Here is a 124380-nt window from a genome sequence, read left to right on the forward strand (position 1 = left end):
CCCTGTGTGAATTCCAAGGATTGTTCCTTCTAATCCTTTCAAGTTGTTCTTTCCCTGGCACTGTGTAGTTTCCTCCCACACGGACGCTGATCAGTATTCAGCTACAGCTTCAAGGGAGATCCTCACCACAGCTCCAGAAGGCTTTTGGCTCACTCTCTCTCTCTTCATGCCGCTTCCTCTTTCCTGGTACTCTGCTGGCAAACTGTTCTTGCTCTGACCAACCTGGACTTGGTTCCTTTTTCTCAAGCCAAGGAGACTCTAGGGCCCTGAGTGTTAGCCTTTCTTAACACTGCAGCAATTGGTGTAGCCTGAGAGCTTGTTCTTTCTGCTCTTTCAGGGATAACCTTGGCTCCCTGATGGTCAGTGTCTGAAGTCATTATTCCATACACCAGGTTTTTAGTGCCTTCGGACTGTTGCCTTCTATGTCCTCTGTTACTCCACCTTGATCCAAATGACTTTCTCTTAACGTTATAGTCAACTACTAAATTTTTAGATCGGTGGTCAGGACAGATTATCCTGACGAGTAGGTGACTTTTAAATGAGAAAAATTAGAAAGGAACAGAGAGAAATGAATTCCAGACAAAGGGAACGGGATACACAAAGACTCAGATGATACCAATCTGGCCATTTCCTCGGTACAGACGAAAGCCTCCTTGCCAGGGGTATTGCGATTCTATTCAGGTAGAGAATGGTGTTTGTTGAGGTTGTAATAAACGAATGGGGACTTGGGTGTGTTCATTATGAGGAATTCAAACTGTAACCTCAATAAAATGGTCATTTAGGAGTTTTATTTTATATTATTTTAATTGATAGAATGCAAACATTTATTGTATACACACATGCTGTTTTGATATATGTACACACCATGGAATGGCTAAAATTGAGCTAATTAACGTATACCTGTGTACTTTTTTTTTTTTTTTTTGTGGTGAGAACACCTTAAGTCTCCCTTTAAAACTGCATTCATTTGTTTGGTGTGGGGATGCGCATGCGCCAGTGTGTGTAAGGGAAACCAGACGACAACTTGTGGAAATCTATTCTCTCCTTTTACTATGTGGGTCCTGAGGATCAAATGCAGACCTCCAGGCTTGGCAGCAAAACCTTTACCTGCTGAACCACCTCTAGACCAGAAATCTATTATTACTTAAATGCTTTCAACAAATGTTATGATATGATTAATAATTTAAGACCAGTGTTACTGCTAGTTGGAGAATAACCCAAAACAGTAAGGATGAAGGCACGTGAGGTGGCTCTTCGGTTAAAGATGCTAAGAAACCCAACAACATGATTTCAACTCTCAGAACTCAACATGGTGGTAGAAAAAGAATTGACTCTCACAAATTGTCTTCTCGTCTCCATATGTGCACCATGCCCCCATTCCCCCCCAAAATATTTATAAAAAGCAGTAAGAACGGACAGGGTCAGATCTGTTAAGAGGATCCTTCAAGAGTTAAGGGATAAGAGCTGGGGGTGCGTCTGTGGTAGAGTGCTTGCCAGCATTTCTGGAGTCCCTAGTATAACACGGCAAGGAAAGGGAGTCTACATGAGTACTACAGGAGGCACGAGGGTCACAAGCTCAAAGTTGACAACCTACAGAGACCTAGACTCAAAACACAAAACCTGAAAAGGCCTAGGGAATGCAGCTTAATGGTAAGTTCTTGCCTAGCATGCTCAAGACCTTAGGATGCTCAGGGTTCAATCCCTAATACCTGGAGGACTAAGAAAGTCTAGGTGTAAGTGAACCTAAATGGTGGCCTAGGATAGAAATGCACTGGCAGATATGGAAAGCAAGGAATGGCTAGCGCTGTAGTGCAGGGAAAAACAGAACTTCTAGGTCACATGTAAAAACAAGAAAAATGGAATCACCTGAAGGTGTATGTCAGCTACCAAGTGGCAAGTGGTGCTTTCACTATGTTCCAGAGGACCTGGGGGTTGAGGGAGAAAACACTGGTGCCAAGGAGGGTCCATATTCTCGTATCTCTCCCCTCATTCTCTGATACATTTGCCCCGGCTCCCCCCCCCCCCCCGTCCCCCATTCTTAAATCAAGTCCTAAATAAACCACAACAACTTTATCTACTTTTCAACCAGGTCAAATTATGCTATTCAGAAATTTTAGAGGGCGGCAAACTTTGACTGAGGTAGTCTGGAGATTAAGGGTACCATTTTGGATACATTAATTTCTAATGCCTATTCTATATCTGAGTGAAGATGTTAAGTGGCCAAGAGTTCATATAGGTTTGGAGTTCTGGCCTTGAGATCGATTTTGGAAGGAAGTCACGTAAGGATGGTGTTTAAGTTCATGGAAGTGGGTGAAATAACCCAAGGAAAGGACCCAAGATGAAGTACTGAGGAACATAGCATTTAGACGCCATAGAAAGAAGACCAAGTAAAGGTGACTAAGGAGTATAGCGGAAGTGGAAAGAAAATGAGGTGAACTGAGGGATGGGTGACACCAGCAGGCAGCAGTCCTGGTACAGGTGTAAGAGCCTCCTGAGTGCCCAGTTCTGTTATAGGCAGAAGAATAGGTTGAATAAAACCAAGGTTATAATGAGGAAAATGGGCAATAAAGAAACAATTATGTTTCTGATTAGTTGTCAGAACATTGTATTGGAAAAGTCTGATGAAGAAAAACAGAATAAGGGATGAGTAATGGGCAGATCCTGAAATCTAGGGAGGTCAGAAAAGCCCCTGAATAAGACAACAAAATGTGAACAGACTAGAAACAACTGGGAAGCCAAGCCATGAAACTTCCAGAGATCATTGCAGGCAGGAGGAACAGCAAGCACTCAGGTGAGGTGGGAGTGTTAGATGTGTTTGAACAACAGTAAAGCCACTCCTATAACCAGAATAAGATGGCAGGTACAGATATTGGATTATAGATGGTGAGTGCCAAGCTGTGTAGGACTTATCAAGACTTAGATTTTAGTCAAAATCAGGGAAAGCCACTAAAGATGTGCATGGGGTATATAATATTTGAGATATGAACATGGAAGGTATAATTTTCAGCTAACTGTGCTAAAAAGCAGCCAAGAGTGCTTTAGTGGGTTCTTGGAAAACGTGGCTGAGTTTTCCCCACTGCTTGTTTGTATATAGCCTCCATCCTATTCTGATAAAATAATGGCAGTTACTGTTCTTTGAAAGGTATTATATTGGCCTCTCCTAACAACTCCATGAGAGTTATTTCCCATCTCCTTCAAAACTGTAAGAGACAGATTCCTTGACTGTTTGTAGACTGGGCTATTGGATCAGAGCACGGAAAACTGACCTCCCTAAGCTGACTCTGCCCATGACTCTGAGATCCGTGAGATCCCACGACCCCTAAACACTTTTAGAAAAACAGGTTTATCACAGATCCTCTAAGATTTTTGCAATCTGAGAATTTCCAGGAATTTCTGGGTTCCTTCTAGACATTATTGAATGTGTTTCTACATTTTAAGTAAATGAGCCCCAACTCCCCAGTTCCTTCTACCCACCAAGTCTACATACCTTCAATCTTTTTCCTGGTCACATGGATTTTGCCTCTTGCATTGTCTTGAAATGTTTCTCTCAATTCCTTCCTACTCATGGTGTCCCATGGCCTACTTTGGATGGTTTGTTCCTTCCTGGCCTCTTAAAATTAACTCGCCCATAAAGAAGGCCGCTATCTATTTTTTCTCTCCTTAACTCATCCTGTATTCTGTGGCCAGAAACACAATTTGCTGAAACACAAGGCTGATGTTCCTTTGCTTGGACGTTCTCCTGTGTTCCTTTGCCTTGAAGTCCAGACCTGGAAACCCATTTTCCGTTGTCTGATCTCAGCGTTATTGCCACGCTGCCCATTGGAACACATGCTCTGGGAAGCAAGCCCCACTTTCACTTCTGTTTGCTGCTTATGTCTCTGTACCTCTGGCTTCCTTTCTGCCCTAAGAGATTCTATTCCAATGATGCTTAAGATTTAGATCAGAGGTTATCTTTCAATGAAAACATTTCTGAGTCACACGAATGACCCATTCCCCCCGCTTTTATTCCCAAATCACACCTGATATATTCTTGAACATGGCCCCTGTTGCTCGTATTTGCCTCCCTCCCCATGCACATGGCTGGATGCATCTGTAAGTTCTTTGATGGACTGTGACTCATTCATTCATCTTTGAATTCCTGTTCATCTTTACTCAATAAGAATGATTTCATGGCAGAGAGAAGAAGGTAAAAGGCAGGTGAGCATCCTGGAGCAGATGGTAATGAATATTGATTTTCTCCATGTGTAAGGCAACTAGAATTGGCGAAGAGGGGCACAGTGCATACACTTGTGTGAGACGTCTACACTCCACAATTCCCACATGGAGGCCAAGGTGGATGCTCTCTAATACTGTCACTGGGAGTTCACCTGCCCTTTCTTCATTTGATCCACTTCCTTTCATGATGTTCAGTGCCTGTCTTTGTGTTCCATCTCACCATTCCTGTGTGTAGAGAACAGAGGAAGGTCAGAGTGAATGTATGCTGTTGACATTGGCTTAAAGGATGGCAAAGCCATGTGAGAATGTTAATGGTGTGTACAGACAATGTCCCTCATAGCTTTCTCTCCATGGATATTTATAGCCTAAAGATCTCTCCTCCACAGAGGCTGTTCCTACCAAGTCCAGACCTGTAGCCCAATCTCCCTCGTCTGATCTCAGCTTACCTTCAGCATTATTGACCCTCTGCTCATGTGAACACACTCTATGGGAAGCAAACTCCACTCTCACTTGTTTGGGCTAAACAAGACTTCTTGATACAGCAGTAAGCTCTAAGCCCTGTCTTCTTGTTTGTGCTTAAGAACCCAGCCTCTGTGTTCAACTGTATATAAGCACACCCAGCTTCCAGTGTGCTGAGGTTTTTATCAGACAGCCCAAACCAGCCCATCCAAGATTTCTGCCCATGTGTGTCTGTGTGCTATCTTTTTTTCCATTCCCTCACTGCCCTGGTGAGGTCTGACCTTGGAGCTATGCTGGATGAGGCATCTACCCATATTCTTGGAGTGAGGTCATCAGATGATGTATTTTTGTAGCTCATGTCTATCCCTTGGGTTCTTTCTGTCTATGACTGGGACCAGGTAAGGTCTCTGAAAAAAAAATGCTTAGGCCTCTGAGCCAGAACCTTTTCCCCTGTCAAGATCTAGTGGTCAAGGCACTTTGGGCTTGTGACATCCAACCGGTCATACCCCCTTTCTTCTTTCTCTTTTGGGATGTCAGACATTGCTCCATCACAGGGATCAGGATTGCTCTGTTCCCCATTTTGGGAGTTGCCAGTGTTATTCAGGTTTCCAAAAGATGCTAACAATTGGAACAGAAACAGAAACACAAGCCAAAATTGGAATGAGGGCTTATAACATAGAAATCGCCTTACTTCATCTCTGGCTGGCCCGGTAAATTACAAACAATTTATGGGTTGAAGTATTAGTCAGAAAGTGTTCCCAGGGCTTCAAATCCTCATAATTAACTTGATTAGTGGATCACAATTGAGACATAATGAGAGCAGGTGTACATTTGGGATCTTTGTATCTGGCTAAAAATACAGGCCTGACAAAGCACCTGCCACTCCTCTCTGCCTTTCTCCTTTCTCCAGGGAAGTCCTAGACACTGAATAAATTTGGGGAGGGGCATATGTTCAGTCAAAAACTTTTCCACATTGTAGAAATAACAGTGTTTAGAAAATTATAAAATTACAAATGAATTAAAATATTACCAAGAGATTATCTTTTGTTGTTTCATCTTTTTAAAGCGTTATCTTCCCCCAGATTTGAGGTCATGCTGTTTTGTTCTTTCGTTTCTCCTGCACATTATCCTTGCACACACCCTTTAGGGGAAGGCATTCAGAGAGCTAATTCAGGAGGAGGGGGTTCTAACCCCAGGTAGAGGACAAAGGCACCATTTAATTCAGCATCCAGTATCACCCAAAGTGGGAGTCTGAGCTAGCAGGCTCTAAGGTTAAACATAACACAAATGTGTGAACTATAGCATATTCACCTAGTCTTATGCTTATGATGTCATGACCACTGTTCTTGACAGTTAACATGGAGGACTTCGTGAACTTTATATTTATAATACTAGTCTTTACGATTTTATTTTATTTTTTTAAAAGAAACTATCCCTCATTTACAGAAGAGCTTCTATATTGCATCCATTTTCAGGAGAGTCCTTGGGTTAGAATTTTTTTTTTTTAACTCAGAATTCATTTGAGGTTGGTTTTTATTAGCACGAGGATGGGGAGGGTAACAACCCAATAGGTTTGAAGGAGGAACAGAACTTAGATTTTTTTTTTTAAATGGCATCTGCTTTAAAGTCCTACTTCATCTATTCCTCCTGGAACAAAGATCAGAAAGAGGCAGAAATATGATTTTTATCTGCGTGCTTTAAAAAGACCCAGGTTAAGCAGGATTCATGTGCATGCATGCCTGTGTGTCTGCAATGGAATCATGTTTTAAAGAGGACTCAGCTGCATTATATTTATAACTGTGTGTTGCTCCCAGCTCCCAGTTCCCAGCATGGCTCCTTGTGGTGGCTCACGTCTCTATTCTCTGTGTCCTGATTTCTGTTCTAAAGCATGCAACTTTGAAGAAAGTAGACTTTCCTTTCTCCCCACCAAACCCAGTGCTATTTGTGACTTTCTGAGACTCCTACTCTGGTCCAGCGTGGCTTCTTGCTCTGACATGTTGGGCTCATTGCAGGAGAAAGTGTGGTGTTGTGTGTGTGTGTGTGTGTGTGTGGAGGGGGAGGGACATACCTCTCCCTTTGTTGTAATCAACCAATCTCTACCCAGAGACCTGCTCTGCTTCGATAAATGGACAGTGAGAATTTAGCCACACCACACACTTATTTGCAAATATTAACAGCTTTCTAGGATAAGAAAAAATATTACTTCTCAAAAACTAAACTTTAGTGAAAGTACTCGAGGAAGGGATTAAAATGCAGATTTCTGGGTTGCATGGTGATTTTGTTTTCATTATTTTTAATTGAACTTGGAATTTCCCTTTTAAGCAGATCCTGTACAGAAATTCTGCTGCTCTAGGTCAGAAGAAGAGGAAGAAGAAGAAGAGGAAGAGGAAGGAGAAGGAGAAGGAGAAGGAGAAGGAGAAGGAGAAGGAGAAGGAGAAGGAGAAGGAGAAGGAGAAGGAGAAGGAGAAGGAGAAGGAGAAGGAGAAGAAGAAGAAGAAGAAGAAGAAGAAGAAGAAGAAGAAGAAGAAGAAGAAGAAGAAGAAGAAGAAGAAAGAAGAAGAAGAAGAAGAAATGGCAAGGAGATATTGGGTGTCCTGTATTTTACTGTCTATTGCCAATATGACAAAATCAATTCTGTTGTCAGTGTCCCTCTGGCTCTATCCTTTGGGCTGCACATTTTGGATCACCTGGGGGTAGACTTAGTATTTTCATATTGACCTTAGTGATGTGGATAGGAGCAGAGTGGTGTGCATAGGAGCTTAGTTAAGAGTGCATAGGAGCATAGTGGTATGAATTAGGAGCATAGTGATGTGCATTTAGGAGGGGCACATAGTTCAATTTAGAACATAGCACAGGATCCCACCCACTCAGTAACATATGGGATAGACCTCTACATCTCTCTAGTTGTAAAGTAGACGTGCAGTATGATAAGATGCAGAACTGAAAAAGTTTCTGGGATGAAAGGCAGGGCACCTGCATTCTATGATTCCTTATGATGTAGTTCTTCTGCAAGACTCCTGACATGCACATAACACTAATTCAAAGGTCACTTCTGTGAATGTTGACCTTTTAAATCAGCCCATTTCCCCTCTTTATAAACTTTCTCATTTGTCGAAGTTTTGCACAAAGCTCTCAACCAGACATTGTATGTACAAACATAGGCATGCAGTAAATAGCAGAGCATAATACAAATACATTGATATTTTAACCCTTTTATGTAGACAAACTTTTTGTAGCGGAAAGCATACGTTTTGAAGCCAGGTGACCTGAGGTTAAAGTCTAGCTCTGGCATTCATTGGCTTCTTGATCTTAAAGGTCCTAGTGACAATCTTTATGCTCAAGTTTCCTCATTAGGATTAAACCAGGAATCCTGTAAAACACCCACAAACTTGCTTAGGCTCTGATAAGAAACCTCCGGATGTTAAGTCCCATCTTAATTTTCTGATTTTTCTGGGTGCTAAAGGATATAGTTCTCAAATTTCTCTCACAGAGCTTATTACTCAGGACTCTTAATAGCATACAAATCACTCAAGTTAAGTAAAAGATGAAATGTAATGAGTGACTCTAAGACTTACTAAAAACGTTGAAGATCCAGATGTAGGAGACAAGTGGGAACCTAGAGAGGCCACACCAGGACTGCAGCTCAGATCACACCCCTGAGCAGGGTGGCCACCCAGCCTCCAACCACCACACCTGGCCCCGGCCCCTGATGCTGCTGCTACCTCCGGGCAAAACTGATTGTCCGGTGTGCCTGCCTCTTGCACTACTTTATCCAGATTCAGAAACCTACCTGTTAAGAGGTCACCCTGGCCATACTGGGGCCAGGGGCCTCTCCTCCAGCTTTGGTGGTTAGGAGGTGACTAGACTTTCTGGCTTCTGTATTTGGAACTGTCCAGATATGCAAAAAGAAGGCAAGTGGTGGCAAAAGGCCACCATTGAGCTTCCTCCTGATTCTGCATGTCCCCATATATACATCACCCCTGCTTTCACATGCATACATTCTTAGGGTGAAGGATTTCTGTTTCCGAGTTCACGGGCATTTTTCGGTCCTTCGGAGTTCTTTCTCCCTTCCTCTAGACAGAATATGGGTGTCTGCTTCCTTACTGCCACCAACCCTCAACAAGCCCAAATCTTGTCCCATCTTTCAAGTGTTAACACAGATGTCTCCTTTATTGTGGTCATCAGCCCCACCCCTGGGACTAACTTGTTCTTTCCTGAGTCCACCTGCCCCTTCCCTATCTCTTCTACAATGACATCAACCGGCATATTTTTTACAATGACTATGCATTATGCCTCTAAAGGTCTGGCCTTTCTTCCTCTCCTGGACCCAGGATATGGCTCCTCAAGGGACACCATTCTCATCCTGTAGCCTTAATGCTTAGAGCCTAGGAGAGCCTTAGTATATATTTGCTAACCCAAACATTCGTTTCTCAGTGCTTTCTCAACGTATTGTGAGTCCTTTCCAATAGACAGGAGACAACTCCATTTTAAAAGTGGGCATAGCCCATGGAAATGTACGCTGCAAATGGAGAATGTATAGGTGTAGTCTCCCTCTCCCTCCCCCTCCCCCTCCCCCTCCCCCTCCCCCTCCCCCTCCCATTCTCTCTCTCCCTCTCTCTCTCTCTCTGCTCATTTTCTGTTAAAAAGGCCACATACGTTTTAACAGAAAAAAGATTTTTGCCTAAAGGGTTTCTCCCCTATGGATCCTAATTTGGTTGGGGCCTCTTGGTTCGTTGAACCAGATGCACCAGCCAGGGCACAACAAAAACAAACAAACAAACAAACAAACAAACACCACACAGGTCTAAGCCCCAGGAGAAGTTATGCCAAGTCCTTGTAGCCTTTCTGTCCCTGACACCCAGTACAGGTGCAAGGAAACATCGAGTCCCAGCCTGCTTGGTGGCTCAAGTAGAGCTTGAGTCGCAGCCCCCGCCACATGGTCCGCCCTCTGGGGTGGACTTCGCTGCTAGGCTCTGACCTCCCAGCCCCGGGAGACGGCACGTGACCGAGAAACTTTGGCGGGCGGTGTTGGCGCGGGCGGCGGCGCGGCGATCGAGCTCCCCCGCGCGGCGAGCTCTGCTGCGGGGAGGCGCTCGCCGGTGCCGCGCAGCCTGTGCGTGCGGGAACGGCCCCCGCAGCCCAATCGGACTCTAGAGCCAGCGGCAGCGCGCCTCTCGCAGGCGGCGGCGTCCAGCGCCCGGGGCCGGGCTGCGCGGCCAGCCCCGAGGGCTGCGGCGCCAGGGACGCGCGGGGCCCGCGCTCCGCCGCCGCCGCCGCCTGCTGCTGCGAGGTCATCCGGATCTTATCGTGCCAGCTGATGCCCGCTTTTCCCACTCTGGATCTGGATGGGAAGTTGGGGAAGATGGATAGGGTCGTGTTGGGGTGGACCGCTGTCTTCTGGTTAACAGGTAAGAGTCGTTTGCCACAGCTACGGATAACTTTAAATGTATTCCTACAGTGGTGGTGTTCCACTCCACCTTCGTTTTCCTCCTTTTTGACAGTGTTAAAGCTGCTTAGCCTGTGGTGTGTGTGTGTGTGTGTGTGTGTGTGTATGATGGGGGAGGCAAGGGAGAATGCCGGATTGCGAAGGAGCTGGATGGAGATGCAGGTGTTTGACTCACTAGCGCTATGAGGCTGTTCTTAGGAGGTATATTTCCCCTCCAGACAATGATTCTTCCTCCTTCTTTCTCTGAGTTTGTTAGGCTCCGAGTCCTGGGCAAAGCCTGGGGAAAGGGGTTGATTCATTAACAGCTCTGGTTTTCTGGAGGCAGGGTTTGGGAGGTGGGTAGGGGAGTGTCTCCCTAGCTACTTCCACAGAAGAGGAGGGAGACCCAGGAACATTCGCTGGGGCTCTCTGGCTGTAGGGGGAAAGGTTTAGGAAGATGAAGAACAGCTTGATTGGCCTGGAATTTAAGGCCCTATCAGTCTTACTGGAGCCATTTGGAGAAGATAAAAGACAACCCTGTAATAGATCGACGCCCCCCCCCCCAACAACGTTAATTTGTATGGAGGTTCAGAGGTAACTTTGGCGGTGCTTGTAGCGCACCTCTTCTCCTTTTGTGAACTTTCTTCCCATCGTCTGGTGCTAGGAGAAGCCCTGTGTGTAACACTGTACAATTCAGCAATTCTGGGTTAAGGAACAAGTGGCGCTGGGGTGGCCACCTCAGATTCAGAGTAGCCCGCTGAAGGCAAAATGGGGCAGGGGGAGGAGGCTTTGGATGGCTGGGGGTGGGCCAGAGGCAACCAAAGAGACAGTGGAGAAGACAGAATAAGGTGTCGAAGGGTCATGATGATAGGATCGGGTCAGTCGCAGGCAGAAGAGAGCAAATGGCTGCAAGAAGAAAAAAGTTTGTTTCCTCTGGGGCATCCACCAGCTCCAGGAGGGTGCGGTAGGGTGGGGTGAGATCAAGAGACTAGGAAAATGGGATCCAGCTTAAAATAGCCAAAGCAAATCTGAAACGAGAGAAAAGACATGCAAGAAGGAAGAAAGACAAATACCCCCTCTTCTTTTACTCTCAGAATGAAATTATCAATTGCCTGAGTTCTTTCCCCATGGCAAATGATAGGCCCTAACACTGCTCTTGCCCCCAGCTGGGATGAGGTGGGGGTGGGGGTGGGGTGGCATCCTCAGTAGAGTTAGCCTCTTATCTTGGCTGCTCTGAGTTCATCCCTCCCACATTATTCAAATATGAATCATCTAATTCCAGGGTTTGGCTGATCCTTGCTTCTCCCTCCTCTGGCCTCCCAATGCTTTCCACTGCCACCCTCACAGATCCTGACTCCCGAGTGGCCTCTACTGCTCACTTGCCATCTTCAAGGGGCCTGGGACTTGAGGCCTGTGTCATGGCTTCTCTGAAGTCAGGCAGGCATCTTAGGAGGTCCATGAGTCAGAGATGCTTTTCTTGACGTCCCTCTCCCAATACTGGGTTTGCCCAAGAGGAGTACTCTGGGGACTCACAGAGAGTGGGAGAGGAGCAGCATATGGGCTCTAGATGGCTAACAGTTTCTTATGAAATGTAAACCTATTAGTGGAGGGACCACAGGAAATCTAGTTCGGCCCCCACTCCTCTTGGTTTATAGAAACAGAGGTGAAGAGAAGCAGTATGCATATTTGAATCTGGGGTATCACCTTAGACCCCAGCCAGAGTTCTGTGCCCCAGCTCCGCCTGCTTCTCTGGCTTTCGGGGGTGGGGGGGGGAGGCTCTGTTGCTTTATTTTTGTGTGGAGGGAGGCGCTGCATTGTCTGTGCCTTCTGCCTTCTGCACCTGGAGAGCTGGCTCTGCCTGGAAACAGGCAACAGGTTACTTATCAGGGTGTCTCAGCTGTCAGATGGCAGGGGTGATGTGTGAGGGAGGCTGCGTCCTGGGGTGCCATTGACTACCCGCTGCCGCCCCCTGACCTGCCTCCCTGCTGTCAGAGATGCTGATGGACAAGGCTCCTCTCAGCCCCTGCAAAGTATGAGGGCGCTAACAATGGCTGCCGGGAAAAGGGGTGGGGGCTGAGGAGAGGGGATCAGTCAAGGATGAGAGGGCTTTAGACTCATTCCTCACACAGTAGCCCTACGAGGAAAGGTAAGGCATTCCCATCCAGCTCAATCAATGAATTCTCTCCTGAGACAAGGTAAAAGGGGGAGGGAGAGAGGGAAAAAAAGCAGATTAAAAATGAGACAGAGCCAAGAACAAACCACGTTCATCCTCTTCCTCCCTCCCTCTCTCCCCTCTTCCCCCATGCTCCCCCCTCTCCACCGTTCTACTCCCCTGCTTTGCTTTGAGGCAGGCTGAGCAATTTCTAATCAACACTTGGGTTCTTCTCCTCAGGCTGTAACGGCTCCTTCCTTGTCTTTCCTTGCTGAAATCCAGTTTTTCCTGCTACATATTTAGCCTCCTGATTTCTCATTGTCAGTGCAGGGCTACTTCCTGCAAGAGATTGGTGGTGTTGTTGTGTTGCTGTTGTTGTTGTTTTGAACAAAACAAAATGCTTGCCAGCTGCTAGTTTAGCAACAGGTGCCCTCTAGCAGGGAGACTTGGAGGAGGGCTCATTCTGTCTTTGTTCCGTTATGGAGGAGGACCTTCAGGTTCAGTCTCCCCTGGCAGCAGAGGCTGTGAGGAACAAGGTAGCTCTACTCCGAGAGCGTCAGCTCCATGGGCTAGCTGTAGGTTTTCCTAGAGACCCTTGAGTGTCTCTGTGATGGAGACTATTGGCTCCATCAGCTTTCCTGTGGGGACCCTTTCATTCGCTTATCAACCCATTCTGAAGGCTCATCCCCAACTCCTGTGGCTTCTAAAGGCAAGAATAAGTGCAGAGACTAAAGTGCCAATGGGGCACAATCCTTACCCTCGGAGAAGGGTCACTCTAGTTGGTGAATTTGCCGTAATGGTTGATGATTCTGTAAGAGCAGTGTAGGCGCTATGGTGCCTGGACTAAGCATACTCTATCCAAAACATGGGGCTCTAACCCAAACTTCTGAAATGAAGTTGTTCCTGAAGAAGGGATGGCTGAATTGAGAATGTTTTTATGCAGCCAGGGAGTCACCACCTTGTCCTACGCACTGTGCTGGGGTTAATAAGAATAAGATACAGCCTCTGCCTTCAGGTAGCTCGGTCCGGAGGCAGAGAAGCTGGCTGTGGGACTGCGGACAATCGTTTTAGCATTGTGCAAAAGCAGTAAGAGAAGTCTTCCCTCAGTATTGGGAGGTGCCTCAGACAATCTCCTTATGGTATTGGGGCATGGCTGTTATCTGATGACCATGTAAGGATGGTGGCTTAGGTATGATTAGCATGTAAGGTATGAAGACTTAGACTATATAAGTACTGCATGCTAACCGGTTGTCCACAGTCAATATTTCTGACCCAGAATTGTTCCTGTCTAAAAGAACTGCAGGGACAACAATGGAGAAGAGACTTAGGGGAAGGAGGTCCAGTGACTGGCCCAAATTGGGATTCATCTCAAGGGGAGGCTTCAGGGTCTGATACTATTACTAATGCTATGGTGTGCTTACAGATAGGAGCCTAGGGTGTTATTAATCCTGGGAAAGGAAGGCTCTCTTTTAGAGATTGCTAATACCTAGCCTCCACCATCCCCTTCATGCCCTGTGTGCTGCCTACACTCCCTCCCTTCCACAGAAGGAACATTGTTTATACCAAAACTTCTTTCAGTATTTTATCCTAGCCGTCCCCACACTCGCCATCCCCAGCCTGGGTGCTTCTTGCTGGATTAGAAGAAGGTGGCTGTTTTAGTACCCTTATCGCTGCCTACAGTTTGGACACATGAGTCTGCTGAGTGGCTGATTTACAAAGGTTTGAGTAGTGGAAGCTCTGTGCTCCTATGTGTTCATAGTTTTAGTCCAGGTACTCAGTGCTTGGTCTAGTGTTGGCAGTCTTAGTATAAAAACTGGTGGATGGAAGGATCACTAACCTGGGAGTTGAAGGTTGGGTTCAAAAACTGGCCCTTCCATAAACAGCTGTGTAGCCCTGGGCAGGTTTATACCTTGGTCTTCTAGTCTGTTTGATGGGTGGTTTCTAGGGTTGCTTTTGGCTCTGTGATTCTAAGTCTTCATTTAATTTTGATGACCTGATAATTCACTGTGAGGGAAACAATAAATCTCAGTTGTATTCAGTGTTCTCCATTCTAACCAATGTTTAGAATGAAAAAAAAAAAACAAAAACAAAAAAACAAAACACCACCATCTAGGAAGGGAGACCCGTTGTTGAGCTTTTCAGAACAATGATTAGCATTAAACTTTTGGAAGACAGAATTGGGTGGTCAGGTTAGGTAGAGCGAGGTAAATACTTTGGATTAGGTGGCCTGAATCCAGGCCAGCATGGCCTTGTCATATTCCTCCAATTTCTAGAACCTACTTATCTTTTCCCTCTTTGGGTATCTGTTCTTCCTATTCTTTAGTCAGAAGCATACAGAAAGGTAACGGCTTTCGGTGGTGGTTCTTGGTATTTTTGCACTATGACGTTTTCCTCTGTGTTGGGTAGCTTTCATATACATTATCCCATTTGATCCTTTTAAAGTAAGGTCATTACTACCTACTTACGCTCAAGAAGCCCAAAGCTCAGAAGAAATAAGGGACTTATTTGTCCATGGGGTTTTATTGATTAAAAAATTTCATGAGATAACGGCATGTCACCACTTTAGCATAACTTGGCTGTTTCAAGTGTCAGGATCCAAGGCAAGCATTCTAGTTTGGTTAAGGCAGCTCAAACTGTAACTCTTGATGTTAGTGAATATATATGATGTGGTGTCTTGGGTATCGAGGGTTAGAGTTTATGGAATTTATGGAAACAGTGCAGTGAAAAATGAGAGAGATCAGCTGTTGGTTTTCCCTAAATTAAGTCCTGAGGTGTGTGCACAGGGGAGAGTGTATAGGAAATACTCCAGAGAGGCAGGGGCTGTGTCCTCTCGGCAGAAGAGACACTGCCGAGCATTTGAGACTAGGTGTTAGTGCTCTGCACCCAGGAGCCGTGCAAGATGTGGCTGTGCTGTCTGCATGCTTAAAGCCGCAACTATGGAGATAGGTTTTTGGCTCTCTGAAAACGAAAAGAAAGCATTTTGGATGACTGGAGCTCTCTGTGGGCCAAGAAACAAGAAAGAACCCAGACGAACAAGCTACTTCCTCTCTTCTCCTTCTTGTCTGGAGCTTACAGGATGCAGAGCTCTCAGAGTGCTCACACTGTTACTCCTTCTGCACACAGCCTTTCCAAGAGGCTGATGCAGAAGAGAAGCAGGTCAGAGGCTGCAGTGTGTGTGTGTGTGTGTGTGTGTGTGTGTGTGTGTGTGTGTGTACATGCGCACATGTGTGTGCTTGTACGTGTGTTTAGGGGTAGGGTTAGCACAAACTGACTTTTCTTTAAATGCTAGCTTAGTGTTTTATTTTATTTCCTTTGACTTAGACATGCAAAGCTCACTCATATCACAGTGCTAGTTAAATAATTAAAATTAAACCATGTTAAAACTCTCAGAACAACGTTCGGCACCCAGTAATAGCCCAGTACTTCTTACAAACCCTGCAAGGCATATTCATTAGCATTTTGATGCAGCATTAAGAAATAAAACTCAATAGCTCACTGTAGCTGATATTTATTTTTTAATTATGACACATGGAAGATGCAGCTAGTTGTGGGTAGCTGAGTGTTGACTTGGTGGACTTGACTCGGTACCGATTGTCCTTTACCAGTATGAAGGAACAGACTCTTAACTCATTATGCTGTTCTCACAGTGGAGGGCAAATGTTTGGGAGGATTGGGTGGGAGTATAGAGGTAGTGTGTAGAGCCAAATCACACAAGGGCCTTTAAAGAGCTACTTGGACATGTCTTGTGACTTATCTGCTCATATTACACTGGGCAAAGGAAATCCTGCAGCCCAGCGTATAGCCTGTGGAGTTGGAACCAATGCAAGATTCGAAAGGGAACAAACAGTGAAATCCATCCTCTAACAACTGTAATCTTGTCCTCACTATGTAGCAGAATCTTTAGAACCCTGCAGAATGGAACTGTTGCTAACAAAGGCCGCAGATGACTGAATAGGAAATTCTCGGGCAAGGAGATGTGATTCTGCTGTGTACCGTGGTGAGAGCTGGAAGCAGCTTTTAGAGACAGTGACACTTGAGGAAGTCCTGGAGAATAAGTAGGAGTTAGAAGGGAAGGGAGCTATGGGGAGAAAGAATAAAGAAATGTTCAGGGGAAACAAGCTGTGTAAAGGCTGAGAACCAAGGCAGGACAGGACAATTTTTTTTGTAAACTACAAATGTTTATCTGTGTTTGAAGCATTTGGTGCTGTGGGAGCAAAGAAAAGAGAAGCCCCTTTATCTTCCAGAAGGCTAAAGGGAATCTTGAGAAAAGGAGTCAGAGCCAGAGGCATGCCATGATCAAATATTCATTTCAGAAAGAATATTTGTGTTCAAGGTGGTGAATAGATTAGATGTGGGTTAGGAACCTTGTAAGAGAAGGTATGATGTGACCTGAACCTGTATGGTACAGTGGCATAACAGACAGACATGGGGCTGGAGAGATGGCTTAGAGGTTGAGAGCACTGGCTGCTCTTCCAGAGGTCCTGAGTTCAATTCCCAGCAACCACATAGCTGCTCACAACCATCTATAATGAGATCTGATGCCCTCTTCTGGTATACAGGCATACATGCAGACTGTATACATAATCAATCAATCAATCAATCAATCAATCAATCAATCAATCAGAGAGACTGATAGACATGGACAGACTTACATGGTGGTGGAAGTATGACTGGCTGGATGCAGAGGTTGAAAGGGAAGGAAGGATGCATCTAGATTTCTAGCTTGGGATTTCTAGGAATCCGTGGACATGAATTAATATGAAAGGGGAAAAACATAAAGGAGGGGCATGGAAATCCCTCCATCTCTTTGTCCTAATTATGTTATAGGCTAGGCTGCTATAACTAAACCATACTGCATCAGTAATTTATGCAGTGTTTGATAAAAGCAACTTAAGGAAGAGCTTGTTCTGGCTCAAGGTTCATGGCTACAGTTCACCATGGTAGGGTGGTCTTGGTGGTGGGAGCCTGAGACACCGATCACATTCTGCAGCCTGAAGCAGAGGGAGGTGAATGTTTGGCACAGCACTTTCTCCTTTTCATGGAGGTCAGTTCTTCCCACCTCATTTAATGTCATCTCAGTAATTTATCCCAGACATGCCCAGAGTCTTACCTCCTCAGTAATTTCAGGTCTTATAAAGCTGATGCTCTTACCTGTCATACATAGTGACTAAATAAAGTACTTTATTTTCTTTTTCATTACAGTTTGGATCTGTGGGGCTATAGCTACTATTTCTAACACGTGGCTCGTAGCTATAGGCTCTTCTCAGCATCAGGAACAAGGAAAATAGAGTTGAAGGTAAACAGCTTTCTGGCAGAGAGATGATGACCTAGAAGCTGTATACTTGGTTTCTTAAATGTAGTCATATGGCCACAGCTAGCTGCAAGAGAGTCCAGAAAAATGTATAGCCTGGTGGTTTGTCTAGACAAATGAAACCAGGGATGTCCTATTACTAAAAAGGAGGAAATGGTTATTTCTCCTTCTCTAGAAGGATGAGCTTGAATATGGTCCTATCTGAAATGAGAGCATGGAGATTATTAGAAGGAAAACATACTAGAATGCTAGCATTAGAAATTTTCCTTCAAATGGACTACCTGGTTACCCCAGGTCTAATGTAGATGAAGGATTCAGGTACTGGGGCAGCAAAGAAGTGACCCTGGTGTTAGGGTTGGTTTTGTGGGCAGTGTTATTCAGATGGTGAGTTCTATACTCCAAGATCAGGTTGCAGTCTGGACATGAGTGGGAACAGGTCCAAGAATGGGGAGGTAGTGGTGGTGAGAGTTGATGGAGTCACATGATGAATCCTGGGAATCAGACTCCAGAGACCAGTATCAGGGTACAGATGCTTATATACAGTGTTTGAGACAATCCAATCCCCTAAATCCTTGGCCAATCATATTTCGACACACCTTCACTATGCCCCAATGAAAGCCCTATTGATGAGGTTACTCACAAGTAGGGGGCGGGGCTGTTGAGGGGAAGGGATCCATCTTAGATTTGATGCCATGTGCAGCAGATCAGGACTCTTTGAGGAGCCGCAGGAACCTGTGGTCCTCACTCTCCATGGCACATTTTTTCTTCACAAGGTTGACCTCCACATCTCCACAGACACCTGCACTGTACTGACCAATGTGCTGTAAGGAATGTTCCCCAATATCCCTGATTGGTAAATAAAAAGCTAGAACCTGTGACTTGGGCAGGTGGGAGGGGAAGATAGGACTTTGGATGAATAGGGGGTCTCAAGTAGGGACCACAAGGTAGAAGGGATAAAGGAGGAGGAGACGAAGGGTGCCCTGAGGACACCAGTGAAACAAAGCAAGTCTCAGTTGGCGAGTAGCACAGGATCTATGGCTGGGGTATAGAATAGAATAGCTCAGAATCTGCTCAGTTTAGACTTAAAGCTTATCAATAAAGATACCAGGTTTCTGTGTTTTCTATTTGCAAATTATACAGGCTAAAGTGGGTATAGAAATGCCCTGGAGATACCTGGGAACAAAAAGGAGCAAAATAGGAACCCTCCATACATTACTACAATATCATGGTTCTAGCCAGTTTAAGCATGGAAGAAATCTTTTTTTCAAAGAATTTGATAAACTTGGGATTCAATGGGAAATGTAGAGAACAAAGCTCAGAAAATAGGCAAGTACTAAAATGATGTCTACTATTCTCAGTAAAGACTTTTTGTTTTATTTTATTTTTTAACCTTAATTGATCAAGAAGATGGTTTCTGCTTCCAGAAGAAAACTGTCAAGCTGCATTTTCTTTGTCTTTAAACCTTTTCTGTAGGCGGACACTGGAAATGCTTTGCTCCCATCCTGAATGCACAGGGATGCACGGTCTTTCGTTACTTGGTTGGACTATAGGCTAACCCCACTGTAGATGTGGGCATTCCTTCTATTCATTTGTCTACATTTAGAAAGCCTTCCCACTAGTTGTCTCTAAAAATGTCTTGGAAGGTTGAGACAACATGTTTAAAATGTGAAAACAAGTGATAAATGTTCTTACATTTTAACTTGAAGGCAGGAGAAGGAACGTTTGAACTGACTAAAGACATACCTTAGTAGTGTCTAGAGAATAAGAAATTTGTCAAATCTCCTTTGGAGACTTGAAGTCTTAAGGGATGGGTAAGTTTTATACAAAGCTTCTAGGTGCTTGTCTCCAAGGATACTTGTCTGTGACCTTAGCAGCAACTTGGCTTCTCTAAAACCGGCATGTGCTTACAGAACTCCCTGTCAACGATGTAGGAGGAATGGCTGTCAACAAGTGGGGAAAGGAACTTGCTTTAAAATAAATGAAGGTGCTTAAATAAGAACAGCCTTGCTCTAGAGACTGCTTGTGTCACGAGAGCACAGTTTGTCATATGTAGATCCCTTCCCTCATATGAGAATTGGGGTAGGCAAATTGGGACCCTAATTCGCAGGCACTGCCTGTGCTTGAAGAGGACTTTGCCAAAGTCTGAAAGTAAGGCAAGAGAGGATAGCCGCTATGCTGAGCTGCCTCAGCTCACTTCTTTCAGGGAGCTCCCTAGATTTGGGCCAGAATGCATGCTCTGCACTGAGGCCCTCATGCTGAGAAGGCTACTCAGACAGTGTTGGTTCGCCCCACGTTCTTTTAGACCTCAGCTACATTCTACAGCTTTGCTGGATGTTGAGTATTCAGGCTCAAGGAAACCCCGGCAACTAAGCTCAGGCACCTGAAGATAAAACAAATAAGCAAGTTTAGATTAAGTAATGTACCAAGATGTGGAAGTTGCCTTTTCTTTGTGTTGCTAGTGCTTAATGAACTGTTTTTTTCTTTCTTTCTTTTTTATAGGTTTTGACAGAATTAAAATACCCAAAGTCAATGTTTTCTAGGATCCAGGGAGACAGAGTAGGTGTGAGAATAGTCAGTCTAGGATGTGACTCCTCCCTCTGCGCACGTAGAAAACTCCTTGTGGTCTTTGATAGCTATATAGTGCTTCCTGTAATGAGTGCTTAACTTTTAAAAGGAGATCTGATCTTTACAGGTGTGCTCTGTACCACACACACTGCCCTACCCCGTTTCATTTATTTACTTGCCTTTTTCTCTGCCTCTGCCTCTCCTCATTTACCTTAGTTTGGAGGGTGGGCAGGATTCTTTCTGCACCTCTTAAATGATTAAGAAAATTTCAAAACTCATGTTCTGTAAGTTGTCCTCAGTGCCTGAGCACAGAACACCAGCTTTCCTACTGTGTGCTAGCCAGTGCCTACAGTCAGAACATCAGACTCCCTACTGTGGACCAGTGCCCAAGCTCAGCATGCCTGTCTGTCTACTGTGTGCTAGTACTCGTTCCTGTATTTGCCTCAGTGCTCCTCTCTGGCTCCTTATAGCTATGTGTCCCTATAGACAAAGGATGAAAATGGATAGCTGGAATGTGTATGGGGCCAATCATACATAAGATCTGCTTTTGAATCTTATTTTGTTTATGTGTGTGTCTGCCATGTGTATGTGGGTGCACCTAGAGGAAAAGGTGCAGTGGGTCTCCTGGAGCTGGAGTTACAGGTGGTTGTGAGCTGCCCAATGTGGGTATTGGGAACTGAACTCAAGTCCTTTGGAAGAGCAGCAAGTGCTCTTAACTGTTGAGCCATCTCTCGAGAACCATGAATAAGATCTTAAATCATACCAAGGCATTGGGATGTAAGAATTTTATCCAGGAGAGACTGAGGAATAAGTAACCTTTAAAGCAAGAAACTGAGATGACTGGATGATAACAGGTTTAAAAAAGAATACTTTAGAAAAATGTTGAGTATAGATTGGGCTAGAAGTGTGTGTATGTGTGTGGAGGGACGGAGGACACAGTTCTCACACCCAGCTGGTAGCACTTGCCCTATAAAGTGATGGTTAAGGACTTTAGAGCCAGTCAGCCTGGGGCTCAGCATGACTGTCACTTGCTATGCTGATATATTAGGCAGGGTGTGCATATTCTTAGAGCATCAGCTTTTATATGTAAAACTAGTGTGATAATAACGCCTATTTTATAGGTTTTTTAAAAGAATTTGTTAAAATGCCGTAGGAGAGGGGCTTATCACACAACATCATACAACTATTATATGAACTAGAAACCCGGCGAGACACCATCCCTGTGGAACTCCTGACACATTCCAGCATGCTTGTGCATTTTCTCTCTGTTCTTCCATTTTCACAGCCAGCATCTCATGCCTGACTGTCTGCCCTTGCCTGGCTTAGGGACCACAGCTCCACAGAAGCCAAGGCACTTCTCGATAGTCACAGCAACAACAACAGCGGTTGCGTATCTTCAGTGCTTAATATATATCAGCTGTTGCCATAAGTATTTAGGATAAAATGTCATCTAACCTTTGGACAACCCCATAAGACTGTTACTATTATTATGGTTTTACTCCTGAGAAATCTGAAGTTCATGAGTTGAGTACCTTGCCTAAGGCCATGTAGCTGGATTCTAATTTAGGACTGCTCTCCAAATTCAGGCCTTTGACTAACCGTCATGCTGTAAAAAGGCAAATGTCTCCGAGAACCTGTTTCTTATGCTTTGGAGCATGAGTTTGTGTGCCTTCTTGGAAGAAGCTGAGAACTGACTAACCTCTATTAATAATTGATTAAGAGAGTTCAATGACTCGCCTTCTTCAAATGGCTAATCTCATTAACAGAGAACAGACATGGTGACAAGGTTATTCTCAGCAATTATCTGATGAACAAAAACCCAAAGTTGCCTCTCTCTTTAAAACAAAAGTGTAAATAACGCTTGAAACCCCAAGAACACTTTCATGTAGCGCTCTTTCCCCTTGATGATTTTATTTACCCCAGAGAGACTAGGAACTGAGATATTCCCAAGTAGAGCCTCAGCGGGGCACAGGACAGAGAACTGGCATAGTCAGGTGAGTGCTATGTCCTGGGAATAATGCCCATGCTTCATTATCCAAACACAGTCATTATTAATTGAAAGCATTTCACCTTTCTGTCCCACTTATGTCACCTGGGAGACTGGGAGGAGAGTAAAGAGTTGAAGAATTACAGGACCGAAAATTGGTGCTGTACCATTTAAGGAGTAACTGTAAAGTCATGTACATTTTCTTTCTTTTTTTTTTTTTTTTAAACAATCTTTTTTTTTTTTTTTGATTTATTTATTTATTTATTTATTATATGTAAGTACACTGCAGCTGTCCTCAGATACTCCAGAAGAGGGAGTCAGATCTCGTTACGGATGGTTGTGAGCCACCATGTGGTTGCTGGGATTTGAACTCCTGACCTTCGGAAGAGCAGTCGGGTGCTCTTACCCACTGAGCCATCTCACCAGCCCCCTCATGTACATTTTCTATCTCGGGTGTGTGATTCAGAGAGAACGGAATTAGCGACATCAACATTTGGGGTGGGAAGTTGCAACTGAGTTTCCTGACAGAATTATTTGCCCCTTGATGGAGCCGGTCTACAGAGTGTGGTTATTATCAAGCCGGATGGTAGGAGATGGTGGTTGAGATATGGTAGCTTCAACAGGATGTGAGGACACAGCTGAAAATGGTGGTGGGGACTGTCACGTGAGATCTACGTCTCAGTGAACCTCTATTGAGTCTGCTCCCTGAAGGAGCCTGGTGAGATAGTGTGTTCATGTTGTGTTCCTGGCGGGGAAGAACGTTCATACTTACTGGGTAGGTGAGGAAAATGGATCTCAGATTGCTACACAGACTTTAAGGCCTTGCCACTAAGTGTGTTGCCAGATGATATTCCAAGCCCTTCCTGTTTGGTGCCAACACTATTTTAATATACTATGCAATCTATGAGTCACCTACTATTTCCTCTGCACAGCCCTTGAAGCTCCCATACTAATACTCCTATATTGGCTCAGCCATTCCTTTACTCATTCATGGGCAGCCTCCAAGCACTTGGCTGGGCCAAAACACCCTGTTGTGTTCACTACCACGTTCCGTGGAATGCGGGAATCATTTTCTCACAACAAGAATGAGGACCCACATTTTTGACTGTGCCTTTCATGGAGGAGGGATGCTGCTCTGGAAATCAGGAGACGTGTGTACGTCTTGTCCTTGTCAAGGTTGCTTCAGTAAAAAGGCACATTCTTATGAGGTGTATGTTTGAGCTGAGAGTGAGCACTTGGCACCCTTTCTCACCTGTCTCAGGTCCATGCTGCACTTGGAAAGCAAAATCGTCTGCCCCCTGTTGGCTGGGGTGGAGCATGCTTTTAATCCCAGCACCCAGGAGCCAAAGGCAGGCGGATCTCTCAGTTTGAGGCTAGCCTGGTCTACAGAGTGAGTCCCAAGATAGCCACGGTTATACAGAGAAACCCTGACTCAAAACAAAACACAAACACAAATACAAACACAAACCAAACCAAGCCAAAATAAACCAAACCAAACCAAAAGCCTTCTGCTCCAAGCTACCTGAAACCAACCTGGCGATTCTTTCATTCAGCTTGGAAGCTGCCCCATCTACCTTCATGTTCCTTTCTTTGCTTCATATTACAATTCTTCTTTTGCTTCTAGCAGAAGTCTCTAGGTTAGAAACTCTATAGACTCTCCCATTCACATAGGAAATTGTATTCTCATTGCTTAGAACTTCTAGACTCTAACTGATGAGATCTCACGGGCCTTTGTCTCTCAGACTCCCCTTGGTATCTCGATCGTTGAAATCCCCCTGTTCTCCCTGATCACCAGACCTCAGCTGGTGTCTCTTCTCATCTGGTTTTTAGTTTTTCTTCTTTCGATTACTCTTAAAAGCTGTTCAAGCTAGTCTATTGCTTTGGGGCTGAGGTCTCTCATAAAGAGACTTCTTTGCTCTGTTACTTCTTCCCCTTTGCTTGGTCACCATCTGGAAGGGAAGTCGATTTGTCTTGAAGTGTTACTTCCTGGTTTCATTGTTTTTCTATCAAGTATTTGTTCAGTAACCATGGGCTTCATAATCCAGACAATACATTATCATTTCCTGAAATGGCATGAAAAGAAATTCTCACAAAATTGTCACAATAACTGTTTATATAGGAGATATGTTGCTAACACAAAGAAGGAAGGGACACTCTGGTCAAAGAAGACATTAGGATTGGGTTTTGAAACATGGGAAACCGTTTTCCCAGGGAAGGAAAGCCAAGCATTCCAGAGACAAGGGTCATCGTGTGCAATTACCTAGAGATGTGGAATAACAAGGGTCCCTCAGAGAAACTCTAGGTTGCTTGGAATCTGTCAAGCTTGGTGTTCAAATGGAGTTACTTCAAAGGGGTGGAGCTGAGGGCAAGAGGCTAGATGATGCACTTTTAGGATATCTTGCCAAATGTGGTGGTTAGTTTCAATTATGAACTTAGCGAGATCTAGAATGACCAGAGTTATAGCTTCTGGACATGCCTGTAGGGATTATATGGATTAGGTTGAGGTGGGGAGACTTGCTCATCATGGGTAGAATCCTTCCCTGGGCTAGGAACCTAGGCTGTATAAAGGGAAGATCGTGAGCTATGCACACAGATTCCTAACTCTGTTTCTGCACTGTGGGTTCAGTGTGACTGCCTGCCTCAAACTCCCACTGTTCTATCTCCCTTATCATGATAGACTGTAACCTGGAACCGTGGGCCTGAATACATGCAGAACAAGGATGTCAGGACGGAAGATGATATCATGTGGCAAGAGGTAGGGTCTGTGGTATGGATACTGTTCTGACATGTTCCTTCTGTTTTACAGCCATGGTTGAAGGCCTTCAGGTCACAGTGCCTGACAAGAAGAAGGTGGCCATGCTCTTCCAGCCCACTGTGCTTCGATGCCACTTTTCCACGTCCTCCCATCAGCCTGCGGTGGTTCAGTGGAAGTTCAAATCCTACTGCCAGGATCGCATGGGAGAATCCTTGGGCATGTCTTCTCCCCGAGCCCAAGCGCTCAGCAAGAGGAACCTGGAATGGGACCCCTACTTGGATTGTTTAGACAGCAGAAGGACCGTCCGAGTGGTAGCTTCCAAACAGGGCTCGACGGTTACCCTGGGAGATTTCTACAGGGGCAGAGAGATCACAATAGTTCACGGTAATGATGCCCCCGTTCTGAATCTAGGGGGTGGGAGGGAGGTTCAGGGTTTTCCCCAGACACAGGGGAAAGTAAGTCAACTCTTAGTCTTTCAGCCACTCAAGGATCTGATTTTTGTGGGAGATGGGAGCAGCAAGAGCCCTGGCATTTTGCTCTGAGTACAGGGAGGGGGTATGGACAACATGGCATGTAGGAAAGATCGAGAAGCTCTGGGGTAGCCTTTCAGAGCCTGGCCTCCCATCTCAGAGATTGGTGGCAGAACTGTTTGAAATGAGTTTTAGGGGAAGAACTCGAGGCAGACACTCTATACCTCGATATTGCCTTCCCTGCCGCTTTCCTGACCCTGAGAAGTAGACTTCCCTAACATCTCCTTTGCCTGGAGAAGGGATGCGTGCAAGCTAGAGAGCCAGGAGGGTGAATCAACTCCACACTCTCTCCAGCTCCCCAAAGCTTTAGATACAAAAAGTCACATGTCTTTTGTGACTTGAGTCACAAGTCTCATGAATGATTCCATTATTAAATTATTTGAAGAGATCGGTTTGTTTCTAGGAACCCAGGATGATTCGGAAAATTACCGTGTTCTTAGGTGCCGCTGTAGACCTCGTTCAAAGACATCAACCAACTACGCCTGAAAGTTGACTAGAACTATTTCTACTTGGCGGCTGTACCCTAATTATTCTCTTGCCTTAAGGATGCTAATTTGTATTATTTTGTTTGAAACGAAGTGAGCATTTTCCAATCAGTATCTGGGCAAAGGAATAGATGTTCCAGAAGGGCGCCCCTGTCCCAGGCCCCATCGTTCAATGCCTTCCTTCCAGAGAACAGAGGTTTAGGAGCGGGTCCTCCTTTCTGTGATAATAGATGCAGATCTTCAAATTGGAAAGCTCATGTGGGGAGACAGCGGACTCTACTACTGTATCATCACCACCCCGGATGACCTGGAAGGCAAAAACGAAGACTCAGTGGAACTGCTGGTGTTGGGTGAGTGAAAACCAGGGGCAGCATTTTCATCTTAGGCTGCTTGCATCCCGTTCATCTTCTCCCTGCATGCATTAGCAGACTGCATACATGATTTTTATCTTGTGTGAGCAGACCAGCCTATTGTAGAATATTCTCCTTCTGGGTTGTAGCTCTGCTCATCATGCCTTGCTTCAGGAAGGCTGAGGCTCTCTTTGGAGCATCGTGAGAAGTGCTTCTGATCTCCTGAGTGTCCCCACCTTTCCTACTTTCACCTTTAGCCCTGATTTCCCTTACCCCTTTCTTGTCTTTTTATGTGATGGTTAATTACATGAGAAAGGACCCTGGGACCGTCTGAGATGCGTACACATGATGCGATCTATCTCTCGTTGGTCTCTATCATATTTTACAGGCCTCTGACATTTGTCTCTGCTTAAGATAATCACAAATGAGCAAGGTGTCTGTAAGCCGGAGAGTCTAGTAATAAAATGCATCCAATGAGAAGAGATATTTAGAGGTGTGCTAAGTTTAACCAGAAGTGTCCAAGTTGTTCTCAAGCAAATACTTGTAATCTTTATTAATACTAACTGTTTCATAAAAGAAAACTCCTTGCTTTGGCTACTTTTCCTCTTGTGGGTTGGAGGAATGTTAGCGGGAAATGATCTCTTTGAAGACTGAGTGCATAGTTTGCATTTCATAAATGTTGGTTAGATAAAAAAAAAAAATACTTGGGTTAAACCAACACAGAAAACAAAGAAAAGCCCTCTATTAATTGTAAGGAAAAAAATAATTGAGGATATACCCTTTAAATTGTATTCAGAAGACATTGTGGTTTTGCTTGTTGTTCTTGTAGCCTCCAAAAGTTAGCTGAAAGTGATTTGTGGGAACATCCAAGAGGGCCTTGTTTAAAATGTAAATGAAGGTTAAGACTGATTTTTTTATTTTTCCCTCCATGAGAATCCCAATATGTAGGGATAAAGTGGCATTTTCTATTTAGAATTTTTAGGTTCTGTCATGACTTTGGCAAAGCAATAGTTCTCATGCCTTAGTCTTAGAGTCTACAAACTGAACTAAGGTAATGTTGGTTTTCCTTGTTAGACGGGTGATTTAAACATAATCCTTAGGGCCAACATAGAAACTAAACTGCTGTGGTTTGTACAAAAAGGGAGAGATATGAATTATTCAAAGGAAATTAAAGGAGTAAAAGACTTACTGAGAATGTCAAGAACACAGAGAGGGTAAGACTTGACTCTGTGGTGGCTTTTTAAATCAGACAGGATCTAAGAGATACTTTTTTCTTTTCCTTTTCTTTTTTGCCTAATCTTAGAACTCTAATAGCCAAGTTTGCAGTAACAAGAAGTTTGTTTGAGCTTGCAGTTAGGTAATTGTGAGCACAGCTATTAGACCGAGGCAGCCATCTGCAGAGAAGTAATTGTGTGTAGAGGAAAAGAGGCCAGGTAAGGAACCACTTTAGATAATTTGGTCCCACTTCAGCAGATGTGGGGTGGGGTGGGAATGAATGGATGGAAAGTTTTATCATCTGAGGATAGGCTAAGATACACATTCCTCTGGACTGAATCCAAGCTAACTGCGGAGCCTTTCTTGGGGCCCAAAGGGGTCAGCAGCTGGTGAATGACTGGAAGGCTCGATGACAGTGGTCACCAGTGATGGGAGGAGAGATGAGGAGCAGAGCTCAGTACTGAGAAGAAGTGACCACAAACGAAGGACACCGTAGTCAGAGTTCTACATAAAAGTGGCACCACTGAACCGATGCACCCGATGCACCCGATGCACCCAAGGGACAGGTACAGCCCTGCTCTGCTCTACGCTAATTAGAAACATCCAGAATGGGATCATTTGCTATGGACAGTTTTGGGCAAGACTGTCCATTATTTAAAGGAATTGATTGCAATCTGTGAAAAAATTTGAGCGCATTAAAACACAAAGTGCCAAACTCTGAGTCTTTATCTTGGCATCCCTTTATAATTTTTTTCAAAACTACTGTCACATTAAAAAGAAATTAGAGTTGTTTGGTTGTTATAGTCTGCAGGCTATTTTGTTTAATGGTCCTTTTTTTCCTGGGAAACCAGGAAAGTAACCTGATTTCTGGGTTCTCTGTCAAAGAATGGGGTGGCCTGAAAAGATTCCTGGGGTTCATAGTTTGCTAATTACAGCACCATGAACTAGTGGTTATCAAATTTTCTATGAGGAATGGCTAGAGGATTCATTTTAGTAAAAAGAAGGACTTAATGACCAAGGGATATGTTTTCAATATTTGGAGTGAAGGTTTGCACAAGAGGCATTGGAAACACACTCCCTGCCTGGCAGGCGGCTCATTAGCGGGAGGAGTGCAAGCCTGGGTTGGATATGTCGACTGCTGCTGAGGCACAGATGACAGGTATGAGACTCTGAACCAAAATAGGGAATGGAGACACATTAACCACAGTGCTGAGACTAAATCAATCGATCTTGAAGCTGTATAGAAGAATTTGAGGGAGATATGTCAAACAGGATGCGAAGATTTCTAACTAGGTGGGTAACCAGCCATCCCATTAACGAAGAAAGGGGATGTGGGTGGGAAAGCAGGTTAGAGAAGCAGAGGGATGAGTTGGGTTTTGAACATGTAGAATTTAAGATGTCTGTGGGACACCACCAGGGCTCCAGGGACTGTGTTTCATTGGGATATTTTTTATAGATTGAAACTCGTCATGTTAAGTAATGTAAGTGGTGTTACCCAAAATTGTCCATGGCAAATTGCTCACTGGCAATTGCAAATGTAAGTCTGGAAATCAGAAGAAAGTGAAGACAGAAGATGGTGGGTTTAAGAATCATGACCACAAACCGAATCCAAGAACACATCAAAACGATCATCCATCATGACCAAGTAGGCTTCATCCCAGGGATGCAGGGATGGTTTAATATTTGGAAATCCATCAACATAATCCAGTATATAAACAAACTCAAAGACAAAACCCACATGATCATCTCGTTAGATGCTGAGAAAGCATTTGACAAAATCCAATACCCCTTCATGATAAAAGTTTTGGAAAGATCAGGAATTCATGGCCCATACCTAAACATAATAAAAGCAATCTACAAAAACCAGTAGCCAACATCAAACTAAATGGAGAGAAACTCGAAGCAATCCCACTAAAATCAGGGACTAGACAAGGATGCCCACTTTCTCCCTACCTATTCAATATAGTACTTGAAGTTCTAGCCAGAGCAATTCGACAACAAAAGGACATCAAGAGGATACAAATTAGAAAAGAAGAAGCCAAAATATCACTATTTGCAGATGATATTATAGTATATATAAGTGACCACAAAAATTCCACCAGAGAACACCTAAACCTGATAAACAGCTTCAGTGCAGTAGGTGAATATAAAATTAACTTTAATAAATCAATGGCCTTTCTCTACACAAAGGAAAAATGGACTGAGAAAGAAATTAGGGAAACAACACCCTTCACAATAGTCACAAATAATATAAAATACCTAGGTGTGGCTCTAACTAAGGAAGTGAAAGATCTGTATGATAAGAACTTCAAGTCTCTGAAGAAAGAAATTGAAGAAGAAATTGGAAAGATCTCCCATGCTCATGGATCTGCAGGATAAATGTAGTAAAAATGGCTATCCTGCCGAAAGCGATCTACAGATTCAATGCAATCCCCATCGAAATTCCAACTCAATTCTTCACTGATATAGAAAGGGCAATTTGCAAATTCATCTGGAAAAATAAAAAACCTAGGATAGCAAAAACTATTCTCAACAATAAAAGAACCTCTGGTGGAATCACCATGCCTGACATTAAGCTGTACTACAGAGCAATTGTGATAAAAACTGCATGGTACTGGTACAATGACAGACAGGTAGATCAGTGGAATAGAATTGAAGATCCAGAAATGAATCCACACAGCTATGGTCACTTGATCTTTGACAAAAGAGCTAAAACCATCCAATGGAAAAAAGACAGCATTTTCAACAAATGGTGCTGGCATAGCTGGCGGTTATCATGTACAAGAATGAGAATTGATCCATTCTTATCTCCTTGTACAAAGCTCAAGTCTAAGTGGATCAAAGACCTTCACATAAGACCAGAGACCCTGAAATTAATAGAGGAGAAAGTAGGGAAAAACCTTGAAGATATGGGCACAGGGGAAAAATTCCTAAATAGAACAGCAGTGGCTTGTGCTGTAAGATCAAGAATTGACAAATGGGACCTCATAAAATTGCAAAGCTTCTGTAGGGCAAAAGACACTGTCAATAAGACAAAAAGGCCACCAACAGATTGGGAATGGATTTTTACCAATCCTAAATCTGATAGGGAACTAATATCCAATATATACAAAGAGCTCAAGAAGCTAGACTCCAGAAATTCAAATAACCCCATTAAAAATGGGGTTCAGAGCTAAACAAAGAATTCTTAATTGAGGAATACCGAATGGCTGAGAAGCACCTGAAAAAATGTTCAACGTCCCTAATCATCAGGGAAACGCAAATCAAAATAACCCTGAGATTCCACCTCACACCAGTCAGAATGGCTAAGATAAAAAATTCATGTGACAGCAGATGCTGGCGAGGATATGGAGAAGGATGAACACTCCTCCACTGCTAGTGGGATTGCAAGCTTGTACAACCGCTCTGGAAGTCGGTCTGGAGGTTCCTCAGAAAATTGGACATAATACCTTTCCTGGGCAAATACCCAGAAGAAGTTCCAACTGGTAATAAGAACACATGCTCCACTATGTTCATAGCAGCCTTATTTATTTATAATAGCCAAAAGCTGGAAAGAACCCAGAAAATGTGGTACATTTACACAATGGAGTACTACTCAGCTATTAAAAACAATGGATTTATGAAATTCTTGGACAAATGGATGTATCTGGAGGATATCATCCTTAGTGAGGTAACCCAATCACAAAAGAAGTCACATTATATGCACTCACTGATAAGTGGATATTAGCTCAGAAACATAGAACACCCAAGATACAATTTCCAAAACACAAGAAAATCAAGAAGAGAGAAGACCAATGAGTGGATACTTCATTCCTCCTTAGAATAGGGAACAAAATACCCATGAAAGGAGTTACAGAGACAAAGTTTGGAGCTAAGACGAAAGGATGGACTATCCAGAGACTACCCCACCTGGGGATCCATCCCATAATCATCCACCAAACCCAGACACTATTGCATATGCCAGAAAGATTTTGCTGAAGGGACCCTGTTATAGTTATCTTGTATGAGGCTATGCCAGTGCCTGGCAAATAGATGCTCACAGTCATCTATAGGATGGAACACAGGGCCCCCAATGGAGAAGCTAGAGAAAGCACCCAAGGAGCTGAAAGGGTCTGCAACCTTATAAGGTGGAACAACAATATGAACTAACCAGTACCCCCAGAGCTCGTATCTCTAGCTGCATATGTAGTAGAAGATGGCCTAGTCGGCCATCACTGGGAAGAGAGGCCTCTTGGTATTGCAAACTTTATATGCCCCAGTACAGGGGAATGCCAGGGCCAAGAAGTGGGAGTGTGTGGGTAGGGGAGCAGCGCGGAGGGAGGCTATAGGGAACTTTTGGGATAGCATTTGAAATGTATATAAAGAAAATATCTAATAAAAAATAGAAAAAAAAAGAATGATGACCAATAGACAGGCAGAACCACATGAGAGTAGATGAATCACTCTGGATACTGCTATAAAACAAACGGGCCAAGAATAGAGCCAACCCCTTGGTGGTATGTTCTGGTGTTACCTCACAATAGTGGTAACACTGATACTATATGTGTTCTTTTCTTCCATTCCTTACAAAACTTGGAGTTTTGTAATAACATTGAATGATGGATTCTACGTAGCCAAGGGCCGATACCTTTTCATGTTTATATCTGCCACATCAGGAGGGTTCGAAGCTAAAGATGTCTTAAAATGACAAAGGGGCAGAATGTCTAGGTCATTCTTATTTTGTGCCTTTTAAATGTTACCTAATACTGCATGTCTCGGTTGGCAGAACAAACATCTGCAGTCTCAAGTGAAACAATATGGTTCCGTTTCATTTCGTCTCAGAATGAGATTCTGAGCCAGAATAGGAGATTGAGAACCTTAACAAAAGTTTTGAGACCAAAGCAATCAATCTTGAGGAAGTGAGGAAGATGAGTTAAACAGGATGCAAGGATTTCTAACTAGGTGGGTAACCAGCCATCCCATTAACTAAGAAATGGGATGTGGGTGGAAATGCAGGTGAGAGAAGCAGAGGGATGAGTTGGGTTTTGAACATGTAGAATTTAAGATGTCTGTGGGACCCCACCAGGGCTCCAGGGGCTGTGTTTCGTTAGGACAGAAACCGATGCCATTAAATAAGTAATGTAAGGACTTACTCGGTCACAATCATTAGTCACAATCTTCTCCAATGTATATAAGCGATTAGTAGTGATAGATTCATCAGAAACTGTGGTTGAAAACACTGGTTCTAGTTAACTTAAGGACCAAGAAAAAAAAAGAATGCATTGAAGGGTATCAAAACCAAAAGGAGACCTAAAGAATATACCTTATTTTAGGAAAGAATTTATTAGCCTCTACACAAACGTCTTCTAACCTCAGTGACTTTTCTGCCCAGAAGTTTATTTCTACATTTGCCGCAGACAGACAGATAGTTCCATGGGGGTCTAGGCTTCTCTTTTGTTTGGCTTTGCTGTGCTGGACTTCTGCTCCTAGATAAAGGGGGATGAGGATGGGGTGGGAATCAATAAATATATAGATGCTCAACTCGAGCTTCCTAGTCATCTATATCTGGAAGTGAATGGAACACTTCTTTAGTCAGGGTTTTTTTTTTTTTTCCATTAATTTATTTATTCACTTTTCATCCCAATGGCAGCTTTCCAGTCCCACCATCACAAGCCCCTCCTCCCATTACCCCTTCCCCTTCTCTCAGGAGAAAAGGGGAAGCCCCTCTTGGGTACCACCAAAGGTACATCAAGTCTCAGCAGGACTAAGGGCATCCTCTCCCACTGAGGCCCCACCAGGCAGTCCAGCTAGGGAAAGAGAATCCAATGGCAGGCAAGAGTCAGAAACAACCCCCACCCACGCTTTGGTTGTTAGGGGACCCACATGAAGACCAAGCTGTGCATCTGCTACAAATGTGGAGGGAGAGGGCTAGGTGCAGCCCCTGAATGCTCTTTGGTTGGTGGTTCAGTCTCTATGAGTCCTCATGGGCCCAGGTTAGTTGACTCTGTAGGTCTTTTCTTTAGTCATTTTGGGAGAAATAGAAGAAAATAACAGTGGTTAACATAGTAGTTGTTCTCAGCATTGTTCAAGATGCTTCAGGGCCCTTGGCTTTATGTTGTGGAAACTGTTGAAAAATATCTTTGGGGCTCCCTTGGTAGAAAAAAAAATAAATGTTATTTTCTGTTCTTGTATTTTCCCAACAACAAGAACAAAAATTTAGCCTTAAGAGAGAAATCCCAATTGGCCCAATTAGGTCAGTTGTCCACTGCTTAGCACTGGGAAGTCAGAGGCTCTTGGGGGATAGTCCACCAATATAAAGAGAATGCTCAAGTGAATACACACACACACACACACACACACACACACACACACACACACACACTCACTCCAAGTAAATGTCATCTGAAGGGATACCAGCGGATGCCAGCGCTGTGCCCACTCACACTGAAAATAAGCTGCACTTCATGATGCCTTCCTGTAATACTTTTATGGGGTAGGAGAGTAGCAATTATTCCCCCCATCTTCCAATTTAAAGGAATCCAGTGCCCTACTGTTGTGGCTGCACCCAGGTTTTCAAAGGTGTCGGTGATTAAACCCTATTGCTTTCCATCCCTAACGTTATCTGTTTACATAATACCACAAGTCCTGAGTGTGCTAACATGCTACATTTTTAGCTATGGACTAAAAATTGTGGTTGCTGCTAGGGGCTGTAGGTTAGGATTTCTACTCACCCCAGGCTCGCTTCCTTGGTTCTCTGCATTTCTTCCTTAAACTCTCTAAACCATTGACCTAGGCCTTCACTTCAAAGGCACCATTGCTCCTGTCTAGATTGAATACCTCCCCACTGAGCAGCAGTCGCCCCTCCCTCCGCCCCATACATCTGAACCTCAGTGGCCATGGAAGCTTGTTCAGAGCTTTCAGAAATATCCATGACTGACTCACAGAAACGGGAGGACAACCACTGTTACAACATTAAACAGGAAAACTCTCCCAAACACCCTTGGCTGTCCTTTTGATGATTCAGAAGGTAAAGTCATTCTAAAGTTGGAAAAAGCACACGGTGTTTTGGTGCTTTGAGATGGCCATGACAGATACCCTAGAGAGATTTAGGCAGGGTGGATGCTGGCAGGGCTGCACCAGCAGACAGTCACAGGAGGTGGGGTGTCCAGAGATCATCCATTTGGGGTTAGACATTGGTCTCTGGGATCAGTGGCAAAGACTGGCTGTCACCATGCCACTGTTTGGATAGGAATAAAGTTCCCTGGTGCAGCTCCAGCTGGCAGGAAGAAGTCTTCACCATTCCAGGAAGGTCCCTGCCGGGAAGTTATTATTTTAAAATCTAAAAGCAGCCTGTTCTTTTTCTTACTTCTTTCTATGTACCATATGAGGGCCTGACCTCTCCTTTCTGATGTCCCTTGTAATAGCTTGTTGTTTAAAGATCTTTAATTTTAAAAGGGGGACAGGGACCCCTGTGGAGACGAGGCTGAATACTCCTGCCTCTAGCCTGAGATTAGAATAAGAGGATGCAAGCAAGGGTGCTTAGCTCAAGCTAATGGTAAATAAGAGGATTTTTCAAATTTGAAATTATAGGTGGATGGGAGAAATCACAGAAGCTCCCTCTTTGATGAGCTTTAACACATAGAACAAGTTCAATCCAGCTTGCTTAGATACAAGGAAAACAATATGGCTTTCCACAGGCTTTCGGTGATTTTTTTTTTAATTTCATTTCAAAGGCCCCTGGATTTAAAAATTAATTCTCCACAGAAGGTAATTCCTCAAATCGCCATTCACTGCTTTGTTTTGGTTTAATATTGTTTCCATCGCAGAAAGAAAAGATTTTGCTTATTGATCGCACTTTAAACCAAACAGCAAAGTGGGGAAGAAATTATCCCTGCTGTCACCTTGAACTGTCACATTTCCACAGTTATTTTGATCGCCAGGGATAGAGGTTCCAACTGACTTGGGTGTATCTTTTGGCATAGGTAGCAGGCAAACCCCAGGGGCATCCCCAGATTCAATAAATGAGCTCTGGTGGCTGATCGATCAGTGTGTCACAGAGCAGGGCTGTTCTTGCCTCTCCCTCCTGCTCCCTCTTCAGCTCCACTCTCGGGCAAGGTCTCTTCACATGAAACAATGAGGAGCTGGGCAGGCCCCTGCCTCTGCCTGCCTCAGGATAGACAGCTGCTCTCTCTCTCTCTCTCTCTGCAAAACTTCTAGCCCTGCTGTTGGAGGGAGGCAGTCCACCCCCACTGGGGCTACAGAGGGAAGAAGAAGCCCTTTCCCGAAGGAAACCAGGCAGTTGTTTCCAAATGAAGAGGAAAGGAATGCCAGGCAGGCAAAAACACACACTGTTAACATTTTGTGGAATTCGTCATCAGTTTCTGCTTCGTTATGGGCCAAATGTAGTGCTAACTGAGGAGGCCAGAAATAGGTGTGCTCTCAGCAGGTCCCCACGAGTAGGCACCAATTTGGGATTGATTCTTTCCCATAAATACAATGCTGTAGAATTACCTTTGTCTTCCTGTCATTTTTCTATTTTTTTCCTCCATCTCCTCCTGCGACTTACCCAAGAGTACTGCGTAGATTACCTAGGCAAGTAAAAGAATGGGCGGGCATGGACCTCTCTCTCTCTCTCTCTCTCTCTCTCCTTAATTCAAGCTATTCACAGTCCTGTGTCTGGTAGAAAATAAATGTCTCTGCTCACTAGTGTTTTTAAAAGCCATTAAGAACCGATTAACTAATCAATGGATTTGAGGGAGGGGATATCTCCCAGGAGGTGACTCCAGGGCTACTTAATGGAAGTATTTCCTAAGATTGTGTGGAAATGCCCTGGCACCCATCCCTGCTTCCCTGCAGTTCCAGTTTGAATCCTGTCCCACATCCCAGTGATTTCAGTTCAGGCTGTTCAGAGAGGCTACTTGTTGCCAAGACTCCCCCTCCCCCTCATCTCCCTCTTTGCCAGCCATAGCCTGGTGCTGCTAACCAGGGAGATTTGCCCATTAGAAGGGCCTCAGCTCCCAGAGTTCCCATGGCAACAGCCTCCTTGGAGGTCTTTTGTTGCCTGCTAAAACTTTGATCTCAGAGAGTGGCTGCTGCTGTTTCTCTCTGGAAGATTTACAAACAGAGGGAGAACGGTAAAAGAATTGGGGAAGAAAAAAGAAGTTTACTCCTGGCAGAAGGGAGAGGTGGGGGAAAGGAATTATCAGAGCCACACTCTGGCCCCAAGTCCAGAGAGAGAACCTTCCTTCCGAACTTCCTAATTCTGCATTCCTCTCCCCACATTTCATTTGCAGACTTGACCATGCTTCAGGCTTGGGCTCATCCCTGGTAGGGTGGAAGCATCCTACTTTAGCACACACCAGCACCTTCAGAATTCTAGATGGCTTGAGATAATTCCAAAGACTCCCATGAACAGAGGGGCAAAATGAGGGGTGGGCTGTTCTGGGCAATGCTCTCATGTCTCTTCTCCAGCCTCTTTGTCCTATCCCTGGCCTGGTCTGCCCTAAAATTTACTCAGACGCCCTTGCTGTTTTTATGAAGAATGAGAAAATGTATTGAAAGGAGAGAGGAGAGCCAGAGGAGTTACCCAGGCATCTAACTCCTCTTAGAAACTGTAGCTAGGAGAAGAGGCAGAGAGTCCCTCCAAGATATGGAGCCAAACCTTTGATGTTCTGGGCAAGCTTCTCTTAGTTTCAGGAACTCATTGCATAATCCTAATCTTGCTCACTGATAGACACCACAGAGCAGGTCAGTATTGCTTCAATTCAGATTTATATTTAAATTGTGATAAAAAAAATTTCATGAGTATTTTTAGCTGTACTGGGATCCCACACAATGAAGACACAAAATACATAAATGACTTCATTGTGTCCCTGTTAAAACTTTGTGTCCTTTATGAAGATAAAAGTTGTGGTTTGGTGGCGATGAAAGAACAGTTAAAAAAAAAAAAAGGATTAAAGCTGTGCTTGGATAATAAGTATCTGTGTCACAGGTTCTCAGTAGAGGGGTGCTTGCTCTGCAGGAGACATTTGGCAGTGTTTGGATGCCTGTTTTGCTTGTCACGCTGGCCAAGAGTTATGAACCCAGTGAAGAGAGGCTGGGAAGGCTTTGGAGCCTCCTACAATACAGACTAGTTCACGATACTCATGCTCTGACTTTACACATCCCAGATGCCAAGTGTAAGGAAGTCCACTTGGATACTGCACATGGTCCAGTGTGAGCATGGCATAGAGGCTTGGGGCCAGACAGCCCTTGGTATACTAATACGAGCTTAGTTTCCCCAATCTGTAGGAGAGAGGGGTCTTAAAAGTCATCCCAAAGGCTGGTTGTTAAGAAAAAAATCCAGTAGCTATTAGTTCCTTCTCTTACCTCTTGCCACTCTCCACATGCCCCCACCAGTGTGTCATCTCTAATCTGAGGGAACCCTCTTTAAGGAAATCTATGTTGAAGTATTCCTGCTAAACGGTTGGTTTTTTCTTAAGCAGATTTAATGAGTCTCTTGTGAATTGACCGCTAAGAATAGACTCACATTTTCTCATTGACGTCCCAGCCCCCTTTGAAATCATCCTGATGGTGATAAACTTGGGGTTTATCTGACCCAACACACTTTGTTATCTTTGGGTTGTCTCATTTTGGCACCCCGTTTTCTGAGGCATTAGGATGTACAGCTCCCTTCAACTACATCAATCAAGCACTGCAGCCCAGGGAAAGAAGGTGCCTTCATGGAATGGTAGCTGGTTGGAAAATATACCCAAAGACTTCTGACCTGACACAGCTTTGCATTGCCCTGCGTCGCTTAAAAACCAAATGAGGCCTGGCAGACGCTCTTCATGAGTGCCCAGTCCCTCAGCCACCCCAGCCAAGGCTGGCCCCAAGCCTGCTCTACCCTCCCTCCTCACAAGCAGCCCAGCTCACTGTTTTTGCCTCACTTGTTGCCCATCCCTGTGGGAGGAACACGGCCTTCAATTAGCGTGCATTCCTGACCACCTCGGTTGCCGTGGTTACCCCGGGAGGTGCTGGAGCAGCTGGGTCAACCCGCGCGCTCTTTGTAGTCTTCTGAGCCCTTGCGTGGGGGAGGGGACACAGGGCCAGCGCTGGAGTGGGTGGTACCGGGAAATCGGCTCAGTCCCCCAAGGAAAGAATGGCAGTCCGTCAAAGCGGGTCAGGAGACAGTTCCATTTTCTCCAAAGCCAGCTGCCTCTATTCAATGCATGCAGGTTTGGTTCACACGGGGACAGCGCCTCGGATTTTGTTGAATTGGCTTCCCAGAGAGGGCTCTGGGAAAGGGTCCATCATGGAAGCCCTTTATACCCCAAGAGCGCTTCGCCACCAAGGAAAGGGCAGGAACTCTGGCCTGAATGACCTTATAGCAGTGTACCCTCAGTGCCTGTCTGAGACCTCAGGGCTTTTTTGGTTAAGGAAAGTAGTGGTCCCTGAATATTGGATCAAGTCTAGTGGATATCATTGTGCAAATCTGTTTCACCCAGCACAATAAAGTGCAAGAAACCACACTGATCCCCACAAACTCAATTTCCTCCTTCAGTGGTGTCCCGCCATCCTCATCGAATTTTGAGTCAGTCTAGCTCTCTTCTATATTCCATCATCTCAGACCAAGTCAAGCATGTTATATTACTAATGATATTTTCCATCCATTCACTGTTTTGGGGGCCGGAGGTTGGATCACTAGAGCACTTTGCACAGGCCAAGTACCTTTGCAACCATTATTATTGTTTGTTAGTTTCTGTCCGTATGTCTTTTAATTAGATCACACGGTGTCACGATGTATCCCAGTAATCATTTTTCTAGTTGCAATTGCAAGACGTGTTGCGATTTTTTTCAACAATCTCATCCAACATTTTGTACATCCAGAAATTATAGTTTCATTATGTAAGCAGAGGAGTTCCACAAGCACAGGCTGATTTCAGCCATTCAGTGCAAATACCAGGAGATTAAGAGGCACCATGACATCATGGGGATGGGGGTGGATGTTTGGGTGGGGGGCAGGGAGGACAGCTGGAGTCAGTAGACCCCAGTTCTATTCCTCGATTGCTTTTTAGGCAGTTATACAACTTTCCTTAAGATTCTTAATCTCTCTGGTTTTCTGAAGACATCGGATGGAGGCTGTGGTAACCTTTGTGGTCCTTTGGAGCCATAAAATATGATTTAAAAATGTGTAAATAAAAGAAGTCAAGGCCTTTGACCAAACATACAACCCACTGCCAAAGACCTGGAAGCCTTTATTAACAGTTAATTGCAGAGGGTCCAATAGTAGTCACTATATAGAGAGAATTCACTGTCAGGGTGATTCTCCTCTAAGTCTATAATTTAAAGTGAACTAAAATATAAAAGACACAAAAGGAAAAAAATAAACACAAGAAATGCTTAAATACATAGTTTATAAATATATGTGAAGGAAAAGGAAGCTCTATCCACATTTGTGACAGATAGTCATAAACTATATTTATTGGAAGCATGGTTGCCATGGGAATATAGAATAAAATCAGGCATGTGTGTGCCCCTGGGAAATTTCCAAATATATTTGGTATTTTAAATAGCCATAGAAACAACCCTTAGGAGCATCTTTACACATACGGACAAGGGCCAGAGGAAGGCACCTGCTCTCCTCTGAGAGGTAGAAAAGCAGTATTTTTGAGGATTGGGAGTGGAGTGTGCAGAGGGTGGATACAGTACAGCCCTGCAGATGGATCCCGAGCATCCCAGGAAAGCTTGGAAGCATTCAGCAGAAAGGAGAAGCTGGAACCGCAAAGACTGGGGAGGCGTTTGCCACCCTCCTGAAGAGGAAGTTCGCTCTCACGGTGCCCTGGCATGCCTGAGAGTGGCTCTTGTTATCTTATTCAAAGAAATGGACAGAGATCACCGTGCTCTGGGCAACACAGGGATGGAAGAACTGCTCTCACCTCACCGTTACATGAGTTTCTCAGCACTCTGTCTGCCTGCTGCATGCAAAGGAGCCAGATTTAGTCCCCAAAAACAAGTTTGTATGGTATCTAGAATTTCACCTCCCTTTATACCTTGAAGGCTTTCAACTATCAGACCCTGAGCAGAAGTGTGACGGGCACAGACCAAAGCAATCTCTTAGGGTAAAATTTACATTCGTATTATATCTCTATAACCAATTCTTTTACCATACACCAGCCTTGTCTGTTTTCACTGGTGTGAGTGAGGTGGCAAGATGTTCTATTGCCTGGAGTACATCCTTGGCACTGAACACTGATTCCCGGATGCTAACTGTTTTGCCATATGTTGAAAACTGATGCATGTGTGGATTGACAACGGAACAGCTCCTTTATCTTCCCTATTAAGAGCTCACTGGATTGGGTGGAAGGTTCTATAAAGAGCAACATGTCAGAAGTCTAGCTAGAGGTGCAGCCTACCAAACCATGGGGATTTACTGTTGGAAAGCCTTGAAAGTTCTGATGGGTTGAATGAGGGGCCTTCTGGTACTAGGCTGCTAAGATGCTGAGCCTAGGGCATAGTCCCCACTCTACTGGGACCTCTAGCCTGCTAGGCACATGTAAAGGAATCACTGCTGAGAGATAAATGCTCCGCTGAAGGTGTGTGCAGTGTCCTTGGGGAGCCTGGAAGAGGAGACGACATCTTATTGTAGCAGCCACAAGGGCTCTGTCAAAACATACTGTTAGAGTCCTGTAGACCAAGTAATAAGTACTGGACCAATGCAATTCCAACACTTGTTTTGCTAAAGAATGAGATGAACTACCCTGAGGGCTGTGACTACCAAGGAAAGAGATTAGCACCTTGGGAGAAATTCGGCAAGGAAGTGAGCTATGAAATGTGCAAAGACAAAGCTATGGGATGGAGAAGTAGGAAGTGCAGCAAAGACTATGTCTCTGGCTAAAGCCTCAGGAACAGAGGGATCCTAATGTCCAAAAGGCAAAGGAGATGGCTACTGGGTAAAAGCACATTGCTGGATAAGCATAAGGACCTAGGATCTCTGTAAGTGCCAGCTGGACAGACTGCCTATAATCCCAGCTCATAGAAGGCATAGACAGAGGACACCAGAAGAAGCTGGCTAGCTAGATGAGCTGAATCAGTGAGCTCTAGGTTCAAGTGAGAGACCCTGTCTCAAAAATTCAGGTATAGATCAATTCAGTAAGATTCCTGATGCCAATTTCTGGCCTCCATGTGCGTGTGCACACATGCACAGAAGCCTGAACACACATATGTGCCCAAGCACATGTGAACGTGTATATACCCGTTCATACACATACGCACAGTCAAAGGAGGTTGACAAATTACAGTTCTTAGGTTGGTGTTTGAGCTTCCTGGGTGGGCGTGGCTAGAATGAGCCTCACAGATGACCTATCTCTGTTCCTGCTTCCGTCTACACCTGACAAAATAGTCATGTCTTTGACAAGTGAATGAATGAATGGGTGGGCAAGAGACATTCTGAAGTGAGCTGGTTTCCAGGAATATGTACAAACAGCTCAAATGGGGATAACTTAGAAGTGGCAGTCTGAGGAAACAGCTGGATTTGACAGTTAGGAGGTAAGAGATGCAAATCATGCATTCACAGTGCATGCTCCTACTCTGAGCATCCAACCCGAGGACCACGTGTGGCTGTGGCCTGGATGCCAGCGTGCTATGAAACTGATGCTTGTATGTGTGCGTGCACGAGCTCTTCAAGTGCTTTATGCTTCTGGCTTATTCATGTGGAAATTTTCTTAAAGTAATGGATTTTGCAAGCTTTGCAGAAAACTGAGTGCGTACACGAGAGCCACATTTTCTACTGATCGTTTGAGCTATGATTTGAAAAGAGTAAATATGGCCTTCTTGCCGCAGGGTCTGCTTCCCCTCTTTCCCTTAGACATTAAAGTGACTTGTAATTACCTCTCTTAAGCTGGATTCTGGAAGAATAACAGTGATTCGCAAGCACGGTGAAGCTCTGCTGAAACCCAGGCTGTATTTACCGCTATTGTCTCCGAGATCAGACCCTCGCTGGGCGAGATAGGAGAGAAGAAACGGATAGCACATTTCTAACCGACAGTAGCATTTCTTAGGAATTGTTATGGAAGGAGCTGGAAGCAAAATGGTTTTCAAAAATATAAGATTGCGGCATAAATTCAATTTTTAAAAAGCCGTTTAGTTCCAATAAAATCAGAGTCTTGGTGCAAAAGCCGGAGAGTCCCATACCTTCCTGCTGTTGATACAGCGGCGTTGTCTCTTATACCCAAACTCTTACTACCATGTGAATTCTAAAGACATTTCATTTCACCCATTCTACTGCAAGAGTCTCTCACCCACGCCTCCCTGGGGCTAACTGCACTCAAGTGCATGATGGGAAGCCTTCACCTCTGGAAGCCTCAGTTATTGACTGTTGCTTCAGGGAAAACGAGAGACTTGATGTGTGCGTGCCTGTTAGAGTGTCAAAGTTTGTGAATTCCTCTCCATGTTTCTGATACAATCTCTCTTTAGTTTAGAGTTTCCAATTACTAAACAATGAAAAAGCCCAGGGTGCAGGACAAAGGTCTCTTCATTGATTTGTTCCCCTACGATGCCCTGGTCTGCGTCCCCAGAAGTAAGAAAGGCTAAGAGGTGCTGTGTCTTACTGTTGCTTTGAAATCGTAATTTGGACACTGGTAACCAGAGCTGTCATTCTGCATGTAGGAGCAGTGTGAGAACGCTGTCAAGGGAAACCAAACAGCCTATGGAGAAATCCAGCTTTCGCTGTGTGCATAAACCCTTTTGGAGGATGCAAGCTCATGATCTCAGGGTTCTGTACAGCCCGCAGACATATTTTGTTTAGCTTCTCCACTCTTTAAAAAATTTATTAATTAAGCTGCTAACATTTTTAAGTTATCATATTCCACCATCAAATCTGGGGTCTGGTGAACTTGAGTGGAGGTTTATCTTATGCATTCTCATTGGGCAACAATGGGCTAGAGCCAAAGAGTGGTGGCCTCGTAAAGACACTGCCACTTGCCACATCCTGGTGTTCTCAGTTGTCTCAGAGCTGTGCACATTTGCACTACCAGCTAGCTCCTACAGACCTTTGGGTTTGAGGTCCCATTTACTGAGTATCGGGTTGGAGAACTAAATATGGTGTCCATATGAGGATATTTTGTAAGCAAAAATTGGTACCTATTAATAATTACATCAAAATCATGGGCATAAATCAGGACTCTCTCAGAAAATGGAAAGATATATATGAACCATTACATCCCAGTCCTTCCATCTACTATGAGAAAACTGAGACCAGGAAAGGGAGGGATTTGCCTGAAGTAGTCACCGTATACACCATTCCCTACTGCCTTGACCCCCACTCCAGTGTTTTTATGGTATAACAAGTGGAATAAGTATGAAAATCATATCCTCTTTGGCCATCTGGATATCTTGTAGTTGATGAATATCATAGCCAGATGTGGTGACAGCACATCTGTAATCGAAGCACTCAAAAGGCAGAGAGATAGGAGGATCGTGAGTCTCATGCTAGGCTGGGCTACATAGCAAGACTCTGTCTCCAGAAACTGAAATGAATGAAGGAATAAGTAAATAGTCAAAAATTATACACACACACATACACTTGTCTATCATCTATAAATAATATGGCTAAGGTCATGAGACCACCTACATATTGGTAGCTTATATAAAGAATAAATTTATATTATGATCCCAATTAGTTATGTGGCCCACGGTATACCTGGAGACATTTCAAACACTGGTAGACCTGAGGTCTTCAGAATAAGCATGATCCAGTTTCTCACTTAACTACATACAAGATGGAGATACCATTTGTCTAGGGAGGAAAACACAACAGGAACCTACCATCAAGTGTCTGATAACTGTTATGTTTACAAACCTTGTTTGTTCCTCTCTTAGTCACTGGCTATTATTATATGGTAATGAGCACTAAGTATGTGTGAGATGTCTAAGATCCCAGTTTCTTAAACCCTTGACCATCTGCTTATTTCCTTGTTTCCAAGACGTATTTTTAGAGAACATTCTGGATGAGATCATTATTATAATCATGTGCTCAGATTTTGATACCCAACTCCATCTCATCTCTTACCTAGGGAATTGTGTAAGTCCGAGGGGCACCTCTTGGTATATTGTGAAGGAAGTCTTCTATAGGATACCTTCCTTTTATTTTTTTTCTGTTATATTACTCTCATACAATACATTCTGACCACAGTTTTTCCCTCCCTCCACTTTTCCCAGTCTTCCCCCATCATCTTCCCTCACTCCCAGATTCACTCTTCCTCTGTTTCCCTTCAAAAACAACAGGTCTAACAGGGATATCATGTAACAAGTTACAGTAAGACCGGGTGCAAACTCTCATATCAATGCTGAGCGAGGCAACTCAGTAGAAAAAGGGCCCCAAGAGCAGGCAAAACAGTCAGAGAGACCCTCTACTCCTACTGTTAGGAATCCCACAAGAACACCCAGCTACAACAACTATAAGGTATATGCAGCGGACCTAGCTCAGACCGATATAGGGTCCCATGATTGTTGCTTTTCTGTCTCTGTGATCCCCTATGAGACCCGGTTAGTTGATTCTGTACACTGTGTTCTCAAGGCTGGATGCCTTTCTTAACACTTAACACCCAGTTGGCTCTCCTCCTAAGAGACCTTGCAAGCCTCAGAAGCATCTTCCAATGTCAGCTGTGCAAAGATGGAGGCTCAAGAAGAGAGATTTTCTTGCCAAGGCTTGCTATAGCAGAGCTGGCCTAAAGCATCAGCCTATGATAATATTCCTTGAGAATATGCATGTAGCTTTCCAAATGTGGACCTGTTGCCCTTGCAGGAGGCTTGACTAGGATGCATGTTACCATGGTACCTTCCTGCTCCTGTGGAGAGTCTAGGAAACAGAGCAAGTGATGATTTCTTTCTCGCTACTCACTACTGTCTTTCCTCACTGGCTGGATCCCCTCCCATGTCCCAGGTGCCTTTCCCCTCCTTTAACCTTTGCCAAAGCTGATTTTTGGTGGACTTTCTTAGCTGTGACTTCTAGACTCAGAATGTAAACCACACATTTTGTTTCCTACACTTGATCTTAGCCAAAAGGCTGGGAAGCAATAAAGTTCTTTTCTAAATGAGCAAAACCCATGTGCATGAGTTTTGTTTTTATATGAAAGTCAGACTTTAGACAGATGGGTGGAAAGGTATAGTGTGCTGTGTGTGTATGTGTGTGTGTGTGTGTGTGTGTGTGTGTGTGTGTGTGTGTGTGTGTGTGTGTTCAAATCTGGACTAATAGTACTTCCAAATATACCTCTTGTTGCATCTAGTTAAATGAGAAGATTCATTTATGTTTACCATTTAGAGCTCAAACATACCAGTGTTTTAAATATCTCTAGATATGTTGTGCTCCAAGTCATTAACTAGATCCATAGTGGAAAGTCATCCTTGGTATAAACTACAACACAGTGGACCTGTGGAAATACCATGTTCAAGAGCTACATGTGGTTACTGAGCCCTTAAAGTGACAATATGTTGCGGATAGTGGTGTAAGTGAAAAAAAATGATATTAAATTCATTGTTTCTGTTCGTATTTACATTTCAATGTTATTACTAGAAAAGATAAAATTACCAGTGTTGTTAGCATTGTACTGCCATTGGATGATGCTGTCCTGGAGATGTTTGCCGTGTGCTGAAACAAAGAAGGATACAGGTGCATGGCTTAGATGTCCCTTGGTGACCTTTTATCATCATGGGACAGATGGGATGTTTGCTACTTGCGTGCTGGCATAACTTTCTATGCTATAGTTCCAGGGTGGTAGGGATACCTTAGGCCTTTCCCTTAATATAAGAATATGGTGAAAACGTGCAGAGTATCTTCTATAAGTCAGGTTCAGCTCCCCCCTCACATCATCATATTTCCTGTACAGCTCTTCACTCCCTAGAGTCCCGGAGGGGCACCTGTTCTGACACTACTCTTGAAGTTTCTATGCAATATCACACAGAAGGCACTTGGGTACATACCACGCCAGCTGTGGGTGCCATATGGAAAAACCATACCATATACATATGTACGGAGTATTTCTGAAGCCAGAAGGAGTGGAGAGGAGTGTGTGTAGCCAGCCTAGCGTTATCTTTTCATCGCCTTTGAACATTTTAATCATTGAGATATCTTTAAGCCATAAATAGAACCATGTAGCTAGTTAACTCTAAGTTAAAACCAAATATGTACTTTTGTTTTGATATGGACATGGGGCTGTGCATGGATTGTATGAAAATGGAGATTGAATGTTTAGATACAGATGGGTTTGACTTTCCACTGAAGTGTGTGGAGAAGGATGTGTGAACGCACGGGGATGGTGCGTGTCAGCCTGCTCAAGCAGGATTTCTCCTTCGGAGGCAGAGATTTCCTCTTCCTATAAACAGTCAGAGATGGGCTCACCTCTCTGCTTCCACCTAGGGTAGGTGCACCCTTCCCTTGCACGGCCACCAGAAGTGCTTGGCATCGTCATTCCCTGTGATCAAGGCCAGCCTTAATGCACCTCTCCTAGCACAGAGCATGCAGACCAATGGCCCTATGAGGGCTTGGCACTGCTGGGTGCCAGGAACAGGGCTGAGTTTTCCTTTGGAGTAACCTCTTTCCTTCTTCTTTTGCTTCTACTCCTTCTAGGCAGGACAGGGCTGCTTGCTGATCTCTTGCCCAGTTTTGCTGTGGAGATTATGCCAGGTATTCGGTCATTTAACTCTTCATTTGCTGTCGCTCCATCTGTCTGCTTCTGCGTTAGTCACTAATTACTTGTTGAGTTTTTTGTTTTTCGGGTTTTGGTTTTTTTTTGTTTTGGGGGGTTTTTTTGGGCACATTGATCCGTGTAATATTTGTTGTCTTTACCAGGATGAACTAATTCCCCTGGATGAGCCTTTTACGTACCTTCTTTTTCTAGGTCCTAAAAGAACATTGAGAATTAAGAATAAGTGGAGATGGGGACCCAGTCCCTTGCTGTCAGGCATGCAGCTTCATGGCTTATCTTGGGGCCCATCTCAGTATTTCACTTGTACCCAGATAATTATATGCCCTTGAGTATTATTTATTTATATTCTTTATTTCCCAGATTATATGCTTACCCATTCACTATTATACAATCATGTTACACTGAAGTGCCTTTTGTAACATTACTGAAAAGAAATCTTTTTTTTTTTAAATAAGAAAGACATATCTTCCTTCCTGCCAAAGCATGCATTCCCAAACCCATACTTGTATATTTAGACACTGGAAATTCCTAGGCACACATGGACCATATGTCAAGATCACGAACCCAAATACAGATCTGCATCTCTTCATATAGCTTCAGGTGAAGGTACCAGCCAGACAAACCAATCTGGTGCTGAGCTGTAGCTGTAGTTGAAGGAGGTTCAGGGGGAATTGAAATTGAATTATAGAAAAGATGAGACTCGCAAAAGGAATAGCAGAGGGTATAATTAGCTTTGATTTCTGCCATATCGTTAAGGTCCTCCTAATAGCAAGAGAGAAAGATTAAATAATTCTGGCTATTTGTTTTGGATTGATTGAAATTTTAAAAAACGTCCAGAGTCTTCGAAATCCAGCTTTACTAATTGTTGTTCTGTGAATCAATCCAGCCTTTTATCTTTAGTTGGCCAGCCAAACTCAGACCCTTTTCCTTATTGCTATTATCCTCAAGGACACAAAGAGACAATGTAACCTCTCTTAACAAGACTCCACTCCATTTTTTTTCTTTTTTTCTTTGTTTTTGTTTTTGTTTTTGTTTTGTTTTGTTTTTTTTTTTTCAAGACAGGGTTTCTCTGTGTAGCCCCAGCTGTCCTGGAACTCACTCTGTAGACCAGGCTGGCCTCGAACTCAGAAATCCTCCTGCCTCTGCCTCCCAAGTGCTGGGATTAAAGGCATGGCCCTCCCTTTTTAAGCATTTATTTACACGGATAAAAATGTCACATGCAATGTTTCAAAGTAAAAAAGTTGTAGCTCCCAAATCGGAGGCGGAGTTTCTGTAGTTTATATCCAGTCATGCTCGCCTCAGTTTCCTTCTCTTTGACCCCAAGAACCCCTTCACTGACTTGTTTATTTATTTACCTGTTTATTTATTGAGAAGGGCTCTTGTTACTGTAGGCTTGCCTCATCTGATACTTGCTGTGCAGCCCAGGCTAGCCTTCAATTCACAGCAATCCTTGCTGGAGAAAGCACTTTCCCGAGTGCTAAGATTACAGGCATGCTCTGCCAAACCGATCTCAGACAGCATTCGTTTGTTTCTCAATATAACCTGCTAGTCTTTATGCTTAACCGCTCCAATTCCCTCTAGCTGACCTAAACAACCTCAGAGATAAACCCTACCCTCTTTAGTTATTTACTTACAAGGCTTGGGCTCAAGCCACTTGCTATCGGTTATCCTCTACAAAAATGTTCTCCACACAGTTCAAGTCAGACACAGAGCTTTCTCATTCCCTAGTAGAAGAGAGGTTGGCTTGGCCTTGAGTGTATTGCAGGTGGATACGTGGGGGCCAATCAAAACTACGAGCTGTTTGTTTTCTCTCTGAGGAAATGATGTCCCAACCAAAGGTCAAATGACTCAACAACTGTCACAAAACTCTTTACATATAAAAGTCACATTCTCAAGTTCTCAAATGAGTACTTGTTTAATGGAAGGGACAGTTAATAACCAAACTTTTAAGAAAAACAATATCTACTGAAGCCCATCATAAAGGGATTTTGAGTGGATGGCTTTTAACTATCTTGATCTTTTGGCTTTGAAGGAAAGCATGGTTTATAGCAGTGTGTCCAAGTCTCCAGGAAAGATGTGGGCTCATTGCAAGCCCAATAGCATGATATTGAGACAAGTCACCTGAGAGTCATAGTCACTTTTACGTAAGCCAGATAGAATTTGCTTCCTTTTAAATCTTTTGGATGAACAAATTAAAGGAAATTAATGTTCAGCCTCAGACAGAGTTATGAAAATTATAGAAGTCGACAAACATATTAGCCGTGCTATTCATCAGTGCTCTGAGTCACTTAATTCTTGGCTATGCTGGCTGGCTGGCAGCTCATCTTGAGGGTGATCAAATCAAACCCATACTCTAGGGATAGGGGCTATAACTCTATTTGAAACTATGCCTCACCCCTCTACCCCCACTAACCCTGGATAGTTATTGAGCTATAAGCAAGAGTTTTGGACTTCTGCCCTGTAGCTAATGACAGGAAAGGTATCCCAGGAAAGGTATCCCAGGAAAACAGACCAATACACTCTGAGCCTGGACCATATAAAGGTGCTCTATATAGGCCACAGAGGTGTATAGGCCTACCTCAACCTAAAGATTTACAGATTTTGTTTGTTTGAGGTGGGGTCTCACTTGTAGTGCAGGCTGATTTGATCTTTCTGTCTCAGCCTTCTGAGTGCTAGAACTATGACTATGGCCCACCATGTGAAGCAAGGATCTTTAACTTATAAACAAGATTGGCTTCATTATAAAAGACATATGTTTATAGAAGCCACCAGTTAGGAGCCCAGCACACAATAGCCCACCCCTCAGCTTTTGTCTGACCTTTGTTCCAGTTAGGAACCCCAAAGTCTCCAGTCACAGAGCTGGCTACTTGATGTACCCCAAGAGATACAGGCCACCTGGTTCTCTTTTTGCTCTGTGTCCTAGTATTTCTCACTCTGGGTTCTTCATGAGTCTGGGGGCCCTATGTCCTGGCTAGATAGATGTCCTTTTTTCCCAGGTCCTTCCCACTCACCTCTTTTGCAGGGAGACACCCATCCATGGATGCCGTGTCCTGAAAGGGGGCTACCTCGAGTAGATTTCTTTATGCATCCTTCCAGAGTGGGTGTTTGTCGGCCTGGTGATCCTGGGGATTTTCCTCTTCTTCGTGCTGGTGGGGATCTGCTGGTGCCAATGCTGCCCTCACAGTTGCTGCTGCTATGTCCGCTGCCCATGCTGCCCAGATTCCTGCTGCTGCCCTCAGGCCTGTGAGTAGGGGTATGTGGGGCGATGTGGAGCCATCCAAAGAAATATCACCTCTCCATCTGACAGCCATGTGCCCTAGGGCTCCTCCTCCACTTCTTACCTCTGGCTGCAGGGAAGGCTGTTCTTGTTCTCCACCTCACCTCCATGCACATCTCTCCCTCTGCATGCGGTTTATCCACGCGTGTCATGCATTCCTAACGCTCATGGACATTGCAGATGAAAAGGAAGGGCGGAATCAGAATGGTGATGTTTGGGGTAACGCTGCACCTCTCCTCGGAGCATTCAAACAGAGACCTACCAAGGTCATTGCCCTTCGGTGCCGAGAATACCCTCCTTTTATAAGTGGGGTATAAAAACTGTGACTTTGGGGCACCATCCAGCAGATACCCATGAGTTGTATTTACACATAAGCTGAATATGACCACAATAGGGATCAGTCCACATTTGGGGATGCACAGGGTTAGCTCACTGGCCAAGCCCATGAAGGCATTGTGTTTGACATCCCAACCACAGACCAAATGCATCTTGAAAGAGAGAGGCACACTCCATCTTTAGAAACTTTAGGTATGAAACAGTGGTGGAAGGACCTGGGTTACTGTCTCTGTTTTTGAAAACACAGACAGGGGGCTATGTGCACACCCAGTGCTGGCTTTGCCTCCTGGAAACATCCCTCAATGACCCTTTTGCTACCCCCCACTGGAGGAACCATGGTAACTCCTAGACAGGGCAGTTCCAAGTGGAGATGCTGCCACAATGGCTCCTAGATCCATTTCAGTGTTGGTCAGTTACCAGACTCTAAACACTGTAGTTCCTCCCGTGGCTACCTGTCTCATGGAGCTGGAGGAACCCAAGCGGGAGAGGGTCTGGTGATTCCAGTGAACCAGTTCAGTCCTGGAAGAACGAGCAGATGTTTGTTTAGGAGCTCCTTGAAAGAATGGAACCCCAGGGATTCTGGGTGTGAGGGTTGTGGAGGGTGGGTCTACATAATCTCTCTTGCTCTTCATCTCCCTCCACAGTGTATGAAGCAGGGAAAGCAGCCAAGGCCGGGTACCCTCCCTCTGTCTCCGGTGTCCCCGGCCCCTACTCCATCCCCTCTGTCCCTTTGGGAGGAGCCCCCTCTTCTGGCATGCTGATGGACAAGCCGCATCCACCTCCCCTGGCACCAAGTGATTCCACTGGAGGAAGCCACAGTGGTAATTGTAGTCCCAGACTGCCCCACCCAATGTTGACTTGGGCCCTCCCTCATTCCTTGCTGATAAGGACAGTTAGTTCTTCAGTGATGTATCTTTGGAAAAACAGTGATCTCTGTTCCAGAAAAGGGGCCCTTCCAGCTGAGGTAGATATCTTTTGGGGTGCACTTCAGGCTTTCCAGGGGGCTAAAGGACACTCTGAGTCTTGCTTTCCTGTTCATGTTTTCATTAACTAAAACTATAAAAAGAAGGAGTTTGCTAAGTAAACAACGATCATGTGGTTAATAGTGATCTCATGCCCACCTGTATCATCGAGTGTGAGGGACAGTAGTCTGTGTAGGATGTGGTTTCTCAAAGGAGGGAATGGACCTTCGTTAAGACAATCCGACGCTGAAGAATATGGTGCTTAGAGTCCAAAGATAAAAGAGGTGGGACTACTACAGCATTTTCATGGAGGAGATGAGATCTGAACTGGACCAGGATGGATGAGAAGTATTTAGGAAAACTGTGTGGCGGCTGACTGCCCCAGCGAAGGAAGGTCAGTAGGTAGTTCAGTGGAATCCCAGGCACAGAATATGAACCTGTCAGCGAGCACCTTGGCAGGCTGCCTGGAAGAAGACAGAAGGGCTTGCCGGACACTACGGCCGGCCTTGACGCCTGTCTAAAAGGGCAAGTGAGAGCTGCTCCAGGTAGATGGTTGAGCAGAGAGCTGTCAGGTGGTAAGGTGGGAGGGAGGCTCAGAGACGGAGGAGGAAGCTCTGGATACATTGCTCAGGAAGTTGAACATCTGTTTTACTACGGTGGGAATCAAAATGCCAAGTAAATCTGAGAAATATTTTGAAAGAGAAGAGACGTTAAGAAATAAAGCAAAGAAGGAAAACTTCAGGATGACCTCAAGAGATCTAACACTGCCGATCAGAGGCAGGAATTAGACCATCGGTAAAGAGGGCTGATTAGAGGGATAAGTAGAGGCCAAGGGGCAAGCAGGATGGAGAGGTAGAGATGTGTTGTGGTACTGCTTACCGGAGGCATTCGAACAGGGTTACGTGGCTGTGAAGGTTAAGACTGTGTGTAGTTGGCTTCAGTGCCTGCAGTTTGTATATGTGGGAGGTGAGAAAGGGTACCCAGCCCACACAATGAACCTCCAGGGTCTGGCTGTGGCAGGAGTGGGTATCCTCTGTGAGTAATTGGTATTTGTGATTTTTTTTTCTCATCCCTGGAACTATTAGTAGATTTCTGACGTCTGAGTCTGAGGATGAGTCACAAACTGAGAAGGAAAAGCTAATGATCAAGGGCGTGCAGGGAAAGCAAGAGACCGGCAGCACAGTCCATTTCCCTGGAGGGAGGAGCGGGCAAAGGAAACAGCCTGGACGTCACACGGGCTTTTGGTTGCTGCGTTCCCTTTACACCCCACCATTCTTTCTCTGTATCAGTAGGACTCCTTCACCTTACTCTTCGTTTAATGAATTATCACAATAAACTAAGGCTTATTAATAAGCCTCTCCACTTTTTTCTTTCTTTTTTTTAATGTTTTCTTTTTTAAAATAGAGGCTTACTTGTAGCTCTAGCTATCCTGAAACTTGCTATGTAGACCAGACTAGACTTAATCTTTCCTCCTTTTTTGCTTGTTGCGGTTTTTCATCACTTTGACCCCATAGGACCGTACTAACCCATTGCAATTAGAAGTAGAAAAAAAGAATGTGTTATGACAAGAATTCCCAAGACTCAGGAGTTGCTGACTTGGCTGCTCACACAGTCTGGTGGCATCCATGCAGGACAGATTTCTTTCTTTCGTGCTGTCCTCTTTAGCACATGCTTCGTCCCGTTGGCTGGCTCCCTTGATGACAGCGATAGTTAGGAAAGGCATCTGCGATGAGCTATGTAGAAAAGAGCCCCGTGGTTACCAAGTGGGAGAGGGTAAGAGGCACTCCTTTCCCCACTGTTTACAGCTGCTACTCAGGTCCTTCTCTGTCGTATGACAAATGTGGGCTTCTTCCGGGCTGGTCTGGATCCATCGCCTTCGGGTTGTGGGCTGGATATCCACACTTCATCTGTTTTACACCACCCAGCTGTAACCTTCTGTCTTGCTGTCACCATTCAGAACATGCTCATGTCTCTTCTGTAGGAGTACAGCCGTTTGTAAAACACCCCAGTGTTGCTTCGCCATTCACCCTCCACTCCTCGCAGCCAAACCCCTTGAAAGAGCTTTTCCTATTCCATGTCTTGTTTCCTCCCCTCTCACCAACTCAGCTAACTTGCTCCTGCCAAGCCGCCTGATTGCTAAGTCTGATGGCTGCTTCTCCGCCCCCTTCTGTAAACCTCTCTCCTCTCCTCTAAAGCCCTGGCCGCCCCGTGCAATCATCTTCTGTGCCTTTCTGGCTCCACATTCTGTTCTGTCTCTACCTGTTCTGACACTGCTGCTTCCTATCTCTGTGCATCTTCCTGGCGTTGCTGTTCCTGCGTGGTCTGTGGTCCGCTGCCTGGAAAATCCTATCTACTCCCATAGCTTCAGCCGGCACCCATATGCTGATGATTCCCAGTCACGACCTTCCAAACTTCTGCTGCTAAGACCCTTACATCCAACTGTTTTTTAATGTCTCCAGCCAGATGTCTTACAGACTCTTAAGCCTTAGCCTCTAAGAATTAGTCAACTGTTCCTCCCCCCAACCCTCTTTTGCTTTTCTACTACAAACCAAAGTCTATATAACTCATCTTAGCGGGTAGCATCCCTCACTGTCTGCCTAACATCTCAAGTCATAACCAGGAACTCCTTACTCTTCACTCCTCTTGTCCAGTCTGTCACCAAGGGCTTCCGATTATACTTTAACCTTGAGCTGTTTTATTTCCCTCCACCTCTTCCGTAATTATCTTGGTCCTCGATGCCACTTCCTCCCGCCTTGCTTCCTGGCATCAGCTCCTCCCCTGACTCCTGCCTGCTCTCACCCATTTTTATCTGAATATACCTGGATTCCATTCATCCTGCTGACAAAAGAATGGAGTAGACAAGGAGGATTTTGAAATCTCATTTTAAAATTAATAGAGATGGGTGTGTGTGTCTCTATATATATATATGCCTACTGTATGTATACAGAATATGCAAATTTTAAGACTCACTTCTCCCACATTTGAGCTGCTGTCACCCTGGGGGTGGAATCTGGCAGCTGTTCCATCATCCATAAACAGCCTTACTGAGCTCATTAAGATAGGACAGGAAGGACAAGCCTAGATCCATGGAAGCACACCTTGGAGACCGCTTGCACAGGGTTTCTAAATCAGATTCGCCTTATAAATGAGGAAATTGGTTGGAAAAAATCTAGCCTTAATTAGGTCAAAATAGCAGCTTAAATGACAAGGTATTTTTTTTTGAGATTATAGTTTGGCATCATAGATGATTTTCTAATGTCCTCTCTCTAGTAAAGTTGGGAAAGGAATAAGAGAGAGGCTGCGGCATGAAGAACCACACAACCAAAGGGCTGGGACCCCAGGCTGAACTGAAAAACAGAAATAAATCATCTGTGACCCTGAGCTGAAACCCTAGCAGGAAAAGGTCCCGCTGGACTAACTGTGCTGGGATTCGGCCAACAGTCTAGGACATTGCTTATTAAAACACGACTGCACCTCAAAATGTTCTCCTGCCTTTAAATTATAGATAAAAACCAACCTGATACAATTCCACGCATGCACACACACACACACACACACACACACACACACTATATGACCTTGGATGGCTTCAAAAGTGTTGTATAATCCAAGCTAGCACCAACTTAGGGCAATTCTCTGGTCTCCGTATTCCATGGATCAAAGGCATGTGCCACAACACATGACTCTACCTTTTTACAAATCAAGGGATAACCCCAGCACTCAGGAAGCAGAGGCAAGAGGAGCCATGAGTTTGAAACCAACCTGGAGCGCATAGCAAGTTCAAAGCCAGCCATTAAAAAAAAAAAAAAAGTATGAATTTCCCCAGCTCGCAAAAAAAATTAGAAAATTGTAGTCTGTCAAGAGCGTTGCTAGCGGTTTGTTAAAGGAAGTAAAATGGGTAAGAAATACGTAGGAGTATAGAGAGAAACTGTAGCACCGTCAGAAAGGAGAACCACATTGTCAGAGAGGATGGGAAAGATTTTTCTGGTGACTCATGTGCTCTTGAGCACATACGAGACACGGAGCCAGATTCTATGGAAATGCAGGAAGAATTTAGTGTGCTCTACAATCAAACTTGCAGCTTATAATTTTATATAAAAATATCCACACCCTTTAAAGGGAGAATTGTCTTGATTTTTAGCAACTAAAACCCAACGGATGCTGCTCTAAGTCTGAAGAGCGATCATCTGCCTCTGTCTTTTGAAAAATTAGAAGAATTTAAATCTCTGAAGTCTCCAGGCTGCGGTGGTGGAGAAGTCAAAGTTGAAATATTATGGCACAGTGGAGTCTCTTTTAAATGACAGTCTTGAAAGCTAAAACTGTTCTCTTCCCGTGGGGCTGTAGTTACTGTATATTCTCGGAAATTGATAACTCATGCATACAATCTAATCTGTATCATAATGAGGAGTGTAATTTTTTTCTTATGACACTGAAAATGATCTAAACTCTAGTCCCAGCTTCCCCAACTGTGGCTCAGCATAGCTGCTCCCCCCTCTTCTGGGAGACAGCTAGTACCTAGTTATATGTAGTACCAACCCTCTCTAACCCATGACCTTTATTTTGGTGTCACTAAAGGTTTGCTGTAAAAGTGCTTCCCATATTAGGCAGAGCGGGGACTGCAGGTAGAGGAAACCCCTCCCTAAAGCCGACAGTCATGCTAATGGCCTTTCCTTAGAAAACGATCACCAATAATGACAGACACAAAACCTTCTTGCTTCCCCAGACTCCCATTTGAACCCTTCCCTTCCTGGTTAAAATTCTCCAGTAAACCAAAGTATGGCTTCCTGTGCCATACTTTGTAACCCACAAAACACTGCTAGTCACAGTTTTCATTCATTCATTCATTCATTCATTCACCCATTTAATCATGCCTTCATCCATTCATTTGAATGTGCATGCTTTGAGCGTCTAAAGTGTGCCAGGCTCTGTGCTAGATACCAGAGTTACATAGGCAAACAGAGAAATCTAGTAATTGTCTTCTGGGAGATTACGGCCTATGGATTAACACCAACAATACACTTTCCGTAGAAGTCATGAACCCCCCTCCAGAGGCTGGGAGACACTCAACAAATCCTCAGGACTTGTTATATATAAAGCACAGTCTTAGGCACATGCAAATCTTAAATTATAATGTCTCCAAAAATTTTAAGAAGATTATAGGCATCTATATAAAGAACTTGGAACAAACTAGAATATATTAAGGCCTATAATACAAATTCAAATCAAGTGATTTTTTTTTTAAGTTGGGAAAAAGACTGGAACAGAAAAAGACAAAATTATAAGAACCAAAGGACTGTCTTTGGATGAAGTGGCATTTAAGATGCTCCGATTCATTCTCGAGCACTTCAGTGTCCCACCTACTTGCTTTCAGTTGCCTCTCTTCTTGAAGTAATTACATGGAAACTGAGTCTGGGTGGGTCTTCATTCTCTGGAGGTCCCTGACTAAACCAGCCTCAGCACGCCCAGACCCCCGTTTCTCAGCCCTGCACCTCAGCCTTCAGACAGAGCTGCCTTGCCACAGACATAGCGGTTCTGTGGGATAATTGCATTTTAATTGAACTGTCTGTACCACTCTGTAAACGCCTCTGCAGAGATAGAAGAATGTGTAGCTTGATAAATAAATTCATCTCTGCTAATAATTCCTTCTGCGTAGGGTTTACGGGTGGACCTAACCTCTGGAAGAAGGTGCCACAGAGAAGTATGTGCTGAGAACTCATTAATTTTCTCTCTCTAAGTCATTTCACATGTCGAGATGGACACGGCCTGCCCAGTGTTCTCTCACATGGGAAGTCTGTGCACCTGCAAGAGGATGTGTGGGCGGCTTTCTCCTTCAGTGCCTGGGTTGTGATTAGAGCCCTGTAGAATTTTATCTCAATCTTTCATGTGAAGAGCTTTGGGCATCCAGAGACATAAAACATCTCTTTGGATGCATACACATTCTGTGTTTTCTTTATTCTCATTATGTGCACCACTGCCAGATAGAAGATAGGCCTGTGCCTCAAACCTTACCCTCCCTGGAGTGGTCTGAAGACCATGTGTGCTACCTACTTCACGCTTTATTATCTTGCCTTCTTCATTTGCCTCTTTTCAACCAACCAACCAACCCACCCACCAACCAACCAACTAACCAACTAACCAACCAAAGACAAACAAACCCTGCATCTCCCTCTACAATTTAGAGAGGTATGTCGCCCTAATCCAGTTAAGCTTCAGTCAGTGAGACCCCCACGATTCCATGCCCGGTGCTGCCCAGTGTTCCTCGCCATGCCCTAAAATCCTCCTTTGCCAGAGTGAGTTTTCAACCACAAAATTCGGCTACTTAAACCGCCTTTAAAACTTTAAAACGTAACGTTACGTGCAGGGACAACAGTCCCTACTTGTGTGGTGGTGAGGAACAACCATCCTGGTAAGCATTCAGCAGAGGGCCTGGCACGTTGTCATCGTCCAGTAAGTGTTGTCCAGTTGCCCCTGGTGCCCTCTCCTCATCCTCGTTTCCCCCCTATTTGTCCGCTATGCCTGTTGTCTCGTCACCCCTTGGGCTGGTGTTGGGCTAGACTTACGTGACGCAGGCAGAAACAGCCTTCGTCTCTGACACTGGGACTGATGGAGATGCAGAGGATGCTGTTAACCTGCTTTTTTTTTTCCTTTTCTTTCTTTCTTTCTTTTTTTTTTTTTTTATTAAGCCCTGAAAAAATAACACCTGTTTCTAACCACAAAGCAGCAGGTCGAGTTAATTTAGTCACATCTGAAATATGGCATTCCTCTTCCTAAAAGGAAAATGTTAAGGAGATAAACTGGAAGTGTGATTAGAAATCTCTGTGTTGTGCAGCTTGTTTTGCGCCTCTGTGTATGTAGTCTAGAATCTAATATTAGCTCTTAGGCACGCACCATCCAGCTTAAGGCTTTTTTTTTTTTTTTTGTCATCTCCCAGGCAACTAGAGGGTTTCAGCCTGCCTTTGTGGAGATCTGTGATGCTTGGAGATCTGTCTTAAAGTTACGTGCACTTCTACCAAGTGAAGGTGTGGACTTCCTGCTGGAGAGTGACATGGGTCCTAAACTGAGAATGGGGTCTCTTTCTCTTCCTGATAGCATGAGCTTGCTCCTCCACCAGAACTCAAAAAAGCTATGCAGAGAGAGGAGCCTTTAGTATAGCTGTAGAAGGTCAGACAACAAGAGGGACAGGATAGCAAATGAATGAAAGCATACTGCAGCGGGTTTGCTTGTTCACTTCCAGGATCTTCGTCCCAGTGGCAACCCCTGATCGAGGATCTCAAGTGTGCCCTCTGTGTATAAACTGTAGTTTACTATTTCTGGGCAATTGTTCTAACTGGGAACCATGTTTTTCTGCTTGGTTAAAAAAAAAAAAAGAATGGAGGCCTCCTTTTCTTGCTTTTCCTGTGTTTAGCTCACCCTCCTGTGCTTTCTCCAACAGTTCGCAAAGGTTACCGGATCCAGGCTGACAAAGAGAGAGACTCCATGAAGGTCCTGTACTATGTCGAGAAGGAGCTGGCTCAGTTTGATCCAGCCAGGAGGATGAGAGGCAGATGTGAGCATCTGTTAGTTTCATGTGATCTGTGCTTCATTAAGGATTCGGTAGCTGAAGATGAGATGGTGGGGGTTGGGGGGCCGAGGTCATCAGATTTGAAGCCCCGAGCCAGCAGGTATGCTCGTGACACTACCACAAAAGTACTTCTGAGAACATGGAAGGGAATAGAAGGGGATTCTAGTGAAAGCGTGTGTGGTTGTGGGGCAGTCTGTGTCCATTGCTGTGGCCTTATAATCCTGGTTTTAAAATGTTTCATTAGAACAGTCCCCCTTATAAGACTCCATTAGCAATCCTCAAAAATAGTGACTCACAATGTGGGATGGCTCCATCAGTAAAGCTATTGCTGAGCACGTGTGGGCTCAGATACCCTGCATTAGTGCAAACACGAGGACCCATGTTGAGACCTCAGCATCCAGAGCCAACAGATGACCTCTCTAGCCCCGGCCCTGAGCTGGCAGAGGCAAGCCAATCCCTGGAGCTCAGTGGGCACCCATTCTACTCAGTCAGAGAGCTCAGGTTCAGTGAGAGAGCCTTCCTCAAAAACTAAGGTCAAGAATATCAAGGAAGATATTACGTCAACCTCTCGCATTTATGTATATGAGCACAAATGCATGTACACAGACACATAGGCACACTCAAGTAAATACGCAGTAGGAGATTTTTCCAACCTGAAGGGCTCTGGCATTGAACAACCCAGATGCTGACTTGCCACATGGAGGCTTCAATGGAGTGAAAGAAGAAGTCTAGTAAATAAATCTAGGAAAAAGAGGCTGGCACCCCTGTGAGATGTCCAAACCGCAGAGATTTCGGGGTAAGCAACGAGGCTGCACTTTTTGTCAAAGAACCGTTTAATTACTAAGTCTGTTGGTGGCAGGGCCCCAACCCTTAACTTATCCAAAGCCCTTGGAGGCTGCAGCTGACACTGCTGAATCTTTAGAGTGGATTCCAAATTACTGTCTATCATGGGAGGCAGAACAGGGCAGGTCTGACTCGGATGGGCTAATTATCAAGAGGGTGCTGGCAAGCCTGGTAGTGAGGTCACTAGGCACTTTCTTTGAACCCTCTTCTTCTTGGAACCAACAAGAGACTTGATGGAGCTGTTGGGAAAACAGTCCCAGACTAGAGGAACTTTATTCAGATTAAGGACAACATATTCCACCCAGTTTACAATTCTAAATTCATCTCGTCTGGGTTGCAGCCATTGCTGCATCCTCCCACCTCCTGGACTATAAAAAGACCATCTCCAGATTGGAATGTCAGGAATGCAGATGTCACCACACTTGACAAGCTGGTTGTAACAGTGTTGTCATGGATCTCTGTTAGGAGGACAGAGACAGAGAGAGTCCTAGATCAAGGAGAAGCCAGGTATCACCACTTAGAGGAAAAGTTAATGTAATGATGGAGATCAAAAGAATGGAATGGAGTGTCTGTGACTTGTCTCGGCTGACTGAAGTGATCCGAAAGGTATTCAGAAACTGGCTGGTCTCAGCCTAGTGGGGCCTTAGAGTGGAAAGGAATCCCAGAGATGCTCTATGTCAGCCTGTGCAGTGTTCAGATGAGGAAGCAGAAGCTCAGGGAGTGTAGTGATGGAATTAGAAAAACCCACATAGAATGATTTCCAATCTTGTGACTCACACACAAATGCTTTTGAGCTAAGCCCAGACTGGCCTCCCCACTGTGATAATACCAGTGCTAGCATGTGGCCAGGGACAAGACCAGGACCCAGACCACCTAGTACCTGCAGATTTACAGTACAACGGCTGTGTGGACGACTCAGGAATAGAGTTCACTATGGAGGTTGGCTCTATTCTGAAGAGCAGGGCAGATCATGGACTGGGGCAATTTAAAAAAACACCCATAAGATAGATACCTTGGTTTCACAGATTTTGTAAGAATTGGGGGTGTGAAGTCCAGGTTCTTGAATTTATTGGCCACTGTGGTTCTCCTTTGTGCAACCCTTATAAGTGGTAGTCACTTCTGGTCGCTTATATTCTTGGGATGTCTAGAGCAGGAGTCTGCAAACAGTATCTCCTGGGCACAGGTATATATATAACAATTTCTGTTTTTTTTTTAAATAAAGTTTTATTGGTACACAGCCAGGCTAATTTGCTTACATATGTTCTATAACTTCTTGTTGAATGGTGGAACTGAATGGTTATAACCAGTATGGCTAACAAAGCTTAAAATGTTTATTCCATGGCTGGTCCTTTACAGAAAATGTTTGTGTATTCCTGCCCCAGACTGGCATTATTATTTCTGTCAAGGGCGACATTGATGTCATGTTCTACTTGGCAGAAATTTTAGTGTAACATATGCCCTGGGTAGTTTGTTACTATGAGTGGTCAAATGGTGATAGTTCTTACAATCTGGAGAAATGAGAGAGGTCAAGTATCACTTGAAATTTCGAGAAAATTCTGAGCCAACAATATTGTTTTGCAATGTTCTCACCATTGCAAACTAAAGCTCCCCCCACCCCGCCCCTGTATGCCTACTGGAATTGGGACTCATGGGAACTGTGAGGGAACATTGTAGATTTTAACCAATAGTCTGTGAGCTGCTTCCTTTTAAAATAGGCATAAAGGCTGGAGAGATGGCTTGGTGTATAAGAGTGCTTGCTGTTCGGACTTGAGGACCTTGGTGTAGATCCTGGCATCTATGTAAAAAGATAGACATGGTTGCAGTTTCCTGTAACTCCAGCTCTGTAACGGGGCAGAGAAGAGAAGATGCCGGGGCTTTTCCGGTCACCAGCCTAGCTCCAAATTCAGTGAGAGAATTAGGAACACAAGTCCGCTGGAGACATACACCTGGGCATGCACCACACACACACACACACACACACACACACACACACACACATCATCATCATCATCATCATCATCATCATCTTTCTCTAAGTGGTTTATGTTTAAATGTGTTATAATTTAATACCAAATGATCCCACGAGTAAATTATCATTCCTGTGTGCTCTCTCTCGGTAAGACAACACTAGGAGGTCCTGCTGTTGTAAAAAATTCCTCTGGTCCTCCCTGTACCACAGAGGATGGAGGGGAGGCAGAGGAAACCTGAGAGACCATATCTCTGCCCCCCACATCTAATTTTGGCTTCACCTTTCACTCAGCAGCAAGGACTAGTAAATGTTGTCTTTAATAATATTTTCAAAGTCTCAGTTAAAAGATTTAGAAAACAAGTGGATCAGTTACATTACAAATAGGTTCCCTAGATTTAAGTAAAAGGAAATTCAATATATTTCTAAGTTTTTAAAAAATAATCGAAATTTCTGTTATTTTTCTAGCTACATCATAACTCTGGTCCTAGTTCATAAGTACTTCTGCACAAAGCTAGGAAGTGAGAAATCTGTGACCGCATCTTTCTTACATTTTTTAGGCAGGGGCCAGAGTTCAAGCTACAGCCCAGTGGACACAAAGGCTAAGTCCACCTTCCAAACGTCTGGCCTAGCCACTCACAACCACAAACACCTGCAATCCTTTGATAGGGAGGGAAACAGGTCTACCCAGGCCTTAAGTAGGTCTGGTGAGCCTTGGGCAGGGCATTACACAGCAGGAGCGTGGTCTAAAAGGTAAGTGAACTGAAACCAAGGTATATGTCCTTCACCTTGACTTTGAGCCATTTGGAGAGCAGAATGGGCCTCTTCTAAAGCACGGGGTTCATACTGGCTCTAAAGACCCCCTTTTGGGACCGGGCCAGCAGTAGAGAACATGCTATTAGTAGTGGCTTTTTTTTTCCCCTTCCTCTCTTGGCCCAACATAGCCTGAATCATTGAAGTTCACCGCAGTGATTATATAGGACAGAGAAAAACATTTGAACAAGGGAGATCCGGGAAGCCTGCCTTAGGTAGAACAAAGACAATTGTCTCCCTATTCCAAGAACAGCATGTAGGAAGCCTCCCTCTCTGTAAGCAAGTTGGGTTTGAGATGGAGCCAATTCCTGCTGAGTAACACAAATACCACCTGTGATCATCTACAGCTCACACTGGTCAGGACCATGGCTCCCAGGCAGAAGATTCTGGAATATGCGATCATAGCCCTTAGCAGCACTCCCTTCCAATCATTTAGAAAACCATGGTGCCTGCTTTTGTTCCTGCAGATAACAACACCATCTCGGAACTCAGCTCCCTGCATGATGATGACAGCAATTTCCGCCAGTCTTACCACCAGATGCGGAATAAGCAGTTCCCTATGTCTGGAGACCTGGAAAGCAATCCTGACTACTGGTCAGGTGTCATGGGAGGCAACAGTGGGACCAACAGGGGGCCAGCCTTGGAGTATAACAAAGAGGACCGTGAGAGCTTCAGGCACAGGTGACGGCCATGAGTGGGAAGGGACCACTGTGTATCTGTTCTTCTGTTTCTATAGACTATGGAATATCTCTTACATATATTACACCCTTGTGATACTGTGTGTGAGAAGTAACCAGTTAAGCCTTTTTGAAATGAGTGTCTTGGGTCCCGTAATGAGACACTCTCTCCATATGTTTTATCCTAGAACCTTTAAAGAACCCACTATCTTCACCACCCTGATCATTTGTCATAAGAATGATGATCATGCCACCATCTCTTGTAATTAATCCTTATACTTCTAAAAAGCAGCTACTGTTTATGTTCCTATTTTAAGGCCAGGAAATAGAAAGTTCCAGATGCTAAGGAACTTGCCCAGGGTGATAAGTCCAAGCAACATTTAATAATCTGTGTGACAGCTCGATTCCTGAATGGCATGCCTGCACTCATTATCTGTCCTTGGAGGACAGTAGGTACCTACCCCCCCCCCCATTTCCTTTACCCACTGCAGAGGTCTCAGGCCTCTTGACTTAATAGGCAACTTGGTCCCTGCCCCGGAGAGAGATACAATCCTTTCTATGTTAACAATTATTCCTGGTCTCCTGGGACCAGAGCTGTGTGTTGCTGTTTGCTGTGGTTGTGAGGGTGGGTGAAGTAAAACATGTGGCTGTCACCCAGGGGTCTCAACACGATAACAAGCTGATCTGTGTGTTTCAGCACTACACAGATCACAAGGTATTTTCAGATACACAACCATTCTGGTCTTCCACACAAACTCAGGAGAGAGCCAGGATTGCTCTGGCTGAACTCGCAGCACAAAAGGTGCCAAAGTTGATTCATCCTGCTGGGCTGAGGGGTAAGATACACCTGGGCCCCTGAAACTCCAGGGGCGCGCTGCAAGGTTTCCATGCAATAACCAGTGACCATCTGCCCGCAGCCAGCAGCGCTCCAAATCTGAGATGCTGTCGCGGAAGAACTTTGCCACGGGCGTGCCGGCCGTGTCGATGGACGAGCTGGCAGCCTTCGCAGACTCGTACGGCCAGCGGTCGCGGCGCGCCAATGGCAACAGCCACGAGGCGCGGGCGGGGAGCCGCTTCGAGCGCTCGGAGTCGCGGGCCCACGGTGCCTTCTACCAGGACGGCTCGCTGGATGAGTACTACGGGCGCGGACGCAGTCGCGAGCCGCCGGGAGACGGGGAGCGTGGCTGGACCTACAGCCCCGCACCCGCACGCCGCCGGCCGCCAGAGGATGCGCCTCTGCCGCGCCTGGTGAGCCGGACCCCGGGCACCGCGCCCAAGTACGATCACTCGTACCTGAGCAGCGTGCTGGAGCGCCAGGCGCGGCCGGAGAGCAGCAGCCGCGGGGGCAGCCTGGAGACGCCGTCCAAGCTGGGCGCGCAGCTGGGCCCGCGCAGCGCATCCTACTACGCCTGGTCGCCGCCAACCACATACAAAGCTGGGGCCAGCGAGGGCGAAGACGAGGACGACGCGGCGGATGAGGACGCGCTGCCACCCTACAGCGAGCTGGAGCTGAGCCGCGGAGAGCTGAGCCGGGGCCCGTCCTACCGTGGGCGTGACCTGTCCTTCCACAGCAACTCGGAGAAGAGGAGGAAAAAGGAGCCCGCCAAGAAACCCGTGAGGGCTCACCCCCATCTCTCTGGAGCTGGGTCCGGGAATGGGGGTTGGGGGGTGGGTGAGTTATGAGGTTGCAAGGCCGCCTGGCGGAAAATATGCTCATGGAGGCTGAGTCATCAGTTTCACACTATCCAGGGGCAGGTGGAGGAAGTAAGAGTGGGACCATCAAGAGATGGCAACATCAACAAAACATATTTTTAAAAGTAGATAATGTATAGGTGATTGTGGAAAAGACCTTCAAAGGGCTCACATTCCCGCTAGCCTTTACCCAGAATTTCTGTGAACTGCGTGCAAGCTATTTTGTGCGTGCTTATGCGGACATTCCAGAGAGTGATGGCTATTTACAAAGGGCCCACTTCTGCCTGTTGAATGAGTGAATACTGAGTCCCGTCATTACCTTGCATGTGTGACAGGACCCTTTGCTTCTGCTCAATTCTCTTGTAAATGGACGTACATAGACTTCATTGCATTCTCTGTACACTTTTCCTTCAGCCCCTGAAAGAGCTCTGGACTTCGGAAACATTGGGGAAACAGTCACGTGTCCACAGGGGGGGGCACCGAAGTACTCCTGCACTCCTCCCCTGCTATACACTTTTTTATATCACTCTCCATGCTCGAGAATTTCTGTTTATCAGCTAACCTGACAGCACTCTTTTTTTCCAGACTCTCAGCTGGGTTGGCCTGCCTACCTTCCTGCCTTTTTTCCTTTTCAATGGAGCTCGAACCCAGGGCCTTGCCCATGCTAGACAAGTTCTCTATCACTGAGCTGCATCCTCAGCTCTGGGCACTTTTCAGTATACAGTATAGGGAGCAGGAGAGTGGACAGGAAATAGGTGTTCGACACTATATTCATTTCCCCAAGCGCCTAAGCGGCTTTGCTTGTTCTTGAAACTAGAGACATGCAATGACCGAGGAAGGTACCGTGAGTGAGGAAGAAACTCTCAGGAGACTTCAGGTTAACAACACACCATCCACCTGTCAGTATTCTTGAGACAATACCAAGTTATTCTGAGGCCATGGAACTGGGTTCTATCTGACATATGTTGGCTTTAGCATTTTCTGGGCTTTGGGATAATCACCAGAAATCTAACAAAGTCTAGAGTCAAGGTGTGCCTGGATTTGATCAGGTTTTCAGCTCTGCCCAGTTAGCCACTAGTTGTGTCTGTTGCTTTCTCAGTCTGTGGTTTAATGGTGGGCTCTTTTTGCTTTTCCCTAGGGCGACTTTCCAACCAGGATGTCCCTTGTAGTCTGATACTTATAAGACACCTCTCTGGATGACTGGAAATCAGATGCAGACTATGGAGACAAGACCCAAATCTGAGAGCCGGCAAGCCTAGGATCTTCTCTGGCCAGCAACCACCTTGGAAGCTTTGCTGATCTCTGCTTTGGCAAGGGATCCTCCTTTAAGAAGGCTGATTTCAAATCTTAGTGCCCATCTATCTCGAGCAACTTACCAAGAAAACGCTCTGTGAGAACATATCACGTAATAACCGACCAAGTTTATCTTACACCCCCACCCCCACCCCCATTTCCTTAGCAGAAACAAGACTCTGCGTCCAGTTCTGAAGCTGGAAGCTTTGAACCCCTGATCTCTAGAAATTACCTATGCCTGCAGTATGTTTTTCTACGAGTGCTATTCTGTGCTTAGACAGAGGAATTTACTACTACAGTTAGAAGACCGTCTGCTCACAAGAGAGATAAATGGTAAAATGGACCTTGTATCCCCTTGCTTCCAGTCACTGGTCAATGAGTCTTGTTATGCTAAAACCAGAAGGCCTTTAGTGAGCGTACTGGCCGTGACCTCCTGGGCAATCACAGAAATGGCTTCAATTTGCTGCTCTGACTCACAATTCTAAGTGGCTGGGACAAACAGAGGAGAGCATTTTGAAAAACCATCTTAAGTGGTCTTTCTTTTTCCATTCAGAGGACACAAACTGCTTTTCATCTTTCTGTCGAACAGAGTGACAATCCTAAGGTTCTCCCTGCCCAGCCCACACTGGTCCCTCTCTTCCCTCCCTCTCCTGGTCTTTTCAGGGCTGGTGCCTCTGAGGGTGTTCCACTCCATGCTTCAGTGTGAATAGCTTGTCATCAGGTGCCTTTGACAGATGCTTCAAACAAACATTTGAGAGAGAAGAAAAGCAGAAGTCGGTGATACAAAATGAACAGGAAATGATATGTAGGCTCATTATATTTTGAATGTGGGTTGTTTCCCCACAAACACACTCAGATTTGTTTTTGTTTTTATTTTTGGATTTGTACTTCACTTAAGAATTATTTCTACCATCCTGATTCTGCAGCTGTTGGGCACCAGGGAATGTGGTGTCCACATCTTTTGGCCTCACTGGCCCACCACTATTGATGCTTTGGGGAAAAGAAGGACAGCACTTCCTCTTCCTGCCATTGCAAAAAAAAAAATTGATTTTTGCCTGAATCCCAAATTGAACTTTTGTAGGTAAACTGCAAAAGTGGCCACAAACTCTTCCCCTCTCATGTTCCTGTGAAGGGATTTGTCCTCTTGCTGCCACAGGCCCTGCCAAATGCACCTCAGCTATCCTACATGATGAGAGAAGAGCCTGGTCACCACCGTCATTATCTGTGCCCATCTTATCAACTTTAAGCAGACTTGGAAGAACATCTAGCCACGACCAACAAAAGAACTGCCTAGCTGAGCCGAGCCCAAACTGGAGATTCCCGCTTGAGAGGAGACATTCAGCATTCCTGTGTTCATTTATCATTGACGATAAACCTCCCGTCAGAATATTTGTCTCTGGTCGGTTACTCACCCAACCTTGGGTGTCACACAACCTTCACTTTTGTTAGCAGACTTTTCAATCTGCATTATTGTGGTGAGACACGTGACTGGATGAAGTGACTGGAGCAAGGGGATGCTTGCTATCCCCTAATCCAGTGGTGGTCTACTTCTACTTATTGATCTACATGTAGTCTCTGATTCACTGGTCAGTATTTCCATGGCCACGTGACTGGAATTCCAGAGTCCATTCTGTTAGCATCCATTATACTTCATGAGATTTCCAGAAAAGGTCCTCTGTGAGTGGTGTAAGAGCTGCTGGGTTAGGGTGGGTGTTGGGGGGTGGAATCATTACTTGGAGGAGAACTGGCCTGCCAAAGGACTTCACGGTTGCTTTGGCCTGCCCTAGATGGATCAGGAGGATACTTCAGCCCAATGCTGGCACTTCCAAGGGCTGGAAGACAAAAGCCATAACCCTTGTGCTGAGTTTTAGGTTTGTTAGTGTCCCTGGCCTCAGAACACCTAGGTCTGATCTGTCTGTTTGGGCTCTAAATCAATATGGCAAAAACATCATTTCTTAGTCACCAGCTTTTGATTTCAACTTGCTCAGGCACTTTTGAAGAATATTGGATAGCCGCAGTAGCTATTGTTATACTGAGCACTGTGTCAGGCTTCTTAGCACCAAAGAGCCCCATAGCACAGGCTACAGAGACCAAATATATTGCTTTATAGAGCCAGGGGCGTGTATGAGCTTGGGGAAAGCTGAGGGATCGATGAGTGAAAGAAAAAAGTTAAAATTGGAAACATAAGGTTCTAAAGACAACAAGTCTATAGGCTGACAAATTAAAAAAAATTTCAATGTAGAGAAGATAACAGGCTTTCAATATAACGGGGGAAAGTGGGGCACAGATTGTTCTTTATAGGGCATGAGTCACGTGGGCTTCCAGACCTTCAGTACAGAGGAAATTCAGTTGCTTCTGGGTCCGTGGATAGGAGATGATCTGAATGGACAAGGCTAAGCTGGCCGTCCTTGATGCCCTCGACATTTCTTTACACACCCCTTTGTTTCTTCTCCAAATACTGTGTCCTGTACAGGAAGTGCCTATGCGTATTAGTTCCTTTCCTGTTTTTCTAGGGCATAAGCAAAGTGTAAGAGGTGATCTCCATCCACTGATCCCCTACAATTTAAGAAGGAAGATAAGTCATGCCCAAGAAAGGATGAGTATATTTTATGCATATGATAAGAAATAGTGCTATGGATAAATTATAATAAACCCAGAGATTTAAAGTTTTCTTTAAAAACAAAAACCTTAAATGGGAATATTTTGATATTTAAGTGTTGTGTGTTTGTCCATCCATCCCATTTTTAGGACATGCTCAGTGATCTGCAAAGCCAGGCTGTAGAAGTCTGAGCTGAAAGGAGGTGAAGGAGAAGAGAGAGGGATGAGTGGCCTCAGGGAGGAGGGAAGAGAGTAGAGGCCCGCTTACAGGAGCTTCTGTCTCTGTCTGTGACTCACAGCTGAGTCAGGGACAAGCTGGAGGAGGGAGTATGGAAGCAGGTGGCAGGAGAGGTCCCCTGGTGCTCAGAGCTCTTCTCTAGGCTATGTATAGACTCATTAGGAGACTCAGGACTGTATTCAGTTCTTCCATCCAAGCAAGCCCAGGGGAGCTTGGGATTTAGTCCTCCTGGCACTTGTATCTACAGCTTGGGGTGCAGTAGCACCTCACATGGGTTGGGGACCTCACCTCCCTTCTCATGATCCTCACTCTGCATGTGGTGTAGGGGTGGGCACCCCAGGGTGAGAGGGGGCTGGCGCTACATATAAAAATCTGGTTAGATCCGAAGCAGTCTTTGAGAGGAGTGGAGTAACTAACAGACACCGCTTTGGCTCATCTGCTCTCCATCCATTTCTAAATAGATGGATAAGCCATCATCCACATTTATGGAGTCACAAACCAGTCAGATCTTTAGATTCCCAATCTATAGGCCTTTCCTGCTGGATCTGTGTTTTTGCAAAATTGCCTAGTCATAAGAATTACTTGCCTAGGGACTGGAGAGAGATGGCTTAACAGTCAAAAACACTGCTTTAGCCGAGGACCCGAGTTTGGTTCCCAGCACTCTACTAATGCTCACAGCTGTCTGTAACTTCAATTCCAGGGACCCACTGATCTCATAGAGCATCTGGGAGCACTAAACTCACATGGTACGCATATATACCATCAAAAAACTCTCAGGCACACAAAATAAAAATAAATACATTGTTAAAAACTGAAAAAGAAAGGGGCTGGAGAGATGGCTCTGTGATTACGTGTGCTGGCTACTCTTCCAGAGGACCCACATTCATTTTTCAGCACATGGAGACTCCCAGCACCAGTTCAGACACACACACACACACACACACACACACACACACACACGAAGGCAAAATACACACCTAACAAAGAAATAAAGCATTTAAAAATACTTGGTAAAACAATTACTTGCCTGGGGGACTGGGATGTGGCTCAGTTGGTAGAGCGCTTGATTAGCATGCACAAAGCCCTGGTTCAATCCCTAGCACAATAAACTAGGGGTAGTGGCACATGCCTGTGATCCCAACATCTGGGAGAGTTTCAAGTTCAAGGTCATCCTTGGCTACATAGTGAGTTCAAGGTCACCCTGGGCTGTATGATACTCTGCCTTAAAGAACCAAACACTGAAAATAACAATGAAAAAACACAAGGATTACTGACTGCCACTGTCACAAATGCTGTTGGACTGTACCTTGGAGAATGGATGGGTGGATCTGGAGTAAGGATTTGTATTCTGAACATATCCTTTTAGAATGCCTTGTGGTAGATGCATTTGGGTGGTGCTATACTGGATCATACCTCTGGTGCACCCCTATCTGCTGGCCAGGAATATTGTTTGTGCTGTGGATTATTTCATTCCAATATCACTGTGAGGTCCCTCTAACTTCCTTAGGTCTGGCACTGGTGTGGCATCCAGCAGTCCCAGCTATGACACTGGAGAATGGCTCACCAGAGTCAGGCTGAAAGGAAACATTTAAAGGGAGGGGGTTGGAGGACCTCCCCCCGGGAGGCTTCTTGACATGTTCCAACTCCCAGAATAGTGATATGTTGTGACAGGCTGAGATCAGACAACAGGAATTACAGACAATTTTCTTATTCCCTTACCATCCTGAATAAAACTTAGCTCATGAATAGAAAAAAAAAAAAGCCATCAGAGAAAATGGCAAACGTAAATCATTTTTAAAGGGTAAAAATTAAAAGCTTTGCTAATAACATAACTTTCATGCTAGGACCAAAAGTGGGTGGAGAAAAAAATAGTAAAATATATATTACCTATTCCAAAACTGATTTAATTGCAGCCAGAATCTTATGGAAGTTTAGAAGTGATGTATAGAGTACAGGAATCACCCATGGAAATTCTAAGGTCTTAGAAAGCAAAAGGTTCCCTACCAGGACCTACCCCCTAGTCACTTGGGATTACCTGTGAAGCTCAAAGGCCCTAGTGGCATCAAAGGTGAGTAAGAAGAAGCCGAGATGCTTTAAGCAACAGCGTGAGGTTGGCATCAACGGGGCACATTTGTTCTTCACAGCAAGCCCAGTGTTTTCCCATCTTACCCAATGTGGAGCTGGGTCTGAAAGTGTGCCAAGTGATCACCTATTGCCAAATAGCTTTTAGTCTTTAGATGGCCTTCTGACTGTCCAGGTCCTAAGCCTACAGTAATCACGGGCCCAGCCTCTAGTGTGTTCTCTTCCCAAGCAGGTGGATAGTGGAGAGAGCCCTGACTCAATATTCACTCACACATCATTGGTGAGGAGAAGCTAGGAAGGCAGGCATTTGCCACTTCATCTATCCACAGGAGGTTCCTTGAAGTCTGCCCTGAGAAGGAGGTGTCTTTGCTGGGGAGGATCTTCATCATCAGCATCAAGCTGTGAGGGGAAAGGCTTTGACAAAAGGGTTGCCACTTTCTGAATTCTTCTCAAAGAGGAATTTCTAAGCCAAGCTACAGATTCATCCAGGCTCAGAATTCCATGGCTGTGGGCAGGAGCTGTCATCTTCACTATATTTTGAGATACATTTTTTTTTAGGTAGAACTCGAGGTCCAGATCTAGAGGGGGATAAGGACGATGAGAAGGATAAAGTTGTGGCAGTTGAGCTAAAAGTCATGTTCGAGTTTTTTGGTGGGTCTGACTGGACAGGGGAAAATGTGGTCCGACTTCTTTTATCTAAAAGTTTGGGAAAGATACCCATAGCTTCTCTCTTGCCATGTTTATTAACAAAGATGTTAGACACTACTCCATGAGAAATGTCCTTGTGAAAATAAAAACCATGCCATCAAAAGAGTCGGGTGCAAAGATGCCTACTTCATGAGAATCACCTGCCCAGTTGTTTTTGTGCCTTGTCTGTGACATCAAAACTGAAACACTTATATCACTGTCACTCATGGTTTTCTTTTCCTGTGTCATACATACAAAGTGCATTTGATTGTAATGATTTAAAGTAAATAAAGCATTTCATCTACTTTTGTTATAAAGAACTCAATTAATTATGTTACAATCTTACAGTTTGTGCTCTCTCCAAGATTTAAAAAAAAAATTACATGAAGTGACCTGTATGGAACTGGTATTATGAAGCTCAGTGCTTAGTACTGCTATCAAAATAATAACAATGATTAATAATAGTAATGATATACACACTCTCCAAAGAATGGTCTAAGTACTGTAGAGGCAGATGTTGGCAGTTAATGTGTGTTCCAGCAGACTTTAATGAGCTGTGGGCTGGGTGAATTCTGTTGACACCCACTGTGACATCAGGACATATGTTATCTACATATGTAGATATGGTAGTTGGACAATGATGGTACCTGGCTCATATTCAGGAAAAGAGCCTTTGCCTGACTCTTTAGAGAAGGGAGAGGAGAGCCGTTCCGTGGGAGGACATTTTAGTTTCTGAAGAGATTTGGAAATTCCTCAGTACCATAATTAAGGGAAGGCAATTAAAAACCTTTGTGAGCATAAACAGCGGTAAGTAGCTCGTGGAGCTATTAATCTCTTTGATGGCCAGGTCCTGTCAAGAGATTCCAGAAAACCTGTCTTTGCTTGAAACGTTTGGGCTTAACTCTCTTCTTTTAGTAATTCTGTTAAAATGTTTCTATGTAGGTTTAATTTAAAAATAGACTCTAAAGCAGTTAAACTCATACCTCTTCTGGACTTCCTTCTGTTTGGCTAATGTTTTAACTCCATCTTGATTTTTCCAGCCCTTATAAAATAATATTTTTAAATTTCTCAAATATGTTTAGAATCTTTCCTCCTCCCCATCTCCCCCTATAAATCTTTTCTGGCTACATTATAGATTTTCTTGATGAACTGTTTTTCTTCCTGAAGGAAATTTTCTTTTGTGCTGGTCCCTTGGTGGGATATGCTGTTGATTTGTTGCTGTCAATCACAGTGTCTTGTTATTGTTCCCCAAAGAGAATCTCACTGATGACAGAAGTCACTTTTTCTTCACCAAACTGAAGTCATGGGTTTCCGCTTCCTTCTGATCCCCAGGGGTGCTTTTGAGACGTCTGTCAACCCAATTGCTTTTCCTTTGTCAGCAATCTACCTTGTGCTTCAGGATGCTTTTCAACTTTGACCTTGTCTCTAGTGTTCTTAGGTTTTAAAGAACATGCTACTGTGGGTTTCTTTTTATTTATTACAACTGGGACTGTGCTTCCTCGGTCCGTGGGCTGGCTTTTTATCAAATATGGAAAACTTTAAGCTATTAACACATCAAACATTTCATCTCCAAACTCTCTTTTGACAAATCCAATTAAACGCTTCATCTTTTTGTTCTACTCTCTGTGTTTCTTAATATAATCTTCATGTTTTCTCTTTCTTTGTCTTCAGCTCTCTATTCTGGGTAATTTCTTCATGTTTATCTTATAGTTTTCTATGTTCTCATCAGCTGATTCCAGTCCCAATTCTTTTTTTTTTTTTTTTTTTTTTTTTTTTTGAGACAGGGTTTCTCTATATAGTTCTGGCACTCACTTTGTAGACCAGACTGGCTTCGAACTCAGAAATCCTCCTGCCTCTGCCTCCCAAGTGCTGGGATTAAAGGCGTGTGCCACCATGCCTGGCTTCTAGTCTTAATTCTAATATACTTTTCAGTTCTGGGTGTTCAACTTAGCTTTATTTTTTTCTTTTTGTACATAGTCATTTTTGATTGTGCCAGCTTATTCTTATGTACAATTCCCTTTTATTTCTTTGCAATCAACATAATAATATTAAATTTTATGGATTATATTTCAATACCTATACTGTCTGTACCTTTAATTTTGGAGATTGCTAATTTGCTCACTGTTGTTCATGATTTCTTGTGTTTTATGTTTTTTTTTAATTTTGAACATATCATAATATGTTGGTTTCAGTCAAGAAAGACCTTTTCTAATTTTTAAAGTACCCTACTCTCCCAAATCTATATATTTAGATCAGAAAGTCTACGGTTAAGGGGAAATTGAGCAAGAACTGGACCGTATTGTGGAGAAAAAAAATAATAAAGCATAGCAATTTGTAATAAGATAAAACAGAATGGTTAGGGAGACTCAGATTTCCATACGGTTCAGGATTGGATCTTTGAAAGAAGATGGCTGTTTAAATATCTGATATAAGCTGATTCTAGGGGCCATCTGTGAACAGATCATTAAGTGTGCGGAGGGACTACAGAAATTCCAGATCTCAGTCTCATTCAGGAAGCAAGAAAAGATTAGACCCAAAGGATGAGCTAGAATAAGGAGAAACAAAACCATCCACTTTCCTTCACTTTGGCTAAATCTAATCCGAGTTTTTATGTTCCTTTAAATCAAAGGAATAAGAAATAGGGTGGTTTCAGAATCTCCTGGTAGAGACATCCTAATGCTTAGCATCATGCCATGTAGGTGAAAGGACCATTCTCTGCTGAATTGGTTTTAAGCATTTCCTGAATGCCTTTCAGGTAGCCTGAGATGACTCACCCAACATGGCAGGAGTATGGGAGCTTGCAAGGCCAGCCAAGGGACATGAATTGTCTTGACACGCCATCTAGTGGCATGCATTCACTGGAAAGCCTGAATCTTTTTTAACTTTCCAAGAGTCAGCATGCTGGACAGAGGCAGGAGAGCTTGGGTTCTTAAAAAGCTGCATATGTACCCCCCCCCCCCCCTTACACGAAGAACTACGAGTGATCAATGGCTCCTGGGAGAGTGAGAATTAGTTTCCTCTAAGCATGTGCTCCCATATAGGATGTCTACTCACAAGTGCTCAGTTTTTCCTCACGTGGTACCCAGAGGAGTTTACCTTAAAACATGATATAGAAAACCCTAAATGCAAAGCATACACAGAGAGGCTTACAACCCCCATATGAATAGTTTTTGGTACATGTAATATGATTTATAGGGTACATGTGATATGTTAATTCACATATATCCTTCCTTCATGACTAGCACTGTATCTATATCATTCCTACTCCTTCCTCACCCTCCAACCGGTCCCATGTCCCCCCTTCCAAATTCGTGATCTTTAATTATTATTGCTGTACACACCACACATGCTCACATTAACATGTGCCTACACACACATGCACACTGACATGCACATATGTGTATAAATCTACTCAGTCTTTTGGCATTGATCATATGTACATGGGTCCAGGTGTCACTATTGCACTGTCACATCTTGCAGGCAGAGCATCTTTTGTAGACTGGTTTATAGCTGGGTTTGGTTTTTCTCCTCCAGTAGTGTCTTCCAGTACTACGAATACTAGGTTATAGGAATGAAGGCTGTAGGTAGGCACCATCTTGACTTCGTCTCCATGTTCAGTAAATTATATAGGTGTTGTCTTCAGCAATAGAGTCTTACCATCTGTTTGTGGAGAGCAACCAATAGCCTTAGTAGTAGCCTAGGTTGTTTGGGGTTTCCATGGGACCCTTTTGGCCAACAACTTGATTAGATGTAACCCATTCTTAGTACTGGAAGCTTCATATGGTGATGGGAGGTACCCAGTTGGGGCTCCATCTCCCCTGTTATTTGGTGACTTCATTTAGATTCATTCCATATATGTATATATTTTAAGAAGCGTCTACTGTATTAGGCTTTCATATGGCTCTTTAAATGGCCCTTAATTTTACTCCCTTTTTACTCCCCTCTGAATTTAATCCTCCTGTTCCAGTCTCCCTGCCCCCATGTTTGTGTGTGTGCACCTGTGTGGTGCTTTGAATAAAAATGGCCCCCAAAGAATCATATGTTTGAATGTTTAATTATTAGGGAGTGGTATTACTTGGAAGGGATTAGGAGTGGCCTTGTTGGGGTAGGTGTGGTCATGTTGGAAGAAGTGTCACTAGGAGATGGGCTTTGAGGTTTCAAGGACCCAAGCCAGGGCTGTGTTTCTCTCTTCCTGCTGCCTGTGGATCCAGATGTAGAATGCTCAGCCCCTTCTCCAGCACCATGTCTGCCGCCATGATTCCTGCCATACTGGTAATAGACTAAACCTCTGAAACTGTAAGCAACCCTCAATTAAATGCTTTCTTGTAAGAGCTGTCATGCTTATGGTGTCTTCTCACATCAATAGAATAGTGAATAAGACAATACTGTATTTATCTTTTTGGGTCTGTGTTACCTCACTCAGAATAATTGTTTTCTACATCCATCCATTTACTTGGGAATTTCATGACTGTTTCTCCTCCTCCTTCTCTTCCTGCTTCTCCCCCTCTTCCTTCTGTTGTTTTGTTTTCAGTTTGTTTTAATGGCCAAGTAATTTTCTACTGTGTAAGTGTACCCCACTTTTTTTTTTAATTCTAGTAATCCATTGACAGATACCTAGGCTGTCTCCAATTCCTGGCTATTACAGGTAGAGCATCAATGAGCATGACTGAGCAAAAGCCTTTGTGGTAGGGTATTTTGGGTATTTGCCCAAGTTGGATCTTGAGGTAGTTCTATTCCCATCTTCCTGAGGAACTGCACACTGGTTCCTGTGGTGCCTGTACAAGTTTTCACCTCCAGCCCTTACTTGGCATCTTTGCCAGCATGAGATGTCATTTGTTTTAGTGACCTTTGCCATTCTAACTGGTGAAAGGTGAAATCTCTGAGTAGTTTTGGTTTGTATTTCCCTGATGACTCAGGATGTTGAACACTAGGTGTTTCTCAGACATCTGTGTTTCGTCTTTTTAGAACTCTCTGTCTAGATATACACCCCATTTCCAACCGGGTTATTTGTTTTCTTGATGTCTACTCTTCATCCTTTATATATTAAATGTTACCCCTCTGTCCTATGTGTAGTTAGTAAAAACTCACATCCCGTTTTATAGGCTGCTGCTTTATCCAGAGGACAGTGGCCTTTGCATGCAGAATCCCTTCAGTTTCATTGTCCCCTGTGTTCATTGTTGATCATAGTGTGCTTGTCACTGGTGCTCTGCTCAGAAAAATCTTTGCCTTTTCTGACACTGCTCAGGTACCAAAACCATGAGACTAGAAAGTCCAGGAACTTAGGGCAAAAGCAAATACTACTTTTCTGCTAAAGAAACATAGCCATAAAACAACTCCTAAAGACTGTCTGCTACACTCCTAGAGCAGTGCCTTGCTCAGCCATCGTCAGGGAAGCTTCCTCCTGCAGCAGATGGGAACAATACAGAGACTCACAGCTAGACAATGTGCAGAGGGTGAGAACCTTGGAATACTCAGTCCTAAGTAGGGTTAAGTTCCCATCAAGTCCTTCTCCTCTGGGTTCAGGCAACTAAATACTGTAAAAGCCAGTGGTGCTGGAAGACACCAACAGAAGGCCTTCTAGACACAGCCAGGCAGATGTACTGGTCCTGCACAGTTCTAAGCCCAAGGGGATCACAGAGCTGAGAGGGGAAGTGGACACAGACTCCATCCTAGAATCTATCTCCACTTGATAACCACTCTCAAGGGAAGTTATTTTATCCCAATAGAATCTCACTTGGTATACAAACCACACTAAAGGACAGGCCCCATGCTCACCAGTAGATGGCTAAGGCAAAACAATTTCCATGGTATTTTTTGGAGGGTTTTGTTTTGGTTGTTTGGTTTGGTTTGGGTTTTTTTCTCTCATAATACTGTATCTGGTACAGGTCTTTTGCTTCTATATTATGGTGTGTTTTTATGGAATGTTTGTGTGTCTGCATCTAAATGTGTTTCTTCTGCTTTTTCTTTGGCTCTTTTTACTGTTTGTTTGTCTTGTTTTGTCCTCTTCTGCTTTCATTTTTGTTTTTGTTTTCATTCTAGCTTAGGTTTTTTTTTAGATGCCCGATTTCTAATGAGAGAGAGAAAGAGAGAGAGAGAGAGAGAGAGAGAGAGAGAGAGAGAGAGAGAGAGAGAGAGAGAGAGAAAGGGTATGGTTTTGTGTAGGTAAGGAAGCAGAGAAGATGTGGGAGAGGCTAGGGGAGGGGAACTCATAATCAGATTATATTATATAAAAATCTATTTTCAATTAAAGGAAAGGAACATAAGAAATCTTTTGGCTACAAATGACAGAAAGCCAATCCAGACTAACAAGTTATTTTTAAAGCAGAAGGATTATAAGTGGCTTATAGGAAGATCCTGCAGTGATTTGAAGAATGGAAGGTCTATAGGAGCTGGGTATGAACCTTACCGAGGGCATCATCACTTGCATCTACTTACCTCCTATATCTATACGTAGCATCTATGCCTTCCTCCGGGGAGACTAGTCTTTCTCTTCAAGGCAGGAATATGGCCACTAGCAGTCCAAGAAGAACTGTTTATGAATGTATCCAATCAGACATGAGAATGACTTTACTAAAAGAACAATCCTAGTCACTCATTTACCCGTGTTGAGTCCCGTGCTCATATTTTAAATAACCATTGTGATCAGAAAGAGGCAAATCCGCCTACACCAGGAGTATCACCCAAAGGCTCTAGTGTCAAATGCTTTTGGAACTATTGGGAGGCCCTGGAACTTTGGGAGACAGTGTTGGCTGGGAAATGATCCTTTGATCATTAGGGGTGTTTCCTTTTGGGGAATTGTGGGTGTTTAGCCCTTCTCTACTTCCTGGCTCATCAAAGCAAGAGGGCCAATTGACCATGGGCTGGAACTTCCAAAACCTAATAAATGTCTTCTCTTTATAAATTCATTATTTCTAATATTTTCATTATAGTGGTGAAAATCTAACACAGTGGGATAAAAAAACAACTCACCCAAAGGAGGTAAAAGATACTAATAGAAATGGGAAAACCAAACAAAAAACCATGATTAATAACAGTTATCTACTGCTGCATCCATATTTTTCTCCTGTGGTTATAAAAGCATAAAAAAGCAGCTCTCCAGCTCTGCTCTGCTGCCAGACAGAGCATCCTCACCCAGGGCACCAGAGAGGTTATTTCCACTGCAGCTCAGTGACAAATCCCACTAAAGCCCCGGACAACTTCTTGGCTTCACTTGTTTTGGACTTATAAACCCATCTGTGCCGCCACCTTGGTTAGAAAAGACCTTTAGTGTCTTTCCTTGATCGCTCCAGTATCTCCATGTCTCCTCTCCCACTGCAGACGCTGTGTTCTACTGTATTAATTTTCTGCTTTGTTGCCAGAGGCTCTAGATTTAAGGTGCTCAACCTGTGCATCTCCATCGAGCCCTTTGGCAAACCTCTATCTCCAAAAATACTTATACTGTGATTCATAACAGTAGCAAAACTACAGTTATGTAGTAGCAACACAAATAATTTTATGGTTGGAGGGGGAACTCACGACACGAGGATCTGTATTAAAGGGTTGAAGTATTGGAAAGGTTGAGAATCACTGTTCTAGATAATTTTGAGAAAAATACTGGATGTTGGGCAAGGTGCCTTCCCTCTTCAGGAGAATTCTTTGTTTCTCTTGTTCTGTGGATTGTTTGTGCCTGCAACCCTGGTCCTCTATTCACATGTTAGAACACTAATCCTGAATGTCATGGTTACAGTCTTTGGATATGTAGACTTAGGAGCTATGTTCTAGTTCCCCTCTGTTGGGATAAAACTCTCAGACTGCAAGCAGCTTAGGGCAGGAATGAATTTATTTGCTTACACTTCCAGATCACAGTCCATCCCTGAGGGAAATCAGAAAAGGAATTCAAAAGAGGAAGACAGAGCCAGAAGCTGCAGAGGAACACTGTTCTTTAACTCACTGTCAGGACCGAGCTGGCTTTCTTATACACTGATCAAGTGATACCCATGAGCTTGGAATTCCTACATCAATTAACGAAGACAATTCCCCATAGATGTACCAACAAGCCAAGCTGATCTCTTGTCTGATGACTCTAGGATCAGTCAAGTTGATAATTAAAGTTAACCGGGACAGGAGGTAATTAAGTCATGATGGTGGAAACAGGAGAAAGCTTGATTTCTTTCTTTGTGATGGGGAGGACACAGCAACAGGGCATCCATCTATAATCCAGGAAAAATTACTTTACCAGGAGTGCAGGAACTAGTACCTTCACCCTGGACTTCCTAAGTTCTAAAACTGTGGGAAAGAAATTTACAAAGATGAGGCTGTAGAATCTGTGACTTTTTTTTTCTTACAGAAACCTCAAATGACTAAGATAGTTGCCAACCTGTGCTGTCTTTTCAGTACAAGTAGGAAAGACACCCTGAGTGCACGAGACTGTGAGGTTTGTTGTGCTACATTCCCAGTGTCAAACTGAGTCATCCTGCACCCCAGCCCCCTTTCTGGCTCCATATCCTTTTGTTTTTAATTCTCAGGGACAACTCACACCCTTGTGCTTCCATTTTTTCATGTGGACAGAACAATTGGGCAGAATTCTTCCTATGTGTTTAGACCAAAGCTTCGTTTCCTAACACGGTTATGAGAACTTCTATATTGGGAATGGATTTGTCCATTGGTGAGTCCCCTTCTATTGAACTGAACTCACATGTATGATTTAACTCGTAAATTATAACTGAACCCACATATGTGACTTAACTTTAAATTGTAACTGACCTCATATATGTGACTTGATTTGTGAAATATATATATTATATATTATACATATATAATCACTTATATAACTTTTAAAATGGATGTAACTTTTAAATTAAGAAGAAAGGATTTGACAGGTGGTGTGTGTTGGGGAGGGAGAAGGGGTCATATGCCTTTAATCCCGACATTCAGAAGGCAGAATTAGGTGTATCTCTGAGCTTGAGGCCAGCCTGGTCTACAGAGTGAGTTCCAGGAGAGCCAAGGCTACAAAGAGAAGCCCTATCTCAAAGAACAATAACAAAAAGATTCATTTATTCCCTTCACGTAAGTAAAACCTCAAACTAACCTGACCCACACTTTCCATACGATTACATTTTCTTTACATTCTAGCATTTGACATAGAAATTCAAACAGCATTTCAGACAAATTTTTAGCAAATCCACAACTGTACATTTTTTTGGGAAAAGGCCATTTATTAAGAGAGGATTCCCTTGAGAAAAGTGAACTCTGTGCTTGAGGCAATCTCCACAGGAGAGCAGGAAGAGTGTACGTTCCCCATGGTAACTCTTCAGATTCGAATAGCTGAGAAATGAAGTGGGCTTTCATAATGAGGCAAACTTGAGGCACTCAGAACAGGCTGGGCAGTCGTCCTTTGGTTCCTCTTCTCCAGACATTGGAGGGCTGTGTGCACACCATCAGTGAGACAGCGTTGAGACCTGACAAACTGCCCTTCCTCCTGGCAAAAGCACTGCTCACTCCAGAACACATAACGCATGTTGCCAGCCTCTCAAGGATGTTCAAAATGAAATGGAATGCTTTGCTTTATTTCTTTTAACTTAAGGGGAATAGCATTTTAAAGTTGTCAACTATACCTCGTGCTTTAAAATGGAAGACTTGATGAGCACTGTAAGAATCTCAAGGTTGACAACTCCTTAGCACTAGCTTACCACAGAGGAGAGCAGAAACGCCCCGAATTTGCATGGTAGACTCAGGCCCCGGACACATAGGCGATGATGTCCCTAACTTGATGGGTAACTGGGCCCTGGATGCTGGTGAGAAACTCAATTACAACATATATCATGCAGGAGGGCAAGCCCTAACTTCACACACAACCATGTCATATCTTAACTCGCCGATGACATTCAACATGTGCAAATGTTTTCTACATAGAAAACAGAGAACTCAAATAACCAGTGGCTCAACTGACAGGACATTTTCTGGCAAAGACTTAAGTCTGATGTGCCATTGTCTGGACCTCTGCAACCTGTCTGGCATAGTCAAGTGACTTAGGGTGCACACAGGTTCTCTGCAACCCGAGCTTGCTGCTTAGCAACAGTTTCTAACATCCATTTTTCTTCTTTTCCAAGCCCTTGCTGCTGTGTCATGAGGGCCATTTATAGCACATGAATACATTGCATAGTGTGTGTGTGTGTGTGTGTGTGTTTTCCCTTTACTCCAGAATTCCTTCTGTGCCATCTTTGAACATTGTCTTGTACTCTTCAGTTTAAGTGTCCTGCCTCACCAGGTTCCAGTGTCACGTTTCTACATTAGTTTGTGTTCTGTCGCCAAGTTCAACACACAAATTAAAAACTCCTTTTCTGTTTATATATTTACTGTTCTAAAGGTAATCTTATTTTTGTTTTAGTTTCATTTTTGTTGCTGTTATAAAGAGAAAATATGCCAAGAGAAAGCTTTTTTTTTTTTTTTTTTTTTTTTTTTTGCGGGGAGAAAGTGTTGTTTTAGTGGACAACTCCTGATGATTCCATCACAGCAGGGAAGTCAGGGCAGTGAGGACTTAAAACATCTACTCCTATCTCACCTTCACTCAGGAGTAGAGAGACATGATGCATACACACTTGCTTGCCAGCCCATCTTTTACTCTGGTATAGTTAATATATGGCCTAGACTATGAAACGGTGCTGTCTACCCTCGTGGTGAGTCTTCCCATATCATCCAACCCAAGTTCAGAAAATTCCTGGAAGATGTGCCCACAGGCCAACCTGATCTGCCCAGTGTTCATTAAGACCCCCTTCCCAGATGATTCTAGATTATGGCAAGTTCACAATTTAAACTAATCATCTCGTACTATGATGGTACAGAACACACAACAGATTCTCACATACTAGCTTAACTAAACCCAAATGAGACATATTATAAAATTCCAGAAGCCTAATCTTTAAAAGGCTGGCAGAATCACACTCAGAGAGGTTGATCAACCAGACACTTTTCTAGTTAGGTCATCTCAGCCACCACACATGGTATCAGACACTCTAGGCTCTTCAGCCTAGCTATAAGCTAAGCAGAGTTCGCAAACGTTTTCAAAGGGACTTGCCAAGAGACAGTTTGCTTTCTCAGTGATAGAAGAGGGCAGGGTGTGGGTCTTAGTTCTACTTACCAATCCATTATAAGCAAGAGGCCCTGTAATAGCAGGGCAGTGCCCGAGGCAGTACATCAGCAGCCAACCTGGTTTCTCTCCCTAACTGAGAATTTATAGCTATGGAGATTCTTGGTGGAACTGATTGAGAGATAAAAAGCCAGCTTGCTCACTCATTCTCTCTCTCTCTCTCTACCCCTCTCTCTCTTCATGCCTTCCTCTCTCTCCCTCTCCCTCTCGTGTGTGTGTGTGTGTGTGTGTGTGTGTTAATCAGCACCTAGACTTATAACTACTATTGCTAAATTCCTAATCTCAAAGGAAGAGAAGAAACAAAAGAGTAGAAGCTATCCACTCAAGACATCAGGATTGGACATCAGAAGGACATGGGAGATACTATGCCCAGATTGAGGAGAGACATTGGAGTACTGCAAACAAAACAAAACAAAACAAAACAAAACAAAACAAAACAGAGAACCACAAAAATCCAGTCTCAGGTAGACACGGCTGTAGTCTGCTCTTCTCCATCATCTCTGAGACTCATTTTCTTTTTTCCTATAAAAGTCAGCAAATCTAGGTGATAGGTAAAAGGGATGAGGGGCAGCCGGCTCACCTGCCCCTATTCATGGTGTAAAGTGACATAGTGGGTCAAGAGGTCATTCAGAGGCCTCCTGCCTGACTCGCTCTGGCTCAGATGCATCAGAGTACAGGAGAGGAGAGGGTGAGGCCTGGGTTAGGGGATTTGGAAGATGAAAACCAGGGTGCTTTGATGCATAAACACTGTTTATGCCTGTGATTTTTGAGAGGTGCATGAAGAGATGTTTAAGGGTTTGTTTGCTGTGATTGCTACACTCTCAGGGATTTTTGAGAGACTGCCAGGATGAAACGCTTGGGTTAAACTGATTGTAACAGCATTTAAACAGCCCCCCTCTTGGGAAGGCTTCGTCTTCTCATTTAGCACTATAGGGTTTTGTTTCTTTCACAGCTTCTTTGAGGAGGCATCTATACGCAGCAACAAAACAAGAGAAGGAACCAGGATGCTCTACTGTGCAGCGATGGGCTTCAGGGGCCGTTCCCTGGATCTACACAACTGCTCCTGGCTCTGTCTTACTCTACCTTTTATTTCAACAGAATTTTAAGATCATTCCATAGAATACTCATATGCATTGTCATCTGATCCAAGCTGAGAGAGTGGCTACCTCTGTTTAACAGATAAGAAAAATCAAGACCACAAGCAGGAGAATGGTGTTCTCAAGCCTAGAGTGTGTGCGCACACAAACACACACACACACACACACACACACACACACAGGCACTGAGAAGAACTGGAGCGAGCATCTGCATCTCTGGATCCTTTGTTCTTTAACCACCTTGCAGTGAATCCATGTCATGTAAGCAGACACAGTGGTTATAGAAGCTCATATGAAAGGCTGTCACAGTAAATGAAGCATCCATTAAAGAAACATAGAGCCTTGCATGCCTTTTGACACAGCACAAAGCTGTCAACTAGTGAGAGACAGGAAGAGCCTGCTGGTCCATGGGCAGTGGACAGAGCCAGGATCAAATCCAAAGAGAAATCTAGAGACTGGAACAGTGAGACAAATGAAATCGGGAGGTGTTGAGGCAAAGTCTGATTATTTTGATCTATGAAAAAAAAATAGTTCAAGGACAGGTGGGGATATACTGATTCAAGTCCTTTTGATTAATTTGTCTTAACAAGTATTTGTTGGGCAGTCACCATGTCTGTGAAATGGTCTTGGCACACAGGTTACAGCCGTGAAGAATAATTAGACAAATAAGGTCTGCCCATACAGACCTCAGCCCCCGTGGATGGTTTAATAAGAAACCCAGTACCAATAAAAACAATAATAAAGTGAGGTGACAATAAAAACATTGGCTCACAGGGAATAGGATGACAATAGGAGGCAGTCCAGAGAAGACCTCTTTGAGAAGGGAGCAGTTTCAAGCTGTTATTTAAAAGAAAAAGAAATGAAGATTATTAAGATCATTGGGCAGCCTTCCAGGGAGAGAGCAAGTGAGAGTAAGTGTGACTTTAGGGTATATTAGGAAAGAAGGGAGGCCACCATGCCCCAGAGTCAGTGGAAGAAGACATAAGAGCTGCCAGGGGGATTTCAGGGTTTAGGTAATTGGTCTCTGTTGGTACAATGGTGATGACCACTGGCCATTCTCTCCAAATCAATTCTTCTCTTTCCCTGGTAAAGGACTTATTTGGGCACCTAAATACTGAATTTCCCAGAGTTCCTTGCAATGGGGTGAAAGCACATGAAAAAGCTATTACCAGTGGAATGTGAGCAGGAGAGATGTGTGTAAGAAGACCCCCATTTTATTGAAGGGCAGTTGTGTTTAACTTCCTGACTTACTGCTGTCTTGAATGACAGACATTCAGATAAAGACAGTGTGCTAGTCAGAGGAATGGAGATCAAGATGGGAGGGAACTCACTCTCAAATGACAACGCAGAATTATTCTGCCATGTGTGATGGTTCATTCTGATTGTCAACATGCCACAACTTAGAGCTATGGAAGAGAGCCTTACTTGAGGATTGTCTAGATTAGGTGGAGAACCCCGCCCATCGGGGGCAGCACTATTGCATGGTCTGGGTCCAGAGCTGCCTAAGAGCAAAGAGAATTGGGCTGGAGAGATGGCTCAGTTGCTAAGAGCATGTGTTGCTCTTGCAGATGTCCTGGGTTCAACTCCTAGCACCCACACAGCAGCTCATGGCTGTCTATAATGGCAGCTCCAGAGGATCTGATATCCTCTTCCGTGGGTACTGACTACATGCACATGTTGCACAAACATACATGCAGGGAAACATCCATATACATAGAATAAAAATAAATCAAACATGTGAATGACTAGAGAATGCTTGCAGCAAGTGAGCAAGCTAACAGGGACACCTGCGCACTCTCTGGGCCTGCACACTCTCTGCTCTTGACTGTGCATGTGCTGTGACTAGTTGCTTGAATTTCCTGCCTTGACCTCCCCCCAAAAATGATGGACTATAACTTAGAACTCTAAGCCAAATACACCCTTTCCTCCCTTAGGCCGCTTGTTGTCACTTTTTTTTTTAAATCATAGCAACAGAAATAAAAATAGAACACCAGGCTGTGCTGTTAGGTGAGAAAAATAAATTATCTTATTTAAACTCCAGTGCTTTGAGGCCTTCATTACAACAATGTAGATCTTCCTATAATTAAATCCATGAGATGTTTGTCCTTTATGAAGCTAGAAGCCGCTAGAAACATTCAAACGGATGACTGCCCAGGCTTCACAAAGCTCCTTCTGAGTCCTGCATGGAGAACAGATTGCAGGAAGCCAGCAGAGAAGGAGAGCAGCCCTGCTGCCTGAGATCACAGGCTGAGGCTGTAACGGTAGAGGAGGAGATGCTGGGGAGAATATGAACACTTTGGCAGTAGAACAACTTGGCTGGCTGATTTCTAAAATTGTTGGAGAGGGAAAGGAAGAGAAAAAACTATGATTCTGAGGTCTCTGCCTCAAATGACTGGTGAGACTGTGGTGGGATTTTCTGAAGTGCAGGGAACTAAGCACAGGAGGAGAGGGATTGCATAAACTTGTCATAAAAGTAGCCATAGACTGTTACAAACAACGAGGAGATGAAGCAGATAGCTGGTTTAGTCTTGTCTGTGAGCTCCAGGTTCAGTGGGGATCCTGGCTCTCGCCTAAAGTGGAGAGCAGACCAGGATGTCAACCTTGGGCCTCCACACTCATGCACATGTATGCTCATGCCCTAGAACACACATGCAAACATGTACATACATGCTCATACATTCACACAATCACAGAAATGCCATATACTCAGATGTGTGCACACACACTCTTACACATTTAGACACACACTCTGATACACACATTCACAGACTGCCAAAAACACATTGACACATTTGTACAGAGACACACATTTGGACGCATACAATAAGCTCTAATATAGATGCACACTTCCCCATATATATTTTCACACTTACGCTCACATTCTCACACTTACACTCGGACACACTGCATACCCTGACACATTCCATACCATACACACCCACCCACTAAAGTTCTCCAGACACTTGAACACATATATGCATACATCCAATCAGATACACTATCAAATCCACAATCACACACACACACACACACACTTACTTGCTAACACACTCACATACACTCACTCATTGTTTCATACACTCAAACATTCAAACTCACATGCTTGCAATTTCTTACACACTTGTACACATTGACACTCATGCTCATTCTCACAGACTCACACAAAGACACCTGTCAATGTGCTCACAGTTGCACTGCTAAATATGTTGCACTGCTCACACATTCACATTCACAGACATACAATATCACACAAATACACACTCACATGCCCGTGTTCACTTTCACATGCTCACACTGTCACCAACACTTGCCTACATTCACACACTTGCACACTCCTGTATGTCCAGACACACATACACTTTCATCAGCTCTGACTTACACACATAAACACTCTCACACTTTTAAGTTCAAGCACATTCACTGTTAGGCACACCTATACATTTCAACAGACACAGAGTGCTCTTATAGTTTACAGTCTCTCAGATATTCATGTTCAGTCACACATTGACACTCACACACACACATCCATGCACCCACTCACACATATAAAACAACACACTTGCTCACTTACACACTTGCATTACACATGGCTTCACATCACAAACATACTCAACACACACTTCCACAAACCCACATATTCACAACTTACACCCACTGAACTTGTACTCACAATCTCAATTACACACATTGACACACTCAGATATACTCACACAATCACTCATGCACACTCACTCATATACTCATCCAAACACATACAAGCTCACATATTTACACTATCACATATACACACTCACAGATTCAAACATGCATGTACACACTCATGCAGCTACCAACTGTGACTCAAACTCTTTCAGACTCAAACACACTTTCATACATACTCACACATGGACACCCTCACACATACTCAAACTTAGACAAAATCATACTTGCACATGCTTTCACAATCACATGCTCACACCCTCCCATACACAATCTCACACTCAGATTCAACCATATATACATTTTTTGCTCACGCATAAACACAATTACACAAATACCACACAAACCCTCACGGTCACATACCCACATTTACACACTCTCACATACTAATACACATTTACTCATTTGCACAGAATTGGAGAATGCTCATGTACCCCATACACTCAAATGCACTCACACACTCATACACACATGCACATTGACACACTCACATATACTCTCATAGACTCAACCTTAGACATTGCCACACACATTTAGACATGTTCATGAATACATAGTCACAAAGTTACTCACTTCTAGACACGCCCACACTCACACACCCTGACAACACAAACACATACAGACACGCACTCACCATTTCACAACTCACACATACACATAAACACTTTCCCTCACATGCAAGTTTATGTTCATGTTGCTGATTTCTTTTTCCTTTGAGTTATGGAGTGCTGGAAGTGATTCCTAGGCAAGAAATGTTTTTTGAGGGAGAGGTTCTCACTACATAGCCTAGGCTGGCCCCCATGTAGCCTAGGCTGGCCTGCAATTACCGCTTTTCCTGTTTCATCCTCCCAGTGCTGGAGCTATACAAGCCTGTCTCAGTCTGAGAAAGAGATATATGCACAGCCACGGGAGAAGAGAAGGAACACAGAGAGATTTTTGTGTTTGTCAGAAGAAAAATTAATATTCTTCCAAAGTTTCACTGCCACCAATGAAGAGACTTTTCTCATTGAAGTGACCCAAATTACAAGCATGCAATACCGGCGAGCCAATGTGAGCCAGTGACTATGTTTGGTGACACGGGTATGTTGTCTGTAACTGATGAATCTAGGTGGCTCTGCAGGGAACCAGGGCAGAAGACAGCCAAATAAAAACTCGTGCTGCTCCTGGCCTTTGTGCTGTAGAGATGTAGGTTTCCGTGTGCTGGGGATTGATCACAAAGGTTTCTAAAACTGTTTCCCTTTTGTAAGTCAGCTCTGTGACATTTTGAGAAATCAGTCCTTGACTATGAAAAACAAATTAGGCCAGTTCCATTGAGGGCAAAGAAAGCATTGGTCCGGGCAGGATGAGGGAGATGAGAAGAAATAGCTAGCAGCGGTGATGAGCTATCAAACGGTTGCCTCAACACTCTGCCATGGGGGTGGCTCCCTGGCTGGGCAACTTTCTTGTTTGCCATTGTGTGAATAAGAAAAGGTTTCAAAATTGTTTACAGTTGGAGGCATGGAGAGGAGGGTCTCAGTCATCCTTCATGACAGTCCCAGAACATCAGATGACGCCAGGTTAATGTGGGTCATGGCTGGGGCCTAAGAGGAAGAAAACAGTCTATTTCACTGTGGATGTTTTCCGACAGGAAAACTCGGGCACAGAACATTTAGGGCACTATCTGAGATGCAGAATCTGAACTTCTTCTAGTCCCAAGATTAGCAGCAACTAAATGCCCAGAACAGGCCACCAGCGCATCCTTTGCTTGCCAGGGTGCTTTTCCTATTCTCCCTCAAAGTCGGAAGTGAGAATCCCTCCTAGTCGATCTTCCTCACTGAAGAACGTTATTGTAGCAGCTCTACGCCTGCATCAATCAGAAAAGGTACCTTCCCTTTACAGAATACAATTAACATCGTGCTTAGTTGTTATGAAGGTAGAACAAAGAAACGAAAAAATGGAAAGTAGGCAATTTTAAAAAATAACCGTAACTTGGGAATTACGGAGCTGGAGAGATGGCTCTGTGGCTAAAAATAGGCACTGCTTCTGTAGAGGTCCCCAGTCCAGTTCTCTACATCCAAGTTGGGCAGCTTGCAGCCATCTATAACTCTAGCTCCAGAGGTCAAATGTCCTCTTCTGGCCTTTGTAGGCAGCTACACTCATGAACATATATCTACACATGTACATAAAATTAAATATAATTTGTTTAAAAAGGTGGGTGGGGGAGCACCCTCATAGAGGCAAAGAGGAGGATGGATGCAATGAGGGGTGTGTGGAAGGGTAACCAGGAAGGGGGATATCATTTGAGATAGAGATGACAGGAATGATCAATTTAGAAAAACTTGGAAAAATTTAAAAAGAAAAAAAAAAGTAGGAGTTTTAACATGTGAGTAATTAGTAAATTAGAATAATCTACATTATCCCACCACAGAAAGATCTATTCTTTCACCTCTTTTCCCTGTCTCTCTTTGTGGCCTCACGGTTGGCTTAGGTTTTTCAAAACCTACTTTAATAAGGGCTATCAAATGCTTCAACTCCAGTTCTGGTCCACCATTCAAAGGAAGGGGAGAAAAGGTGGTAGATGGAACAAGGGAATGTGGACCTGTTTGGAAGTAGTTCTTTGGGGGTGATTCCAATCTCCATTTTTCAGGATACCAGCAGTCCAGTTCAGTAGTGTCAGGAAACCAAACCCACAAAAGCAGCAGTGGCACAATCCAGCAGAAACAGCCAGGCTTCTGCCAAATCGACATGAGTCAGCGGGAGCAACCAGAACCAGCTGAGGACACTAAAGTTCTCTACCCTGCTTCCCTCAAGTAAAGATGTGAGACCAGCAAAACGCCTGGCCATTCTTTGTTGGTCATAGTTTGTCCTGACTTTGTAGAGAGAAAGGCACCAAAAAAATGTCTGATGGTGTTCCTGCATCTTCTGACTGCTTCTGCAGACGTGGGCCAATTGGGAGAGCCTCTCCGCTTCTTCTGGATCAACCTGCCTTTGCTTATTTGTGAATGGTGTTCTCGAGTAGACTGAGCTGCCACTGCTGATTCATGTGAACTGAGCTGCTGATATCCCGACAACGCAGCTTTAATGTGCTCCAAAGAACTATTTCTGAACAGGCCCACATCCTCCTCAGCTCTGTTACCCTTTCCTCTCCTCTACCTTTGGTGGGTGGTGGGCTAGAAGGGACATTAAAGTATTTAAGAACCCTTATTAAAAGTAGGTTTTGAAAACTCTAATCCTACCAGAAACTTCCACCTCACCTCACTAGCTCAGTCCAGTGGAGTCCCAGGAGTCCCAGCACATCTCTCTCCCTTTCATGCCAGCATGAAGGGGTAGTATAGAATTCTGAGATGTTCAATATGTTGAAATCCCATATTTGCCACTTTGCAATTCAGTGAACTTAGGCGAGTTAGAAATCTTTTCTGATGCTGTGATAAAATACTCAGGAAACAAGTCACATAAGGGGAAAATCATTTATTGTAGCATACAGTTCAAGGGTATAGCCCATAATCCTAGAGGAAATCAATATGGCCAGGTGTTTGAGGAAACTGGTCTCCTGGCATCCTCAGTGATGAACATGGGTGGACAATGCTGCTCTGACAGGGGATAGTAATGGAAAATTTTAGTGCGAGCAGACATGAGATATCTCCCTATGAGTTATTGGTAAGAAAGACCCCGGAAGCCTCCACAATGGTAGAGGCTCTTCCCATTGTCCTTAGTTACCCAGCATGGCTAGATGACTAAAGCCCTGCTGCTGAGGACACCACACACTTCGGTTGTAAGACATGGAGAACCCAACCTGGTACTTACTGGAAACGCCCTCCCTGGTATTTAGCTTTCTAGTGCCAGAAGGTGCCACACGGGCTAATGAGGAAGAAAACATGTCAATCGTCTTACATAGTGCTGGACCCAGGATGCTGTAACACCAGCCTGCCAGGTGACACTGGTCACTGGTACAATAGTGGTATGAAGATGGTTGGGGTAACCCGTTATTTTCTGATTGAATTTGAGGCCTATACAGAGGAGGGAATTCATGCCTGCTATGGTAAACCTGTAAAATTCCCTGGCTACAAGGCCACAGGGCCCACTGAGTGTAGACTAGAAGTTCTGAAACATCAACCCAACCAAAGTTTCTCTTATTTTAAGCTATTTATCTCAGATGTTCCATCACAGTGATCCAAAGAGGACCAACACACACACGCACACACACACGCACACACAGGCACATGTGTATGCACCTACACAAACACATACATGCATACGCACACATGCACACATACACACATGCACACACACACACATGCACACATGTGCACACACAGGCACATGTGTATGCACCTACACAAACACATACATGCATACACACACATGCACACGTACACACATGCACACACACACACACATGCACACATGTGCACAGACATGAACATATGCATACACAAAGAAGAACCTGAGCACACAGGCCTTGCTAAGTCTCTCTTAGTTTGTCAGTCAGATCATTCTCTCTAATTTTCCTATCGTACATCTCAACTGTCTACTTGTCATCAAATCTAAACATAAGAAGGCACATATTGAGCTGGGCATGGTGGCGCACACCTTTAATCCCAGTACTCAGGAGGCAGAGGCAGGTAGATTTCTGAGTTCGAGGCCAACCTGGCCTACAAAGTGAGTTCCAGGCCAGCCAGGGCTATACAGAGAAACCCTGTCTCGAAAAACCAAAAAAAAAAAAAAAAAAAAAAAAAAAAGGCATTTGTTTCTTTAGTCCTTCCTTTTATTTTCTGAAAGTTCTCATGTTCATATAACATATTAAAAATCACCCCTCAGACAGGGTCTCACTCTATAGTCTTGTCTAGCTTGTAGCTTGCTGTGTAAACCAGGCTGGTCTCAAGCTTGCAAAGATCTGCCCAGCTCTACCTTTCCTGGGTAATGATATGTACCACCATGCCTGGCTAGTTCTCTCTTACTAATTTGACTTCCATTATAGAATCCTCAGCTCTGAGACTAGATTGGAAAGAAAAAGTGTTCTTCTATCTCATATGGCATTGAACCCCAGCTTGAGCTCTTCGGTGAACACATCCCAGGCCCTGCAGGCTAAGTTCGTCCGAGCCACCTCTGAGCTTCCACTGTGCCTCGTTATAGTAAACTGGTTTTTTCTGCATCAAAGACTGCAACATGTGGCTTGACACAGTAAGTGACAACTAGACAGACTATTTGAGAATCAAGGAGAAGTGGTTTTGTGATCATAGTACTTACGGTGCTATATTGAATTGTGTTTGCACATGCCTGCGTGATGAGCTTCTCAAGGTCATGTCTATGTCTCTTCACCTTCGAATCCCATTTTCTAGTTCCAGCTCCTCCCCCCTCTCCCTTCCTGCTGTGTGTGTATGTGTGCTATATTCATGTCCATGTGTGTGCCCGAAGGGTACACTTCTCTTTGTGAGCATGTTTAGAAGCTAGAAGTTGATGCTAAGTTGTCCCCGGTCACCTATTTATCTCATTTTTTGAGACAAGGTCTGTCACTGAGCCTGAGATTCACCATTTCCCCTGCCCTGGTTGGACAAAGAGCCTCCAGAATCTACCTGTCTGGGATCTGCTTGTCCCCCATTCCAGGACTGTGCTATACGTGTATCTGATGAGCGCTTTTCTCACTTACTAGACTCCCTGTGGTTCCAGCTGATACTCCTGGGAGAAGAAGTATATAGACCAGCTACACACACTGTTTCTTCTTCTATAGCCTTTCCTCCATCTGCTCCAAGATACCCTTACACTGTTTATTTCTGTTCAAGATATACCTAACTGATGACCATGAAAATGATTACCAACCACACAAGGCTTTCATTTTGACAAGAATTCAAAGGCTTATGAGAAGTTGGCACAGGAAGTACAGAGAGGTTTTGCCTCACAAGAGGGAAGAATTTGGCTGGGCAGAGAGGTTTTCTGGAGTTACTCAAAGCCTACCTCATGCAGGTACTTCTTGGTCCATAAGATTAAATCATTTTAGAAATGTGTGATAGTATAGCCACTTTAGAAGACGGTTTGGCTGTTTCTTACGAAACTAAACATACTTTTACCATATGATCCAGCAATCACATTCCTTGGTATTTACCCAAATGAGATGAAAACATATCCACACACAAAAAATCTGCACATGGATGTTTATAGCAACTTTATTCATAATTGCCAAAGTCTGCAGGCATCCAGGATGCTGTCAGTAGGTAAAAGAATGGGTGAAGCACAGTGTGTTTAGACAATGGGGTAACTTTTCAGTGCTTAAGTGAGTAAGACATAGAGGGCACATCAACGATGGAAGAAAAAGAAGCCAGTTTGGAAGCTACATACGGTAGGAGTCAAACTGAACACAACATTTCAGGAAAAGGCAAATGTACAAAGATGCTTGTATCAGTAATTGCCAGGAGTTAGTCTGGCAGGAGAGATGAGTGGGCAGATCCAGAGGACTTTCAAGGCTCTGAAAGCATGTTGTAAGATAATGGTGGATATTATCACTATACATTTGCCCAAATCTACAGAATTGAATGTGAAGAATAAATGTCCACTAATGTAGACGGTGGACTATGGATTGTAGGTTCATTGCAACAAATGTGCTGTTCTGCTGGGACAGGGTGACAGTGTAGGGGTTACATGTATACGAACGAAAGAGGAAACTCCCAAAACTACTCCAAACAAAAGACTATTAAAAACTAGGGACAAAGAGTATGGAATGAGAACAGCATTTGTCTGTCAACATCTGTGGTGATTGAGGGGAAAGCAGCCTTCTTTATGTTCCATCACCCAGAAGACTCTCCGAGTCGCACACTGGGCACAAGCATTGTGTACCCACTGCTTGGCACAAGGCCTGGTATTTGGTGGTACTGATTGCCCAAGTGCAGAGGAAGTGAATCTGAACATGTAGCAATCGGTTGGCTTCCAGGCAGACGGCTTGACTGCAGCCTGACTCTGCATGCCTTGTGCAGTGTGGTCATCAGTTTGTACCCTCGCTGTGTCTGATGCTCCAGATGGTATGTTCAGCCATGAAGATGGGGCGTGATTCCTGTGGTGTGCTGAGTTCACCAGGTGATCTGAAAACAGAGCCCTTCTCATGGAGATGGCGCAGAATGGAGACACCATACGGTAAGATAGCATTCTTTTTTTTTTTTAGAAAATAAGAGTTGAGCCTTTATTCCAAATTAATTCTTGCCTAAAAAAGAACAAGCAACATGAATCCATTAAACAAATAGAAGAAGTAAAATGGAAAATATTTTTGATCACTTACTCGATTAAAATATTTAGTATTATGTGTATCTGGAAATAGACATCCCTTGAGAAATACAAATTCCAGCTAAGCTAGGATAGCATTCTTGACCAACTGAAATATTTCTGGAAGGAGAAACTATTACAGTAGTGTAGTAATAATTATCCAAATAATAAATCCCAGCATGGGGACGCTACCCACCCAAAAGGTTATGTACCTGAATGAAAGACACACACACACACACACACACACACACACACACACACACACAGCCTTTATACTTTAATATGCCTTAAACAGCACAATAGCTGGACCACTGCTTAACCTCCACTGCTGTTAGAATCCCCGTCCCGCTGATAATACCAAGTTACTACTTACTAAGTTCTATGTTCAATCTTGGCTGCTCTAAACCCAGTGGGGCAGCCCTCTGGGCCACACTCTCCGAACTCCTTCACATGGTGTCTCTCCTCTCCTCCATTCTCTCTCAGCATGGTAGACCTTCTCCTTCTCTCCCTGCTCCCAGTCCCAAGCTGGGAAAATTCTAAAATCCCGCCTCTGTCTGTCCTCCCCAGCTGTTGGCTGTTGGCATCTTTATCTATCAGAGCCAATTGGGGGCAGGTTTCCAGTAGCATTGCGTAGACACTCATGCAAACAGTTCTGGAGGGGGAATATAATTCACATCTGTAATTTAAACAGCTACACAGTAGCCAGTGGAAAACCAGTGAGGATTATCGTCAGCCCAAGGCCTTTCACCCTCTGACACCGTGGAAGTGAGCAGGTCTGTAAGCACGGCCAGCCTGCTGGTTTGTGAACAGAATGAGCACACACTTGGTGTGGTAGCATCTATGTGCTCTTCGCTATTGTGACGTAGCAAAACCCCAAGGCAAAAGAACCGGTTTTAGACTTCAGGGTCTGCACCTTTAGTGAGTCATCACAGCAGGTCATCAGCTAAGCCTTGCATCAGCTTGTCACATTGTCACTGGCAATGACTTTTATTTCATCCTGATGCTGGTGCTCAGGAGGCTTTACTCTAGACCACTGTGTGCCTTTCTCCTTCGGCTGCTTCTTCAGTGGTCCTTGCTGTTGGGGTCCAGTGGAAGTTGAGCAGAGGACCAGAGACATGTCTTCCCAGGCCTTCCCCACTAGATTGGCTCACTGGGGCTACCATAGCCAATAATGACCACAGATTAGGTAACTTAAAACAACAGAAACTTGCTATGTTTGCAGTCTGGGGGATCAGAAACCCAAGGTCAAGCTGTTAAGGTTTTTGGCTCTTCCTGGAGGCTTTCACGAAGACTGCCAAATCTCGAAGCTTCTGGTAGCTGTTGGCAACCTAAGCAGTCCTTGGCCATTAGATACACCAAGCTTTGCCTTCATTTCCAGAAATTTTTTCCCCTGCGTGTGTCTATTTCAAATCTCCCTTTTCCTGTCTTATAAGATTACTAGTCCTACCTTGCCATGGTAAGGCATACTTGTCATCAAAGCTACTTGAGAGGCTGAGGCAGGAGGATCACTTGAAATCAGTGAGATTCCCATCTTAATACAGAAGCAAAACCCCTTCAAACCCTAAAATCCCAAACTCTAATGGTGTCACCCTTAAATCCAAGATGATACCTATTGGCTATTCATGTCAACTAAGTGGCAAGGAAGGCTTCCCTGTCCTGGACTCCCTTTGTAAACTTTGTAAACCTTCAAGGCAGAAAATGTTCAGACCCCTTCCCCAGACTGCCCCAACTGTCATAACAGCATTTCTAGCCTCCATAACGGTCACAAAGACCCTCAGCAGGGCCCTTTCCAGATTATGCTAATTTTTAGGTGAAATATCTGAACAACGGCCACCAACCCCTGAAAAGGAAAACCCACCAATCCCTGAACTTCCCACAGAAACCCACCAACCTCTGAACAGAAAAAAAAACTACCAATTCCTGAGCTTTCCCAAGCTCAGGATTTGGAATTCCACCAGTTTTCACCCTGGAAATCTCTACTCCATCACCGTCCATTGAGTTCTAATTATCCCATGCACACCGCCGCCCCCCACCCCATGGGTCTTGCTTTAGCAAAACAACATGTAAGTCAGCCACAGTAAAACACCACGTGAGTTTGTATCACCTGACATATCCAGAAATTTCCACTTCAAGGTTGTCATCAACTGATATCATTTCGCACAACTGAAATTCAATCTCAGCAGGGACTTTTGGGAGACTGTAGGAACAAATGCCCCCTGATTAAGAAGTGAGAAATCTGAACCTCCTCCTCTTGCTTCCCACCCCATTTCCCTCTCCTACTCTGAGAACATGGGCCCTCTATCATGCTGCATTCACCCTCTGACTAGCTGTTTTGATTTTTGAAGAGAGTCAGGTTTTTTTTTTTTTAATGGTGAATATGTTGGCTTGTACAGGAAAATATTACAGATACAAGTAAGGCACTGACCTAGTAACTGTTCTAACACCAAGACCAAGGCAACCAAGGAAAACATTTAATTGGGGGCTTGCTTGCAGCTTTAGAAGATTGGTCCAATATCCATTCCCACCAGCAATCTATGAGAGCATCTGCTTTCCCCTTCAGCTTTGTAGCATTCACTGGGTGTCATCTTACAGCTGTGTTTGTCAATCTGAGAAGCGAGGGAAAAAAATCCTATGATCATAATGGTGGGGAGTGCAGTGGCAGCAGGGAGGCATGGCGCTAGAGAAAGTAGTTGAGAGGAGCTATATCTTGATCCTCAGAGAGGGGTGGGGGAGAGACAGACAGACAGAGAGAGAGACAGAGACAGACAGAGACAGACAGAGAGACAGAGGCATGGGGATTTGAAACCTCAAAGTTCACTCCCAGTAACACACCTCTTCCAACAAGGTCACACCTTCTAATCCTTCCCAAAGATTCCCACTAACTGGAGACCAAGTATTCAAACATATGAGACCAGGGAGGTCATTTTCATTCGAAGCATCACAGACACCAATAATATCAATTTAAATGTCATTTAAAAAGGGAAGTTAGATTATATTATATACTCCAAAGTCTTCAATTCTTTTCTGCCTTGTCATGAATGGCTGACTGTGTGATTACCTAAGCTACTTAGTCTGTGTTTTCAATGTAACCTATGTTATGTAATGTGAGGTTAAAAGCTGTAAGATATGAGGTGATGTAAGAGTTGAAGATTTTGCTGATTTGTATGGTTTGACTTGATCTCCTTGGGTGGCAGTATCTATGCTTTTAACTAGAGTCCCACATTGGCATTCAACCTAACACTGACATGGGTTGAAATATCAATACACAAATAAGTTACACAAAATGAAGTTACTGCAGAATTTATTGCAGAGGCAAAATTTTAGAAAGGACAGAAGAGAGGAGAGTAAGTTATAGCATATTCTTACTATGTCTTTTTATGATGTCTTTATATGGAGAGATGTGAATGGTGGAAACCAGGAAAAGCAATTTCCAGAGCTATAGATAGTTCCATTTTGTAGCAATAAAAATTATAATTATGCATAGTCAAAGATACAAATTTGCATCTCTATTATATACACAGAGAAAAAAGATGAATGCAAAGAATATCTCTGGCTATTGCAGCAGAGCGAAGGAAACCTCTGCTGACTGATTCTGAAGTGCTCACACGGAAGCGTGGATAAGATATTAATGAGTGCAAGCTCCAAAGTGATCATGAAAGCTGTTTTCTTTCTCTATGCCAGCTTCTGTGTCTCTGGGAACTGTTTCCTGTCATTCATTTCAGAAGCTCGTGCAATGCACACAGCCACCTCAATATACATCTGTTTATCTGTTCCTTGTCACTATACTGGAGAACTAAGAGCCAATTCGCTGTCCCCACAGAGACATCATGAGTCCACCATCTGAACTTTCTGCCAGACAACTTGTCCCTGCTAGTGGATGCTGGGAGTTTCCGCTGTTTCACCTTTCCAAAATTCAGTAAAGCAAAAACATCCTTGTGAATGCATTTTGAATAATCATACCCAGCTATATTGACAGGGTAAACTTCTGTAGAAGGAGACATGCATTTTAAACTCTGACACACATCGCCAAGTTCTCCAGAGTGGTCACACCAATATCCATTCCCACCAGCACTCTGTGAGAGCATTTGCTTTCCCCTTCAGCTTTGTAGCATTCATTGGTTGTCATCTTACAGCTGTGTTTGTCAATCTGAGAAGCAAGGGAAAAAAAAAACCACTTTTGATCACAGTTTTATTTGATGAATCATGAGTGAGGTCATGCTCCTTTTCCTCCAACAGAGGCCTTGGACCGTTTTCCTCCGGGATTGAGCATCCTTTTCACCGTGACTTATAAAGGCTCTTTGAAAACTGAAGAAGCTCGACACTATGCCTTTCTAGTTTATAGATACAACATTCTAGTTTGTCATTACTCTTTAGACTCTGTCGCATTCTCCCATGCAGCTTTTGAAAGACTAGATGAACAAATACATTGATTATATTTTTATGACTTCTGATTTTGTTCCTCGCTTAGCACAACTTCTTCACCGCAAAGGATAAGTTCTTGTGATTTAAAATATTTTATGCTTAAATCACTAATCCACTAAGCACTGATTTTAGTGGGGAAAGAAATATTTACTTTTAACGTTATAGGCATTTTTTTTTCTAAAACGAGTGAGCATTTGCTTCTATAATTTAAAAAGTCCAGTAAATCAAAAAAGACAAGGAGGCATTATGGCCCACAGGATGAAGCCTGGAGGCAGAAAGGGCAGACTGCTTTAATAGAGGTGTTTAGTCAGTACGTTGGCCACCTGTAATTAATCAGGTCCAGTACTAGGTCCTGATGACATAATAAAAGCGCAGATTCAAGAACTGGTGATGGCAATTAGGAGGAGCAGCATTGATGGAGGTGTTTCAGACCGCAGAACAATCACCATGGCAACGAGAGCCTGCACCATCACTATGGAGTTACAGCGCTTGAAATTATGGCTGGCGAAAGAGTGTGACATTGTTGGTGAGGTTTTGAAAAAGGTGCACAGGCATGTTATAGATGTTTCAAAACCAGGCTTTTTATTTGCCAGACTGTGGCTTATCGTCTCCCTTTCCCTTAGTGTTCTCTTTTGGGGAAACTAGAGACAAACTACTTAAAAAACAATGCAGATTATAAACAAGACCTAGCTTGAGAAAGTCATTGTGGCTCATGACTGTCCCAGTGAGGGAACAACAAGCAGCTTTTGACTCAAAGAATTACTGTGTCATAGAACATACATGACATATGCAGTGAGTGTCCTTGTGCCTTGAAGTTCTGATCTTGCTGCTCATTGGAGAGCCTGTTTTTGTCCGTAGCCTATAGACCAGGCTGGCCTTGAACACAGAGATCTGCCTGCTTCTGCTTCTCAGAAGATGGGATTAAAAAGATGTACCACCACCTTTCTTCTTACAGCAGCCACAAGATTTCTGCCCAGCATTTAAAGCCAAGAAGAAACTGACACACTTGCATTTAGGGCTTGGTTTCAATGGTAAAATTTGAACAGGTTTTGAATTAGCAGGAGGGTCCAGCATCTTGACATTGCAAAAACATGTTGCCATCTGCAGATTTCTTGGGTCACATTGACAGTTTCCCCAGGTCACAAACAGCCCCTGGGCCCCAGGTGGGACATGCATACTGCTTATTTTGTTATGTGGCAGATTTCATTTTTTATGAATACAAGTGAGGTCACACTTTTGTGGCCCCCTTCCATCTTCTCTTCCTTCACTGGAAACCTCACTTTGGGGGACACTAGGGGCTTGAGCAACTCCAGGGCAGGGTTCATAGAGGCCCCGTCAGTCAAAGACAATCCTTAAACTTCTGCCACCATGTTCTGGGTCCTGCTCCCTCCTGTCCCTGTGCCCTCTGTCCCTGCCATTGCTGCCACTATTCCTATACCGTTCAGCTGCCACTTCAGCCTAACAACTATTGCCGCTTCTCTCTTGTAAGCCCGACCTTGGACTCTGCCCTGATTCCCCAGCACAAATCAAGACTGGTCCATCACATTGAGAGATTTAGCTGTTCCTAAATCTCATGGACCTGAGGTGGAAGAAGGCCAGCGCATGAAGGTTTTTGGTTTTCTTTTCACTATGCCTCTCCATCCACAGATGTCACTAAACCCATAACCTTCTAACTTAGTACAACACAGCTGCTGCAAAGGCACACTTCCTGTATTCTTTAAAAGTTTCCATTCTGATTAGGAAACAGTCAAGCGCATCACTTCTCTGAGGGAGAACCTTCCTTCTTCATTTTGGAGTTAACTATTAAGATACGTGAATTTTAAAGATCTGGTATATATAAGGGCGGCTGAAGACAGCATCCGCTGCCCTGACTACAGCGCACCACACCATCTCATCTTGCATCAGAGGAGTCTGTGAGAAGCATGCCTGACCATCTCTAGTAGGCTTCACAGTAGAACATAGGAGATCCTGTGTGGACTCTAGAGCAAGCCAGCTTGGGCCAAAGCACAGCCCTATCAGTTCCTAGCTGTGCACTGGTGGGGAAGCGTCTTAATCCCCCGTGACTGCTTAGCAGTCCCTGTGAACTAGGAACAATGATAGCATAACCTGCTCCACTGGGCTGTGGGGAGAGCCGATCAATCACTACCAAACCCACACAGCTGATTTTCTATATCTGGGGGGAGGGGGCCCTCATTCCACAGATTCTACCAACTTGACACTTTAAAAAGTAGGAATAAATTGGCTTCTTTCTTATTTATATCTCAGTTGTTCATTTCTCTTACTCTTTGGTCAGTGAAGACACTGTATTGAGGAAGAGTGAATCAGGCTGTGAGCGTCCTTACCTCCTCCTAGGCTTGAAAGGAAACGTTCTCCCTTCCCCAACTCAGTACCCCACTGGCTGTAGGTTTGTTTTACATAACCGTTCTTCTGGTGAAGTAGGCTTCTTCTGTTCTTAGTTTCTTCAAGGCTTTTATCATAAAGGCATGTTAAAATTTATTGAAGTTCTTTTCTGTATCAATTGAACTAAATATATAATTTCTATCCCTAAGACTGTTTATGTGCTGTCTTAAATTTATTGTTTGCTTGTGATAAGCCAATCCATGTATGCTTGATCATGGTGTATAATATTAGAGAAAAAAATATACATATATGTATATAAATATATACACATATGTGTATGTGTATCTAATTTTATTTAACATTTGAGAACATAATATATGCATACAATGTAGTTTAATGATATTTACCCCACTCCTCTCCTAACCTCTCTCAGATTCACCCTGCCCTTTCAAATTCTCTCTCTCTCTCTCTCTCTCTCTCCCTCTCTCTCTCTCTCCCTCTCTCATAATGCACTAAGTCCAACCTGTGTTGCCTAAATACTCATGGGTGTGGGACGAGCCACTGGAATGTGGTTGACTTACCAGGGCCACTGTCTTAAAGAAAACTGACTCTCCTTCCCCCAAAGCCAACAGTCAGTAGCTCCTCAGTTGGGTAGAGGCCAAGGAGCCCCTCCTCACTGCATGCCCGAATGCTGACTGGCTTGATCGCATGCTGGCACTCACAGCTGCTGTTGAGTTTGTGAGTCCAGAAGACATCCTTTTGCTCCCATCCTTCCTCACCTCTCACTCTTACAATCCTTTTTCTCCTCTTCCACAGTGTCCTTGATTCTGGGATGAGGTGGTGTGGCAGAGATGTCCCATCTGTAGCTGAGCACACCACCTCAGCTGAGGACACCACAGACAGTTACTCTCTGCACTTTGACCAGTCATGCGTTTCTCAGTTGGTTTACTTCACAAAGATACTTCTCTGATGATGTCTGAGAGCTGCACTATGCTTTTGGTTTAGAAATATAAATTTAAGGGGCTTAGTGATTAAGAGCACTGACAGCTCTTCCAGAGGTCCTGAGTTCAAATCCCAGCAACCACATGGTGGCTCACAATCATCTGAAATGGGATCCAATGCCCTATTCTGCTGTGTCTGAAGACAGTGTACTCACATACATAAATAAAAGTTTTTTAAAAAGAAATATAAATTTAAGGGTCAATTTGATATTGTTTCCATTTAGCAAAAAAAAGTAGTAGGTTCACCCCGGGGGCTAGTATAATATTGTAATGTGTTCTTGAATTTGATTTGCAAGAATTTTATTTTTATAATTTCTATGTCTCCATTAATAAGGCAAATTGGTCTAAAGACATGGTTAGAAAATGCTTAGATCTACAAACACTTTTAGTAGTACAATACAATACAAAAGCAACGCACCCCAAATGAGTAGCGTTTCTATGTTCCAATAACGAATATGTGAGAAAGAAATTCTATTCACAATAACTTAAAAATAATTCCTAGGAAGAAAGTTAATGAAGTCGGTGAGAGATCTGACAGTGAAAACTTCAAGGTACTGAAGAAGAAAGCTAAAGAAGGCACTAGAACAGCGGTGTGAACCTGCGGGCTGTAGAGCGGCAGTGTAAACTTGTGGGTCGTGACCCCTTTGGAGGTCGAGCGACCTTTTCACAGGGGTCTCCTAAGGCCACTAGCAAACAGCACAATTGCAGTTATAAAGCAGCAGTGGAAATAATCGTCTGGTTGGGGATCACCACAGCCTGAGGAAGGGATCACAATGTTAGGAAGGCTGAGAACCGCTGGGCAAGGAGACAAAAAGATACCTCGTGGTCAATGATAAGCAGAATTAATATCGTAGAAATAGCTGTAGTATCAAAAGCGGTTCACACAATTTGTATGGTCCCCATCAAAATCCCATTTACACTCGTCACAGAGTTAGAGAAGACAATCCTAAAACTCTAATGGAAACACCAAGTACCCAAAGCATCAAAGGCAATCCTTAGCAGAAAGAACAACACTGGAGGTGTAACATCCGCCCTCAAACGATATTACAGAGCCCCGGTGACAAAACAATCATGGCAGTGACACAAAACCACGCAAAGCAATAGAGCAGAGCGGAGGACTCAGCAGTAAGCCCACACAGTTACAACAACCTGCTTCTTCTCCTTTTCTTTCTTTCTTTCTTTCTTTCTTTTTTTCTTTCTTTCTTTCTTTCTTTCTTTCTTTCTTTCTTTCTTTCTTTCTTTTTTTTTTTTTTTTTTTTTGGTTTTTCGAGACAGGGTTTCTCTGTGTAGCCCTGGCTGTCCTGGAACTCACTCCCAAGTGCTGGGATTAAAGGCGTGCGCCACCACACCCATCTTAACGTGTATGAGTGTTCGCCTAGACGTTCTCACACATTGTGCGCATGCTTGGTGCCCTTGGAGGCCAGAAGGCGTTAGATACCCTGGAAGGAGTTACAGACACTTGTGAGCTACCATGTGGGTTTTGGGAATCAAACCCAGGTCCCCAGACCGCTCTTAACTACTGAGCCATTTCATCAGCCTTGAGCAACCTATTTTTGACTAAAAAAAAAAAAAAAAAAAAAAAAAAAAAAGCATATATTTGAGGAAAGATAACCCACCGAATAAATGATGCTGGAGAAACAGGATTTGCATTATAGAAGAGTGAAAGACCCATATCTCAGCCTTCCAAAAACCTATTAAAAATGGAGCAGTGACCTAAAGGTCTGGAATTTTGAAGCTGTTAATGGTTATCAACCTGGGGGTTGTGACCCCTTTGGGGGCTGAACAACCCTCTCACAGGGGTTGCATATCAGATGTTTACAGTTCATAGCAGTAGTAAAATTACAGTTATGAATTAGCAATGAACATTATTTTATGGCTCAGGGTCCTCACAAGGTGAGGCACTGTATTGAAGAGTCACTGCGTTAGGAAGGTAGAGAACCGCTGTGCTACAGAAAAACACAGCAAAACAGCTCAAGATATCAGCAAGGCAAGGACTCCAAACCCAAGAACTGACAAACAGCTGGATATGAAATTAAAACACTCAGCACAGTGAAACAAGCAGCAGTGTGAAGACAGCCTGAGCAGTGTTCATCAAGGTTAAACGTTTCCAGATGGGGTCTTTGCCAACTACATATCCAAAGGGGATTAGTGTTCCCTAGAGAAAGAACTGTAAAAACTACTAGCACTATGCCTCCCACCCCAAGTCATTAGATGGGTTGATACTCTAAATGGGCAGTCCTGGAAAGAAGACTATATACTTTCAAAATGCCAATTATGTAGTTTTTAAAAGATTCAACATCCTTAGTTATCAGGGAAATACAATTAAAACTGCTGTGATTCCGTCTCGTCCCAATCAGAATGGCTATCATAAATCAACCAAACCAAACCAAACCAAACCAGCTGACTACACATGCTGGCGAGGGTGTAGGGGGAAAGGAAACCCCATTCACTGTTGATGGGAATGGATGCTATGCAGCCATCACCGGAATTGTAGTGGTTCCTCAAGAAAATGAGAAACAGACCTGTCACGTGACATGGCTGTACTACCCTGGGGCGAACGCCAGAGGGGCTGAGTCAATACATCCCAGAGACGCTTGTACCTTCCTGCTTACTGCTGCATTGTTCGCAATAGCCAGGAAATTGAATCTGCCAATGATACCCATCGACAGATGAATGAATAAAGAAAATGTGGTCCATGTACACAATGGAGTTTTACGCACTATAAAGGAAAACGAAATCATGACATTTCCAGCGAGAGAGATGGAATGGGAAATCCTTATGTACAGTGAACTAAGCCAGACTCAGGAGACAGGTGCCACATGTTCAATCTTATATGCAGAACCTCGGTTTAAAATTATGTGTTTGCCTTTGTATCCGTGTGTGTAAGTCACCAAACTAGAAAGGGGGTCAGAGGGAGGAGGCGGAGCGCTAAGGTGGGGACGGTAATGAATACACGTGTTAAGATGGCAGGAGGGGACACTGGAGGAACGTACAGAGTGAGCCAGAGTCAGGCAGAATAGACACCTGGAAGGCAATGATGGAGGGAAGCAATTGAAAGCCAAATAGAATGACATGTATGTATGGAAAACGCCATAGCGAAGCCTATTGCTTTACGTACTGACCTGAAAAATCAATTATAAAATGTGCTGCGAAGATAGTTTGGCATATGAAGCGCTGGCTGAGCAAGGACGACCTGAGTTTGATCCCCAGAGCTCACATAAGTGGTGGCACACGCTTGTGATCCCAGCACTGGGGAGGCAGAGACAATCTACCAGCTTTTAGTCTCACCGAGAATCTGGTTTTTAAAACAATGAGGGCAGGTCCTGAGGAAAAACATCTGAGACTGACCTCTGGGCCCTAAATACACTTTCTGCAACCACACAGGCATGAACACACACACACACACACACATACATACTTATACACACTTACACATAGACACACACTCACACACCAACAACACACACATACCCACACTCACACACTCGCACACACACACACTCACACACTCATACATACTCACACAGACACATACACACTCACACACACTTACACACACAGACACACTCTCATATACACTCACACACATACACACACACTTACACACACAGGCACACTCACACACTCATACACACACAAACACACAGATACACACACATACACACACACACACACACACACAGCTTTGGTCAGAGTTCTCTTGCTGTGAAGAGACACCATGGCCACATCAACTCTTACAAAGGAAAACGTTTAACTAGGGCTTGCTTACAGTTTCAGAGGTTTAGTCCATTGTCATCATGGCAGGAAGCATGTATGGCAGTATGCAGGAGGACATGGTGCTGGCGAGGTGGCTGAGAGTTCTACACCAGTAGCTGCAGGCAGCAGGAAGAGAGAGACTCTTGGGCCTAGCTTGGATCCTTGAAAACTCAAACTTCCCCGACCCCAACCCCCATAACATACCTACTCCACCAAGGCCACACCCACTCCAACAAGGCCACACCTCCTAATTCCTTCCTAGTAGCACCATTCTCTAACGACTAAGCATTTAAACATATGAGTTTATGGGGGCACTTCTTTTACTAACAACCACACACACACATGCATACGGGTAGGTGAGGGATGTCAAAAACAAAACAAAACAAAACAAAAAAACCCTGCACGTAAAAAAGTAGAGACATTCTCTTATATTTTTTTTGCCCCCTAAACAATATAGTAGGAAAACTATTTGCATAGTATTTTTATTATACTACACCTTACAAGGAATCCAGATGTAAGGCTTATTAGCTGGATGTGTATTAGTTACATGTGAATATGACTCTACCTTATACAAAGGACTTCATGCCCACTTTTGATGTGTGTGAATCCTGCCTCCGTGGAGTGACGACAGAATACAGATATGAACCATTGGCTTGGTTAAAATGTCAAAGTGCCATTCGGACTGAGTTTCCCCACCTTGTGTCTGTCAGTCATTCTGTAACCCTGGGCAACTAAACGTGATGGAACATAAGAGAACAGAATTTAAATCCAGTGTGGTACAGTTTGGGTTAACGGGAGCAATGCATGGCTCGGGCTTTAGGTAGGCATTCAGTACCTGTTATCATTATTCATGGGCCTGGTGAGAAGGAGCCCTCTCAAAGGTTTCTGCTATTTCCCACCACCATGAGGGACAACATATGTAAGGCCTCCCCTGTCTTCATCACTCAGCTGACTAAAGCCGATTCCAGGTTGTTCCCAAATACAAATAATTGTTTGATTTCTTCCTGTGAGGAGCCGCCCTCACATTTGCCATTATAAGATGGCACTGACAGCTGTGTTCTAAGTGGTAAACATAGTCTGCACACATGCAGGGGCAGTTTTCCCACCATGTGTTCTGCCTTTCCCGTGATGACAACTGGGCCGATGGGCTGCAGCCAATCAGGGAGTAATACATCCTAGGTGGAGGATAATTCTCCTTAAAAAGGGATGGGGTTTCGCCATTTGCTTGCTTGCTCTCTTGCACTCTGGCTCCTGAAGATGTAAGCAATAAAGCTTTGCCGCAGAAGATTCTGGTTTGTTGCGTCTTTCCTGGCCGGTCGTGAGAACGCGTCTAATAACAATTGGTGCTGAAACCCGGGAAGAGAAAACCCGGGACGAGAAAAAAACTCGGGACTGGCGCAAGGAAGATCCCTCATTCCAGAACCAGAACTGCGGGTCGCGGTAATAAAGGTTCCCGTAAAGCAGACTGTTAAGAAGGATTCAACTGTATGAATTCAGAACTTTTCAGCTGGGGAACGAGAGTACCAGTGAGTATAGCTTTACGAGGTAAGTCTGATCTTGAACTTTCTAAGGAAATTCAAGACAGTCTATCAGAAGTAAAGTGGAAAATGTTTGGCCTTGAATTTTTTCTGGTGTTAGGAGCCCTTTTGTTCCTTTTCACATGTTATCAAGTGGTTAAGATAGGGCGGATTCTAGATGAAATTCAGGACAAGCTATCAGAAGTAAAGCGGGGAGAGAGAGTAGGAGCAAAGAGAAAATATGGTACACAAAATAAGTATACAGGCCTTTCCAAGGGTCTTGAACCCGAGGAAAAGTTAAGGTCAGGTAGGAATACCTGGAGAGAGATTAGAAGGAAAAGAGGGAAAAGGGAAAAGAAGAAAGATCAATTAGCGGAGGTTTCTAGGAGAAGGAGCCTATACCCATCACTAGATGAGTTTAAGGAGCTAGTTCTTAGTAGCTCTGAATCAGATAAAAAATTTAGCTTCTCTGAAGAAACAGACTGGGAGGAAGAAGCAGCTCATTATGAGAAAAAAGGGTACCAGCCAGGTAAAGTGCTAGCTAATCAGTTAAGGAAGCCAAAAGCGGCTGGCGAAGGCCAGTTTGCTGATTGGCCTCAGGGCAGTCGGTTTCAAGGTCCGCCCTATGCGGAGCCCCCGCCCTGCGTAGTGCATCAGCCCTGCGCAGAGAGGCAATGGACAGAGAGGCAATGCACAGACTCGTTCATTCCAAAGGAGGAACAAAGGAAAATACAACAGGCATTTCCGGTCTTTGAAGGAGCCGAGGGTGGGCGTGTCCACGCTCCGGTAGCGTATATACAGATTAAAGAGCTTGCCGAGTCGGTCCGTAACTATGGAGTCAGTGCTAATTTCACTATAGCACAAGTGGAAAGGCTTGCGAATCACGCTATGACTCCTGGTGATTGGCAGACGGTAGTAAAAGCTGTAGCCCCCAGTATGGGAATGTATCTTGAGTGGAAAGCCTTGTGGCAGGACTCCTGCCAGACGCAGGCAAGGGCCAATGCCACCATGAAAGGGGATCAGAGAACGTGGACTTTTGAATTACTTACAGGTCAGGGACAACACGCTGCTAACCAGACAAATTATCATTGGGGAGCATATGCTCAGATCTCAGCTGCTGCTGTTAAGGCATGGAAAGCACTACCTAAGAAGGGAGAGGCAAGTGGGCAGTTGACCAAGATTACTCAAGGTGCACAGGAATCCTTCTCAGATTTTGTGGCCAGAATGACAGAGGCAGCAGAGCGTATTTTTGGAGAGTCAGAGCAAGCTGCGCCTCTGATAAAACAGCTAATCTATGAGCAAGCCACAAAGGAGTGCCGAGCGGCCATAGCCCCAAGAAAGAACAAAGGCTTACAAGACTGGCTCAGGGTCTGTCGAGAGCTTGGGGGACCTCTCAGCAATGCAGGTTTAGCGGCTGCCATCCTTCAATCCCAAAACCGCTCCATGGGCAGAAATAATCAGAGGACATGTTTTAATTGCGGAAAGCCTGGGCATTTTAAGAAAGATTGCAGAGCTCCAGATAAACAGGGAGGGACTCTCACTCTTTGCTCTAAGTGTGGCAAGGGTTATCATAGAGCTGACCAGTGTCGCTCTGTGAGGGATATAAAGGGCAGAATTCTTCCCCCACCTGATAGTCAATCAGCTTATGTGCCAAAAAACGGGTCATCGGGCCCTCGGTCCCAGGGCCCTCAAAGATATGGGAACCGGTTTGTCAGGACCCAGGAAGCAGTCAGAGAGGCGACCCAGGAAGACCCACAAGGGTGGACCTGCGTGCCGCCTCCGACTTCCTATTAATGCCTCAAATGAGTATTCAGCCGGTGCCGGTGGAGCCTATACCATCCTTGCCCCCGGGAACCATGGGCCTTATTCTCGGCCGGGGTTCACTCACCTTGCAGGGCTTAGTAGTCCACCCTGGAGTTATGGATTGTCAACATTCCCCTGAAATACAGGTCCTGTGCTCAAGCCCCAAGGGCGTTTTTTCTATTAGTAAAGGAGATAGGATGGCTCAGCTGCTGCTCCTCCCTGATAATACCAGGGAGAAATCTGCAGGACCTGAGATGAAGAAAATGGGCTCCTCAGGAAATGATTCTGCCTATTTGGTTGTATCTTTAAATGATAGACCTAAGCTCTGCCTTAAGATTAATGGAAAAGAGTTTGAAGGCATCCTTGATACCGGAGCAGATAAAAGTATAATCTCTACACATTGGTGGCCCAAAGCATGGCCCACCACAGAGTCATCTCATTCATTACAGGGCCTAGGTTATCAATCATGTCCCACTATAAGCTCCGTTGCCTTGACGTGGGAATCCTCTGAAGGACAGCAAGGGAAATTCATACCTTATGTGCTCCCACTCCCGGTTAACCTCTGGGGAAGGGATATTATGCAGCATTTGGGCCTTATTTTGTCCAATGAAAACGCCCCATCGGGAGGGTATTCAACTAAAGCAAAAAATATCATGGCAAAGATGGGTTATAAAGAAGGAAAAGGGTTAGGACATCAAGAACAGGGAAGGATAGAGCCCATCTCACCTAATGGAAACCAAGACAGACAGGGTCTGGGTTTTCCATAGCGGCCATTGGGGCAGCACGACCCATACCATGGAAAACAGGGGACCCAGTGTGGGTTCCTCAATGGCACCTATCCTCTGAAAAACTGGAAGCTGTGATTCAACTGGTAGAGGAACAATTAAAACTAGGCCATATTGAGCCCTCTACCTCACCTTGGAATACTCCAATTTTTGTAATTAAGAAAAAGTCAGGAAAGTGGAGACTGCTCCATGACCTCAGAGCCATTAATGAGCAAATGAACTTATTTGGCCCAGTACAGAGAGGTCTCATGCTGGTTAATCAACTCATAGATCTTGTCCAGAAACAACTAGATGTATTATGACAAATAACTCAGCAGGGTTGTGAACAAAAGTTTCCGGGATTGTGTGTTATTTCCATTCAGTATGTTAAATTTACTAGGGCAGCTAATTTGTCAAAAAGTCTTTTTCAGTATATGTTACAGAATTGGATGGCTGAATTTGAACAGACCCTTCGGGAATTGAGACTTGCCATCATTCAGGTCAACTCCAAGCGCTTGGACCTGTCCCTGATCAAAGGATTACCCAATTGGATCTCCTCAGCATTTTCCTTCTTTAAAGAATGGATGGGGGTGGGATTATGTGGAGATACACTTTGCTGTGGATTAGTGTTGCTTCTTTGGTTGGTCTGTAAGCTTAAGGCCCAAACTAGAAGATACAAGGTGGTTATTGCCCAGGCACTTGCAGCTCTAGAACATGGTGCTCCCCCTGATATATCTATGCTTAAGCAATAGGTCGCTGGCCATTCAGCTCTTGCACCTCATTGCACGGGATAGAGTGAGTGTGCTTCAGCAGCCCGAGAGAGTTGCAAGGCTAAGCACTGCAGTAGAAAGGCTCTGCGGCATATATGAGCCTATTCTAGGGAGACATGTCATCTTTCAAGAAGGTTGAGTGTCCAAGTGTCCTTCTCTCCAGGCAAAACGACACAGGAGCAGGTCAGGGTTGCTCTGGGTAAAAGCCTGTGAGCCTAAGAGCTAATCCTGTACATGGCTCCTTTACCTGCACACTGGGGATTTGACCTCTATCTCCACTCTCATTAATATGGGTGGCCTATTGCTCTTATTAAAAGAAAAGGGGGATCTGTGAGGAGCCGCCCTCACATTTGCCATTATAAGATGGCACTGACAGCTGTGTTCTAAGTGGTAAACATAGTCTGCACACATGCAGGGGCAGTTTTCCCACCATGTGTTCTGCCTTTCCCGTGATGACAACTGGGCCGATGGGCTGCAGCCAATCAGGGAGTAATACATCCTAGGTGGAGGATAATTCTCCTTAAAAAGGGATGGGGTTTCGCCATTTGCTTGCTTGCTCTCTTGCACTCTGGCTCCTGAAGATGTAAGCAATAAAGCTTTGCCGCAGAAGATTCTGGTTTGTTGCGTCTTTCCTGGCCGGTCGTGAGAACGCGTCTAATAACAATAATTGTGGGGAGCGGGTGTGGCGGCAGTCCCAAAGGCGCCAGGGACTGCAGCTAAGTCATATGACTTGCACCTGACTTCCTCACACAAGACACAAACATCTTGAGTGCTGCGCAGGTGTACCAGGATACAGGTGAATCCAATTTGGTGGAGATTTGCCCCTGCTGCCCTGATTAGCTGAAGCTGCGTGCCTGGTGAGGTGGCGTGGCCTGCTGTGTGTGGATGGGAACTGAGAGTATAAAAGAGTGAGAGGCCCGGGTTAGAGGGAGGATTGTTATTCTAGAGAGGATTGTTATTATTGGGAGATATAAACAAGGGAGATATAAGCAGGGGAGATATAAAAACAAGGGAGATATAAACAGGGGAGATATAAACAAGGGAGATATATAGAGAAAGAAGAAACAGGACTGAATAAACGTGTGCAGAAGGATCCTGTAGCAGCGTCGTTCTTCCTGGCCTGTTGGGGGCGCGCGCGACAGTTGGTGCTGAAACCCGGGAAAAGAAACATCTTCAGGCATGAGCGAAGACCCCCTGCTACAGGGAGGATTCAGAACTGCATCACTGGGAAGGAGCGGTTAATAAAGGTTCCCGTAAAACAGACTGTTGAGAAGGATCTGGCGTGGATTCAGAACTCTTCAGCTGGGGAACGGTACTGATGAAGAGAAAGAAGAAAGATGAAGACTGAATAAACTGCTGTTAGAAGGACTGGTGGTCGCATCGTTCTTGCTGGTCGAGAGCAGGCGCGACAATTGGTGGCCCGTACGGGGAACCGACTCCCCCACCGAGTTCAGAACTTTCAGCAGTCAGTGGTTGCCGGCAGGGTAAGTTCACGGTGAGTGAAACTTGCGACCCCAGGAGTTTGGGAAGGACCTCGGATAAAATAGAGGCAAGCATAAAGTTGCCAGGAAGCAGGCACAAGGTAACAAAAGGTTCCTGGTTTTGGGATAAGTTAAGGTTCCTGGCTTTGGGACAAGTTAAGGTTCCCTGTTTGGGGACAAGTTAAGGAACTATGATAACCTCAGTGTAGTGATCAATAGATCCTCGCTGTGTAGTTATGCTTTTTTCTCCCATTGACCCTTTGTGGGTAGGTCTGATAGTTTTGGTCTTGTTTGTTCTGATATATGGACTCTGTTACTGTTTGAAATTGTGTGTAGAGGCAGTCAAGACAGGTCAGAAAATCCTTACAGAGCAACAAGAAAGTATGTCAGAAGAGGAAAAGGGCTTAAAAAGAAAAAGGAAAAAGAAAGGAGACACAGTGTTATCAGGTGGACAGAAAGGACAAAATAAAAGAGCTGAGGCGGAGGAGGAAGGCGAATTAGCTTCTGCGCCTCCTCCCTATGCCTCCTCAGCAGCCACCTGTAGGTGGACCTTCTGTCCGGAGATTTGGAGAGGATCGACCAGATCAGGTGTTGATGTGGGCGAGAGGGTCTGTTTGTGTGTTTCCACAGGACCAGACGGAACCTCTTTGGGTGCTGGAGAGGTTGGTGAGACGCTGCAAGAATGAGGCTCCTGATCCAGTTGCCCCTGTGGATGTGGTGGATGGTCCCACAAGCACAAACGATGGAGCCAAGATGGGAGATCCTTTCAGTGTTCCAGAAGCCGATACCAGCTCGACATGACGTTCACATTTTTCCATGCCTTTTTGATCCCTGAATTTCCCTTAAAGATATAGCCCCTCTGGCCATCTATCCCTTGCTTCAGGGAAGATGAGCGGGGATGAGAGCCCTGGGATGTATGCTTGTTATAGTGTGTGTGTGTTTTGTGTTTGGCACATGTGTTAGGTGCAGAGTGTGCGGCCCGCACTTTCGCCATGGTAGCATAGGCTTTTGCTGCAGTGGAGGCGGGACAATCTCCTCAGATTCGGTTTGCCGCTCTAAAAGAAATTATGCTGCGTTATGCCGTGGGGTGCGAGGCTAAGCACTGCACAGAGGATAGCTTGCTGTTGGCATCCTGTGGAAGGCATGTCTGATTGCATGAAGGTTCAGTGTCCTAGTTCCCTTCCCTCAGGAAAAATGACACGGGAGCTGGCCAAGACCTCTCTGGGTGATGAGCCTAAGGGATGGTTTTGTGTAGGGCCCCTATGCTTGCACACTGGGGATCAGACCTCTACCTTCACCCATGAGGCTTGCTTGCAGCAATTAAGATCTGGCCATAGATTAATCAACATCCTGGCCTTTTGATGCACCTGCCACAAGCAAAACACAATCTCCCCAGGAGTGGCTTGGCATGATTAAGAGGTAGTCAGTGATAAGACTCCCTGGGCATGTCACCAACCTAAGACAGGGATCAAACCAATGCTGTTTGTCACCCAAGGACGGGTAAGGGGCATGGCTGCTGGGGGCTATCTACAGACATTCTCTCTGCCAAAAAAGAAAAAAGGGGGAATTGTGGGGAGCGGGTGTGGCGGCAGTCCCAAAGGCGCCAGGGACTGCAGCTAAGTCATATGACTTGCACCTGACTTCCTCACACAAGACACAAACATCTTGAGTGCTGCGCAGGTGTACCAGGATACAGGTGAATCCAATTTGGTGGAGATTTGCCCCTGCTGCCCTGATTAGCTGAAGCTGCGTGCCTGGTGAGGTGGCGTGGCCTGCTGTGTGTGGATGGGAACTGAGAGTATAAAAGAGTGAGAGGCCCGGGTTAGAGGGAGGATTGTTATTCTAGAGAGGATTGTTATTATTGGGAGATATAAACAAGGGAGATATAAGCAGGGGAGATATAAAAACAAGGGAGATATAAACAGGGGAGATATAAACAAGGGAGATATATAGAGAAAGAAGAAACAGGACTGAATAAACGTGTGCAGAAGGATCCTGTAGCAGCGTCGTTCTTCCTGGCCTGTTGGGGGCGCGCGCGACAGTTGGTGCTGAAACCCGGGAAAAGAAACATCTTCAGGCATGAGCGAAGACCCCCTGCTACAGGGAGGATTCAGAACTGCATCACTGGGAAGGAGCGGTTAATAAAGGTTCCCGTAAAACAGACTGTTGAGAAGGATCTGGCGTGGATTCAGAACTCTTCAGCTGGGGAACGGTACTGATGAAGAGAAAGAAGAAAGATGAAGACTGAATAAACTGCTGTTAGAAGGACTGGTGGTCGCATCGTTCTTGCTGGTCGAGAGCAGGCGCGACACCCCACCTTGTGTCTGTCAGTCATTCTGTAACCCTGGGCAACTAAACGTGATGGAACATAAGAGAACAGAATTTAAATCCAGTGTGGTACAGTTTGGGTTAACGGGAGCAATGCATGGCTCGGGCTTTAGGTAGGCATTCAGTACCTGTTATCATTATTCATGGGCCTGGTGAGAAGGAGCCCTCTCAAAGGTTTCTGCTATTTCCCACCACCATGAGGGACAACATATGTAAGGCCTCCCCTGTCTTCATCACTCAGCTGACTAAAGCCGATTCCAGGTTGTTCCCAAATACAAATAATTGTTTGATTTCTTCCTGCAGAATTCAGTTTTGAGTACAAGTTTAGAAATGTTACTTTTGGAAAGACTAAAAAAAAAAAAATCATCTTTGGATTGTCTGATGTGTCCAAAGGCCAGGGCTTCCTAGAGTCTCAGCTGAGACGCCTGGTGGCCCTTGGAGCCATTTGGCTTCTGAGAGCTATGATTCTGGCTAGCGGCTGAACAGCCTGGAGCAAAGGTGAGGAAGCATCGCCCCCTGGTGGCCGCCGAGCAGCTAGCCTAGTCGGAGCCGTGTGCCTGAAGTCTCCTGTTTATCCAGCACTGGACTGTGGACCAGGAAACGGTTTGTCTCTGCCAGTCCTTTTAGGAAATACCTGCTAACCTCCTAACTCCTGCCTCAGGACAGCTTTTTCTTTTTGGCAGACAATATAATAAACATCGCAGAAGACCTCTGTATAGAAGCAACCCAATTAAAAAAAAAACAAATCATGCAGTAAGGCAATGCGAGATGTAAGACTGACTCCTGTTCTGGGGCAATCCCAGCTCCCAAGGACACAGTAAACTCAGGAGCAGGTGGATGGTAACGCTGGTCGGGGTAATCACAGCTGTGACTCCAGGCAGCAAACTGCCCCACCCCCACCCCGATTTTGGCCAATGAGCCTTGACCAAATCTTGTAAACCTCATTTCCCAGGTTTCTTCCCCAAGGTCAGATTTTCCTTGGGAACACCAGATAGCGATTCATTTTTCTAGGCCAACAAGGGTTTTTTTGGTTTTTTGTTTGTTTGTTTGTTTTGTTTTTGTTTTTGTTTTGTTTTGTTTTTTTCTTCTCTGGGAGGTGATTTTAGAAGCTCATTCTGCTTCCAGCAGAGTCTCCCCACATTACGAGCAATTCCCGTGCCAGTTTGAAAGCTTGGGACATCCCCCAAGCCCCTGCCACAGTGCCAAATGCCTTCTGAATGAGTGGCCATCACCACACAGGGCACGTGTAGCACCTTGTAGCTCCCAGCCACATGGTAAGCAATGCTCACAGTGTTTACTGCTTCCTCCAGATTCCAGTTTTAGCTCGCTGCAAAGGTTGCAGAGGCAGGAAAGGGCTCTTTCCCAACAGGTGCAGTTTAATAACGCACACTTGAAACAGGTTTTTTAAAGGTCTCATAAATATCATTCATTATCACATCCAGGGACAACTTTCCCTTTCCCTGGAGCTCCTGAAGCCATCTGCTCAGCTTCACTGCAGATGGTGGTGTTTTTACTCCCAGGTAGGACCAAGGAGGTGCTGGCTGCCAGGCTCCCATAGTGAGAAGCAGGACAGAAAGATGCTTTTGAGATTGACTTCACAGAATTTGTCTAGGGAGACCAAAGGGTCTGTGCTTACAATTTGTGTATTAATCAGCTTTCTGATACTGCACCAAACACCTCATACTTAAAAGCCAAATATGATTTTTGTCTCACAGTTTTGGAGACATCAGCCCATGCTCACTGGTCCATTACCCTTGGGCTAGCAGGAAAGTTTGACCCCTAATTTATTTTAGGCACATTTAAGCACAGCATAAATTTGGTAAAAAAAAAAAAATTTATTCTGCTGATAATTAACTCAATCCTGTGTCCACAACAAAATATACACATACATACATTTCTTTAAGGAGCAAAGTAAACTAAATACAGATCAGACAGGACTACATTGAAACTCTTTGTAAAATCCATCAAGGCAGGTTCGACAGATTTACCGAGAAAAACAAATTTATGCAAAGGGTCTGGGGAAGGTCCGGTGCTGGAAGAGTCTCTAGCCACACAGTAGAGCCTAGGTCACTAGGGTAGTAAACATGTCTGTTCCTGGCCTTCTGTGTGGATAACAGGTTTTGCTTTCCTTCCCTTGGAGGAACAACCCTGTGTGCTTAACATTACAGACTGTGCTCACACTTTTTCTGTGCCCCCTACAGGAACTGAAGCAGAAACCATGGAGAAATGCTGCTTAAAGCCTTGCTCCTCATGGATTGCTCAGTCTGCTTTCTTATATCCCCCCCAGAAGCACCTGCCCAGGAGTGGCACTATCCACGACAGGCTGGGACCTCCCTCCTATATCAATCATTAATCAAGAAAATGTCGTACAGATATGCCTATAGGCAATCTGATGCAGACATTTTTCAATGGAGGTTTCTCTTTCTAGACATCTCTAGGTTTGATGTAAGTTGACAAAAGTCCAACCAGCACAGTGTCCTTAAAAAAATAATCATACACACACTCTTGAGTCTATCATCTCATAGGAGTGCAGACTAAGACTGGTTTAATATTACTAATTAATAATGTGTGAAAGCATCATGACTTAGGTGGGCAAGATGGCTCCATGGATAAATTACAAGCCTGGAAACTTGAGTTTGATAGTTGGATTCCATGGTGGGAGGACAGCACTGACTCCTAGGAATTCTCTCTCTCTCTCTCTCTCTCTCTCTCTCTCTCTCTCTCTCTCTCTCTCTCTCCCCCTCTCTCTCTCCCTCTCTCCCTCTCTCTCTCTCCCTCTCCTCTCCCTCTCTCCTCTTGAGAATTCACTGAGGAAAAGCTAGGGCACAGGAAGACGATAAATCAACAAACAGGGGGAACAGAGCTCTCACAGAAACCAAATTTCCTAGCCTCTTGATTTTAGACTTCTAGCCTTCAACAGTATGGAAATCCATCAGGACCCAGGCATTACTGTATGTGTGTCTATCCTTTCTTCATTCCCTCTTTGCTCCTAGCCAGCTTCTAGTATCCAAGCCACATGGGATACTGGCACGTAGCCTAACCAGTGCAAGGCGAGTGTCTGCAAGCTTTATAATGCACACAAATTCTAAAGGGTCTGTGGACAGAACTGTTTCAATAAAACTGTGTCAAGTGTAAACATATGTGAGTAGTCATTTGAAAACATTATTCTTAGAATGACTTCAAAGGCATCAACAGACTGCCAATAAGATCCAAGATGCAAACCCAAACAAAACCCCAGACAAAACCAAAACAACTCTTCCTCTGACCAACTTCTTTATTGTTGGTTCATCTCTCAACTTGTAAACCATAAATTATACCAGGGTCCAATATAACTCAAGTCTATTACTTTCAACTATATTAGACTCTATTGTTTGATACAGTGAGATGGTAAAGAACAGTATACAGACTCCTCTAATGTATTTGACATTTACCAGGCATTTGTATTGAGTATGAGCCACTAAATAACACTATGTAAGCTTATGTATAGGCATCATATGTTTAGTTGACATGTGCATGTACCATGTGTGCTGCAGCATACTATTCAAGTCTTTCAAATGACAGCTAACATCACAGTAAATTTGACAAGGACATAAAATAACATTACTGATTAGTCAGGGTTCTCCTGCCTAGTAGAGATGCTGATGTCTGAAATGGAAACAGCCCACACACTTAGTGACGATGTGTGGAGAAGTGTGGAATTGGTGTTTCCCCTGTACCAGGGACTGTAAAGGGGTCAACGGTTTCTAACAAGGCCTAAGGAAACCAAGCAGCCTTTCTTAGAGGAAGAAATAATCATTGTTAGACTCCAGAGTTGGACCAGCTCACAACTCCATCAACAGCAAACACTAGGCAAGTGTTGGTGAGCATGCGGAGAAACCGAGATCTCCGTCATTTGGTGTAAATGTAGAAATGGTGTAGCCATGCTGGGAGCTGGAAATTCTGCAAAAACAAATATAGAAATAGCATATAGTCTAACAATCTGGGCATTTAGTCAAAAGAGCTGATGAAATGGAGTGCTGAGAGAGAGAGAGAGAGAGAGAGAGAGAGAGAGAGAGATAGATCACTCCTTACAATAGTTAGGATGTGACCTAGCCTAAGAGAAACAACTTAACAATAGTTTCAATAGTTAGAATGTGTTGTTGCATGATATTTGATCACACTGTGAACGTCAAGATTGTGTTATTTACTGAAAAAAAAATCTGTTTCTTGTTGTGGTGTAGCTCAGTCCTTAGCACACACCTTTATTTATTTTTTTTTTAATTTAAATGTTTTATTTTAGCATTTGTATTTTATAATGAATTTGTAATACAACATCAAAATATGGAATAAGTTACTTGAAAGTAATAAAAGACAGGTGTGTGGTCCTTTGTCCTCCACACGCCTGTCTGTACACATGCATACATACAGCCTCTATAAATTAGAACATAAACACACAACCAAAGATATATAATCCCAAGATTCAGAAAATCAATTTCTTGTCTGAATATGCTTTTGTGTTTGAGGTTGGAAATACTCACATTTAGAATATTTTGTTAGTGTTGTTAGTTATCAAAAGAGAATTTTATTTATTGTCTTTTTTATGTAGGTCCATCCTTTATCTTCTTAGAAATACTAAATATTTTTCAAAAAGAAGACAATGTTTTTATATAGTCCATGAATTTTGTGGTCAGTATTGTTGAAATGTTTAAATATACAATGCAATAGCATATACCTTCAATCCCAAATCATGTAGGTAAAGGTAGTTTGTAGAAGGAAGCACCCATGTTTGAAAGTGATGTCTAGTGAGTGGCAGACAAAGTGACAAATCAGAGAAAGATTTGACAGAATAGGATACACCCAACTCTCATGAGAAAAGAAGCTGCTTAAGAGAGCAGTGCAGAAAGAAAGAGGAGACAGTTTTACCCGGTGAGTTTTTACAAAGGCAAGTAGATGAAAAAACAAGTTAGCCACAGATGAAGTCAGAACTGTTAAAGTGTGGTCCTGTTGCTATGTATTGTAATGCTAAATTCTGTATGGGAAGTTCTAATTGCCTACAAATGAATTCTCTGGTTTACCAGCTTTTTTTGTGCAAACCTTGTTCCTTAATTTAAAACTATTTGGTTAAATAAAATTGGCTCAGCCAATTTCTGGAGGGTTTAGAGGTCGGCAGGTTTTGAGTTTACCTGGTGGGGGTGGCAGAGGCAGAGAGAAGAAGGATTCAGGGGAGAGGGGGAAACTACCCTGAGGGGAGGTGGACCATGAGCAAGCACATGGCCAGGAGAAACAGCAAGGATCTGGGGCACACCGCTGGGGAGGTAGCCAGGCGGGCAGTTAGAAAAGTAGATTAGGGGCTATCTCCAGTGATTGTCAAAGCCAAGTAAAATAACCGTTGTCGGAGTCTCACTTATTTGTAAGCCTGACGGGCATAAGTTTAAATTGGTTCAAGTACATTTTGGCACACTTTCTGTGGGGCATAGAATCAAACTGAGACAAGTTACTGGGTAGAGAGGCAGCTCTTTGAAGCTACTGCAGGACAAAAAAACAGACGTGGGTCCAGCCAACCAAGGAGGTGTGGTACTCCCAAAGGTTGCATGGTTCCATAGCATTGGAATCCACACTAAAGAGAGCTTCCAGAAGGCTCCCTCCCAGCACAAGATGCAAATGCATGCTGGGACTCAGCCCCAAAGGCAGGGCAGGGGCTGGCTTTCTATGTAAGTTTCTCACTGGTACAGAGATCCCATCTGGACATCCAGAGCTTGACCCCTCGCTCTCCTTCCAATGTCCCGACATCCAGGCCGGACACCGGGCAACCAATCCCCACTCTCTCAGCCGGCCACACTGAGGAGGCTGAAGCCTTGAATCGGTATGCAAGCTGCAGGTTGCAGTTCGGGTCCACACCCTGCGCGAGACACATCCGAGGCTTGGAGCTGGATTTAGACCATTTTTTCCAGTAGAGAAAAGGCACAGGTCACGGCACAGGAGACAGACGACAAAACAGTCTCAGGAGCATAAAAGCCACAGTTTTTTTTTTTTTTTTTCTATAACCTACGAATAAAAGAACCAGAAACCGCTGTGGTGTTCCGAGTTGAACACCAGAGAAAGACAAAGACACAGAAAACACCGGATCAGTTAATAGGGTTGGAAGTTGTTATTTTGAAAAGAAATAGACATGTAAGGATGATAAACACCTTTTGGACTTTAAGTAATACTATTTTGAACAGTTTAAAAGAGATGGATCTAGAGGAAACTGACGCCTTGCCAGTTATAATTATTACATTGTTAGGTTTCACTCATATCCTAATAAGCATCTTAGTTTGCTATGTCTTTTCAAAAACAAAAAAACAAAAAAACAGGGCTGTAAAAAAATTCACAAGTCTTAGAAAAAGGATTAAATATTTTATGAAACAGAATGAAAACAATGTCAAAACATTGGGAGGGGAGAAAAATGAACATTATAAATCAGAATATAAAGACTACAGATGTCTGAGAGACAGGAAAAGGAAACGGGAAAATATGAAGGCAGACATTAAGAGAAAAACTAGACACATTTGTGAACAAAATCGAGGGGGACAGTAAAGTAATAAAGAGAGGAAAACAAATGTCAAAGGAGAATTTAGAGAAATTTATAAGCAAAATTGAGGAGGAGATTAAGATAATAAAGATACAAGAAAAGGAAAATAATAAAAATGGGAGAGAAGTCTTAGAAGAAAATTTACACAAGATTATAAGTAAAATGGAAGTATATACTAAAATAGGGATAGAGGAAGGAAGGCCAAAACACATAGCAGAGCCTGCGACAAGACTTTGAGAGGGCAGCCTATTTCTGTTAAAAAGGACTAAAATGATTTTCCCAGCGTTGATAGGGGGAATTGGAAGAAGATGAAGAAATCCACAGGGTTATCAAGAACTCAATGGCAACCTATAGAGAGGCACAGGATTTAAAATAGTTAATGAGCTATGGCTTACATTCACCACATGTCAGATACTTAATAACTGGGCCACACTGAATCGTTTAATTCCAAAAGATTGGAGAGATTTGATGACAGTCATCCTAGAGCCAGTTACAATGGCTGACATGATGAAAAGGTGAGGCATCAATTATGGAGCAGCAAGTAGAACTAGAGGCATTGATACTATCAAGAGTCCGTTACCAGGTGAGGGCCCTGAAGGCCTCAAGGACTCTGAGTAAGGCGTAAAGATTGCCCCTGAGGATGCTGCCCTAGAACAGTGTCACACAGTAACTTTCTTTTTTTAAAAAGATTTACTTATTACTTATATGTAAGTACACTGTAGCTGTCTTCAGACACACCAGTAGAGGGTGTCAGATGTCAATACGGATGTTGCTGGGATTTGAAATCAGGACCTTCAGAAGAACAGTTGGTGCTCTTAACCGCTGAGCCATCTCTCCAACCCCCACATAGTAACTTTCAATGCTTGGGGCAAGGTTGAACAACCGGGGCAAGCCCAGTCATTTACAAAGATAACCCAGGGTTCAAACGAGCCCTTCCTGGGCTTTTTACAAAGACTAGCCACAGCTCTAAAGAGAGTAATATCAGATCCAAATGCTAGAGAAATCTTAATTGAATCTTTAGCTTTTGAAAATGCTAATGGTGAATGCAAAAAAGGCTATTAGACCATTTCAGAGCAAGATCCGCACCTCTTTATGAGTGGATTAAAACTACTGTGGACACAGAAGCAAATGCTCGCAATCCAATTATGATTGGACAAACACAGGAGATAAAGAAAAACATGATACCCATTGCTGTGACTGTGAAAGATCAAGTCATTCCCTAAGTAACAGGTAGCCAACGATCCCTAAGGATAAATCTCTCTACAATGGCAATAATTCTAGGAGAAACTTTTCTGTGAAGGATCAAGCATACGGCTCATGAATGTAGGTCATTCAAAGATAGACAGGGCAACTCCTTAGCTTTGGAAAATTAACTAAACGGCTTTGCTTAAGGCCCAAACAAAAACCATGAGCCTGTCCACTAAGGAAAGATATTTCTGAAAAACAATTACAAAATTCAAGGTCAGGCCGGGCGTGGTGGCACATGCCTTTAATCCCAGCACTCGGGAGGCAGAGGCAGGCTGATTTCTGAGTTCGAGGCCAGCCTGGTCTGCAGAGTGAGTTCCAGGACAGCCAGGGCTACACAGAGAAACCCTGTCTCGAAAAACAAAAACAAACAAACAAAATTCATGGTCTATTAGGATAAAGAAAGCTGCTCAAAACTCAATTAAACCACTCAACAGAAACCGAGTGACTCCTATCGATGAAACAGGAGGTTCTAAGGGTATGGAAAAACAGATATTTTGGAGACTACTGTAAATGAAAAGAGACCAAAGTTTAAAGTTAATGGAATTGAGATTGAAGGATTAGTGGAGACTGGGGAAGATATAACCTTAACATACAAGATTCCCAGAATCCATCTTGGCTGCTTCAAATGGTTTTTAGACAGCTCCTAGAGATTGAGACATTGTCTCAGGTCCAATGAAGTCTTAAATGGATAGGACCAGGATGTCAAATAGGAAGGTTAAGGCTGTATGGGGCAGATATAGCCATGAACTTACAGGGAAGAGTTCTATTGCAACCACAGGAAACACCAATTAGCATACCTCCAACCTAAGGTAGGAGATATTTCTTATTAAAACAAAAAAGATGTTATCAGGGACAGTTGAAAGACAGTCCAGGCTATCGATAGACGTAACACAGCAGAGACTAAGTCTTTAATCTTGGCTGAGGGAGCCGCTGCCAGTAAAACAGCAACAGCCTTACCACTAAGGTGGTTGATGTATCAACCTGTTTGGATTGAACCACGGTCTATGACAAAGGAAAATTACAGACATTAGAACAGCTAGCCCAAGAGGCTCGACACATAATAGAGTCCACTAGCCCTTGGAACTCTACTATATTTGTCATTCAAAAGAAATCTGGC

The 124380-nt window shown here is 44.1% G+C and overlaps 1 protein-coding gene across 8 annotated transcripts; it reads left to right on the plus strand.

Annotated features, from left to right (window-relative positions):
* Nucleotides 1–9675: 9675 nt before the first annotated feature.
* Nucleotides 9676–72448, plus strand: Ildr2 (immunoglobulin-like domain containing receptor 2). Of its 8 annotated transcripts, none has more exons than NM_001164528.1 (10): nucleotides 9755–10082; nucleotides 24921–25253; nucleotides 26115–26234; nucleotides 47032–47088; nucleotides 50207–50353; nucleotides 51368–51544; nucleotides 59118–59231; nucleotides 63336–63549; nucleotides 64463–65159; nucleotides 66376–72448. In NM_001164528.1, exons 1-10 carry the CDS (start codon nucleotides 9992–9994, stop codon nucleotides 66409–66411), a joined length of 1986 nt encoding a protein of 661 aa, NP_001158000.1. In that variant the 5' UTR covers nucleotides 9755–9991; the 3' UTR covers nucleotides 66412–72448. The 8 variants fall into 8 exon arrangements, with proteins under 8 accessions (XP_011237033.1, NP_001158000.1, NP_001344361.1 ...); XM_006496594.4 differs by lacking the exon at nucleotides 9755–10082 and adding an exon at nucleotides 11859–12245; NM_001357432.1 differs by lacking the exon at nucleotides 64463–65159.
* The last annotated feature ends 51932 nt before the right edge of the window (nucleotides 72449–124380 follow it).

The sequence above is a fragment of the Mus musculus genome, chromosome 1 (genome assembly GCF_000001635.26).
Source record: "Mus musculus strain C57BL/6J chromosome 1, GRCm38.p6 C57BL/6J".
In the NCBI taxonomy this organism is placed as follows: Eukaryota; Metazoa; Chordata; class Mammalia; order Rodentia; family Muridae; genus Mus; species Mus musculus.

What these genes read in the sequence shown, in the direction of transcription:
- Ildr2 (NM_001164528.1), top strand. Translation starts at nt 9,992, where the DNA reads ATGCCCGCTTTTCCCACTCTGGATCTGGATGGGAAGTTGGGGAAGATG. An exon ending in CTGCTGCTGCCCTCAGGCCT is followed by an intron (nt 50,354 to 51,367) that starts GTGAGTAGGGGT and finishes CTCCCTCCACAG; the next exon opens with TGTATGAAGCAGGGAAAGCA. An exon ending in CACTGGAGGAAGCCACAGTG is followed by an intron (nt 51,545 to 59,117) that starts GTAATTGTAGTC and finishes TTTCTCCAACAG; the next exon opens with TTCGCAAAGGTTACCGGATC.